This window comes from Sturnira hondurensis, unplaced genomic scaffold (assembly GCF_014824575.4).
Source record: "Sturnira hondurensis isolate 20B ecotype Veracruz unplaced genomic scaffold, ASM1482457v3 Scaffold0002840, whole genome shotgun sequence".
NCBI classification, from domain to species: Eukaryota; Metazoa; Chordata; class Mammalia; order Chiroptera; family Phyllostomidae; genus Sturnira; species Sturnira hondurensis.
The window spans coordinates 27,712,852-27,857,030 of record NW_028075471.1 but is presented as its reverse complement, the minus strand read 5'-3'; the positions used below and the strand labels follow the sequence as shown (position 1 = coordinate 27,857,030).

At 46.0% G+C, this 144,179-nt stretch overlaps 1 protein-coding gene across 2 annotated transcripts; it reads left to right on the top strand.

Annotated features, from left to right (window-relative positions):
* Positions 1–40,718: 40,718 nt before the first annotated feature.
* Positions 40,719–143,932, top strand: NPSR1 (neuropeptide S receptor 1). Of its 2 annotated transcripts, XM_037041158.1 has the most exons (9): positions 40,719–41,012; positions 64,119–64,251; positions 107,719–107,822; positions 116,150–116,243; positions 119,427–119,628; positions 129,827–129,903; positions 137,398–137,484; positions 141,667–141,847; positions 142,645–143,932. In XM_037041158.1, the coding sequence occupies exons 1-9, from the start codon at positions 40,866–40,868 to the stop codon at positions 142,733–142,735; spliced, it is 1,116 nt and encodes a 371-aa protein (XP_036897053.1). In that variant the 5' UTR covers positions 40,719–40,865; the 3' UTR covers positions 142,736–143,932. The 2 variants fall into 2 exon arrangements, with proteins under 2 accessions (XP_036897053.1, XP_036897054.1); XM_037041159.1 differs by lacking the exons at positions 107,719–107,822; positions 116,150–116,243.
* Positions 143,933–144,179: the final 247 nt, after the last annotated feature.

Genomic DNA, 144,179 nt, shown 5'->3' with positions numbered 1-144,179 from the left:
CGAGTTACGCTGCTCCAAGCCGAGGAAGACCTGGAACCACCAGGAGATGGGAGAAGAAAGGGTTCTCCCCTGTGCCTTTCAGAGGGAGTGTGATCCTGCCGACTTGGACTTCTGGCGCCCAAAACTAGGAGAAAGTAGAATTTGTTTTGCGCCACCCAATTTGTAGCGGTTTGTTGTGGCAGGCCTAGGAAACACATCCAGTTGCCAATGTTTCCCTCTCTCCTTTTTTTCTCAGAAGAACGTGGAAGGGGCAGGTGATATGATGGAAAAGGAGGGACAACAGGCTAGAACAAGAGGGTTGGCTTAACCCACCCACCCACCCATCACAGGGCCCTGGCATGGTCCCAAGGGCGCAGCCAGGGCTGCCCAGCCCAGGATTGTAACCCCTGCCCAGGGCAGTATTTCAGAGAGACACAATGGNGACTTGGACTTCTGGCGCCCCAAACTAGGAGAAAGTAGAATTTGTTTTGCGCCACCCAATTTGTAGCGGTTTGTTGTGGCAGGCCTAGGAAACACATCCGGTTGCCAATGTTTCCCTCTCTTCTTTTTTTCTCAGAAGGACATGGAAGGGGCAGGTGATATGATGGAAAAGGAGGGACAACAGGCTAGAACAAGAGGGTTGGCTTAACCCACCCACCCACTCATCACAGGGCCCTGGCATGGTCCCAAGGGCGCAGCCAGGGCTGCCCAGCCCAGGATTGTAACCCCTGCCCAGGGCAGTATTTCAGAGAGACACAATGGTCTCTGGCTCTTGTAGATACTTGGCTCTAGAGAGCTGCTTCAGTTTTAAGGCTCTGATTTTCTGGTTTCCCCCTTTGACCATTATTTAAGCACTCCATACTAAATCCCTCGGGAACTGGGTTTTCCTTTCACATTGCTGTATTTTGTTTTACACATCTGCCCATTCCCTGCAGGAGGCCATCCACCCTTGACTCGGGCGTCTCCAGGCCAGACTCACCAGAAGAAGGCGGCTTTCAGCTGAGGCTCTGAGAGCCAAGTTTTCCACTCCAGTCTTCTGGAGTGGCATCGACCACCCAAAGGGACTGAAATTACCTTTAATGCAGCCACAGACCAGGCCACTTGAAACCTTCTTGTTCTAGCGGGCTGGCCCTGGAGAACCTGTGCCCCCCTGGGAACACACAAGGGAGTGCTTCCTTCTGCAGGCTCCGGAAGGCCCTTGGGCACATCTTCTCAGTGAGACTGGACAGCAAGACCAGTGTACTGGGCCCCCCTTCCATCTCCTCCGTACAAAAACAGGAAACAGGCTTCCACCAGGCCACAGAGACAAAACACAGTTCTGCCCAGCCCCGCTAGACACCCTTACTGAAGAATAACCTATAGCTAATTGTAATACCATTATAATAACATTAGCATTGCAAATAGACCCGTATCCTTAAGGCACCAGTGCCAAGATGTATCTGATTAAGACCAAAGAAGGAAAAAAAGTCCCTCCTCCTTTTGTGAAGGAGGTGCTTCGCCTGCCTGCCCCAACTCCCTCCCAAAATCTGCCCCTTCCTGAGTTCCTCCCTGCTGACTCAAAATATTAAGACTAGCCCCTAAAACTTTGGGGGGCAGCTCACCTCTCAAGCCTGCCCTCACTTCCCTATCTGAGTGTGTACTTTCACCTCAATATATGTCCATGCTTTAAGGAGTCTTTCTGTCTCCCCATGAAATTCTTTCTTGCCCAGTGATGAAAACCCAGACATTGTCATTGGGTTCAGGCCTCTCAGCCTCCCCATGAGCCTCAGGCATTGTCAACACGCCAGGGAGGCTCCTTGTCTCTGGGGGCAGAGCTGTCTTCTGCAGAACACAGCTACGGACCGAGGGTCAGAAGCCCTCGACCCTAGTAGTGGAGGGAGTGGGCTTGGCCTGCCCAGCAGGGCTTGGCCTGTCTGGAAGAAGGGGTCTCTCTCGGAGAATGGGCTGCACACAGAGCCCAGGGTGGAGTGTGGGAATCAGAGCCATAATCAAGGAAAGAAGGGACAGGACATCAGAGGGTGTGGTTGGGCTGGAAAGCAGGACTCCAAGGCAGAGGGAGCAAGAACAAGAGAATGAGGTGCCTATAGGAGAAAGAGCTCCAAGTGCAGAATGGGGAGGAAGCTGCTGTCATAGCTCAGTCCCCAGCGCCTGCACCGTGTCATGGTGGCAGGCCAGCGAGATTCCAGGCACCGGAGCAGAAACCCAGAGAAGCCTGTGGTCTTCACGTCCTTTCCTCCTGAGTTGCTGGCGTGTGTGTCTGATGACAGGGGCTCGCTCACCTGCCTCCTCTGTTCCTTAAACCTTAACCAGGTCGAATGGGAGGCTGACCCAGCCGGGAGTTTGTGTTCAGCGGCAGGGGCTGCTTGTACAAGGCATGTACACACTGTGTATTGTCTTTGACCCCTTCAAGCCTCAGACTTCGCCAGTGCTAAATAACCCTTTCTAACTGTAAAACTGTTCTTTCTTTTGGGGGTGAAGGTACTTGCAGCCCCACCCCCTCACTTGTTATCTGCCCTTTGTCCTGTTCTTTCTCTCCTTCCCCTGCAGTACCCTTAGTCAGAGTCTGTATACATCTCCATGGTTCTCTTCTGTAAATTCAGCTCTACCATGGAAGGGGAGGGGAGGGGAGGGGAGGGGAAGGGAGAGGGAGGGGGAGGGGGAGGGGGAGGGGCAAATGAGGGAGGGACGGATGGAAAGAGAGAGGAAGGAAGGGGAGGAACTCACCTTTTTGGCCATCAGTTCTGGGCTATCACTAGGACCCTCTACACATGCGAAAACCAGGTGAAGTGGCTCATCTAGCGTCACACAAGGATTCGCTTCCCCTGTGTAGGTGCCTGCCAAAACGTGCGCCCCGGGCAGACCGAATTTCAGCGCTCAGCTCCAACTGTGTGGCAAGACGTGGGTCTGTGCTTGCTTGTTCCCAGCACTGACGATGCTGCTATTTCACTGTATGAGAACATAAGATTGCAGGAGAATCATCTTCACGGCCAGCACCCTGTTATACAGACTCCCAAGGAAAAGGCTGAAGGCTGTTCTCTCTTTGGAAGCAATGCTGTGAAGGACCAACAGTCCCCAGAGGGGCCTCGACTCACTCCCTGGTCTGAGAGCGCCTCTCCGGCCAGAGTCCGCCAGACTGAGTTCCAGGAAAACTCGTCAGAGAGCAGAGCACCCAGGCTCCTACGTGTCAACTGATTATGCTTCATGGACTCTTTTAGTGAATGACGTGTAACTCCCCTAAAAAAAAGTGTCATTTCTCCAATTGCCTAACATAAAATGGGCGGGGTGGGGGGGAGGTAGCAGGCTCAGCCAAAAGATTCTATGAGGTCGGATACAGAAGGACAAGACAGGCCAAGTAGGCTCCCTCCTGACAGGATGAAAATGACGAAGAACAAGCTCACACCCCGGCCCCCCATTTCCACAGCATCCTGCCTGCTCCCCCAAACACACGCACACACACCACACCCAAGCACACCCACTCATCTACCTGCCTGACCTACCTTAATAATTCTTTTTAATTTTTTCTGCTTATATCAATACTGGACCCACACTTCCTAACCCATTTCACCCACGTTTGACTGAGTGAATAGTGACCTTGAAGAGAAAGAAAGAGGAAATCGTGTTTCAGTCCCCCACACTCTCTGTACTTCCCTGTCAGCTGAATACATATAATGATGAGGCCAGAAGCTGTCCTTGAATCCCAAACAGGGAACAGTTGCTTGTCTGCAGAAAGACTCCCTTCACAGGCTAATATAAAGAAGAAACATGCTTTTGTATGTACTATCTTTTTGTTAAGGTTACCCAGTCTCCTCAAACTGATAACAACAGAAACATGGGTGAAGGGTGAAATCCGTAATAAACAGGATTCTTTCTCACACCATCAAGGGATCATCTCCATGGAAACCAGTCACACTGCTGGAATTCTAACCCATAACTCTGTAATTCAGCATTTACTGGTTATACGGTGGGGAGTTCTTTGGATCCCACCTAAGTTTGCAATAAGCCATTCAAGCACTTTAGGTGGGGAAGCAACGTGACTGGGGTCGCATTTTGGGGTGACCAAGTTTGTAAGACCAAGCATGGGGAGCCCAGGTGGAAGCCTGCTGCTGGGGTCTCCATTCCCAGCTGTAGGGCAGGTGGGAAAATTACCTGTTGGCAAGATGAGGAACCTCTTTTATTGTAAAATGAAAAGGGAAAAAAGTACAAATGGATTTAATTTACGTTTGGCAAATTAAACACAAACAGATAATGGAAGCAAGGAAATGTACGCTTTCTGCAGAAAAGGAAAGAGAAAACATCTGTTAAGCTTATTAGGGCTTCTATTAGTTGAAAGGAAAGCAAAGTGGCCCTAGATATGGGTGATTCAGAGAAAAAATATCCATAAAAGTAGATAGGCAGTGGTCTAGGCAGATCCAGAGTAAAATTTTAAGAAACTGCAGGATCATATAATCTCGTGGTTAAAAGCGTGAGATTTGAAATCATAAAATCAAGGTTTTGCATTCCAGTTCCATTATTCAATAATTCTAAGAAGCTTCTGCTGTTTGCATGACCTTCCTAAGACTCAAATTCCTAGCCCCTGCCACGGGAGTACCTACACAAAGCAATGACCGTTAGGGACAGCACACCATTGGTAACCAAAATACCTTCAGCATCAGCATTCTCACCTGTCAAAAGCATTTAGGAAACTATGATCTCTGTGAAGCAAGCACGGACACGCACGAATCACGGGTAACGACAGAGAGATAAATGAGATTCCCAAAATATTCAGGAAATACACAGAGACTGCAATAATAAGAAAGTCGATGATGACGGAGGGCGAATGTGAGCAACCGACGTCCTGGAATGAAAGCTCAGACACAAGCAACAGAAGCCCCGCCCACAGACGTGCGTCCACTCGTCCGTCACGTTTATGACCCACAGCACACCCACAGACGGATACGCGTCCCGCTTGTGCTACACAACGCAGGGTTTTTAAAAATGTCTACGATGTTGCATCTGGCTGTAGTCTGCTCAGAGGCACACGACATAAAATTTTGCTCATGTACTTTTCAATTTTAAGGTGAAAACGAGGACACATGGACAAAAACAAGCGGGGGTGGAAACAGTAGGAAGGTGAAGGCAGAAAACTGTACTTGAACAACAAAATAAAAAAAAGAAAAGACATTTCGTCAGGAAAAAAGGTGAAGACAGAGTTGTATCTTTAACGCTATTTTAATTCGTCACAAAATTGTGTCTCAGACACATTTAGCCATCACTTGTGGTTTCCACAAACACACAGAACAAAACACTGGCAAAATGGCAAACACTGACGTCTGACGTTACCACTATTACCAAAACCCCTTTTCCTTCAGGCGTATTTAAGTTAATTGCATAATGATACAGATTATAATCATCTACAGTATGCAATTACCAACACTCATTATCGATATTAAAAGCTTAATGCTTGACTCTTTTTTCCATTAATACGAGCTGAAGCCCCGTAGTTCTCCCATTCATGTTGAGAATGAAATGTACGTTTTGCCCACTAGCTAAAACCTCAGTGCTGGTGACACGTGCATGGCAGGGGTTAATTGTCTCAACAAGCTGAACGACCTGGAGACATCTGCACGGAGCTGAAACAGCCCCCTGCAGTGCAGACATGAGCGATGACAAGGGACACGTGCTAGAACTCAACCTGGCGACTTTTCCAATGACACAGATGAAGGAAAATCCTCCGAGGTGCCAGAGGTTGATGAGAGTGACACTACAGCAAACCTCTCCCGACCCCCACCCCCAGGCTGAGACATCAGAGGAAGTGGGCGGAGTGATGGGAGCTGCCAGAGGCCCAATGAGAACAAAACTGCTGGGGGTGCCCTTCAGTGCTGGCACCCAAGGGGCACCCTGAACCACCTGCTGCCCTTGCTGCCACTCTCCAAACAAACACCAAACTTGCCAACCTGGTCACCCACAGAATGGGACGTCCTTATGGTCCCCCAACATGGGCAGGTGCTTTACACATGGCAGAGGAAGAGAGAGCACGTGAGGTCCAGGTGGCAGAAAGTCACATGCAGGGCACCTCAGTGCTCTTGCACTTGACCTCTCTTTCCAGAAGATGAGATTGAACTTCTTACTTGCAGCTCAGGGCTTCAAGAGGGAGGAAGCAGAAACTGCCCATCCTCCTAAAGTCAACCCCAAACTTGGTTCACCCCCTCTATCAGATTTTGCTGTTCAAAGCATTCAGGCCAGAGTCAAGTGGGTGGGGGATAGGTGCTCCACTCGAGGGAGGACGTGCACACACAGACAGAGCTTGCGGAGAGGTCCTGGCTGTGTCCCGGGGGCCTCTGGGTACCAGCTGCAAGCCCATCCACCAGTCTGCATGTTTCCACTGCACGATGTTGCCCTGGGCCCTGAGCAGGAACTAGGGCCCTGACGTGCACACGTTTTAATAAAACTGTCCCCTGCTGTTGATTCTTCCTGCTCTTCAATTTAGAGACTAGCGGGTGGAGTTTGTTCTGCTCCTCCCCGTCAACGAAAAGTGAGTCTCAGGAGAGGGGAATCAGCACAGCCTGAAGACTTACTTGTATTCTTAATACCTAGGATAACCCCAGGAATGTGAAAAGCTGGAGGGAAACTACCTTAACATGTGTTACAAGTTCCTCATTTGTGCACTTTAAAGGAAGTGTTTTCTCACCCACTTGAAACCCACAATGGTTCTGTAAGACAAAGACACGGGAAGTGTGGGCTCTGGGATGGAAACACAGTCTTCTGCATTTGAAATCCCCTTTGAAATCCCCCGTTTTGTTTGTAAAAATAATACATGTTCTTACAGAAAATCTGGCCACACAAAATGCACGAAGAATAGAAAAAATGGTCCCCCAAAAGCAATCTCAGAGATAAGCACTGTTACTCCTACCTATTTCTCCTTAGATACCAGCAATAAAAAGTGCTTAAAGCCTTCCAAATTGCGTGCTGCTTTTCCGTTGTAATCAGATGATAAAACAACATCTAGGTATAGTGTTATTGTGTTCCCTGTCATCAAACACTCTCCAAAAAAAAAAACCATAAAAGCAATTTGTAAATAACAGGTTTTTACATTTGACTATATAAATTGATACATCACAGAATCAATGAAAGTTACCAAGATGTACTAAAAATTATTTTAAAATTCTCTGCATGATGGCTAACAGTTGCTATAGGTTTGCTGTTTTTCCTTCCAGAAATACAGGGCAAGGCATCAAAAGTGGCACACTCATAGCTATCTATAGCCTGTGTGTGTGTGTGTAAGTGTGTGTGTGTGTGTAAGTGTGTATTCTTTGCCACACTGCTTTGCCATCTTCACTTCTCTCTTCCTGAACAGCACAGCGCATGGGGCACATCGCCATGCTGTGCCTTCCACACCACCATCTCACCCAATGTGTCTTTCTGAAGCACTCCGCATGTTCAGCAGAGCATAAAGATGGTACATGGTGTGTTCAGCATCCCCCACCTCGATGCTATGACCGACGATGCCAGTGCTCATGGCTCTTGGACTCTCCCTGTGCAGCAGGCCTGGTGGGCACAGAGCATGCTCCTGCGGACAGGACAGGCCCCTCAGAAGCACAGGCCTCTCTTTAAGGGACACTGAGGCAGGCAAGGGCCTCTGGGCAGAGCCCTGACAGGGTCGGGGGCAGAAATGGACCATTGGCAGTTCAACTGCCCCCAGCCAACAATCCACTCATCGCGGTTCCTGGAAGCCCTTCTCTGAGGCGTGTGTAGCTCTCTGATGTTCCAGGAAAAGGGCTTTCTGGTTCCAACAGGGGTCAGCCTGAGTCGTCATCCTTTGACCTACCAGCACCCCCTGCACCGCAAGGAAGCTTTCTCTTCTTGAAAATGCTGGGGTGGCCTCTTAGCCTTTGCTCATGTAGTCAGAACCCCCAAACACTTGTTATTTTTCACTAAAAATCAGTACAGACCTTTATACCAAAAAATATACATATCGACCATAAAAAACTCAGTAGTTTGGGGAAAAAACACTGCACTCAAGTTCCATAAGACATGCTGGTGGGTGGTCTGAGGGTTATCTGCAAAGAGACAGGGACAGAGAGCCGAACTGTGTCCCTGCTGATCACCTGTCACCACGTGTAACTAAGGGGCTCACTGGCGCTTGGACAGTGAGATTCCACACACTCACTGGGCAATAACATGACATTAACCCTGACCCCTTCAATCTTAACACCTCTTTCACAAGAGTAGGGTAAAGCAGAGAAGAACTTTGAGCTTCTCCTAAAAAAAGTAATAACTGTGAATATTTAAAAATTACTCTCAACAGTACTGTCCTTGAGATTATGCCTCACGGTGATGAATGGGAAAACACACTCACTCGCTCCCCAAGTTGAAGGTCAGGATTCAGAGGCTCAGGCAGGTATTCAAACCTCAATCTGCTGACACCTAACTGACTGCTCACTCCACCCGCACCTCTGCTCACAAGCAAGGAGAAAACGGGTCGTCACAAAGGGCTAAACGAAATAGCAGACAAAGTGGATTTATTAATAAACCACTCTTGCCCCAGCCACTGTGGCTCAGTTGGTTGGAACATTGTCAGGTGACCAAAGGGTTCTGGGTTCAATCCCTGGTCTGGGTGCATTGGGTAGGCTACCCACCAATGTTTCTCTGTCTCCTTCCTCTCTCTCTAAAATAAGAAAAAAAGCAATGAAAAAATGTCCTCCCATGAGAATTAAAAAAAAAAAAAAAAAGAAACCACTCACTGGACAGCTTTACTCATTCTACAACAGGGTGTCCAGAAAACGTGCACCGCCTCCCAGGAACTTAAGAAGCCCACGCTTCCCCCTTTTCTTTGTATGACTCCCTATAAATGAGAAAGCCATTCCGATGAAATAATTGAAGAGTGCTTACATGAAGGCCCCTTAACTCTCATTCGGCTAAAATGGAATTATGAAGTAACTGCCCATCTGAGAAACCTTAGACCAAGTAGTGAGCCAGGGCCCATTAATCAGCAGGGCATTTGTTTACCTCAGTCTGGTGCTGGTTCTCTGGGGACCACCTGGTCCGCCTTTGGGCCACAGAAGAACCCCAATAATGTACAGTCATAAACATGAAAAATCACTGCACGGGAGTGAAGTAAGTGAGTTCTGTGCAACCAATAAGGAGGGGGTTTTCCCCCTCATATCAACGGAAAGGACGGAATCACGGAATTTCCAAAGAGCTGACTCTGCCACAAATGGCGAGGCTGAGCTCTCGACCTGACTGCAAAAACTCATTTGGCCTGTATCTGCCTTCCAAGGAGTCCCACAAAAATGTTCATCTGGAAGAAGCAGGATGTTACCGTATTTGGCCAGACTTTGAATCGCTTTTAACTGTTAGTGTTTGTATTGTCTCCACAGTGCTGCACCATCTTGTTTTGGATATTAATTGGCTTTGGGAAGATTAAAAGCTCCCAGTTGAGCCTTGGGCACTCAGCACTTATTCCTCCCAAGTGAGTGAAAAAATACAGAGGCAGAGAAAGGAGGAAATTCTCAACTTCTTTCCCCAGATGAAGCAAACAGAGAAACTCAGGTGTCAGCAAGTTTTTTTAAATCCTACCTTAACATACTTAGATCCTACTATTTATTCCCCCTGATCTTAATTAAGAAAGTCCTTGAGACTCTCAGGACTGTCTAATCATCTGAAAATAAAATTCTAGAAGTCTGAGAGTCTCACCCACAGAGAAGTACATGGTAAATCAAGATAAGCAACTGCTGTGATTTCTCTGAGAGACCAAACTCGCTGCTTACATGAGTTCTAGGATTCCAATCCAAATTTCCAGCATCAAGCCCTGTAGCAGCTTGAATGCCTAGCTGGCACAAAAAACGGAGACAAAAATCTAACATTTCAAGTATGTCCTGGGGCAACTGGGCCACCGGGGCACACACGGTCGGTCACACAGCCTTGTGTCCACGCCTGTCATGTGGGCCCGCTGTGCTAACGCACTGTGCTCCATGCACCACGTTTCCCTTTCCAGCTCTCCCTCCCTGACTCCCGCCCCCACTGAGCTTCAATGACAGCTTGGGCTGCGGAGTGCTCTTCAGTGAGTCCCCAGAGCGCCGCACAAAGAGAGCATGGGAGAAAAAGTGTGGAGCACACCTGGTCTAACCCCTTCCTTTCTTAACATCAAGGAACCAAGCCTCAGAAAGCTAAGTGCTTTCCCCAAGGTGTCACTACTTGTTTTGACAGAGCTGTCCTGATTTCGGACTTGACACTGCACACTGTTCACCCACACATCACTGGTTCAAAACATCTGCAGTGACTGGGCTCTTTCCGCAGATGAAATATGATGAGGGAGGCAACATGAAAAGACATATTCACAGCAGAGGTGGGGCCTGGAAACCCTCACCCCTGGCCCTGGGAAACGGCGGTTATGACCTCTGGGGAAGCTGAGAGTACGAATGTTTAACGACCAGCTAAGGCAGAATCACAGAGCAGTCAAAAGCCATCCATCACCACTGGGCAGGACCAATCACCACAGCTGTCCCCAGGGCCACCGGCACCGCATGTGAGCCACCACACTATACCGACCATGTCAGCGGGGATTCGGGCAGAAAAACACGAGCCATCCAGCATTTCACCGTCCAGAGAGTTCTAGAAATTGGAACTCCCAACCTTGCCTGAGAGAGCCCTGGTGTCTAGTCACTGATGAATCAGAGTCAGGTCCTTGGAAAGAAACTACGTGGAGATACAGAGTTAAATTTGCTGCCAATTATTTCAGCTAAGCAGTATAAACTCAATGTGAAGAATAAACACTTTGCCAAAATTCAACAATAAAGTTTGAAATACACGTGTATATGCAGGTGGTTCTGAAGAGTAATATGTAACAAGTAATATTTGTTGTATAAGAGTCACTCCTTAAAAAACAGTTCAACACACACACTAATCCCAAAATACCTCTCCATCCCTGGGCAGAAGGAAAGAGAAGAACCAAAACATTGAAACAATGTTATTCTCACTCACATTAGCACTAGGCTTTCTCTTCGGAAGGGCAAATATAAGAAAGAGGCAGATTCAGAACATCTGAAAAATGACAAGGAAATGGGCTTGAAAACCTGAAGTGTTCACCTGTGCATGTCCGGGTTCCTGTCCTGGGGTGTCCAACCCATCGCCTCTGTACCCCGAAGGCACTGTCATGGGTACGTTGGCCTTTTCCAGCTTCGTTTATGATGCAGAGGACACAGCACTGGGCCACAAGTTAGAAGGTCGGAGATCCAGCCCCGGATGGATCCGACTCCCCTTTTGGCTCTGGGAAAGTAACAATCAACCTTGAGAAGCCTCAGGTTCCCATCCGTCAAATGTCATGGAAGATGTTCATTGGCTTTGCTGCTGAATATAATAGCTGAGGCCTGTAAGTGCACTGCTAGTATGAGTATTTCACTTTTAAATGTATTTGATTTAAAAAACACTTATATAGGCCTTACCATATGTAGGGACTCTTTTGAAGCTCTATAAATATTAACTTATCTAATGCTCAACCCTATGAGGCAAAGTATTCCCTATTTGCAGGTGAGAAAACAGAGACACATAAGGGGTAAGTCATCTTCTCAAGCTCAGACAACCGGTGAGTGACAGGGTTGAAACTCAAACCCAGGTATCTGATGCCAGAGTTTCTGTTCTTACCTACAGAGCACCACAGAAAGTAAATTATTATTTTTAGAAAGTTTCTTGACAGTGTATAAACTGTGTATTAAATCACCACCTTCAAACTATGTACAGGGTGGGGCATGGGTGCGGGGCGGGGGGGGGTGGTAGTGGGGAGCTGAGAGTCAGAAGGCAGAAGGATTTCCTCCGATTCCCGTTGACTGCTGGAAGCGCGAAGCGTCTAATCCTCTTCTTTCTGAGTATTAAGCTTTAGCAAGTGGCTGCCTCCTAAACATTCCGAGGGAGAGAGTAAAGTGGGTGTTACCAGCAAAGCTGGATTTTAATTGCACTCTGTACCTCATCGGAGCAGGAGCGGTGGGGGAGTGAGTTTGGGGCTGCCGAACAGGCCCTTCCAGCAGGCTCCTTCGAAGCTGTTTGGGCAGCCGCACTGGATGCTATCAACAGAAGGCTGCAGCGGCTCTTCGTCAGAGAAAATCTCTTTCACAAGGTCGAGCAGTGGACTTGCTCAGAGGTAATGGCGTCAGAGCGCCGAAGCCTGCAACATCTGCCAGTTTTCTTGGCTGGGGGAACGAGAACTGCCCCTCCCTGCCACGCTTGCCTGAGAACCCAAATCATAAGCATAAGACACAATGAGGCATCAAGGCCATGGCCCAGCATTCACACAGGCCAGGTGAGCAGTCACCTACAACACCCAGGTGCTGGGGTCCGCCCGACCGGAAAAGGGTTCAGAGAGCACGCAGGGTCCCTCGGTACTGGAGATGCCTGCCAGAGGCCGGCCTGGAGGGCAGAGCTTGTCCCTACAACCCAGTGGGCTTCCGAAGAGGGAATTCCCTGGAAACTGGGGGTCTGGAGGGGCAGCCAGTTTTAAAATGGGAAGCGTGGCAGAGAGTCACGGCCTCTCTGCTCACTATAGAAAGGCCATCTCCCGAGAGAGTTCAGAGGGAGGAAGGGATGGAGACTGTGACACAAAGTAAACAAGGACCGGTGGGGTTCTGCTGGATTTACACAGAATAATGAATGGTGACCACACGCGGTTTAGTCCAGAAACGACATGTGAGTTTAACATCTGAAAATCAACATAATTCAACAGCAAAAATGAAGAAAGGCTATCATCATTTCAGGTGGAAACACTGGACGAGAGCAGGGCTCCCGAGCTGCCCGTGGACCCTTGGTCCTGCTAAGGGGTGAGGATGGAAACACTGCCCCCAAGGAATGCGTACCCCAAGAAGGAAGGAGAGGAGGAGCCCGGGCACGTTACCCCTGTAGGGCCCCACAGACCAGGGGAGTCACTCCAGTGGCCAGGAGTATCACGCTGCTGGATGTCCTTCCACATGACGGGACAGAGAGGTACCAGCCTCACGTCCTTCCCTTGCCCGTCTTTGTCTTTGTCCACTGAGCCTAAGCTTGTGATCAGCCAGGGGTGTGGCTGCTCCCTTGGGGCTACAGGGACTCAGCGCCCACCCCCATGAGCCTGGGCCTCAGCACCCACCTCTGCTTCTTGGTGTACCCTCATAAGACTGCTGGTGGGCAATGTTTCATTTGCCTCTACAAGGCTCAGAAATTGGTTAATTCATTAGGACAACCCCAGAGTCAGTCCCTGAGAGTAAAATCCGGTCTCTATTTCGCTTCCCACGACAAACGATGTCCCGTCAGTATACCAAGGTTCCACGGTACAAAGAAATCAGTAAACTGCCGACCAGAGAGACACACCCCGAATCTGATTAGTCCAACATCTTCCTTAATCAATCCACTGCCAGGGAGAAATTAAAATTCTGAGATTATCAACACCCTCACTTGGTAATGGCCAAAGTTTATTCTGATTCCCTATTCTGCTCACCTCAGCTAAAGGAGTTAAGAGCCTTTAACCTCCCCCCACAATGACTTCCTGCAGAACGCCCCAGGACTGCGCAGTGGGGGGAGCCTTCCACAGGGCCCACTCGCCTCCCTCCCAACTCAGCCCCCACGGAGCACTGCGGAGGCCTGGGGTGCATTGGTTCGGATTCCCTCTACGACAGGCCCTTCGGCTTCCTCATTCTCTGTATCTCCCTGCCCCTTCCAGATGTGAGACAAATGTGACACTGTCTCACTTATTACTTCTCCGTCACAGATTTCATTGTATGCTCGCACTTGTTCAGAAAGAACTAGCAAACGACATGCATGATACACAGACTTTTTTCTGTCCCTAAATAAGGGTAACCCCCAAAGGTTTCTCCTTCACTCTCAGAGAAGTGCAAATCTCGACGGTGCACCCCTCCACCTACGTGTACTGATGTCTCCTGGCAAGGGTCTACTCCTCCTGCCTTCTGGGAATTTCTGAGCACTCAGTGTGTTCCACCAAAAACCAGCTCTTTTTGCTCCAGGCTTCGTTACCAGAACGTTGGTAACACGGTCCTCGGGGACCCCGCCGCATAATGAGGCATCTGGGTCTGGAACGCAGCTTCATAAATAGGGAAAGTAGTTTAACTTACCTGAAGCTGTAATACTAGTTCTTCTACTTTTCTAATCATTACAACCAACTTGGATAAAATAGCTTCTGACATTTAAAAGGAAGCTCTCCAATCTCCCTTCTCATTAAAATGAAAAAAAAAAGGAAGTTTTGGAAATAGTCATCCCTTCTGGCCCTATTAGTAGATGGTTCACTTTTTAAATAAATGCTTCCACTATAAAACTAAAGCATGCATATTAAAAAACATTTGGAAAACCCAGAATGCTAGACAAGGAAAAAAGCACACTTGGCCTCGTTACCCCAGAAAAAAAACAGTTAACATTTTAATGCTTGCATTTATGATTTCTTCTTCATTTTTATGCTTATAAAGTATTTCTTTGGATAGAAAATAGGTCAATTACCCTATTAAATTAAGCTATTCATTTAATGTAATTCAAAATTGCTGTTTTTTATTAGAATGCAATTCTAATAAAAATTCCCCTAGGTTTATTTTAGAACTACTTCACGCTAAATTCAACCAAAAATATAAATGGATGGGACTACATAAGAAAAAGTTTTGAAGCAGTCTGGTGATACATATCGAAATTTAAAATGCATATAATCTTTGACCTAAGAAATCGGTGTAAAGAAGCTGTCTCTGCAACAGGGTGTCCCTGGGATGCGAAGCCACATGGGGAAGGGGACTCTGGGGCGGCCGGCTTGCTCTGTTCTGCAACGGCGGGTGCCGAGGGTCAGGTCCATCACTTGTCTCAGTTCGTGGAGCTTCAGCGACGCCATCCACACACAGAAGTGCCGTCTCTTGTCTTTGGTTTGCTTATTAGTTTGCTCCTTTAGGTCTCTAATCCTCTTCCCTTTTTCCTCTTTCCCGAGTGACCATGCCCCACATTGTAACACTTTGTGCTTTTAGGTAGGGCAGTTAAATCGCCTCTAAGACCGCTTTCTCACCAACAATGCACAGTGAACATCCCCATGCTTTTCCTTATAGATCTATGTTGGCATGTATGTGCGTGTATGTGTGTGTGTATATATGTGTGTGTGTGTATATATGTATATATATATATATACATATATATATATACATATAAAGGTGGGGAGTACAGCTAAAGCAAGGGTTAAAGGAAAATTTACACTCAAATATATGTGTGTTTACATGCATATATATGAAGAAGAAAGGCTGAAAAATCAGTCATTAACTTCTAAAGTTCCACCTCAACAAGCTAAAAACAAACGAAACAAAATCAGCAAATTATACCCAATGAATGAGAATAGAAGAAATAATTTAAAAAGCAAAAATCAATGGAACNTGGGGAGTACAGCTAAAGCAAGGGTTAAAGGAAAATTTATACACAAATATATGTGTGTTTACATGCATATATATGAAGAAGAAAGGCTGAAAAATCAGTCATTAACTTCTAAAGTTCCACCTCAACAAGCTAAAAACAAACGAAACAAAATCAGCAAATTATACCCAATGAATGAGAATAGAAGAAATAATTTAAAAAGCAAAAATCAATGGAACACACAAAAAATACAATATAGAAAATCAAGAAAGTCAAAGCTAGTTATTTAAAATGTGTAATAAAAGTGAAGGAGGAGGAGAACATTTTTTTAAAGAGCTCTTTTAGGTTCTCACAGCCAAACTGAGACGAAAGCACACAGGTTTTCCATGCACCCTCCGCCCCCAGTAATGAACAGCCTCCCCTGTAATTGACATCACTCACTGGAGGGTCCATTTGTCACAAGTGATGAGCCCATTCCGACACGTCCTAATCACCCACAGTGATTATGACATCATAATCACCCAGACTTTCTATGGGTTTGCACAAAGATTCATAAAGACACCTGAATCCACCACTCTGACATCATACGGAGTATGTTCACTGCCCTAAAAATCTGTGCCCTGCCTCTGTGTTCCTATAGGTGGCTGTGCTTTCTTTCCATGGTGAATTTTCATCAACCCCTTCTCCCAAGGCTTCTCATGCCCCCTGAGGGACGTCCTGGGAGGAATGGAGGCATCATCAAGGACTGGTGACAGGGCAAAGGGCCAGGAGTCTGTGACCTGCAGAGTTGGGTTCCGAGAGTAACTGGCTTCGACTTCTCTGAAATCACTGCATCAGGAATAAACACTTGGGCAGCCTCTATCCTAGCAGAGTTCTAGGAAAAGGTAAGAGGAGACCTCCAGCATTTCCTGCAGCGGAGGAAGGAGGAGGGAAAGAAGCCCCTTCAGCAGAGAAGTTCTTCTCCGGAAAATAAGCCTTGGGGATAGTCAAGAAGGCCTGGGCGGGACAATGATGATCCGACCCGGAGAACAGAGCAGGGGGCGAGGGCCACCGGCCTGGCAGGCGCTGCCCTGCCCTCTGGTTTCCCCTGCACCTCTCCACTTCCGGTGACAGGTGTGTGATGAGACCCGCACACTTAGGAGAGAGAGACAGGGGGGCTCTTATCCAATGGAACATCATTTCTTACGAAATGGTTCCCCGTTAGGCTCAAGTCTGCGGTCCCTCTGGATTTAAAAATGTGCTTCAGACCACACTGCTTTCTTTCCTTGGGTTACTTGAATCATCTAGGAACTCAGCTCTTTATCTACAGTAGAAAAATAGAGATTTCAGTACCCAAGTTGATGAAAAATTTTAGTTTAGCAAGACAATTCTATTTACGTACCTCCTTTAGAGAGGAAAGAAACACATTTTCAATGAAACACTTTAAAAATTATTCTCTAGTCTCATTAAGAAACAATTGTAAAAATCCATCAAGAACTATGTCCCCTCTTTATATAGAAGGTTACTGTAGAAAATAGTGTAAGAAAGTTGCAAATGAAAGACAGCTGGAGATTACCTTAATAAGTATTCAGCTAGCAGACCACCCCAATGGCCAGATTCCTATCTCCTTTGTTTCCCTGCAATAAAAACCGGACAAGTAACTGCATGTGTGTAGATGAAAATGCATTATGTTGAAAAATTACGAGGACACCATCTATCATAGAGGTCACAAATCACAAAAAGGACATGTTCGAAGTGAGTAGTCTGCTCTCAGCCTGACAATTCCTCTTAAGCCCTTATCTTTGAAAACAGGGTTTTAAAGAAAATGACGCCTTTAATGGTTTGCTCTGTTCTCATGTTTGTTGTGGTCAATACTTCTGTTAGTGACTGAGACGTGGATAGAAAGAATGTGCCCATCTAACAACCCTGACCAGAGATGACAAGACAGGGCTGGGGGGCAGAGCTCAGCAAGGCTGCCCCAGCTCCAGAAGCTGAGGTTGTTACAGTATCAGATAGTGGGTCCGGGGCCCAGGACGGACCCCCATATCAACAGGGAGCCACTGTCTAGCAGCCTGGCAAGTGCTTACTTATCTGGTCACAGGTAGAAAGCAGCGTCCTGTGTGGCTTCCGGTACAGCTGGTATGAGCATGAGGCCTCCACTGATGTGAGTCTGAGCCCAGTGTGGGGTAAGCCTGTCATACACCAGAGCCACGTGACAGGGTTCAGTTCTGGATTCTACTCATCATCAAGAACAGCTTATGGAAACCAACTGCAACCCGTTTGGAGGAGGACAACTGAGAAGGGCAAGGCATCTAAATACCGTCCCATAGGGAGCTGCTGAAGAAACGAAGAGCCCTGGCCAGGGAGCTCAGTTGGTCAGAGTGCCATCCCCTGATATGCCAAGGTTGCGGGTTCCATCCCCGGTCAGGGCACATACAAGAATCAATCAATAAATGCAACAGTAAGCAGAAGAACAAACTGATGTTTCTTTCTCCCTTCCCCTCTCTCTAAAACCAACAAAAACTAAAGAGAGACAAAGAGGAGAGAAGATGCATCTGCCTGCCATTGGCACGGGGGGTGGCTGCACACCAGTGTGAGGCAGAGCCCTGACCAAAGGCGGAGGCCACCTTTGTAGGGTGGGAGTCCCCACCACTGAGGGTCCAAGCAGACGAGCGTTTGCCAGGGAGCTTGGGGGGCATTCTCGGGTTAGAATGGTGGTGGCTGGCGGTGGCCGAGGACTAGAAGACGAGCCCAGGTGGCCTCTGCAGTGACCTCCACACCAAAATGCTCAGCACTCTGGTGGCTGGTCCCTTCCTTTCACCATTGCACAAAGTTCCTCTTCTGTGTGCTGCCTTCTTCAGTGGCTTCAGAGTTTTCCCTCCTGGTCTTAAGGTCCTTAACAGCGCTCCCCGCGTTCTGCCCTGCACTGAGCTGCATTATCAGCATGTCCTTCTTCCCAAGTGACCAACGTGGGAAGAGTTCCAACAAGTCAGGGGTGGCTCTTCCTTCCTGTCAATCACACACCCTTTGCCTTGTCAGGAGTGAATATGTGCATTGTTACTCAAGGAGTAACTTGGAAAATAGGAGAACCTGCATTTAGAAAAAGGATGGGAGACCTCAGGGGTACTGAGAGAACAGGCCACGGCCGAAACACACCATTCTATGACCCAATTGCATCGTGCTAATATAACAAATCATTTCTTCTGAACCGGGAAACACCCTTTACACGTTGCCGGCCATTCGATGGCCGGGGGGGGGGGGGGGGGGGTGGAAAGAACAGGAATCGGGAACCCAGAAACGCAGAGTGGGGCTGGTCAGAGCATCCTCGAAGCCCTGGCGCTCTGATTGTGCCAGCCTGACACACAAGACAGCCAAGCCCGGAGTCGATGGGAAATCCTGTCTGGCCATTTCCTGCACGTGCGGCCACATCTGCTGGCTTGGCTGAGTGGCACCAAAGGCCCACCAGAGTTCACTTGTGAATCTGTGGTTTTCGCCCTGCAGGGAGAAGTTACAAGGCGGCCTTTCAGACTCGTCAGCACAGGGCAAGCTGCCGACTCGCCCCTCGTGACTGCAACGGCTGGGAGCGAAGCCAAAGGGCACGCAAAACGTGGATGTACTATTTGGGGCTGTCAGAAGTCAAGTTATCAGAAAAGCTGCTTGTCAGGGCAAAATTAGGGTGTGCTTTGATAACACTATCTAGAATTAACTTTAATTTTTCCAGAATGTGTGCCAACATTTGTCCATGTATTTACTAGTCTTCGACATCACTTTATGCAGAGGAAGAGTTCAAAAGGCACAATAAGGAGTGTCTGACCTCAGGGAGATGACAGCCCCTTTGGGGTCCAGGGTTTGGCACAGGCTAATGTAAGCAAATAAGGGACAGAGAAGCCCAGAGAAGTGCAATCATGAGCTCTCCCTGTGATGCACCAGGAGGACCAGGAGCTGCAGAGGTAGGCACTGCCAGGGCGCCTGGGCAGACCTGTGCTGTGGGCTTCAGAGCAGAGGTGCCAGACCACAGACCAGGGTGTTGCAGCAAAAGAATCCAGGCTCCCCAGTCCAGCACCATCCAGCACCATCCAGAGCCTTCCAGCGCCATCTAGCATCCTCCAGCGCCATGCATCACCATCCAGAATCATCCAGCCCCATCCAGTGCCACCCACTGCCACCCAGCATGGTTGAGTTGTCCCATGCTTCTGGCTGATCTAACTGTTCATGGCAGGAGTCCAGCTGGGAGCCTGGGGACCCTGGGACAGGACCAGCCCTTTAGATGGAGGCTGCCCAGAGCTGGCCACCATAAGGACAGGAACCAGGGCGGCCGATGGGAGTGCCAGAGCTGTCATTCAGTGGGTTCTTCTAAGGCAGCTGTTCTCAAGGTCCTTTTCCTGGGCCACATGTGTGGGATGATGCTCACTTGCACAACACAAACCCATGGGTATAAGTCAACTTTGACCAGCATTGTCCCCCCCAAAATTACTTGGCATGGCACTTTAAGCATGTTATAATTACAAAATCAATTAATGACATTAGGTACTTACCTCTAAAAAATAGTCATCAACAGTGTGGTGATTGTGAGTGGGAAGGAGGGCATAAAGGGGATGGATTATAATGGAAAACAATATAATAAAAAATGAGAAAAAAAATTGTCATTTGAAAAAATAATTACAATTATAACTAATCTCAGTTTTTAAACTTTCAATTTAAAAAAAGAAATGAGTACCATTAGCTGCCAGTGGGCTTGGCTGACATAAAATAAATGCAAGATTGCACAATTTCAATCAAAATAGCTCAGATGCCTCATTTTTCTTGCAGAGTCCGAGCACTAATGACAGATCTCTCATCCATGTTATTACCTCTAATTGCTGATGAAACAAGAGGATCTGTGCACGTCGGCTCTGAAGCACCAGCAACCCCTACAACTCACCACAGCGGCCCCTGCATCGCCAACGAGAGTGGGTAGCCCAGGGTTCTGGGAGCCGATCGGCTTCTGAAAACCCCCTAGTGGGAGGTTTTCTCTCTGTGGCAACGTCCTCAGGCCTTCTCCTTACTGACAACCCACTGTCCCTAAACATCCAAGGACAAGACAAGACCTTAATCCACGAATGAGCAAGAGGAAGGCAGACAGGGACCCTGTGGGAGAGACACCTTCACAGAGAAGAAAAGCTGAAGAGGTTCTTCTTGCTTATCACTCTGTGACTTCAGAGAGGAGAAGAAGGTCTTCATAACTGCCTCAGATTATGACAAGGGAGTCCAGTTAACAGGTGATAAAAGCATAATCTCATTTTCTCCCCCTCGCCCACTGCCCGTGAACCTTGCTGGAAATAGAAGGACCAGGTGATTTACACATGATGCCTAGCCTGAGACACAACCCAGAAGATGGCGATCTGTACTTCCCTGGTCCCTGGGTTATTTTTCAACAGAGGCAGAACCGTGTAGTAAATATAAAGGCTTCAGCACGAAACTGGTGCGGCCCTCATCACAGCTAAGCCGGTGACCAGCTGCAGACTCATAGGGTTCCTATGAATAAATAGTAAGTGGTGTAACCACAAAATGCTTCCAACACAGACCACACACATCTCAGCTGTCAGAGGTCCTTTCAGTTGGGGGAGCAGCATGTCTACCTCGCTCCCCCAGTCCTACAGCTGGACTGGAAACCAGAGATGGTGGCTTGCTTGGGCTCATTTTGTGTGCCCGCCTGGGCGTCTCATGGGCTCCGCCCACTGCCAATAGCAACTGTACCCTAGGCAGTAGTGAGTGGAATTTTCTCATCACTTCTTTAAAAATGCTGGAGGGTTGTAACCAGTTCACACTTCTGGGACAGCGCCCTCCAGGCTCCTTCGCGGTATGCCTCTCCTGGCCTCTTCTCACCTAGCCAGTGGACACTTCTCAGGGCCAGTCTTCGGATGTGGCTGCCAAGATGACCCCTTCAGGTCAGGGCTAACATTCCCTCCTGGGTGGCACAGCTCTTGTTCATAACTACTGCAGGGTCTACCGTGCGGCATTTCGACTGTCCTCCTTCCAAACCGAATGTACACTTCATTCATTCCTGTTTCCTCAAAGCTTTCCAGTGGCTGGCACAAAGTATGAGCTCAATAATTCTACTCACCTAAAGAAAGTAAATCTGTTCAGCATGTCAGTATATTATATTCTCAGCTTCTTTCAAGCTCATCCCATTAGCCTGAAGTCCTTCAGGGCGAGGGTGGTGTATTCTTCAATTTCCCTAGACCCAGGATGGCCAAATACACAATAGGTGCTTAATAATCAATTAGGCAATAAGTAAAAGTATGAATTTGCAAACTGGTTTCTTTTGAACACGATACTTTATTAACACATAGAGTAAACCAATAATTCTTGGATCAGGTAAATGGCACAATTAAACAAAATTAAAGGAAAATTAAAGATAATATAATTTAACCAAAACTAAGGTAGCATCTTGTAAGTAGAATGTTTAGTTGATCTAATGAATCAGCAGTTGGTTTGAAATATTAATCCTTGATCCTCAGATAAATTATGTTAATTTAACACTCACTGAGTGTTTAAAATTTGCATTCTTAAGTTCCACCCCATTTTTAAAAATTAATCTATATAAAAAAGAGCTCAGATTTATTTTTTTCCTGTTGCTGTTTTCTTTTTCCAACTCTCTCCAAGATCAATGGGAAACCAAGGCTGGGAGCCATCCTCTCACTTCCTGGCCCTGTGACCTTGAGCAAAAAGTCTCTCTGAGCCCCAGTGCCCTCATCTGTAAAACCGTCACGCCTCCCTTCAAAGGCGGGGTGATGGTTCAATGAGATAATCCCATAAAAAGTGCTGAACACAGTACCTAACATGCTGAAAGCATGGAGTAAATATTATTGTTTTATTAGCAGTACCAACTTTTTTTATTGAATTACATAAAAGTATATACTCGTTTTTATACAAGGGAATGGCAATTTCTGATTACACCCAATTTATTTATTTGTATATATTTTTATCATTGTTCAATTATAGTTGTTTCCGTATTTCCCCCATTACTCTCCTCTGCCCTGCCCCCCACCCCGCTCCCACCTTCGATCCTCTCCCTCTATTGTCCATGTCCAAGAGTCCTTTATACACGTTCTTTGACTTGACCCTTCCCCTTCCTTCTCCAATTATCCCCCTGCCCCACCCCCTTGCCACCCGTGAGCCAGCACTGCCACCATCTTGGCCAAATAGCCCAACTGCAGGTTCTTGTCCTTTGTATTTAAGTGACTGAAACTAGACCATCCTGCTGGTCTTAACTCAGCAAGTAAGGGAGATGCTAGCTGAGTGTTCCAACCCCCCTCCCTCTCTCAATCTCTGCTCCCAAGGCCCCAGTTCTCCCCGTTATTTCTAAGAATTAAGTCAGGCAAGTCTCAGGAAGGTCCCTTGCTCCTGGGGAAAGAAGGAAAGGCAACAAAGAAAATACTCTAAGACAAAATTTTCAAAATGTTCGCCACCCCAAAAGAGTGAAAAGATGGCTAGAGAAAACCTGGTCTGTGGGAAATGGCTCTGAAAGATAATTTGAATTTATTCATTAATTTCCTTTCTCTTATCCATCTAACGTCCATTTCCATTTAATTAGTAAGAAGCCAAATGAGTACGTTCTAGGCAAATTGTAGCACACGCAAACTCTTTAAGACAAGCTTCAAAATCAATTTATATATTAGTATTATGAGAACCAAAGTAAATACTTATTTACAGAAAAATAAATGCTTCAGATAGGAAAAAAATTCTTGAAGAAAGTAGCCCATGAATTCCTGTATTCTTCTATGACAGTAGAAGTGGTAGGAAAATAAGAAGTCTTAGAGCGCAGAAAACATCAACAGAACATCTTCAGTTGAGACCACATGGATCCAATGTCTACTGTGTACCTCACCTTCACCTTGATTATCAAAGTAATCTTCCCAGCGGCAATGAAGGGGAAATACTGCTATCCCAGGATTACAGGTGAGGAAGTAGAGGCGTAAAGGTGAGACTTCACAAGTCTGAATGACTCTTCGGGGACAGGATAGAGATTCAGGGCATGGCTGGCTTCATTTCCAGGATGGTCCTCCTTCCATTAATCTATCCTGTGCACGACAGAGAAGTCCATGGCCAACCAAACCCTGCTACCTAGTGCAGAATTAGGTCACTGATGAGCAGGAAAAGCTCCAGAGATGGGCGCAGGGCCCCGAGGGGTGAGTGCACTGAGCAGGAAGCTCCCCTGGCCAGGAGCATGCCTGTCCGATGGTTTTTACACATTTGGGGACACAAACGAAACGGTTTTCACCATGCAGTGGAAAGAAATTGGTCGGGGGTAGAGGACAGCTTTTCTTCTCCCTCAGTTCTTCATGCATTCCTAGGAACAGAATTCTTCAGCCAAAGTCAAAAGGATGTGGCAGAGGTATGTGGGAGAGATGTGACATGTGACAGAGACTTCATATGCCATTAGTGGAGGGGCCACATGGGAGATGTCACAAGGAACTCAGGTAGCCATGAGGAGCAAAGATCCGCCCCAGCTGACAGCCAGTAAGGAGAGAGGGACTGAGTCCCACAACCACAGGAACGCAGCTTCATCCAGGGGCCTGAATGAGCTCACCTGCAGGTCTGTCCCTGAACTTCTGACAGGAGCACAGTTCTCCCCCCACCCCCACCCCCAGACTGCAACCCTGCTGGCCTCGGACCTGGGGGCCCCGCTGAGCCCCTCTGTGAGAGGAGGCAGCCCCGGGGGCAGCATTGGGAAGAAGTCAGATGCACAGGGAAGGGAGGGCCTGAGTACTTCCTCCAGTGAACTCCCAACACCGCTTAGAGCAGGGAGCTCAGCACCAGGCACCTGGGTCTGCACCCACACACAAGCAGGGAGCGGAGCCGGGGCGGGTTCCACAGTCTGCAATGCCTCCCCCTGACACCCCTTCCTGTGCTTCCCCCGGGAAACCCAACCTCTTTCCTCACAGTAAGACAGACACATCCTGAACCCTGCCTTTCCCTCTGTCTGGGGCAGTGTATATAAACAGGCATCTAAACATCTCTCACTGAATCCATCAGAGAAACCAAATGGCTATGGTAGCTCTCCATTAGAATGGGTAAAATAGAGAAAAAGCTGAAAGTCAATGAAAATAGTCAATAGTTCCAGAGAAAGGGAACATTCTGAGAAAACAGAATAAAGGCTCTCCATTAAAGAGAAAGTCAAGGGAAAAAATATATGTTAACAATTTCTGTTTATATTTTCAAAAAGATTCCACAGAAATTTGTATCTCAGAGAAGTTAAAAAGCTAGGATGAGGAACAGTTGTTTTGGGATGATCAACATAATTAAGGTAAAAATATAAGACAGGCTGTGAATGACAAAATGTGTATTTTTAACACAAATCGGTTAATTGTCTGAAAAGCTTCAGAAATTTTCTCAGAATGAGAAAAAAGAATCACAATGAACATGGTGAACATACACAGTCAAAATGACAAGGCAATTTTATTCACTTATAACAGGAATCAGGGAAGGCACATATCAAAGAGATAGAATTAAAAATCATTTTTAAAATAATAAAGTGAAATTCCCTGAGATGTAAGGAAGCTTTCAGCTGCAGATGAAAAAAGCTACTGAGAACCTAGCAACATCAGTATAGAGACCCACAGGCCAAATGTAAGGGAAAGTCTGTTTGCAAGGGAGCTGGGAAATGTGGTTTACAAGGTCACCTTCAGAGTAGGTCAAGGGCAGGGAATGGATTTTAGAGCCAACAGGCAAACTCGCACAATAATCATGTACTATTTATTTCATAAATAATATATAACTCAGTATAAGAAAATCACTTATGGCAATTCATCATATAAATGAATCAAAGCATATAGTAATTAAAAATGAAATGGCACTTGAAAATAGCAATAAAAGGACAAAAAGAATCAGACTTGAGCTGAACACGAAGGCCAGCCCTGCTGAAGTCAAGACTGATCTGACAGTTTGTTGCAGTTATTCAATTATTCAATTATTCAATGTGGTTCTGGATATTTTGGCCCATGCAATAATTTCCTTACTCCCTACTAAAAAGCAAGGAAAAAAAGGAAAGAAAAAAATTGAAAATGATAAGTGTCAGAAAAGAGGGCACAAATTACCATTATTTTTGTATGCAGCCAAATATGGTATGAATAATTTAGCAGAAGCACAACGCTAAAATACTAGACAGGCCTTTCTGAAAAGAGAAAACACAAATATATGGCAGAAACGAGATGTCCTTGCACAGAAAGTTTTCGTGTGTTACAGTCTAAAAGTTTACGCCGCCTCGCTTCAAAAGTCGTATGTTGAATCCCTAACTCCCAGTGTGGCTACATGAGGGTGGGGCCCTGACCCCATAGGATTAGTGGCCTTACAAGGAGAGACGCTAGCTCTTTCCCTCCCTCTCTCTGCCCCCTCTCCTCTGCATTCATGTGCCAATAAAAGACCATGGGAGGACCCTGCAAGGAGGCAGCCATCTGCAAGCCTGGAAGAGCGCCCTCATCAAAACCCAAATTTCTCCACACCTTGACAGTGGATATCCAGTCTCCAGAACTATGAGAAAACAGAGGTGTGTTGTCTCAGCCACCCAGCCCTGTGGTGTTTCGTGACGGCCGCCTACCCTGGTGAACTCACTATGTCGATGTGTTGATGCCCCTCAAGTTTGCCTAGAAATTACAATCATTTCCATCAAAACATCAGTGAATGCTCTTTGAAAACTTAACTTCAATGCCTCTACAAGCTCCTTAAAATTGAATTTGAGAAACGAACTTTTTCTCAAATAAATTTAGAAAAAAAAACTACCACCCTGCACTAGCATGCACTAATACCTATAAGTCATGCAGTGACCTTATGTAAGAAAGGCTGGCATATACTAAGGATTCATAAAACCATTAGTTGTTATGGTCATCATCTCCCTGAGATGAGACCAGCGAGACCAGTTCCTGTCAGAAGTCACACGACGCAGAGGGAGAGGCTGAGAAATACCCTAGACTTTCCTCCCACTGGCGGGTCCACCCAGACGCAGCAGAGAGGCAGGGAGCTTAAGGTCAGGGCAGTGAAAGGTGGGTGTGAACCTGAGAGAAACCAGCAATAAGGCAACAGAACCACTACGCAATACGCATTGAAGAGGAAACATCCAGGATGTATTTCAAGGAAAGAAACAGGTTATGAGCACTTACAGTGTCCAAATAAACCTAGAAATAGGGAGCACACATACATAACCACATAGAAAAATGTCTAGAGAATATACACCAAGAGAGTAATGTTAGCATCCGCCTGCACGATGTTACTTTCAGGTTATTTGTATCATCTAGTTATTCTAAAATATGTAACACTAGTGAGTTTAAATAATAAAAGGATAATTGTGCTTCTGGGTTAATGAAAAGAGCAACTAGACCGCTAGTCCTGTGAATCCCGGACACAAAAATGAGCTATCTCTACCGTGTTTACAGCCTTTATTCCAGAGAAAACAGAACTGAATTTGTCTCCCAATAACAACATGTACGCAGCTACGTCTGCTGATGTTCGCTGTCAGACAAACATTCAACACACGTTTACTGGTTTGCCCTTTTCTACTCACGTATAATTGAAATAATAAGGTATATTACATCTGATTCATTTTTATCTCTTTCCTTAGGACATTGTAAATCATCTCTTTTAAGAATTCCTTTCACATTTGTTTCATTTTTATCATGTTAACCTCTATAATCCAGACAGTTCTATTTTATGGTTTTCACAGTTCAATATCATTTATGTGACAACATGTAATCTGCATCCTTTTGGTTGTAATATTTTCCCCCTCAAAACACTATGCATTACTTGAATAGTATTAGAATACAGATGGGGTCTGGGGGGATAATTCTGATGTTAATGAGAAAGGAGAACTTTTTGCTTTTCCATCAGTGACCTTCTTCCAGGCTTGTCTCCGTGGGTGCTCAGCAAGGGGGCGGTGATCACACCAGTTATTTTTGTAGAAATAATTTAACACAAAATGGCGTTAATTACATACTGGAGAACTGAAAATGAAAACGAGGGACACGGAGGTGGTAACTGCAAGGAGGGGCCACCATCCCGAGGGCTGGGAGGACAAAGGGACTGGGATTATTCGAACGTACACACTCAGAGGAGGGGAGCCCTCCGAGGAGAGGGTGCTGCTGTACCAGTGCAGGGTGACCCCCCCCTCCTGAAATTAATTGGTTAGAGAATTTCTGAGTCTTCTTCACATTCTGAGTCCAACCTTCGCCCTGAATATACCACACACAGAAAACCGTGAGAACATGACGGCTGTCCTCTCGTAACTGTGTCCTCAGTGGACCTTCTGTTCTTCCTCCCCTGAACACACGACATCTCAGACATAACATCTGGCTTCCAGTCATATGAAGGAGATGGCTATTCTGTGCCATGCCTTCTGTCAGGTGGTCAAGCCTGAAAGGACAGAAAGTGATGGGAGCCCAGGCTCAAGGACACGGTGCGGCAGGGTGGGGGTGTGCGAACATCTAAGCATGAGGCTGAAGAAGTGAAAGGGGCAGGGAGCTGGCTCTCTTTAGGAGCGGCCGAGGCTCGCTCAGCTCTCCCAGATAACGAACACGCCCCCGTCCCACCGTGCATTGCCACGTGAGAGACCCCTCAGGCCTGGAGCCAGGGGCTGATGACACTCTCGATAACACACTTCTCGAAGCCGTCATTGCAATCACCATTCTGGAAAAAGTTACGGTTTCTGTGCCCTGACCATCTTCCTGGCCCCAGAGTTCAAGCTTTGATGAGGCATTATTAGCCTTTCAGAAAGTCTTCCGTAGACACAGAAACCACCACTACAACGGTTCCGTCTGTGAAAGGGTAGGAAGGGTTTCCCAGTTGGCACTTTTCTGGCACAAGCTTCTCAGAGGCAAAGTGGATCATCTACCTCCAAAACGTAATACTTACATTCTCCCCCTTTTTTTTTTGTTCGTTCTACACCCGATTAGAGACTCCATCTGCCATCTGGCTCCGTTATGACAATCCCCAAACACTGGAATTACGAATGAGAAAACATATCTTTCTACACGTGCCTTCCATTTCTAGGTTAACCCAGGGAGTGCAGGACCAGGAGTATTTCCGTGTGTGCCAAAGCTCCACACTGCTCCCTCCCACACTTCCCCCTCCCGGGAAGGGTCCTAGAGACCAGACCACACAAACTCAAACTAAAGAGGGCTCTGCGGCCCCATAGGACAGAGAGTGTAAGTTGCCCTGTGAGTTCCTGAAAGTCTTAAAGTAGATGCTAAATATACTCATGTACTATTTGACTTACTCTCTTCCAAGAGATGTTTTCATTGTAATACGTAAGTTGAGGCAATATGGATCTAGAAAATGATTAAACGTGGTTAATAATTCAAGTCCCATTAAAGCAAATAACTGAAAAACAATGAGATTAATGAATTCTCATCCAGACAATGTACCCTTTACTACAACGGATGATCAGACTCTATGTTTGGTGATTTCTAATTTTCTCAAAGTGTTATAAGCAGCTCAAATTTTCAGCATGCGTTACTTCTTACAATGCATTTCATCTTTTGATTCACAAAATAAAATTAATTTTTTTACTTGAAGATTTAACTGATATGGAAAATTAGACAACAACTATTTAGAGACATTAATTTAATCCAATTTATGGGTAAATAATCATTTAAGCCAATTGTGTTTATTGTTTTTGAAAGTCTTGCCTGTCTTACTTTCCATGGAATTCCTTTTAGGTCCTGATCTATATTATACAAAAATTCCTCCGTTTTTTAACTTTCCTAAAGAAAACTATGGAGCCTGCACACAACTCCCATTTTGTTCTGAAATTTTCCAATTTACTCCCTACGTTTATTGACGAGGACAATGACAATGATGAAGATGATGATGACGGCAGTGATGGTGATGATGCTACCTTCTCTGTCCTGCCCTCGGATGTCATTTAATGATCTCACACTAGAACCCTTTACAACACTTTCACATTTACACCCACCCACCCTGAAATGGATAATATCATAGCCACCTTTATGAACGGCACAAGATGGAATAATTTCACAAAATTATAGCGTTATCAAGGACCGGTGCACAGCATAGCACCCACCCCTCCTAATGCCCGGCACACAACGTTTTCTGCCCTGAGCGGAATTACTTTGAGTTTTGATATTGCACAAACCTCAGCTGGCATTTTATCCCTTAATTAGCTAGGTGGACATGATCTTAGGTAAACTTCTTACAACTCTCCTTGAGCTTCAGTTTCCTGATCAGCAAAGATAATAAATAACATACGTAAACCACTTGGCAAAGTCCCCAGAGAATCCCAAGTGTGTAATAAGTAGTTGTAGTGAGGATGCTACTTGGCATGTAACTGACGCTCCATAAATGAGGCTTTCCCCCCTTCCAGCCAGATCCCATCAAGGTTTGTGGTGAGTGAGACTGTCATTAAATGAGCACTGATGGGGTAAAAAATACTCACAAGTTGAACAATTGCTATTAACAGCTACCATGTATCAAGCACCTACTAATGCGCTTTATATGTAAAGACACATCTTATTAGTACCTCCATTTTACGTGTAAAGAAACTGAGTCAAGGAGGTGGAGTAACTTCCCAAGATCACTTAATGAAGAGCGACAGAGCTGGGGTTTGAACCAGTCAATCCAGTGGGAGTCCTCCGAGTGAAAGTCAATTCCAATATCGATACTGCATCCGAATTGTTTCAGGCAAACAATGCAGCCAACCTGCATCAGAGGAAGCCGTGTTTTGTTTCATAATTCTGCAGTTTTCGTCTCTGTAGCCCCCACCATCTAAACTTAATAAACCAACATTATCCATACCTTGCTCCTGAGCAAAGAGTCGCTCCTCAGAACAAGCCAGCCGACACCTATTCTTGACCATCAACTAGCAATTAAAATCCTTAACTAGGAAGAAGGCCCTGCTCAGGCGGACCAGGGCAGTGTCATCCCACTTCCTTGCTTGAAGACTCTGAAGCCTCCCTTTCTCCTAGAGTCAAGTGCACATTCCTCAGCCTGTCCCTCGGAACCTCCAAAACCAGCCAGCAATCTAGTTTTTAAGCCTTATCTTCCCCTACTCGCAACCTAAAATCTCCACTTTCCTCTTAATTTCGCTTTCCCATTCATATCTCTATAGCTTTTCTCTGGTTCTCCCTACGTTGGGAATGCCATCCAGCCATCTCTCCGCTGTCCCAGCCATTCACCAAAGTGCATACGCAACTGGCAGCCCCTTGGGTTACCCCTCACCTCCGCTACCTTCAAGGGGTCCCCTCTTCCCAGCTCTGGTGGTCATCACTCCTCCGTGACTGCATGGCAATCCTCATGGATCCAGAGCCCCTGGTACACTGGTGGTGGGCAAGGAATCCACTTTAAAATCAAATTATTTATAAATCAATCTAGTAAATATTGTATCTGGACAAAATGTGCATGTTAAATTTCTTGAAAGACTATTACCACATTCAACTTGCTGAGAGCATTAAAAATTCCAGTGCCCATCAGCTAAAGTTTTTGTGAAGAAATGGTGAAGCAGAGTAACAAAAAAATGTGTCTGAGCAGCTTTTCCCATTCTTCACAAGGGAACAATGAATAATGTCTCATTTCCAGTGTCAGTAAATTATCAAAATGAGGATTAGTCAATTTCTTTAAAGACACAAAATACATATTAGTAGGACCAAAAAAACCATATAGTTTTCATATGACAGAAGAAAAAAGTTAAAGAAAACCTTTCAAAAGATAATATATAGAAAAATGTAAAGACAACATAAAGACTAAAGAAAATATTTAAAATAATGGTAAAGGACAAAAAACGGGTAAAAATCAGGCAGTTTATAGAAAAAGACCAAACACAAAATGTTAAATAATAAATACATGGTTATATTACTGTCCTGTTAAAAAATGTGTCAGGAACTGGTCAGGGACTGGTCAATGTGTCAGGGACTGGTATCTGCCATCCCCAATATCCAAGCTTAGCTGACTTTATTAAAGAACCCTCATTGTGTGGGGCAGGACAAAATTCCCAGCTCCCCTTGCAAACCAGAGGGGCTGTGTAACCAGTGAACCAGGAGTGGAAGGTACTGGAGGGCGTGTCTAGGAAAGCTCCTTTAAAACAAGCTGAGTCCCCACAGGAAATACCAGGGGAAACTTATGGGGTCTCGCTGCTAATGGGAAATATACGCAAACTTGTCTAAGTCCTTGAAAAAGCATGTGGACAGAAACAGGTAAAGAAATTGAGGTTCTCAAAAATATACTAAAATGAATAAGGCTATCCATTAAACATTGGCATATGAGAGCTTTGTGTATGTGTGATTATGTAACTGTCTTTTTTCCAAATTTTTTTATTTAATTATTTTTCAAGTACAGTTTTCTGTCTATTACTCCCATCCCATCCCACCCCCGTGCTCCCCCCCTTCCTCCCATTTCCAACCTTCTCAGTTGTTGTCCATGTATCCTTTATATAGGTTCCTCTAAATCCCTCCCCTATTTCCCCTGAAATTCCCTCCCATCTCCCCTCTGGTCACTGTCAGCCTGTTCTCTATTTCAGTGTCTTTGGTTATATTTTGCTGGCTTCATTGTTTTGTTGTTTAGCTTCCTGTTAAAGATAAGATCATATGGTATTTGTCCTTCAACACCTGGCTTATTTCACTCAGCATGCTTTCCAGTTCCATCCATGATGTTGCAAAAAGTAGGAGCTCCTTCTTTCTTTCTGCAGCATAAAATTCCATTGTGTATATGTACCACAGTTTTTTTATCCAGTCATTTACTGATGGGCACCTAGGTTGCTTCCAACTCTTGGCTATTGTAAATTGTGCTGCTATGAACATTGGAGTGCATACGTTCTTTGGGATTGGTGTTTGAGGGTTCTTAGGATACAATCTTAGCAGTGGAATTGCTGGGTCAAAAGGCAGGTCCAATTTTAGTTTTCTGAGAAAATTCCATACTGTTTTCCATAATGGTTGTACCAGTCTGCAATCCCACCAACAGTGGACCAGAGTCCCCTTTTCCCCACACCCTCTCCAACATTTGTTGTTTATTGCTTTGTTTATGATAGCCATTCTCACCGGTGTAAAGTGGTATCTCATTGTAGTTTTAATTTGCATCTCTCTGATAGCTAGTGATATTGAGCATCTTTTCATGTGTCTCTGGATCCTCTGTATGTCCTCCTTGCAGAAGTGTCTGTTCAAGTCCTTTCCCCATTTTTTAATTGGGTTAGTTGTCTTCTTAGAGTGAAGTCGTGTGAGTTCTTTGTATATTTTGGAGATTAAACCTTTGTCTGAGGTATCATTGGCAAATATGTTTTCCCATACAGTTGGTTGTCTTTTTATTTTAATGCTGTTTTCTTTAGCTGCGCAGAAGCTTTTTATTTTGATGAGATCCCATTTGTTTATTCTTTCCTTTATAGTCCTTGCTCTAGGGGACATATCAGTAAAAATGTTGCTGCGTGAAATATCTGAGATTTTCCTGCCAATGTTCTCCTCTAGGACTTTAATGGTGTCATGGCTTATATTTAAGTCTTTTATCCACCTTGAATTTATTTTGGTGTATGATGTAAGTTGGTGCTCGAGTTTCATTTTTTTGCATGTAGCTGTCCAGTTCTCCCAACACCATTTGTTGAAGAGGCTATCTTTACCCCATTTTATGATACTGCCCCCTTTGTCGAATATTAATTGACTGTAGAGAGTTGGGTTTATTTCTGGGTTCTCTATTCTGTTCCATTGGTCTATGTGCCTGTTTTTATGCCAGTACCAGGCTGTTTTGATTACAGTGGCCTTGTAATACAGTTTGATATCAGGTATTGTGATCCCTCCTACTTTGTTCTTCTTTCTTAACATTGCAGCTGCTATTCGGGGTCTTTTATGGTTCCATATAAATTTTTGAAGTGTTTGTTCTATGTCTGTGAAATATGCCATTGGTACTTTAATAGGTATTGCATTGAATCTGTAAATTGCTTTGGGTAGTATGGACATTTTGATGATGTTAATTCTTCCAATCCATGAACACGGTATATGTTTCCATTTGTTTGTGTCTTCCTTGATTTCTTTCTTCAGTGTTGTGTAGTTTTCTGCATACAGGTCTTTTACCTCCTTGGTTAGATTTATTCCCAGATATTTTATTTTTGTTTTTGCTATATCGAATGGGATTTTTTTCTTGATTTCTGCTTCTGCTGATTCATTGTTAGTATACAAAAATGTCTTTGATTTCTGGATATTGACTTTATAACCCGCTGTTTTGCCAAATTCATTTATTAGTTTGAGCAGTTTTTTTGGTAGAGTCTATAGGATTTACCATGTACACTATCATGTCATCTGCAAACCGTGACAGTTCCGTTTCCTCCTTTCCAATTTGAATGCCTTTTATTTCCTTTTCTTGCCTAATCACTGAGGCTAAAACTTCCAATACTATATTAAATAGAAGTGGTGAAAGTGGACAACCTTGTCTTGTTCCTGATCTTAGTGGAAAAGCTTTTAGTTTTTGCCCATTGAGTATGATGTTGGCTGTAGGTCTTTCATATATGGCCTTTATTATATTGGGGAATGCTCCCTCTATTCCCACTTTGCTGAGTACCTTTATCATAAATGGGTGTTCGTGCATCCCCTGCCGGGAACCGGGAACTGGCCTGCAACCCAGGCATGTGCCCTGACTGGGAATCGAACCGCGATCGTGTGGTTCGCAGGCCCATGCTCAATCCACTGAGTTACACCAGCCAGGGCTGTAACTGTCTTATAAAGAGAATTCAATGTTGTTTTTTTTTTTCAGAAAGAGATTATATAAAAAATGTAAAATATTTCAAAATACAGGTCTTGCCTGAAGACCATAATTCAAAGAATAAGTGAAAATATGAAATGGCATTGGATTGAACAAAAAATACCAACATTTGGAAACCACTCACAAGTACTTCACTGGTCCGAGAAGAAACCCAAACACACACCACGTATATTGTCAAACACAATGAAAAAAACAGTGATATGGATCAGAATCTAGATGGCATTGCTAAAAGCATAGTGAGAGGAAAATTCATTGCCTTAAATATAAAAGAATGAAAATAAGCATTAAGCATTTAATCCAAGGGTCCTGATAAAAGACAGCAACGTTAAGACAAGAAGAAGGAACAGATGAAGAAGCAGCAGCAGCAACTGTAGCCCCAGAAAATCTTTTGCGGGAATTATTCCACAAGGGCTTCGAAATGAATGTTCAATGTACAGCATTCGAAAAACCAGACGAATGAAATCTCAGTCACATGGGGATGACTGAGTAAATCGTGGCCATATTAGCATGACAGAGAGACACTAGAAATAGCCCTTATCTTTACTGACATAAAAGCCCACAATACATGAACTCGAAAAGGAGACTGTGAATCCGTGTACACAGTCTGATCTCAGGTGGGACTGAAGACGACAATAGCAATTAGTACAACCGTGTCTTTGCATGTTCAGGTACTTACTTAGGGTAGGCAAGTTTCACTGTTAAAATTAGAACAATGCACTTCTAAAAGCATGGACTACCAAAACATATTTCTTCTCATGCCCTCTTTAAAATGGAACATGGTGCTCCATTTCTCTAGGGAATATATCTCATAAATCGCCGTAACTTGTGCAACCCCTTGTACCTATTAGAGCGAGCAATTACCAGATGTAGTACTACACTCATCTTCTCTCCAGGATCCTGAGGATTTCTCCCTGCCTCCAAAGAACGCAGTTTTCTCTCAGAGGCTACTATTATTTCGTACAAATGATTTAGAGCGAGCCCTCCACACCACATCGAAACGTGGGGCAAAAATAAAAGGAAGATGGAAAGGCATCCGGCGTGGAAGTCAGTGACTGCTTCCAATCATGTCTCTACGTGAAAGTTTCCTTTACCAAGCACTCTCTGCACCTTTAAAGTGGGGGATCTCGCACCCACACAAATATTCTGGGAATGAAATGTTGTGACTTCACAGTGCACATCCCAAGGGCACATCACAGCGATTAGAGGGAATCCCCCTGCCTTGTTTCCCTCCCTCATATCCTTTTCCACCTCTGCCTACATCATTAAAACCCCTCTAACCGATCCAATTCTACACCGATTCTAAAAGCGGCACACAGAAATCCAAGTGCAGCAGCTGTGACGGGTCCGACTTAGCTAACACATGAGACAGTAGGACTAGCACAAGCTAGGCTGCCAGCTCATTCCTTGGAGAGATCATTCATGGGGTGGAGGGCCTATTAACACCTGCAAGTTCATCTCTGTAGGCAGCGGCACATCCTGGTATCAAAGGATCGAAATCCCTCAGAGCAACTTAGCTTCTTTCGACCTAAACCCACAGGTACTCACCCTTCTCCACGCAGGTGGAGAAGAAAAGCAGCCTGCTTCTCTCAAAGTAATTAAAAACCCCAACCTTCAAAACCCTGACCTTCTCCCCTGATCTCAGAGCATTCGTTCTCTGGACTGCGCACTTGGAGATTAATCACACTCCGCCCGAATCACCTACGGCTTGTGTGATTCACTGTGGACCGTGCCTGTCTGTTCTCTCCAACCAAACCCTGAACTTCCCCACGGCTCCTGACATCATATATTCCTCACACAGCGACTGCGTTAGTGGATTTTGATGACAGACACCACTGTCCGATTCAGTACCACTCAAATATTTGAACAAGTTGGAGGTGTTGACAAACACCTTGGGACTGCGGTTGGAGGAGACTGCTGGTTTGAAAGGGTTGTTGTGAGCGCAGGAGAGGCACCCCGGCAGCTGGAAGAATGTTCCACCGGGCTCTCTGCAGACCTCTCAAGGGTTAGGCCAAAAGGGGGTCAGGAGGCTGGGCAGAAGCAGTTGCGGAGGGGAGTGTCAGGTACTGCGAGGGGCGGTGGGTGGGGGGATGATTTCTGAGCAGTCAGCCTGTTCCAGTGAAGGGCTGTAAACGGGCTCAGGCCGAGGGGAAAGGCAGAATCTTAACCTAAGTGGGTTTTCCCAGTATTTTGTTCCTATGGGCCAGTGGGGTGTACCGTTTCGCTTAATAATTGTGAGGCAAAGAAAAGGTATTGGAGGGTCTGTGTCTAGCTTGTCACAGGCGTCTGTGACCCACTAGGGGGCACCCGTGAGTCTGATTTGAGTCCTATGGGAAACTAGGACTAATTGCAGTGAGTGGTCCGGGAAGCAAAGACACGGTTAAAGGTCTCCAAGGTCCCGGGGCTGAGGTAACAAGTTCAACATCGTCAGAGGGCAAAAAGAGGAAAGGGGCAGCTCCTGACCTCCAGGAATTTGGAGACAAAATGAAGAGCCCAGACCAATTTACACACGTTCAAAAAATAGCCATCATTATAACAAGAAGGGAAAAGGAAAAGATGGGCATTAGAGAACTAGCAGTCATCATATCACTACATTCCCTGAGATCAGGAAAGCAGAACGCACTTCCTGAACCACGCCCCTTCCCCCAAGAGCCAAGAAAATCTAACCGGTGGAACTGGACTTTTGTAATCCAAGCTCCCTTCCTTACCTGGAAATTCTGCTTCCGGGCTCTGATTGGACAGTTTTTAAGGAACTCCAGCGTCCTGGAAAGGTGATCCAGTTGCACCTCTGCATGTCTGCAAAATGGACGTCAACGATGACTTCCTGTTGCTGAGAGGGAGAAGACAGACTCTGGCCCCAAAATGAAGAAATGAAAAAGTTCCCTCCCAATCCGCGCTGCTTGAGACTACGGGTGCCCGGTGGTTCAAACTGGGCCTTGAGAAGGGAGCGCCCAGGGATGATGTGGGCCTCGCGTGCTGGGTCCCGGGAGTGCCCTGAGCAGCTTGTGGGGCTGGCAAGGCCAGACAAGGAGGACAGGACAGGATGAAGACCGCAGTCCGGCAGCCAGCATCCTAGGCAGGACCTAGGGACCTAGAGAAGGCTGTTCTCCTAGGACAGGGTTTCTCTTCCGTGGATGTGTATTGGAATCACCTGGGGAGCTTCAACAGCCCCAGGCTCCAGGATGCTTCCTGGAATGATCTAATTAGAACGTTGGGTGGTGAGACCCACAGCATCAGTATTCTTTCAAAGCACCCCAGGTTACTCCAGTATGCAGACCAGAGGGCGAACCCCTGCCCTGGGGAGCTGTGAACTTGTCACGTGCAGGACTTCGTGAACCTGCCGCATATAGTTTCATAGGGCATATAGAGACGTAAGACATTGAATTGAACGCACACAGCCAGTGTGAAACAGGAGCAGAAAAGCAAAACCTAAACAAATTACAGTAAAATTGAAGCCCATCACAGTTCTCACTCACCTAAGGGTTTCTTAGCTTTTATTTTACATAAATGAAATAAAATACAACACATTCTTTCATGTCTAAGTCTTCTATGATTCAAAATTTATGCCTGTCAGATTTCTGCATTGTGTTACCTATAGTGGTAGATCGTTCATTCTCATTAGTGTATGTTTGCATCATATGACTATCCCACCATTTCTTTATCCATTTCACTGTTAATGAGCACGTAGGTAGTTTCTAGCAAGGAGCAACCACAAACAGAAGTACTGGATTCACCTTTCCATGTATGCAAATGTTCCGAGGAGTGAAACTGCGGATCACAGAACATGCATATGCTCAGCTTTAGATAATACTGCCAAGAAGTATTCCAAAGATTTATACCAATTAACATCACCGCAGCAGTGGGTGCCTGTCCTTTCTCCTGTGGTCCATCAGTGCCTCTTTCATTTCTGTGGAAACGCTAGGGATGAATTCAGGTAAGGAGTTCGATGCCAGGTGTATCAGTTGGGGTTTGTCAGAGAAACATAATCAGTACGACTGATGGATGGATGGGTGGCTGGGTGGATGGAGGGGTGGGTGGCTAGATAGATATTAGAAATTGGCTCAGGTGATTACAGAGGCTGATAAGACCCAAGACCTGTAGTCAGGAAGCTGGAAAACTGATGTGTACTTGGAGTTCAAAAGCTGTCAGGCTTGAGACACCCAAAAAGAGCTGATGTTTTAGTTCAAGTCCAAAGGCCTGAAGAGATCAAAGCCCCAGCTCCAAGCAGTCATCAGCAGGAAGAGTTCCCTCTTCCTGGTGGGAGGATGAGCCTTTTTCTTCTATTGAAGAAAATAGAAGGGGCTTCAAATGATTGGGCGAGGGTCACCCACAGTAGGCAGGGCAGTCTCCTTTACTCAGTCTATCCATTCAGAAGGTAATCCCATCCAAAAACATCCTCAATCGGGGACTGTTTGAAAGAGCCTAAAAGAATTAGTCAAAGAACTGTGTGGAGGTCCCAGGTGTGTGGACAGTGGTGTGGGGATTAACTAGGGAAATGTGGAGAGGGGGACTACATGAAAGAGGGGTGGAGGGGGAAAAAACTGGGACAACTGTAATAGCTTCAACAACAAAACACACACATCCTCATGGACACACCAAGAATAATGTTTAAGCAAATGTCAGCACACCTTGCTGCCCAGTCAGGTTGACAAATAACCACCACACCATGCTAGTCCGCCATTTCGTCTACAACCCTTCCTTTTCGGTGCTGTATAGTATTCCAATGTGAATATTATTTGCTGCAGGTGACTCCTTCTCACACTATTTCATTGTGTGACCACGTGGAAAAGTATTTATCCAGTCTACTATTGACGGACATGGGGGCCGTTTCCAGTTGGGGGCGTCTTGATGATATTGTCACCATAGATACTTGAGTTGCTTCTGTTTTGTTCCTAAACAACGTTACAAAGGCAACTGTATGCTTGTCTCCTTGTACATATATATACATAAACGTTTCTCGTGGGCAGTCACAGATCAAGAAATGACCACCTGGACCATGAGTGGAGAGAAAACAACACATCCAGAGGTTTCTCTCTCCACCTATTCCCCATCCCAGGCATTACCGTTTTCTCTCTCTCCACCCTCACCACAATGTGCCTTGACCAGCAGCCGCCCTTCCCAGAAGTTACTCACAGATTTTGTCTTACAAATTTGTATTGAAGGAAAATATAACTACAAAAAGTGCTTACATTTTAAGTGTGCAGTGCAATGCATTATCCTAAATTGAACATACATAAGTAACCCAGATAAAGAGAGGGAGAATTACCACCATCAAGAAAAGGAATGGTGCGTTACAGGACAGGTAATTCTATCTTTACCGACCCTTCGAAACTGCTCTGCAAAGTGACCGTGTCGATTAACTCTCACATCGGAAGTGACAAAGTGTACCCATTTCTTGTCACCCCGGTCAACACTTGGGGTGGTCCCACCCTAGTTTTACTACTAACTTCTACTAATAGGTAGAAATTCTGCCCTGTGGTTTTAAGTTGCTTTTCCTTATTTTTTAAAAAATATTATTGAGCATTTTTTCATGTTTGTTGGCCAGTGGGAATATTTTGTGTTCGTTTTGCTGTTGGATGATTCTGCTGTTTTGACCCTTTCTCTAAGAGCCTATATCGCTCACACGGTTTTCTGCTTCCTGCCCCGTCACTGCAGGCTTAATGTCGTCTCATCTCTAGTGCACTGACGCTTCCTAGGCTTCATGGATTATGCTAATGCTTCCCCAGAAACCTGCATGGGGGGCTAGTCTTTTACAATCATCACTACACCTGCTACCTTTTCACCCAGGTGTCATTAACCAGCGGCTGTGCATTTGGCTTCACAGGGCGTTTTCAGGGTCAATGGCCAGTATTACACTTGGTGGCCATACCAGTAGCTGAGTTCCCACTGTCTCACACCTGGCCCGCCATTGAGGTTAACATAGGCATTTGGGATTTGGTGCAGCTCAGTTCGCATCCCAGTAAAAGCACCCCTGTCTAGGAATTTCTGAAGACAGAAGTCATCTCATTTCCTTTGCTGGCTCTGGGATCTTGGACAAGTCACTCCAACCCCAGGAGCCAGCCTACCCTGCTGTCAAATGAGACCATAGAGACGCCCTCCCTGCCTGCCTCCCAGAGTAGTTTTGGATATCAAATGAAGGAGCACTGGGCTGTTCAAAGTATTCCCCGGGGCACCAGCGCCAGTCAGGATGAGGGGTTGTGGCTTACTGACAAGCACGGACCCCAGGCTCAGAGAGCCACCCTGTGCAAACCTGGGGTGGAGTTGTGGATATGACATACCAATGTGCTGTTTCGCCCACGTGTCCTGTAATAACGGGCAGGCCACCTAGTAAATAGCTGGATGAAGATGGTATTGAGTCAGAAGGCACCGTCGGTGGAAACAGACACATAATTATGATTGGATTTCAGATGTTCAAGCATGACCTGAATTAATCAACCTGCTGATTAGCCCAAATTCCTGTATTGTTGAGCCTGTAACACAAAGTGTGGGAGGGGTCCACTGTGGAAGGAAAGCACATCTGGGCAGGGAGGCCTGTGCAGAGCGTTGCATGGGCAGCCGCAGGTGGCTCTGTCCTGCTCCAGGGGTGAGGCCGGGCCCAGGGCAGGACGGTGGGGGTGAGAGGCTGTGCCTGCACTCGGATCAGAGCTGCTGAGGAGCGAGCAGCACGTGGATCCTGCTGCCACCAGGCAGAGCTCTTCAATGAGGGGGGCTCGGGGGGGCTCTGTGTCTGCGTAACTGAGCTCCAGCCAGAAGCCTCGGAAGACAGAGGAGGTGCAGCTGCCTCCTGGCTCTCGGGAGGAGCCGGTCTCTCTCCCTCGGCTGCAGGCTTGGGGACGGCCAGGCTCAACTCCACCGGAGCCATGCCAGCCAACCTCACAGAGGGCAGCCCCAAGGCCAACGGGACCACAGAGACGCTGGATTCTCAGGCAGCCACCTGCTTCCCCACAACTTTCACGGAAGTGGTGGAAGACAAGGAGGAATGGGGCTCCTTCTACTCCTCCTTCAAGGTAAGCATCCTGCCTTCCACTCCGAACACTGATTTTAAAAAGCAGGACAAGTAGACTGGCTCCTTTGTAACACAAATAGCCAGCGTTGTAAATAGGGGCAGTTTGTTTTCTTCACTTAAAAGAATGAATGAAAACCAAACTGATGAGCTACAGCAACAAGTTCTGTACAGCAAGAGAGGACCTACAGGGCAGTTTGTTATGAACACAGATATTCTTCCTGCTGCTGCCAAAATGTGTGAATATGAATGGATGATTTATTTTTAATTTTTCACTCTTTTCCTTAGGTGGGAGTTTGTTAAAACAATCCTATAGTTGTGCTGGAAATGTCTGTCTTGTAGGGGTCACTGCTGTGATTTTTTTGCTGGGAACATCAGAGGGGCGGCAACACCCACCCCCACCCAGGACAGGAAATGCCAGGAGAGACATATTCCCGGGATCACTGATTCTTTGCCTTAAGCATCAGTAAGAACTACATTCTTGGGCAGTAGTGGGTGGTGTGACTGTTTGCAACAAGTGTCCCAGAACAAATAAAGGAACCAGAGTTGGATGAGTTTTCAACTCACGTGTATGCGAGGGCTGCACGGAGGGACGTTTCTCATTAAGCTGACACTGTTATTCTCTTTTCTGAAACGAGATAGTGGTCAGGGCCACAGGAGGCACCCGCTAAACAACAGCTTCCTGCTTCTTGTGTCGGGATGCGTGGGGCATCGGGTTATTTCACACACTGCCCGACGGCTGACTCGGGCATGGCAATAATTCTCAGGTCTCAAGCTGGCCCGTTATACCCTAAATGAAAATACTTCAGGAAAAATTCTAGCAGTTTTTTATTTTTTGCAACCTTCTTGGTGTTCTGGAAATGATTTCATTTTTACCCAAGGCACAATAGAATTACTGTAACATCCACCTCTGTATTATAGCTTTGATTCCGTGAGAACACAGAATAAAACTTTCAGCAGGGGGCTGTCCCCAGAGCCATCCTCAGGTCCCTCAAGGAACAAGACATGCTGTGTAGCAAAGCATGGCCCAGATATGTCACTTAGGCTGGCTGCATAGGGCCCTGCCCCTCAGAACCCCTCCTAAAGCATTCACGGGCACAGCCCCGCTGCCCAGCGCCACAGTAGAAAATGCACACTGAAATTGGAGCTTGCTGTCATTTACCTGTTGGCTGAATAAGCCCCGCTATGAAATCTGCCTGCAGACTCAGAGCTTCTGCCTTGGAGAAGCAGCCTGCGTGCACCAAGAGGCATAGGGCTGCTCTCGGACACGCTGCCTCTGCAGCCTGTGTGATATTCATAGAACATGGCAGCAAACAGGGTGAAGCGAGACTGGTCATTGCAAAAGCGATGACCACCAGCAGTAATGCAGTTGTTCTGAGACTCAGGCAATACTCACTTCCAGCTGAAACCCCATTTGCCACTTTTTAATTTTTACTTATTTATTTTGAGAGAGAGGGGAAGGGAGGACGAAAGAGGGAGAGAAATATCAGTGTGTGGTTGCCTTTCACGTGGCCTTCACTGGGGACCTGGCCTGCATCTCAGCCATGCGCCCTGGCTGGGAATCGAACCAGCAACCCTTTGGTTTGCAGCCCATGCTCAATCCACTGAGCTGTACCAGCCAGGGCAGCCATTTTTTTCAATACAGCTCCTGAAGGGACATTTTGAATACTTCGACAAACAAATCCCTCCCTCACTCTCTACTAGTGTCCGTACTCCATCCTAGCAACAGCATCTCTGAGTGCTAATGGGAACCACCTCGTTCTTATCTCATTTCTATAGGTATGTTAGCCATCAAACAAGTGGGCCACTTGGCTGAGGAGAGAAGCAGAAAGAGAGCAGGCCAAAAGCTGACAATGCTCTTTTTTATTTTTTGGAGACATATAAGCCTTGACTAAAACCAGCAATTTTGAGTTACACAGCAGTCAATGCTGGTGTTTCTGGAAGCCTAGCTTAAATGTCTCAGACTAACTTTTCCCAGGGCTCCCTTGGAGCCTAAGCAGCTCTGATGCACAGTTGAGATGGATACAGTTCTGATAAATAGAAAACGTACCCGTGTTTGCTGCGACACTTTAATTCCACCAGCTTCTCCAGAAGAAAGTCAGAGTCGGGTTTGTTTGCTACCTTCCAAGTGTGTCCTTTTAAACCCCTCTGCCTTTACCAAAATCAGTAAAAATGTCATAAAAATAAAAATGCAAACAGCAGGAAAAGCAGCAGAACTAATAACAACAGCAATCGCCACACGTCTCGCTGCGGGCTGTCTTGGTTACAGGAACCCTTCTAAACGACTTCTGTGAAGGGTCTCACTTAATTCTCACTGTTCATGGAGCACCCTTCCATCTGCAATTGCTTTCCATCTCCATCTGTGTTTATCTAAGTTCTACTCACTCTTTAAGGCTCTTTTTGTGCTGCTTCCTCCATGAAGCCCCCCTGGACTGATTCCTCCTCTGAGTTCCAGTAGCATCATGGAGTGTACCTCTCCCCTTGCCACTTAATCCAACTCTGTCTTCATCTGCTCTTTCTATATGTGTAACAGTCATTAAGCAACTTGAGTAGTAAAAGCAACATGTGATGTTTGTTTCAAATTCTTTCCAGAAAGCAGCACCATCCTGGGCACAGTCAGTAAACATTCACTGCAGAAATGAAGTATGGGGTTCTCTTTCTGTCCATTGCCTGCATGTTGTCGGACCAGGCAACAAGTAGCTTGCTTTCTCCACGACAGTGGCGGGGGTCTTGGTAAACACCACCACCTGGGGCATCCCTGCCCTGCCTGCCCTCTGCCAGCCGCATGTACTGAGGTCCTTCTCTGCAGGCACATTCAGCACATCCTCATCCCAACGTGCCCAGGATAAGTTGCAGATCCTGGTGGGTGGGTTGTGGAATTAGTTGTGGCACCACAGACTGGTACCCCTGTTCCTGGTTAGCCCTGGGGAACATGTACCCACTGCATTGCAGCCCGACCCAGATTCGGCCACCATGCCTTGGTCTCCAGGCCTGGGCTGCTAACTCGGCTCCCTGCCCAGTGCCCCCATTCTTCTCTGAACCCCAAAGCTGTCTAGGCAGAAGGCAAGATATCCCTGCCTAGATCTTCCTAGGCCTTCCCTCATAGGCTTAGATCCTTTTCCTCTTTCTATCAACACCCCTAAATCCTTGCCCTGCTCCCCACTGGTCTAAACTACTCTCCCATCTTTTTAAAAAATATTTTATTTATTTATTTTAGAGAGAGGGGACAGGAAGAAGAGTGGGAGAGAAACATCAATGTGTGGTTGCCTCTCACGTGTCCCCTACTGGGGACCTGGCCTACAGCAGGGGCATGTGCCCTGACTGGGAATCGAACTGGCGACCCTTTGCTTCATAGGCCTGTGCTCAATCCACTGAGCTACACCAGCCAGGACACTACTCTGCCATCTTAAGCATGTCTTTGGATATCAGCAGGGCATCAGCAATAAGTTCACTACCTTCTTCCTCTATAATGAACTTCAAGTGACTGGTACAATGTGGTCCTGGGTTCAAGATCATTCATGCCCTGGTTTCCTTCATGGTTTCCAGTTTCTCATACTTTCAAGGTCCCATCCGCTTCCTTCCTCAAGTCCCAAACCCCAGCATTAAGAAATTATTTACCGGAAGTTTTCAAGGAGGATGGGGCCTGTCTCTTCAGATAGTAAACTGGGGCCCTGAATAGAAAGCTGGGCAAGTTTTGTGGGGTTTTTTGTCTTTAAGAATGTCTTTTACTCACACAAGTCATGCACATAATAATCATATACAACACTTATACAGCATTATATGCCAGACACTATTCTAGACACTTTACATAGACTAGTCATTTAGTTTTTCACAACATTGCTATAAAATAGGTACTAGTTTGAACCCCATTTTCCAGACAACAAAACGGTTAAGTAACTATCCAATATCACAAAACGAAGAAGGGACAGAGGCAGTATTTGAACCCAGATAGTGCGGCTGAAGTCTGCGTGTTATACTTCAGTGCTTATAAAAAATTCTTTCAAAGTTGTGCAAGTGTATTTGGAGGTGAGAGAAATCACAGAGGCCTACCTGGTGGGGCTCGGATCTTGAAAAAAATGAATGTGGAATAAAAATGACTGAAGTTTAGGAAAGACTGGTTTAGACTGTCTCTAACTTTTAATTATAAGGAATGCTCGAATATCTTCTGAGACATACCTGGGAGAATTTCTGTAGAGTAGATACAGGGACGTATGGTGTAAGTTGGTGGTCTAGTTTCATTTTTCCACGTGCGCCTGCCCAGATCTCCCAACACCATTTATTGAAGGGGCCATTTTTACCCCACTTTATGCTCCTGCCCCCTTTGCCAAATATCAATTGATTGTAGGGACATGGACTTATTTTGGGTTCTCTGCTCTGTTCTATCGATCTGTGCATCTGTTCTTATGCCAGTAACAGACCATTTTGTTTACAGTGGCCTTGTAATATAGTTTGACATCAAGTATTGTTATCCCTCCTACTTTGTTCTTTTATCCTTAAGATTTCTGAGGCTATTCAGGGTTGTTTTTGTTCCGTATAAATTTTTGAAATATTTGTTCTTGATCTGTGAAATATGCCATTGGTATTTTAATAGGGATTACATTGAATCTATAGATTGCTTTGGGTAGTGTGGACATTTTAATGATGTTAATTCTCCAATCCATGAACACAGTACATGCTTCCATTTATCTGTGTCTTCCTTAATTTCTTTAGTGTTCTGCAGTTTTCTGAGTACATGTATTTTACCTCCTTGATTAAGTTTATTCCTGGGTACTTTATTTTTCTTGTATATGGGGTTTTTTTCTAGTTTCTGTTTCTGATATTTCATTGTTGGTATACAAGAATGCCTTTGATTTCTGAATACTGACTTTGCATCTTGCTATTTTGCCAAATTCACTTATTAGGTCAAGCAGTTTTTTTGCGAGACTGTAGGGCTTTCTAGGTATGCTATCATGTCATCTGTAAATAATGATGGGTTTACTTCCTCCTATCTAATTGGGATGCCTTTTATTTATTTTTCTTGTTTGATCACTATGGTAGAACTTCCAGTACTATGTTGAGTAAAAGTGGTGAAAGTGGACACCCTTGTCTTGTTTCTGGTCTTAAGGAGAAAGCTTTTAAGTTTCTGCCCATAGAGTATGATATTGGCTGTAAGTTTCTCATATGTGGCCTTTATTATGTTGAGTTGTGCTCCTTCTTTTCCCACTTTGCTGAGTGTTTTTATCATGAATGGGTGCTATATTTTATCAAATGCTTTTCAGCATCTATTGATATGATCATGTGATTTTTACCTTTAATTTTATTTATGTGATGTATTATGTGTATTGATTTGCAAATATTGTACCATCCTTGCATCCCTGGAATAAATCCCACTTGATCATGGTGTGTGATCTTTTTAATGAATTGCTGGATCCAGATTGCCAATATTTTGTTGAGGATTTCAGCATCTATGTTCGTCAAAGATACTGGCCTGTAATTTTCTTTCTTTGTTGTGTCTTTACCTGGTTTTGGAATTAGGATAATACTGGCCTCATAAAAAGAGTTTGGGAGACTTCCCTCTCTTTGAATTTTCTGGAATAGTTTCAGAAGGACAGGAGTTAGTTCTTCTCTAAATGTTTGGTAAAATTTGTCCATGAAGCCATCTGGTCCCGGGCTTTTTTGATTACTACTTCAATTTCACTAGCTGTTATTAATCTCTTCAGGTTTTCTGCGGCTTCCCTATTCCATTTGGGAAGACTGCATGTTTCTAAAAATTTGTCCATTTTGCCCAGAAATTTGTCCATTTTGTCCAATTTCTTGGCATATAGTTGTTTCTAGTAATTTCTTATGATCCTTTGTATTTCGATGGTACCAGCTGTAATCTCTCCTCTTTCATTCCTGATTTTATTTATTTGGGTCTTCAATCTTTTTTTCTTGATGAGTCTGAATAAATGCTTGTCAATTTTGTTTATCTTTCCAAAGAAATAGCCCCTGGATTTATTGATCCTTTGAACTGTTTTTTTTTTTTTTAGCCTCTCTGTCTTTTAATTCTGCTCTGATCTTGATTATTTCCTTCCTTCTACTCACTCTGGGCTTTGTTTTTTGTTGTTCCTCCAGTTCTTACAGACGTAGGGTTAAGCTGTTTGAGAGTTTGAAAGCTGTGCAAATTAAAAATGAAGGTGAAGAAAAAAAAATGAAGGTGAAGTAATAGTCCCTTCATAGTAGCCTCTCACTTTACTGGGAAATTTGCTAGCAATCTTTTCCAAATCTCTGATTCTTAATGATGAGAAAATTAACTCAGAGTTACTGGGAGGGAAACCTGTCTCAGTTAGTAAATTGCCTAAGTTATAAAATAATGCAAATGAATTCAGTTTTATTGCTCTTAGGTGAGGGGAGAAACGTGAACCAAGACTGCTAGGTATTACCTAATGATGATCTTTTATTGAATCTTCTTTAGTGACTAGTTACAAATCGTACATAATTAGTCTGTTGTTTATATGCAAATGGTAGCTTCCCTGTGCTTGAGGGTAACTGGTCACAGTTTGTTCCCCTCCCTTGTGGCTCTTCAGCCTGCTGTCTACTTTTCCTAGCATGTTCCTTTTCCTAACATGCCCTTCCTCCATTAATGTAACAAAAGCAAATTCCAGTTCAGCCCATTTCCATTCTCACACACCAGGCTTTAAGCAAGAGCTTAATTTAAGAAGTTTAAGCCCTGGCTGGTGTAGCTCAGTGGTTTGAGCACGGGCCTGCAAACCACATGATCGTGGTTTGATTCCCAGTCAGGGCACATGCCTGGGTTGCAGGCCAGTTCTTAGCAGGGGACACACCAGAGGCAACCATACATTGATGTTTCTCTCCTTCTCTCCTTCCCTTGCCCTCTGAAGATAAATAAATATAATCTTAAAAAAAAAAGAAGTTTAAGTGAACTGTACTGTGCTTGTTTTTGTCATATTTAGGTTGATAATTTATTTGTAAGAAATCCTCCCTACTGAGTACTGGCATTTTCACCTCCAGTGACTGTCATTTCAGCTCCTCTGGGCCTGCTCGCCTGCTTCCCAGAACCCCCCTCTTAGGCCATCACCCCCCTTCAGGTCTTGCTTGTCCCCCTTCCTACCCTGGACCCCAGGACCACATCAGTGAGGCCCTTCCTGGAACCCAGGACCCCCTGGTCCCCTTGGCTTACAGTGTATCTCCTACAAGTTACAACAAGGGGTCTTGGCATTTGCATTATGCATTTTTTATCCTCTTCTAATTAGTTCTACTCAATATGTTCATTTTCAGTTTCTACCATTGAATCCTGCAGCCTTTCTTATGGAAATTATTACACACTGTGCTCAGTGAGGTAATTATTATAGGTCTCCTATTTACTATTACACTGCCCCGACTCACCTCTTCAAGTCTGCTCCCCTAGGTCAGCTCCACCATGTCCAACTTCCCACCATGTCATTGAGAAAGGCACAGATGTTGCTGACTGGCCCCATAAGGATGCCATACAATTCCCAAGTCACTCTAGTTGTCAGAAAGGGAAACTTCATCAGTTAAACTTCTCCTCGTGTGACTAATGCACATGACAGCAGGACACATGATCTTAGTTCACCAGAGTACACTCAGTCATTACAGAACTTCTCGGCCCGCAAAGGGTCTTCCTGTCGTCTGACTCAGGGGAGCCACGGAAGCTGTAGGGGGGTGTTCTTGCAGTGTGCTCCTGCATGTGGCAGGGATGAGGGCAAGGCCAGCCCAAGGAGGAAGCTGAGCAGGTTGGCATCGGCTGAGATGAGCGTTCTTCTGGCCTTCAGAAATGGTCATCCTGGCCCCGACCCTCACGTGGACTGCCCCCCCTACCCGTCCCAGGTCAAGTGTACACTACCTTCTGTTACAGCGTCCCTTTGTCAGGCCTCCTTCAAAGACACAGGCAGTCACAGCTCTCTCAATCCTGGCTGAGAGAATGTCCATGTCCTTACCGGGAATGAAAAGTTAACTTCTTCACTCCCAAACCTGGGGCATCAGAGAACAAAGTGGGGTTGTCTCTGGTTCTTTCTCTGCTCCCTGGGTAGACACTCAAACATTCACTCCACAACAGCTGTGAAAATCCCTGGGGGTGTCCATTCCTTGGTTTCTGTTCAGCAAGCCCTGCTTCTAACTCTGAGCCTCCAATACTTGGTGGCGCTGTTTCCTCCCCTCCCTTGTGTGCTCACCGGTGGAGGTGGCACTATAATGTCCTCTCATCAGTGTCCTGCTCTCCTGACACCAGGCCCACCGTTGCACCCGCTCACACTCCCATGTCTTTGGCCTCTTGCCGTGTCGTGAGGAATCTGACCACACTGTTCTTCCAAACTTCTAGTCCTAGACTCTCTGCTCCAAGTGCACGAAAGAGGCATCCTCTGTCAAGGGAAAAGGCCATTTCTCTTCACCCTCCAAGAAGCATTTTGAAAGCCCGGCGCTGACTTCTTTCTCTCTGTCTGCGTTGACAGAGTGAAGATTTTCCCCTGAGGCCCAATGGCTGCCTGGCCGGTGGAGGTTTTATCGAGGAAGTAGGATAGAACCCATCCATTAATGCTTCAAATCGTCCCCTAACATCCACGAAATAACTTCCTGTTGATGTACTGGGTGGGAATGTTTCCAGCCATGAACTTAAGGAACTGAATTTGGTGCCTCCCTCAGTCCACCTGGGTGTGGAAAATGTAGCCTAGCCATCCCTCAGTGTAATAAACTCAGGCTCTCAGATCTTCATCATTTTAGTACCGCACAGGCTCTAACACCAGACAGCTGGGGTCAAGTCCATTCTGGCGCTGCCACCATCTGGCTATGTGACCTTGACAGTTGGCTTCTGCCTGTACCCTGGTTTACTCATCCAACAAATGATGCTCTTTAGAGGGTGGCCAGGAAAGGTTAAGTGACTGAATGCTTGTGAGTGCAGACTTGAAGAACAGCGAGTGGCCTGCAGTAAAGAGTTAACAAATGCGAGTCATTATATCCCTGCTACTAGCAGTTTCACACTTTTCTCAAAGCCGTTGACTGAGCGGTGACAAGCTACCTCTTAGTAAGTGACCCTGAGGGAGATCCCCACAGCTTGGGACCCTCCAGGGTGCCTTCAATACGCGTTGGGTCCTTCAACAGCAGTGATGAGTTGAGCTGTTTCTTATCTTTTAATTAGACTGTGGACCACGTAGAATGAGATAATTAGAGAAGATCCCACTTCTGACTTTATTGTCCCCATATAATGTCTGATTTTTATCTAGACGAGCTCAATGGCCGACTTCGTGAACAGCTATTCACAGAACAGGAAATTATGCCCTATCCGGAGAGAGGACAGCTGGGCTTCTGACGTGCCGAAAGGGCTTTGGAGGCCGCAGGAAAGCAAAACCAGCCAAGGTCACCAAGAAGTCATTAAGGAGTAGTCAGGGTTCTTTTCTTTCTCACTCAGGCAATATTGGTGGCTGCCTAAAAATGACGGGTCTCTTGCCTAGTCTGGTCAGCACTGTGCAGTTCACAATGCAATTTCAGGCAATGTCGGCGGAACCTCCTTTCAGCTCTAAGAGGGTTGGAAATAGCATTCTTACTCTCTTTTAACCAGATATGAAACCGAAGTTGAAGAGAAATCAAGGATGTGAACATCTTAAAAAGTAAAACAAAATAGGAAAGAAAGAAGGCAGAAAGGGAGAGAGGGAGGAAGGAAGAGAGGGAAGGGGGAATGGAGGGAAAAAGGAATAATTTCAAAGATTTTTTAAAATTTATTTATCCTTAAAGGGGAAGGGAAGGAGAGAAGGAGAGAAATATCAATGTATGGTTGCCTCTCATGGGTCCCCTGCTGGAAAGTGGACTGCAACCCAGGCATGTGCCCTGACTGGGAATCAAACCATGATCCTTTGGTTTGCAGGCCCGCGCTCAATCCACTGAGCTACACCAGTGAGGGCAGAAGGAATAACTTCAAATATAATCTTCTGCTGATTTTAGTCAGCATAGGTTAGACTCTGCAGCAGTAAAAGGCAACCCCTTAACGTTAAGAAGCATCTGTCTGCACCTTTCAGAGCAGCTGCAACCTCTGCAAGGTTAATGGTCTAACACATAAAAGGTTTTTTTTTTCTCATGTCACAGTTGCAAGCAGGTTACTTGTTCTAGAACAAGCAGTTTCCAAGGGAGATGGCAAATTTACTTGTTTGGTCTGAAATAGCATAGGATTTGGACTTCCATTCCATTGGCAAGAATTAATTAGCCAATGGGCACGGGACACACAGCTTCACTGAGTACCCTGTGTCGGGGGAGCACAGTGCCCTGCTTTAACGTGTGCTTTATCTGCACCTCTGGCAGGTAAAACCCAGACGCTTCTCCTGGCCTGTGGCCTGTCACAGTCCGACCCGCCACCTTCCCTGCTCCGCCCCTCCCTCTGGTACCACACTACCTGGAACCTTGCACCAAATTCCAAGGGGATGAGGCTTCGTTTACCTTTGGCAGAAATGCCTTTCTCACACCTTTTTCTTCTGATATCACATCTAAGCTCAGCATCCTCCTGCTCCGCGAAGGCCTCAGGTTTCTTCAGTAATCCATCCCCGTCACTATTCCAAAGCGCTTCAGACCTCTGTGAGACATGATCTCTACATGCACGTCTGCCTACACGCAGGAACACACACCACATGAGGACATAAACACAGACACACACACACACACACACACACCTTGGATGTCAGTTGGTTACGAGTGGCTCTGAATCCCACTTCCGCCAACAGTGTCTGACGTACAGTGGTTAGACAGCCCATAAGTATTTTGTTGAACCAAAGAGCATATTGGAAAACAATCTACATAACATTTAATTCATCAGGTCTTGATAAATTCGTGGGGAGAGTTTAGAGTGGATGAAGTCTTAACCCTTGTTCTGCAAGTCATTGGGTTTGGATTTTGAAGACACTGCAATTCGACAGACTTGTTGACACCATGGCCACACTGCAGGGGGAGTGTGGGTGGACCGATCTCTGGATCTAAAGCAACCAGCATCTGAGGTCTGTCTCCATTCCCACACTGCCAGTCTGGTTCCACATCTGAGTACCAGAGGCCAGCCACCTCTGAGCCACAAGCCACTGGACAGGTTCTAAGAAGAACATATGTTAATAGTCACATCCCTACTCTCCTTGTGTGTGTGTGTGTGTGTGTGTGTGTGTGTGTTATGCACTTTCAGAGCCACAGCAGAATCCGAGAGTTTAGTGGGGACAAAGCAAAGCATGGTTGTCGCCTTTCATTTCTTTCTCCCCTCCTGTCATCTTCCTTCTAATTTGTTTCCCACTCCAACCCCCAAATGAGACCTTGACAGTGATTTCTGGATTCAGCATGCAAGCTGGGAATTGTCTGTGCCTTCGAATATCCCTTTTTCCAACCTTGTGTCATTTATCTACTATGGTTAGGATGGGCTGAACCACAAAGTAGCTTGGACTTCCCTGCCAAGTGGAGAACAGTAAGAAGGTGGGTTCTACAGGGGCAGGTATCAGACTAGAGGACCAACCTGGCCCAGAGGACCCAGGGGACCACCCCTGCTGGGGTAACCAGGACTCCAGAGCATAGACTCATGGTGGTGTGGCCAACCCCATCCAAATCCAGGAGGGGCAAGTAGGATCGGTGCTTGGAGTCAGGCAATGAGTGGCTGCCTCTGCCAACCTTGGGTAGGTTCCCATGGAGTGACCGATGAGAGGTGGGGTGACTGGTGTCCCATCCTGAGCAGGGGAGTCTTACAAGACTGTAAGACTCACATAGCATGTAGGGGACCTGGAAATGCAGGCAAGGGAATGAGAGGACAAATAGGAACCAAGACAGCTGACCAACTTGGTGAACTGGGTACACACTAACTCATTAGCCTTTTAAACTCTGCTGACCAACCACCCAACTTAGATGCACAGAAAATGAAGCCAATAAGAGCAGCAATATAGGACATGCTGTCTGGAATCCTCGTACTGAGTGTTCCCTGTACCCCCTTCCCCAACCTGCTGTCTGGCAGGATGACCAGCTTCCTGCCCTGGCCTCATTATCTGTTCCTGCTCTTCCATGCGAGAGCTCCCCAGGGTTCCTCTGAATCCTCCTGCTGGACTGGGAATTACAGATTGAAAGCATCAGGCCCTGGCTGGCGTAGCTCTGGATTGAGCGTGGGCCTGCGAATCAAAGGATCGCGGTTCGATTCCCAGTCAGGTCACATGCCTGGGTTGCAGGCCAGTTCCCTACAGGGGACATACTAGAGGCAACCATACATTGATATTTCTCTTCCTCTCTCCTTTCCTTCCCCTCTAAAGATAGATAGATAAGTAAATAAGTAAATAAATAAATAAATAAAAGATTGAAAGCAGCAGGGTCTGAGCTGAGATGAGCCCTCAGTGGTGGGTGGGGGGAATTTTTTTTGGTCACTGTCCTATGTTCATTAGCCAGAAAGAAAAACAAAATCCCACTGGCTTATTTTATAATCACATGGATCAACAGGAGGAATAGTTTCTTGATATTTTTATTACATAATAATTACCTTGTGGAGAATTGAACCTAATTTGAACCAAACGTATGTTAGTTTTCTATAGTTGAAGGGTCTAGAACTCAAATAGCAATTTAAATGTCAACCTCAGTTCTTGGTCCACAGCCGCTGTCCCATTCATTTGTTCAACAATCAGTACCAGGCCCTGGAGCCCTGCAGGCTCTCATGATTTCCTCCCTCTCTGGTCTGGTCTATTATGAGAATTCAGATGGAATCCCAGGATTTAATTTCCTTGAAGCCTCCAATACAACCTGGAGGTGCTCTTGCGATCTAAGAGCAAATCACAAAAAAGGACTCACGTTGAAGCAACCATGGGACACTGGCGTTTCTGTTTCTGGTGAAACCTGAGGATTCACTACCAACCAGAGAACTGAATCAGTAGGGCAAATGGAGTCCCACGCGCCCAACTCTGGTGGAAAGAGAACAACAGTTAGGCAGTGGGAAATGAACTTTGCTAATTGAACATGAACTGTGACCCGTGGCAGTAATGATGAAATACTCCAGACCCTAGACTTCTAATTCTTTCTGGTCAGAGTAGAAAAAGCCAATGTAGTTATTTACTATGTCTTGGAGGCAAAAGTAGGAGATAAATGTTAGACAGTGAATGGCTCCCCCGTTCAGCCCCCAGTTTGAAGGAGGTAAAGGCGTTGTATTATATCACCTGTGAAGATGAGCAAAGAATGCTCCAGCAAAGAAGGCAAGTAGAGAAAATTCCAGATGAGGAAGACTCCTTTCTCTTGGCAGCAAGTTCTTCTAACTCAGAGCAAAAACCCAGGGTGGACATTGCCTCATTTTTGAAATAGTTGGTTCTCAGGACGCTGGTCCAATTTCTGCTTTATTATTTTTTTAAATTATTTTTTATTTATTTTTTATAGAGGGGAAGGGAGGGAGAGGGCGGGGGGAGAAACATCACTGTGTGGTTGTCTCTCGTGTGCCCTCTACTGGGGACCTGGCCTGCAACCCAGGCATGTGCCCTGACTGAGAATTGAACCAGAAACCATTTGGTTTGCAGGCCAGCTCTCAGTCCAGTGACCCACACCAGCCAATTTTTAATTTATATACAAGTCTTTCTCTGCTCTATGACCACACTTAATGTTCAGGGGCAGCCCCATTTGTCCTCTGCCCTCACATGTACATATTTTTGGTTACCTCCCTGGGGTCTCTGAGCCTCTGACTGCAGCTCATCCCCCAAGTCTAATGAAGGAACCCAAAGCTCTGCAGTCTGGCCCTATCTGTCTCGCTTCACATCGTGTGCTCCCTGTGCCACATGGTGATTCCTCCTCGGTGGAGTTAGATGTTTCATATCTTTGTTCTTGACATTTGCAACCCACCCTCGCAAAGTAAGGAGGCTGTGAGACGCCTCAGAGGCTCGGTGCTGAGATGAGAGGGGGCACCCAGGTCACAGCGACAAAATAACACAGCTTCCTTGCCTGCTTGCTGAGGACAGAGGCTGAATTATAACCTTTCAGAGCCTTCATTTCCTCCCTGGGGGAGGAAGATATATTTATTCTTTCCTCTGTTTGAGACATTCATCCTCAACATCACAAGAATAACAATAATCATACATTGAACCACGAAAATGTAAAAGGTGCAGAAAGCTCTGTGATCTGCGGGCCGGATGGTATAGCTACATCTTGCGTGACATTTAGGATGACTGTTGTGTGGAAGCCAGACACGGCTTCAGTGACCAGCCATCAAACACCCATTGACCTTTTGCTCAGCCAGGGAGAAAACCAACCCGGCTTCAGAAACCCAGCTCCAGACAAGTTTCGGGTCAGAGGGAAAATGAAGATCTGATTCCCACTTGCAAATGGGGAACAAATGAGGCAGCTTTGACCCCTCTGGCCCTCACTTGGAACAGGAGCCACTGTAGTGAGCAGAGAGTGGACCTTCCACTCAAGTGAAACCATATTCGCACCTCAGCTACGTCGCTTTTGAACCGGGTACCCCAGGTTACTTCTCTGAGCCCTGTTTCTCCCCTGTGAGACTGAGGACGCGGGCATCTCATCCGTCAGGTGGTGAGGATGAAGTGAGCAGTAAATAAAGCGTTTCAGGCAATGCTCAGCTCACGACAATCAATCAACATCACACATTTATCGATCACCTACTATGCAGTGCAAACTCAGTGCGGATCAATGGAGTCAGTCAAATAGCATTAGTTCCCATTCACCACATGACGAAGATCCTTTAGATATTTTTCTTGCATCTCCCAGGACTCAGCTGGGAAAGAGAATCATCACTTTCCCCCTTGGGTTTAGGGGAATCATGGCTTCTTCTGCAGACCAGTCCGACCCATTCAGTTCTAACCAGAGTCACCCAACTAGATGTCCTGTACTTCCTGGGATGACTCCCAATACAAATAACCTTTTCTAGGATACGTCTAAGTACCCTCGCACTTGTCATCAACCATACAGCCACCCTACAAATATTCATTACGCACCTCCTCTAGGGAAGACAGAATGCCACCCTGACATGGTGGCCCAGACCTAACACCTGCCCTCCTGGGCATCCTTGTGACCCAGAAACATATCCCAGGTATCGGCCCTGTGGCAGCAGCAGCATCCCTTGGAGTCTAAATCCCATGTTGGAATTCTCTGGTCTGAAGAGAGCTGACATTTCTGCACGGCCTCAGTAACTTGAGGGTGAAAACAAATTAACCATGAAACCACAACCATGTAACTGCCATTAGTCATTGAAAATTCCAAATTTCACCTGTTCTGCTCAATATCGAGCATCTGGCTGGATTATTTCCTCATGTGACCACTAGGGAGCATTTGGTCCCCAGTGATATTCTGAACATTTGGGGACACCTGGATAGAGTGCCTCCTGGTAGGCTCAGGCAAAATTCCAATAGAAAAATAAGATGAACATGGTAAATTTGAGTACGGATCTTAAAAGGTTGCAAGCTATTTATAAATCACTCCTCGTGTCTCTCGGCAGTCCGTGACGTGGAGGCAAGGCGGTCAGCCGGTGTCCACTGGGTGTGCGCTATGCTTCCGGTGGTGAGCGAGAAGCCTCCATTGTCATCGTGGCACGTATCCATCACCAGTGTCCCAAGGCGGGTTTGATTTTTACCTTCATTTTGTAAATGAGGAAATAGGCTTGGAGTGCATCTAGCAAGTACCCAGGAGCCTGACCCCAAGTCAGGCTGGTGACAAAGCCTCCCCACTTTTATGCCAAATTGCTCACCTGATTGTGATGTTCAAATATCTCTTATCTTGTTTCTTCGGTCCCCGTAATTTTCCAGATCCTTCAATTCCCCTGGGCTCTGTGTTTGTGTGTGTGTGTGTGTGTGTGTGTGTATGCCCACAAGTAAGAATGCTATGGATAAATGAAAAACACTCACAACTCAGTGTTTTCATGTCATGACCCTACATGATGAAGCAGAGTTTAAGCCTGGCTGAGTATAATTTATATGTGCTCCGTGGTTTCCTCTCCCTTGTGGTGCCAATGTGTTAACACTATAGGCAATTAATTGATGTTCAATGAATTAATAAACACATAAATAAATGTGGCTCTTAAGAAGACTCCAGAGCAAGTGTGGGGGACTTCCTCCACCTGGAAATTTCCTGAAGACTTTGAGGTCAGGTGAGATTGTCTTCCAACAGAAAACTCCAGAATAGATGTCCTATCAAGGTGGTGGCGTAGGCAGATAAGCCTTGCCTCCTCACACAGCCACCTCAAAATTATAGCTAAACTATAGAACAACTATTCTCAGAACTGTCAAAAATCAAGTTGATTGGAAGTCTGACAACTACGAAATTATAGAAGTTAAATCTACCCAGGTCAGTAGGAGGAGCAGAGAGATGCGGAATGGGCTGGTCTCACATCCATGTGTGGCAGATAAAAACTTGGGAGGGATATTTTGAGAGCAAGAAGTCCCAGCCCCACAACCCTCAGCCCAGAGTTCCAGTGCCAGGATGATAAGGTCCCATAATTTCTGGCTGCAAAAACCAGTGGGGATTGAGTCTATGAAAGAAACTTCTGGAGTCCCTAGCAATTCCTCTTAAAGAACCCATACATGGACTTACTCAGACTCACTTCCTCTGAGCTCCAGCACCAGGGTAGCAGCTAAAAAGTCACCAGTGGCACACAGGGAGAAAAGTGTCTGGTACCACAGAGGCAATAGGTGGGGGCCATATTTGAAACTCCATCAATGTGGCTAACACATTGATGAGACTCCATCCCACTCAACTTCCATCCCACCCAAGCTGTTAACAGTGACTTTTCCATATGAATGGCTAGCCTTGACTCATGCTTCAGAACTTCCTAAATCCTCTTGCATAAGCAAATAGCTAGTCTCAGAAAGGCCCCAGCCACTGTACCTCTTGCTAAGTGGTCCCCTGTCTGGCATCAACAGCAGCCAGCCTAGATTCACAGCTTGGCTCTGCCTGGGAATCTCCAAGCCCAACACAAGTAGCAGCTACCTCAGATGGCTTTATAGCTCATGCAGGGTAGCTCCAGAGAGAACATAGGTGGAGGCTGACCTGGACCTGCATCAACTGGAAAACCCCAGGACCTGCACAACCAATGGACAGCTACAAACTACATTGGAGCACAGCCACCCTACCCCTGTACTATTGATTCTTCACCAAGGGTGGAGGTTGGTGGTCAGTTGTCACAGCCAGTCCTTGCAACTGACTGGCCTAGGTAAGTACCTCCCACTGGCCTGCCAACAGCAACTATAGGAAGAGAGGGTACTCATCCTATATGATGGGCATACCTCATGCATGCTGCTTGGGTGATAGGGGAGGCTGGACCACTAAGCCCTATAGGACACCTACTATATTAGCCTACGCTACCAAGACATGGAGTCATAGCAGCTCTGCCTGATATAGAAACAAACACAGGGAGGCTGCCAACATGAGGAAACAAAGAATCATGGCCCAAATGAAGGAACAGATCAAAATTCCAGAAAAAGAGCTAAAAGGAATAAAGATAAGCAAATTTCAATACACTGATTATAAGAATGCTTAAGGAACTTAGTGAGGACTTCAACAGCACAAAAAAAGATCCAGTCAGAAGTGAAGGATACACTTAGTGAAATAAAGAACAATTTACAGGGAAATAGCAATAGAGTAGATGAAGCCAAGAATCAAATCTATGATTTAGAACATAAGGAAGCTCAAACAACTAATCAGAACAAGAAGAAAAAAGAATTCAAAAAAATGAGGACAGTATAAGCAGCCTCTGGGACAACTTCNGAACAGATAAAAATTCCAGAAAAAGAGCTAAAAGGAATAAAGATAAGCAAATTTCAAAACACTGATTATAAGAATGCTTAAGGAACTTAGTGAGGACTTCAACAGCACAAAAAAGATCCAGTCAGAAGTGAAGGATACACTTAGTGAAATAAAGAACAATTTACAGGGAAATAGCAATAGAGTAGATGAAGCCAAGAATCAAATCTATGATTTAGAACATAAGGAAGCTCAAACAACTAATCAGAACAAGAAGAAAAAAGAATTCAAAAAAATGAAGACAGTATAAGCAGCCTCTGGGACAACTTCAAACACTGCAACATTGGCATCATAGTGGTGCCAGAAGGACGAGAGAAAGAGCAAGAAATTGAAAATGTTTTTGAAAAAATAATGAAAGTAAACTGCCCTAATTTGGTGAAGGAAATAGACATGCAAGCCGAGAAAGCACAGGAAGTCCCAAACAAGATGGATGCAAAGAGGTCCACTCCAAGACACATCATAATTAAAATGCTAAAGGTTAAAGGTAAAGAGAGACTCTTAAAAGCAGCAAGAGAAGAGAAGTTAGTTAAACTCCCTACAGGGGAGTTTCCATAAGACTGTCAGCTGATTTCTCAAAAGAAACTTTGCAGACTAAAATGGATTGGCAAGAAATATTCAAAGTCATGAAAAGCAGGAACCTATAGCCAAGATAATTCTACCCAGCAAAGCAACCATTTAAATCAAAGGGCAGATAAAGAGCCTCCCAGATAAGAAAAGACTAAAGGAGTTCATCATCACCACTAAACCCTTATTGTTTGAAATGTTAAAAGGGCTTATTTAAGAAAAAGGTCAAAACTATGAACAATAAAATGACAATAAATACATATCTGTCAGCAAATGAATCTAAAAAATTAAGGGAACAAGAGCAGATACAGAGAACATTTGATGGATGCCAGATGGGAGGTATAGGGCAATGGGTAAAGAGGTGAGGGGATTAAGAAGTACAAATAGGTAGTTACAGAATAGCCATGGGGATGTAAAGTACAGTATGGGAAAGGGAGTAGCCAAAGAACTTACACACATGAGCCACAGACGTGAACAATGGTGTGGGGATTGCCCAAGGGAGTGGGAGTGCTGGGTAGAGGCAGGCAAAGGGAGAAAATTGGGACAACTGTAATAACATTATCAATAAAATAAAATTTAAAAAGGAAAACTCCAAAGTGGGAGGAAGGGACAATTTCCCAAGACTTGCTCAGCCTGTCCCGTAGGCATTGTTCAATTTACAGAGCCACCGGAGTGCGTCATTCCTCCTGAGGCCTGCCTTCCAACTCACTGATACGTCCTCCTGGGTAATTTGATTTGCAGTCCAAATGTTGCTGTGCGCTCCTGGCAGAGCAGGCCTGAGCCCCAGGGATCCTTTGAAGAGATGAGAGGCCTGGGTGGAGATTGCTCAGGACAAAAATATGTAGAAAGCAGTCATTCCACACCCACTGGGGGCCATGGGGCTCTTTCATTAGAGAGAATCCTGTTTTCTGGAAATCTGTACTTGGGTGCTGGTGGCATCATCACCAACTCACCGTGCAAAAAACAAACTGCTCACCTCCTATAGTGTTGTTTTTCTGGAAACGGGGCCTAAAACCACACCACAGACAGTGAAAGGAGAGCATGAAGAGCGAATAATCTGGAAAAAAACGTGACTTCTAGTTCAAAAGCACCTGAGTTTATTCGATCCAGTCTCCTCCTCTTTGCAGTTCTTATCCAAAAGACCTTCAGAGTCATTTTAGTTGAGAGCAATTTTGTGTGAGAAATAGAGAATAGCTAAGGTTGACACCCACCTGCCCATCCCCCCTGGCCCCCCACTGCTGGAAAACTGGAGGAACCTCTAGAAGGTACAGCAGGTGCGCTGAGGTCTGGGCAAACAGATCCGCTTACTCAGCCAGCACTGCAGACCTCCCAGCAGAGAGTAGCAAACAGCTGCTCTCTCCCAGCCGGAGGGGTGTGAGCAGCTGGGCAGGGCCACGGATGGTGCTGAGGAGGCAGAGGCCAGGAAGGCAGACCTCCAACACCCACTTCCTTCCCGACACCCTGTCCTCTTTCGAAGACTAGCCCACCTCCTTCCTGGTCCTCTCCCAGATGCCGCTCCCTCCCCATCCTCCACTGAGGTCTGGGTTTCTGATCTGGAAAAGGGGCATCTTCAGTGTCCTGACCCTTCCTTCTGTTCCTTCTTCCTCGAAGGCCGAAGGACTTCTGCAGAGGTTGACTTAGTCCTGGTCAAGTACTAGAATCCACAACTCCCCCAGCAGTACCCAGGCCGAGAAAATCTGGGGATGTGATACTGTGGTCTATAATTTGAAAAAAATAATAATTTAAAGCATTGAAATCCTTCTTCCCATGAAATAGGTTCGCTGAAAGAAACAGGTGAGATTCTTGGGAAATCTCTCATTTGCATTGTCAGCTGGATTTTGCATGCCCAAACCTGCCACGCTACCAGCCCCTTCATCTCATCCTGAACCACAGACACCCTGGGACACCATCTGCCACCGGACAGCAAACTGTTAGGATAATAGTGGAGACAGAGAACCTGCCTTCCACCCTGACCCTTAAATGTGTCCTCTGTCAGCACCATAGTGGCAGTGAGACCTCTGTGATGCAGACTTCCACGCTACTTAGTTTCATACTTTGGCCCCCAAGTTGCTCATCAGCTTCAAAAGGTAGATCCTCCAAGTTCAAACCACTCATTTATTCATATCCCACCACCTCCCCACCAGCTACGGAGTGGGCACCCTCCGTCTAGCACATCAGACATCACCCCCGCTGCACCTGCTGCTGGCTGCACCGCAGTCCCTCGCTCTGTCTCAGAGGAGAGAGTTCTCTCACCAAACTCTGCCCCTCACTCCACTCAGAACAGCCCTTTCCCTCCCCGACTTAGCTCCTGCTCCTGATGCTTTCTCAGCACCACCCAGATCCAGACCGCTAGAGAAATCAACCAGCCACAGAATGTCACCCCTCTGGTCAGAAAAGGGCCCGAGACAAAGTGTGTGGCCCAGCCCAGAGCACAAGAACTGCCCTCCCAGTGGGAGATGACGCATCCAGGCTGGGCGTCAGGAACCTGCCACCTGTGCCCTTCAGAGCAGTAAAGGTCGTCACCTGTGGTGCTCCCAGTCCAGGTGTGCACCACCCCCTGCCCCCAGCACTCCCACAATGCCATCCCCCCTGATTGCAGCCCCCAGGCCCTGGCTGCACCCAGGACCTCAGGAGCTCATCTGTAAATCTCAGCTGGAGAACCAGCTGCTAGCTCCAGCCTGAACTCCTGGAAAGCGGAGGGCTGGAGAAGCAATTTCGAGAGCCTGTCCCCAGCCCTGGAAGGTGGCAGAACAGGCTGGGGGTTCCACCTGGCCATGTGTGCCCCCACACTCACGTCCCCCTGGGGAGAATTGGAAATGGGCTCTCCAGAGGGAGAGAGAGGCTTGTTTTATGGAACTTGCTCAAGTACAATATTGTACTTGAACAATAATTTAAATTAAAAATAACATTTTAAAAAACATTTTAAAAAAAGAATTGGGGGCTGGGGAACCAGAGCTGGCTCAGCACGATTACGCTTATGGGCTCCCAGCTCCTGTGCCCCGACCCAGCCCATCTGCTTCCCTACATCTTCAACACAGTATTTTGTTTCAGTAAATTTAATCCATTTCTTTTAATTGAAATATTTTACTTCCTTGTGTGAAAGTATCACCCTTCATTTAGCCATCCTTCCACCTGACTGAAAAAAAGCAAGTCACACAATTTGTAGAGTAAATACTGAACTGATACCCACACAGAGAGAAATACATGTGCACGCGTGCGTGCTTACAAAGTGGTTTTCAAAGGACTGGGGGAAAACACGGTCGGATCAAAACTTTTCCCTTCTGGGAGAGGGGAGTGGCCCGGATGGAGACTTGGTGGCCAAGGGGGATCTGAGCTTTTTCTGAATCACCATAGTTTTTAAGGAAAAATGTATGCAGCTGCTATTGCTTAAGTTAAAATTAATTCAGTGTAAGGAAAAATGCTGCCGCGATGGCTCACTCACCCCGGGAGTGTATCATCAGGGCTCTCCAGAGGGAGAGAGAGGCTTGTTTTATGGAACTTGCTCACAGGAACCGTGGGGCCAGCAAGGCTGAAATCCATAAAAGCAGCAGCAGGCTGGAATCCCAGGCATGATTTCTGCATTTCTCAAGGAATTCCTGAAGAAAAAATTGCTTCTTGTCTGGGATACCTCAGCTACTGCTCTTAAGATTTTCAACCCTTGGGATGAAGCCAATCGCTACAATGGAAGGCGATCGGCTTTATTCAAAGGCAGGGGATGGTGGATGGTCATCAGGGCCCAGCACCTTCTTCCACTGGTGTTTGACTGAACAGCTGGGCGCCACAGCCTGGCCCGGCTGACACCCCGCCTTTTACCTGAGGAGGCGCTCCCTCGAGCTCCCTTCTTACCTCTGCAAGAGATTAGCACTCAGACTGGTCTTACACCCATGCGCTCTTCCCAGGACTCTGCCCATACATGTTGGGCTACTGTCTCTTGGCTTTTGATTCTGGACTTGCCCCTGCATCCCCTCATCCCCAGCCCAGCCCTGAGTCCAGCCCATCCCAGCGCCCGGAGCCTCTGCTGGTGCTGGGCTGTGGGCTTTGAACAGGTGAAAAGCTCCATTTGAAAGAATCATGGAAAACTCTTCATGAAGGACTTGGCATTTTAAATGAGCAGGATAGGATTCTTGCTTTTCTCCACCCCCCCCAGAATTATACATTATTCAGTAGAACTTTTTAATATTACTATATTATAAAATTCTGTCAAAAGAAAAAGAGTAAGATAAGCCATAATTATACTGCCCTAAAATAACCATGGCTAGCATCCTAACACTCTTCCACCTTTCTCCTACATGTACAATTTTGCAGTTGTAACCATACCCAATATATAATTTTATCATGTTTTTCCACTTATCGTGATGAGCATTTTTAATGTTGCTACATAAGCTTCATGGCCGCCACAGTCAATAGCTACATAACTGTTCACTGAATTGAAGTACTTGGTTTACTTAACTATCTGGTTATCTTTAAACAGTTTCCAATTCTTCTAACAATAAATGTGCACATCTTTGCAATTGTAGCGTTCTTTGTCATACCTTGAATTCTTTCACATAGACTTAAATTTGCTTGGCCAGAGAATATATACTTTTTTGGTCTCCTGACATATATTTCCAAATAGACTTTTGTTAAAGATTGCATCAACTTCTACAGTTATCAGTGTAAATAAGGATCATGAGTATTTGGTCTCTTGAGAGGAGAGCTTTGACGGGGCGGGATGTGGGGACAGGTTCCTGAGACAAGAAGAGAGACACTCCAGCTCCAAAGCCTGAGCCCTGCATTCTGCTAAGTGCCCTGGTCCTCACGGGGTGCTGGTTCGTGTGCTTGTTTTTCACAGACTGAGCAGTTGGTAACTCTGTGGGTCCTCTTCGTGTTCACCATTGTGGGAAACTCCCTTGTGCTGCTCTCCACGTGCAGGAGGAAGAGGAAGTCGAGAATGACCTTCTTTGTGACTCAGCTGGCCATCACAGGTAGGCAACTGTGCGAGTGGGAGAGGAGTGAATGGGGTGCATCGTTCCTAAGGCTTCTCACTTTCAAATATTTTACCAGTAGAGATGCTAAGACCGTCCACCTGAAAGGCATCAGTAAATTTGGGAGTAATTTCTAAGGGATATAAAACCCATATTTGAATGTTTCTTCCAGCACATTTAACATATTACAAAATTATAAAAATAACTCACTATACAGCAGAGCTGAAAATACCATTATTAGTACTACCAAAGGGTTCTAGAAGGTTCCGCTCTCCCTGGACACAGCAGCCTCCATCGTTCGCTAAAGTGATATTACCATATCACACCATACTGTAAACCTAAGGAAGAGGTCCTAGAAAAGAGGCCCGAATTATCTCTAATCGATAACAAATGTGCAGTCTCCGGCACTTTGCAGATTTGCGTCTGTGGGCATTGCTTTTGGAAATGTAAGAGGCATGCAGTGCCACAGCTGGGCATGGTCTGTGGACATAATTCCAGGATCAGACACTAACATGTGGGTTTGGGGAATGGCCAATAGAGTTGAGTGTGAATGCATCACACCCAGAGGGGCAATAGCATAACGTTCTCAAATTTAAAAAAATGACCTATGAAGAAAAGACACTCTCAGAGATGGATCAAGTTCAAAAGGGTAGGAAAGTGGAACCAAGGAGAGAGTCTGATTCCATAGGCCAGAGAAGGGAATGGGCAGGTGGGATCCCAGAGGGTCCGGGACAAGATGGGCCTGTATCCTGACTTCTACAAACAAGATGGCTGTCATATGAGTTTAATTTGAATCAGACTGAAGGCAAATGCAAATAATAATAATAATAATAATACATAAGTATTAAGTGCTAACAAGAAGCAATGATAAATGGCGGTCAGAAAGAGCTGTTCAGTGCATTTCAAACTTACCAGTTGGGCTGCGTGGCAGTAACGGCAGTGGAGACTTTGGGGGATCTCAGTCTTGAGCCACATTATATGGAAAACACACCACTGTCATGAGAGAGCCATCGCCACACATCATCGATAACCCCAAATGCCCTCTCTCTAACAGAGAGCAGCAACCCACCTACTGGTGCTGGGCTGCCGTGACCAGCGTGGAAAGTAGGGGCACTCTTTACAGGTATGACGATGAGGAGCCCAAGCCACACAGGTGGGACTCGTGATGGGAGAAAACTCCTTCAACCTTTCCTTCAAACAGGAGCCCCTTTTCATCCCTAGGGTTTTAAGAGTAAAGGGCAATGCCCTGACCAGTGTGGCTCAGTTGGTTGGGCATCGTCCCACAAAGCAAAGGGTCATGGGTTTGATTCCTGGTCAGGGTACATGCCTGGGTTGTAGACTTGGTCCCCAGCTGGGGCATATACGAGCGGCCACTAATCAATGCTTCTCTCCCACATCGACGTTTCTCTCCCTCTCTTTCCCCTCCTTTTCTCTCTCTCTCCTTCTCTCTCTCTCTCTCTACAACAATGAATAAATAAAATCTTTTTAAAAAGAGAGAGAGAGACTGTGTAAATAGTAACTAGAAATGCCCAGCCCTGGCTGGTGTAGCTCAGTGGATTGAGCACAGGCCTGCAAATCAAAGGATCGCTAGTTTGATTCCCAGTCAGGGCACACACGTGGGTTGCGGTCAGGTCAGGTCCCTGGTGGAGGGTACGTAAGAGGCTACCACACAGTGATGTTTCTCTCCATCTCTTTCTCCCCGCCTTCCCTTAGTCTAAAAATAAATAAATAAAATCTTTAAAAAGAGAGAGAGAGACGTCCAGCAAATACTGAGTGAGATGCAACACCCCTGCATGAGGATCAAGTAACTTACTTTCATGATATTTTTTCAATTACCATGTTGCAACCAGCTTTCTTCAAGCCACGTGTTATCTCAAAGGGTAACAACATACAGGTGGCAAAGAGAGCAGCTCAGAATCTAAAGTACTGTCAAAATGAATAAATGAATCATTGAAATTTTATCACCTATTGTCAAAGAGAAAAGTTGTGTGTGCTATTCAAATCCACTGTCTGCAGTATGAACCGTGACTTACTGTCCCATGAATGTTCTAAAGAGTCGGGCATTTATAAATTTATTCATTCCTTCTTGGAAAAACTCAAGGGGTCAGATCAGGAGTATTTCAAGGGAAGAGTTCTTGCAGCTTTGGGATGGGTCTAAGATTGAACTAAATTCTTGTTTAAGATTGCAACATTTCCTCCAACACAGTTCCCCATGATCTCAGATCTTTTAGTAAGAGAATAGAGAATAATATCTGAGTCTTAAGGAAGCCTGTAAAGGTTACTCAGGTATCACGGAAGGATACCGTTCTTTGAGGTTTATATACATTTGATCCGAGTTCCCCATCCCAGGTCAATGCTTTCCCCAAGACTCTCGCAGTTTTCTGGGCAAATAGTCTTGCTCATCATTCCTGGTTCTCGCTTCCTCTCTCCCCTGAATTCTTGCTTTCTCTTGTGGGAATCTTGCCTTCTCTAGTTAGTTCAGCTCTTGGTTTTTGTTTTATTCTATGAGGCACTCAGCTCCCTTTTCTTTGAAATCATCCACAGACACACGACTTTCTATGTTTAGAAGACCTTACCAAGTGTTTCAAGCAACCAAAGGGGATTGCACCACAGGAAAGCAAATATCTTAAAATTAAAAATTGTATGTTTACCAAACATTCAGCAACCACCAGAAACGTCTCAATTTGCCTTGCTCCTGCCTTGTGTCCCATCTTCCCGCTGCTGCTCCTGCAGGTGTCTCTTCATCTAAAGACAAGTTTTGTCTCAGCATTTGCTTTGGGGGAGCACAGTTGCAGACAGGAGGACCTCAGAATGTCCTTGACTGCAGCTTCATGGATGTGTCTGTTCCCTTGGTGCTAAATCACCAAATCATGGACTTACAATTTGTGGCCTTTGTCCAGTTTGTTTCAGTAAAAGTCAGTTCACAAAATGTATCGCCTCCCTATAGAGAAAAGATTACAGTCTCAAATGCCTCCTCCTTTATCTTCGCTTTTTGACATTTTCTTGGTGTGTTGTTTGTGGCCTTTTTCCAACTCTGCTGCAGGGCCTGCACACTCCCTCTGTTGTTTGTGCATCTTGTGCTTTTGCTTCTTGCTGTCCTGACTTCCTGCCCAGCTGGCACTGCTGCCGTGGTTGCAGAAGCAGCGACTGGGCCTCTAACTGGGAGGCCGTGACCTCAGCTCAGACCAGCACGAGGCCGCCTTCACTCTGGGTTTGCTCAGCCTTCTGGGCAGACTGCTGCTGTGCCCAGTCTCTTTTGTTTGTCTATCCCTTTATTGTTCAGCTCTTTGCATGTTTTTCTGAATTTCCCCTCCTTTTACAGATATGTTACTTACACTGTCACTTTCATTCAAATCTGGTTTGAAAGCAGCTTCATCAGTTTCTCTAGTTAAGTGGGAGGAGAGTTGAGAGGAGTCGCTTCCTCAGGGTTAGGCGGGAGAGCCTAACCCTAACTGTAGCCCCTAACCCTCACCGCAACCCTTGTCCCGTTATTAAATTCCAGCCTGCTCTCACAGTCTGAATCCCACCTTCCGTAGGTGGATGGAGCATCAAGCTTTGGGGGGAGGGAGGTGAAGAACTCAGCCCTGACACCCGTTTAGACAGATCACTTGTTTGACAGTTTCAAAATTCATTCTCTTTTTAAAAAATTGCTGTTAGGACTTTCTTCACCAGTTTCTTTTATTATGAGTTTTTAAACCCTGAACCAATAGATGCCTCAGGAATAGTAACAGTGAAAATAAAAGCATAAAGGAAGTTTTGTCTAATGCCATGAAGTCCAGCCCAGGCAGCTGAAGTCTTCACGATCTGCAGACAATCACCTAGACGAAGAAGAAAGTGAAATCGGTTCATACTCGTACCTGCTCATCACTGAAATTCTCCCATCAGAAGGGCACGGACCAGGCTTCTCCACATGAGGCATAAAACATTGACAAGACCCAGGCACTGTGAGGGCAACATTAGAACAGAGGCTGCCGGCTTACACTCAGCGTGACCGCATCTCACAGAAAGATGCGGTGTGTCCCTGCCAAAGTTCTCATCCTCAAGGTCAGCTCATCTTGGTTTGGGAGGCTGCTAGAACTCCTGCCATCACGCTCAAGTTCTAGTTGACAGGAAGGAAGAGAGGAGGAAGGACAAGAAGGGGGCCTTGCCAGCTAGCTGTCCTCTTCCCTGGCATTCCTACAACTCCAACCCATTCATTTTTGCTTGCATTTCATGTGCTGTTTCTAACTGAAGGAACAAGCTGTTTATTGGCTTGTTTGGGGTGTGTGTGTGTGTGTGTGTGTGTGTGTGTTTGTTGTTCACCTGGGTCCTTTGACCACAATAAAATCCGGATTCTTTTCCTGGGGCGGAATGAGAGAATAGAGGGAAGTAGCAGTCCCTGGCACACTGTGTCTTTCATACGTCCACTGAGAAAGAAGTTGAGACAGAGGAGTTTAACCACCCTGTCCCCACCCCTGGGAATGTTCCTCCAGGGAGCCACACTCTCTTCTCCTGGCCTCTTATCTCGCATACCCTGGGGGAGCCCACCAGATGGTCACCCCATTACGTAAGAAAACTCTTGGTGGCTGTTTATATTTTTCCAAAAGTATTTTGGCTATTCTAAACAAATCCACAATGACTAGTCTCACAATCAAATCTTGTGAGCATTATTTATTGTTTAGGAAATTTTATAGAAGTGGGCTTACTGCCTCAAAGAAAGACAGTTTTGTGGCCTTTGAATTGGCCAATGTCCCTTTGGGTCACCCTGGACTAAAAGATGATGGAAAATGTCATAAGACAAAAAAGCTGCAGAAGCCACCCACAGAGAGAGCCACACTGAGAATTGTGTTTGAAAACCTCCTGGAAACAACAACAACAACAAAAAACCTGTTGGCTTAAAATAGTTGTAGAAGTAGTTTCTTGAGGCAGTTCTTTCTGCTTACCATTAATGATACACACATCCTCAAGTACAATTTGCTTATTTTGAAAGGAGCATTTTCTTCCATGGAAGCCAGCATATCAGAGAAGCATCCAAACCTAATTTGTCTCTTTTTGTCTCCAAGTGATTATAGCGGTGCTCATGTATTTGAGAAAACAAAGAACACCCCACTTACCAGGATGTTTGAACGGAGGAAGCACTGCAGCTTTGCACCTGTTTCAACTCACTTTCCTCTTCTCCACATTTCTGACCCATTCAAAACGAGACATCTTAACCAGTTCTTTTCTTTACCCACTAGGGATCCTCGCTGCAGGATTACTCTTGAGAATAGAGGGAAACCAGAAGATCTTGAACTTGTTATTTCTGCACATCCTGCAATTTTAGCACTTTCGATTCTAAACATTTTCTCCATGAATTTAATGATTGTTTATATTTTTATGAGCTGAAGTGCCAATTAAATTTATTAGTCACTTATCATCTTTGAAACGGACTTGTCTGCTTTACTCAAATGCAGTAAAGAAGGGGAGTTAATGAGAGTAACTCCCACTGAACATTTGACAAAAGAAGAACAGAAAACATATTTTTGGCGCACAGCCAAATAACATCCTTTTTTCTGAAAGGGCCCCATCTTCTATTAGTAAAAGAAATTAGCTTTGCCTTGAAGCATTTTCTGGAGAGCCATTTACTAATGAGCTAAGGAATGCTTCACCCGCAAACCCTCCTGTTAACCATCTGAAAACAGAAAACTGAGAGGTGCCGCACGGAGCTGAGGCCAGGAGCACCGAGGTGTTTCAGACCACACATGGAGTTCAAGGCTGTGGGCTGACTTCAGTCCCCTTCCCCCCTGTGGGCTTGAACTGCACACTTAATTCTTCTATTTATTTTAATTCTGCTCTTTTGTTTTCTAATTTTTGTATTTTGCACCTTTATTGAGATAAAATTGACATAGAACGTGTGTAAGCTTAAGGTGTCCAGAGCAAGATGTATATATTGAAAAAAGGGTTACCGTAATAATCTTAGTACCCATCCCCTCACGTAGTGTCCGTTTATGTGTGTGGGTTAAGAACTTTTCAAAACTTCTCTCTGCACGACTTTCAAGTACACAACACAGGACTGTTCACCATCATCACTGGGCTGAACTTGGGAGCCTCTGAACTTACCCATCTTACAACCAGAAGTTTGTGCCTTTTGACCAGCCTTATGCATGTTCCCCTAACCCCGCCTGTGGCAACCACCAATGTGTTCTCTGTTTGCATGGGTTTGGAGTGTTTTTAATACATTCCACACACCAGTGAAATCACACCGTGTTTGTCTTCCTCTGATTGCTTCACTTGGTGTACTGCACCCCAGAATTCTCTGTGCTGTCAGAGGGGAGAAGCTCCCTTTTTCATGACTGAACAATATTCCACTGTGTCTATGTACTCGATATTCTTAATCCACTCACCCATTGGTGGACACTCGGGTTGCTTTTATATGTCGGCTACTGTATACAATGCTGCCATTACCGGGGGGGGGGGGGAGAGCAGGGAGCAGGTGTCTCCTGAGATGATGACTTCATTGTCTTCAGATACCTACCAAACTGTGAAAATCCGGATCATACGGTAGTTCCATTTTTAGTCTTTTGAGGACCTTCCACACTGTGTATCCATCGTTACTACACCAGTTTACACCACCGCCAACATGTGTGAGGCTTCCCTCTTCTCCGCATCCTGACTACCACCTGCTAACAAGACAAACACTTGTCTCTTTGTAGCACATGTGAGGGGAGACCTCGGGGTGGTTTGGATGTCCATTTCCTGGCGTGGGTGGTGTCCAGCACCTTTTCATTCTCCGGTTGGCCATTTGAACCCCTTCTTTGGAAAAATGTCTCTTCAGGTCCTATGACAGTTTAAATGGATTACTTCCTTTTTTGGCTATTGAGTTGTATGCATTTTTCCTGTATTTTGGATATCCATCCCTTATCACAGAGATGGTTTATAGATACTTTCTTCAGTTTCCTAGTTTGCCTTTTCATTTTGTCAATCATTTCTTTGACGCCAGAGAAATGTTTAGTTTCATTCATTCCCACTCGTTTTTTGTTTTTGTTATTTGTGCTCCAAGTGTCATAGCCACAAAATCACTGCCAAGACCAATGGCAAGGAGACCTTCCACTCTGCATCCTTCTAGGGGTTTGATGCTTTCAGGCCTTATGTTTGTCTTTACTATATTTCAAGTTAGTGTTTGGGAGCAGTGTAAGGTAGGTGCTGTATTCTTTTGCAGCACTGTTTATTGAAGATACTGCTTTTCTCCACCCAAGATTCTTGGACCTCTTGTCAAATATGAGTTGGTGGTACATGCACAGGTGCACTGAACTCACGACTCAAACCTCCGTAGGTGTTGCTGCCGAGACTCCCCGCATTTCACACTACAAGGGAGAAGTCTAAAGTCAGCCTGGGATTTCTTTCCTTATACGTTATCAAATTTTGTCTTTTGTTTCTAGATGTTTTTTCTTTGAAGATTTATACTTTTATGTTGTTGTATCTCTTTACTGACCTGTTCAATCAGTTCTGCTGTTTCATCTGCAGATTAAAGTGATGTCTCAGCTCTTTCCATTTATGTCTGAATGTTTATTTTCTTCCATTTGTCCCGACCTTGTGTTTGGGAACACTTCATATGTCAGTGACTATGGTGTTTCTCTGTCATTTAAATTTTTTGGTTCTATTGCTTTATGTTTGGAAGAATTATTTAAGCTTTTCCTAGTCATTTATTTGTTTCTGATTCCACTATTATTAGCAGTATTAATCCTACTTTCATCCATTCTAAAATATCTTAAAAGTTGCTTTTCCTGTGACCATTTCAAAACATTCATTCTGTCTGTCATCTAATACCTTTTCCATTCTATCAGCTTCTCAGTGTTTTCCTTTTGACAGCTACCTAATGTCTTATTCTTATCTTCCACCCTTTTCCCATAAACTGTAAAAAAGAACACAAACCACACTGCTTAACCTTTAAGCATATTTCCTGAGCTAGCGAAGAGTTTTAGAGTGTACTTATTTTTCCTGATATTTGTGTGTTCTCTTCTACTTACTCAAAATGCTACAAAATCTGTCTCACATGACTCATTTGTCCCACCGAACACTGTTTAGCTCCCCAGTCAATGCCCACGCCTTCCACGTAGACGGGTCCTGCAGTGGCTGTACAACGCACCCTCGTTGTGCCCGACTCCGAGGAGAGACGGTGTGTGTTCACAGAGGAAACCCATGGTTCTCAAGCAGGAAAGGGAGGTGTGATCCTATCACTGTGGGAATAATGTAATGGAAAGGAATGAACTCTTCTCCCAAGAAAGCTTTTTCTTTTTCAGAGAAATCAGGTTTCCTGCTCTTCCCTGCCTTCCCTCCATCATTAGCAGCCATGTGCCCTGGACAAGGCACTGAGCTTCACTAAGCTTTGGTTTTCTCATCTCTAAAATGAGGTGTCCGAGGTACCTGGATGGTCTTAAGAGGCCAGAAGGGATCTGGTTCTAATAACCCCGTGTCTCTAATTAGAAATTTCCAGTTGTAAACATTGAGGGGACATTTTACATCTTCAGATATCGACTAATTAAAAAACTGTTGCTCCGATGGATGCCTGTCACCTCTGGGAATCAGGTGTGTCCTAAAGCAATGGTGGTGTCTGGCTTCTGGCCCACACAGAAGGAGTGTGGCCAACAATGTGGTGAGAAGGTGGACTCACTCCCCTGGGGCCTGCTGCCTTGCCAGGCTCCCCAGGCCAACACACTGTAACTCCATGCATGGCTATTCATTTGTTCGTTCATTCCTTTAGCCATTCAATAAACACTGCTGAGCACTTACTGTGATGAGGCATGGGTCCAGGTGTTGTACTGAGGGCACAGCGGGGCATTTGGCTATAAGTTACAGTTCAAACAATAACGCAGTAAGGGGACAGTTTTGCTTTTGTCACACAGAGATCAGTGGCAAGATAAGTCTTGGCTTGATTTGCTTTAGCCATTCCAAACTGCCGCCAAGGACCCTGTGTCTGACATGGCAGAAGGCACCCCCTAACCTTGTTCCACATCCTGGGTGTATGATGCTGGATTAGTCTGCTGGGGCTGCGTGACCAACACCACAGACTGGGTGGCTTAAGGAGCAGGCCAAGTGTTGTCCACTTTGGCTTCTTCTGAGGCTCCTTTCCTGATAGACGGCAGTCATCTCGCTTCGTCCTCGCGTGGTCTTCCCTCTCTGATCTGAAGTTCTGTGTCCTAATCTCCTCCACTTACAAGGACACTAGCCATTTGGATTAGGTCCCACCCATTGGACCCCATTTTACCTTTACCGTTTTTTAAAGGCCGTATCCCCAGATGCTGTCACATTCGGAGGTACTGGGAGTTAGAGTTTCAACAAACAAACTGGGGGGAGGTCACAACTGAACCTATAAAACAGATGCCTACTAATGACTCCTGAAACTCTCTTGCCCGCATGCATGGAGAAAGACAATGGGTTTTAGAGGCTTTCTTGGAGGTGCAGGAAGGCGGGCTTCCCAGCAGGGCTTGGCAACCTCTACCTGCCCCTCACCGACCTGCCTTGACCTACATGCTCAAGTGTGAACTCATTGGTGTGAACAAGATACACAGGTACACTGATGGGCGTAGCCTGAAGTCAAGTGCCCCACTCCCTGAGATTCTGCTTATTCCACAAGACAGGCATTGAGCTGGTGTAATAAATACTTAAGTTAAAAGCCAGGGGACCTAACAAAAGGTGCTGAGGCCACTCACAGTAGCTTTCTAGCCATTCAGATGCTTTTTGATTTGGTGAATTCAAGCCAAAGCTTCCCTGAGCTGCCCGAAGTCTCCAGTTCCCTGTAGCCCAACCCCTTGCTGTTTGGAGTACCTAGAAAGGCTGCTTTCGGATCCAGCCTGACAAGCTTAGTAGGTGAGCACAGGAAGGACTGTTCCTAGTTCTTTGGGCCCTCTCCACCAGATACTCAGACTAACTACACAATGGCCCCCTTCAGGGAGAGGAGGGAAAGCAGAGGGCATGGAGGGGGCGAAACCCACCATCTGTGAGTGACCTTTTCTAAAGTCCCCCGTTTGTGAGTCCACGGCCCTTTGCACTTCCTACACTGATGTCTCAAAGGCCACGAACAATCAGAGCCTCTAGTTGGTAAGACAAAGACCTTTCTATTTGGCCTAATATTGGGCAACTGAGAACACCTCCTTGGTCTGTGAACAGATTCAGATTCATGTGGGGTCCACTGCTAGGTCCTACAGGAAAGAGTGGCATTGGTAGTGAACAGTCTGTCACATGGGGACTTCCCTACACAAGGGAGAAATTAAAATTGTCTGTTGAACTGACACAAGCCAGAGGAAGACGGCATGAGAAAAAAAAATCCAGAAAGGCGAAAGCTTAAGAGGGTTTCAAATTCAGTGAAATTATACTCTCACGAAGAGATCAGAAAGGCCGTTCTGGAAGAGACGGAAGTAGCTTCCCAGACAGATAGACAGGGAGCTGTCCTGGCCTAGAGAACAGTGTGCCGAGGGGGGTGTATGCAGTTAAGGGAATACGAATTTAACTAACTGTCTGAGACCACAGGTGCCCGTCTGAAAGTCCCCAGTTTCTCCAGTCTACTCGCTCCCCTACATTCCTTGCCATGTCTTCCTTTGTCGTTGCTTTGTTTCCACCTCCTTTCTTTACACTGTAGACAAAGGGGTCTTTGCAGGACTCAAATCCATTGTTCAAGCTGGGTGGTGGGTATATTAGTGTATATAGAGGTAAGTAACATGCAGGTTAATGACAACCTTGTATCTCTTTTTGTGTAAGTGAGAGGGCATCACATACACAAAATATAAATTTATAGTTATAAAGATCTCAGTAATTCAGAAGTGCACCCAAGCTTCAGAAGCACTGCTCTGGGGGTGGGGTGAGGCCAGACTATGGACACTTTCAGGACCAGGAGTCAGATGTGATAGATTAGGGCCCTGGGTCAGCACTGAAGTCTTCAAGCAGAGGCGCAGTTTAAACAGATGTGTTCAAGTGTCCAAGCCAAACTGTAGCTTGCGGATATAAGGAAGAGACTTAATTACTTACGAGAGAGTGTGTGTTCATGTCTCAGAGGACTCGCATCATCATCTTAGTTGTTTCCAGTTTCCTTCCTTCCATAATTATTTTTTTCCATTCACTTGCCCTGAGAGCCTTATGCTTATTTCAGTATCTGTCAAAGGGTCACATTTTAGTATGTTAGTTATCTTGCTGAATGTTACAGCTTGAATTCCCATTCACCAGTTTTATCAAAATCTAAGAGGGAAAAAAAGCCCCTCGGCACTACCCGGGAGACCCACATGGGGGGTCTGGCCCCTGTGAGCTGTTGTCTGCCGTGGAGACGGGTCATGGGTGGGTCTGAGCCTAGAGACACAGTGCTCCAGAGGTGGTTAGAGAGAAGCAGAGGGGGTGGGGGCCTCCCTGACCAGTAGCTACCATTGCTGGTCCCCACAGCAACAGAATTCCAAGGGTCTGATCCACTTTGGTGGAACAATAGGACCCAACTGTGAATTTAATCATCTACAACATGATTTCACTTCTCTGAGGGACCTCGCATCTTTGCAAGGAGTAAGCAAGTCCATGGCTTTGCCAGAACAGTGTTGTGATGTAGGGGGACAAATGCCCCAAAATATTCTAGAGAGAAAGTAGGGACTTCAAGTTAAAAAGTCAGATGGAGCAGCCTCTGGAACTTCCCCTTTGCACGCCACCCTCCCCTCCCCTGTGAATTAGAACTTCTAGAAGAAAAAAACATATATGTAAGACAATAATGATTAATAGTCAAGCTCAAAGGCAGAAAGTGGAACCTCCAGCTGCCAGGAATGAAGAGCAAACACTCGGGTGGGAAGGCACTGGGAGCGAGCTCTGCAGAACGGAGTAGGGATTAAATGCCCCACTTATGGGCTGGGTTTCCACATCTCTTCGGGGAGTTCCCAGTGTCAGAACACAGGACTGGACTCCCAGAACCAAGCTAGAACTGGGGAGGCTGCAGATGCGCCTGGGAAACAGAAAGTTTCCCCACTGGCTGGGAAGCCAACCATCTGTCCTAGGCCTCCTCCCAAGTCCCTCCACCTATAGGAACCTCAAGAAATAGCTTTGCAAATTCACTGCACACACGTGCCAGGCCCCACGTCCGTGGACACCTCTAGAGAACAGTAGCCACATAAACAAGTGTCCCTCTTCTGGTCATTGATGGCTGTGTGACTTAAAACATCAGTGGATCTCCCTCATGTTTCTGAGGATCAGGGAAGCAAATGGGACACAGTGAGGCAGCCCTTCTGTGACATCTGGGGCGCACTGGCCTGGCTGGTGTGTTGACGCCAGCTGACCACCAGGGTCTTAGCCAGGACTGAGGGCTCTCGGTTCCTCTTCACATGGTCCCCTCAGAGCTTCCTTGAAGGGTGGCAGCTGGGTTTCCAGAGCACAGGGTGGAAGCTTCCAGGGGTCTAGGGCCCAGGTTTAGAAGTTACGAAGTATCACTTCTGCCACTTTCCACTGGTCAAGTGAGAGTTAGAGCCCAGCCAGGACTCTAGAGGAGGTGACCACACAAGGATATGAATAACATGAAACATGGCGGTAGGCGCTGGAGCATCTTTGGGGACTAGTGGCCCCACTGCTAGAATGAGACCATGTGCCAGTACCTGGCTATGGTTGTGGAAACCCCAGTATGAATAGAAACACAGGTTTGGAACATGAGAAGCTGATGGTTCTCCTTCCCCATAAAGCTGCCCTCTAGAGGGACCTCCATGCGTGAGAGCACCCGCAGGACTCTCCCCGAGTTCCTGGTGATGGCAGGCCTCCAGAGAACATATTCAGACAGAAGGCAGACCCACACTTAGAAGACCTGGGATAGGAGCTCCAGGTCTATCCTGGCTGACCACGTCGGGGTCCACGGGGTTCCCCCTCCAAGACCCAGTCGTGAAGCAGAGCTGGGTCAGGGCTGGATGGGTTGGCAGGGTGCGGGTGGCTATCCAGTGACTTCAGCTACGCATCAAGGCATGCCATGGAGACCAAGAGCAAGTGTATGATTCTGTGCTCTTATTTTGAAGGACATAAGAGCACACACATGCCCATTAGAAGCTGCACTCAGGTCACAAACCTCCCATCTCAGGAATCTCTGAAAAGGAGCCCTAGGCTGCACAATCCACAGCAGAGACGTGTGCTCTGAGGAGCACAGATGACAGGTCCCACTGTGTGCCCGTGTCTGGAGGAAGATAATTAAGGACACCTGGTGAAAGAAAGCAAGGGAGAGGAGCCGGGATGTCAGCACAGACAGTCTGCTTTGTGGCTGGCTTCCCTCTGCTGATAGACGCCTCAGAACAGAGCAGAGACACAACTGTCTCAGACTCCGGGCTGCTTGGAAGGCAGTGAGGAAAGAATGTCTGGTTCGGTACAACCGAGGAGCTCAAGCATGTAAAGACCATGTTGTCCAGACCAGCACTGTTCTTGGGAGAAGCAAATGGGACTGTGACTCCACAAAGACCTCCTCCCAAAGAAATCCTCTTTTTAACAGCCAGTCGGCCCAAGGGGGTTGTGAAGGAGCCCCCTCGAGCAAGCATTTAAGAGTCAAACCCTCCTGTCTTTGCAGCCTGTACCAAGGAACTGTCAGTCAGCCTTCCAGAACACTCTGTGTGCTCTTACAATGGACTTGTGGCAGAAGTAATGCCACAAGTTCGCTATATTGCACTTCCTAGTCTTCCTTTCTGAATGGGGTCAAGCTGATGCAATGTGAGTGGGTGGGATCGCATCACTTCCCCCGGAACCATGTAGGGGGTAAATTTGGGGCAGAGCTTCCTCCTACCCCTGCTCGGAATCAGCCAGGCCCCGAGACAAGACGGAACCCAAAGGCTCAGCGGGGCAATCAGGTCCTGGGAGTCAGAGTACATCCTGGCCATTCATCAGAGCCCAGGAGGTCACCGGTGAGCGCCTCCCGCAGGTGTGGGCTCTGGGACTGAAGGCATTTCCCTCAGGAGATGCCCCGCACGGGATATGTGGAGTGCCACCAGACACATCACTGCCTGCCCTCTCATTCCCTGAAAGGATTTGGGACCCTCTCGCCCAAGAAGAGTGCCACTGTGGCGTCTGGGGAGGGTAAGCCCAGGAATAAACACAAGAGATGAGTCCGCTGCCTCATCAACCCACCAGTAGACACAAAGTTGAACCCAAGTTTGCTTCCCTCAACACCCATGCGTTTCCCAGACTCAGTGAGAAGGCGTCCAGAACAGCAGGGATCAGAGAGAGGCCAAGGATGGAGTTCGTTCTGGAAGTTTCTCCAGAGCCCGAGGCCTGCGGTAACTACGGCAGAGTGTGTGAGCCTCAGTGCCAAATCACTGCGTTGCACCTGGAGGTCTATGCAGTGAGCAGCTGCTTAGCAGAGCGGCAGCGTGGGCGTGAAAGCTCTCAGAGCGCACGCAGCTGCCCCACCCTGCCTCTCTCCCTCGCCCTCCACTTTAACTGCAGATGCCTGGCCTAACTCGCTGCAAAGCGGCTTCTCTCTCAGGACGTAGTAGGAGAATGGAATCAGATGACTGCCTGTTACATTGCTCAGAGCTGTTGAAGCAGCAGGTGACCCAGAAAAGATCTGCCCCAAGAAAAAAGAGATAGCGCGCTGTCCCCCGATGATGGTGACTTCCGGTCTTTATGCGCTGTGGAATAATGATACTCAGAAATGGTAGATATGGGAACAAGAAAGGCATTTTCCCCACAGCTGGCACTTTACCTGACAGACGCTCTCTCATACCTGATGGTCTCACGAGGAGTCAGAATGTGTTCTCAGGCTGCGCCGCTGAAGGCTCCTCAATCACACACAGATTGTTTTCATTCTCTTAGGTAAAAAATCGAAATGGACTTCCAGTTCAAGGCTGTGCCTGGCTCACAGCCCTCCGTGGAACTTGTCCCATTTTCTCCCTTTAAACATATGCGGACATAAATACAAACTCTTGTTACTACTGAAAACTGCCATGGACAGACTATTGTCGGAATCAGTGAGGAATTAACACCACTTCTAAGGAGATGTGGTTACACTGAGAAACAACAAGCCAAGGAGCCCTGTGCGCCACACCTGGATTAGTTCGAGGAATCAGACAGCCTGCAAATGTGAGATAGCAGCGCCCTTGAGACCTGATCTGACCCACCGAGCAAGGAGGGGCTTGGGTTAAGAGGTCACCAGGCTGCAACGCAAGCCTGGATGGGCTCTGTACTACATTCACCACCCCCTCGGAGAGGAATCCAAGTCCCGGGGAAATGGACAGGGTGTAAGGGATGTGCGGCTCCCCAAGTAAAGAGCTGGCTGTGTGGAGTGAAAGTGGTTCTCTGGTAACATGCTTTGTTGGGAGTTGTATGTTGTTTGTGTGGGGGGGTGTAGTGTGCGTGTGGTATGTGTGGCGTGATACATGTGGTATATGTGTGTGACATGTGGTGTATGTGTGCATATGTGAGTGTGGTACATGTGTGTATATGTAGTATGTGTGGTTGTAGGCATGCACAGGTATGTATATGGTACATGGAGGGGCAGAATTGTGTGTGTGTGTGTACTTAACTATAATAGCTGAGTCCTAAAGAATCAGGCAGTGAAAGGCGATGAAGACCCGTCAGCGACTTGGAAGTGGCCTGCAGCGGCTGGCGCACACTGGTCTGACCTCCCAAGGCGATCTTCATCACTGGTCTCCCTCTGCTGAACGGACAACAGGAGTAGAGTACTTCACTGGCCATATCTGCTCCCAATCATCAGATCTGGAAAGAAATCTAGTCATTTTTTAAACAGAAATAAGGTAGCCATCAAGTAATTTGGAACTACAGAAGCATACTTTATATATGCCCCCCAAAAACCAATATATGGAAGGCTCTGAAGAAAAGGATAGCTCTGAAAAAATACATACTCAGTGGCCAGAAAAAGACATTTTAAGTAAAGGTTTTTGTGTCATTCAAAGGTGTCAAAAGACACAACTAGGAACTGCCATCAGGTCCTGCCTAGTGTGGCTCAGTGGATTGAGCACTGGCCTGCAAACCAAAGGGTTGCTGGTTTGATTCCCAGTCAGGGCAATGCCTGGGTTGTGGGCCAGGTCCCCAGGGGGGGGGGTGTGAGAAGCAAAAATACACTCCTGTTTCTCTCCTTTTCCTTCTCCCTCTCTTCCCTTTTCTAAAAATAAAATAAAATCTTTTTTTAAAAAAGGAAGTGTCATCAGCAAAAGGTGAGTAAAGGGACAGGATGATATAAAAAAGTGATAAGCTATGATAAGTTATTGTGCAAAAAAAAGCAAGTTAAAACCCAATATTTACAATATAATTCTACTTTGGGGAAAATATATATGAATGTAAATAGGAAATAAAGTCTGGCAAAGTCTACAGTTAAATGTTAATAGTTCTTTGACTAGATGCCGAGTGTGTGGAACGCTTGTTATTTTCTGTTTTGCACGCTGGTTTGTTTCTGGCTTACCTGGACTTTCTCAGTTTCCTGCACACTACAAGGAAGGGATATAAACAAAGCTGTGTGAAACTGAGGGGGACTTCCGCCAAGATGGAGGCATAGGTGTAAACACTGTGCCTTCTCCCACAACCAAGTTTGAATATAACAAAGGTTTGGAGAAACAAAGACACAACCAAAGGACAGAAAATTGAATTATACGGAAGTCCGACTACATCTAACCATTCAACGGGGATGGTAAGAGGGGCGGAGCCAGCAGCGAGCAGGGTCGGGCAGGACAGGGCCCCGACCCAGGCACGCAGGCAGCCCGGAACCAGTTGGGGTGCGGGGCAGACTGACCGCAGACGCACATTCACGCACAGTGAGACAGACCACGCAGGCCCCAGGGGGGGAGGGCTGATGGCGGTGGCACACTCACGTGCAGTGGGACGAAACGCGTGGGCCCGGTGACGGCAGCAACTGCAGCACCGGTGAGGGCCGCCGCCGCCGCAGGCGGCAGACAGGACGCCATAGTCCCTCTTTGACCCCACCCCCACATACAGCATCACAACCCAGCGACTTAGTTGCCCTGTTCTAGTGAACACTTTAGGGCTCTGATCCTGCTATGAAACAGGCACAAACAGCCCAAAAGATGGTGCAAGAAGAACTCAAAGTCCCAGAGCCAATAACTCTAAGTGACCGAGAAATTGCCAGCCTCTTAGAAGCACAATTCAGGACACTATTTATCAGGATGCTCAATGAACTGGTAAATTATAGTCACAAATTAGAGGAACATATGAAGGCTAAACTAATTGAAATGAAGGGAGATGCACAGGAAACCAATAGTGATGGAAAGGAAACTGGGACTCAAATCAATGGAATGGACCAGAAGGAAGAACAAAACATCCCACCAGAAAGGAATGAAGAAATGAGAATTCAAAAAAATGAGGAGAGGCTTAGGAACCTCCAAGACATCTTTAAACGTTCCAACATCCGAATTATAGGGGTACCAGAAGGGGGAAAGAAACAGCCACGAGTGGAAAACGTATTTGAACAAATAATAAAGGAGAACTTCCCCAGTCTGGCAAAGGAAATAGACTTCCAGGAAATCCAGGAAGCTCAGAGAGTGCCAAAGAAGTTGGACCCAAGAAGGAACACACCAAGGCACATCATAATTACATTAGCCAAGACCAAAATGAAGGAGAGAATCCTAGAAGCAGCAAGGGATAAGGGGACAGTCACCTACAAAGGAGTACCCATCAGACTGTCAGCGGATTTCTCAAAAGAGACCTTACAGGCAAGAAGGGGCTGGAAAGAAGTATTCCACATCATGAAATCCAAAGACCTACAGCCAAGATTGCTTTATCCAGCAAAACTTTCATTTAGAATGGAAGGACAGATAAAGTGCTTCTCAGATAAGGTCAAGTTCAAGGAGTTCATCTTCACCAAGCCCTTATTATATGAAATGCTAAAGGGACTTATATAAGAAAAAGAAGATGAAAAATATTAACAGTGAAAGTACAGCAAACACACAGTTATTAACAACCACACCTAAAACAAAAGCAAACCAAGAGGACAGCTAGATCAGTAGTGGAACCATAGAAATGAAGAACACATGGAGGGTTAGAAACAGGGGGGTGGGAGGGGGAGAAGGGGGGAGAAGGCACAGAAAATAGCATAGATGGTAGGTAGAAAATAGATAGGGGGGAGGGCGAGAATAGTGGGGGAAATATAGAATCCAAAGAACTTGAGACACGTGGTTATAAACTAAGGGGGGGAGAATGGTGGGGGAGGGAGGGTGCGGGTGGAGGGGAATGAAGGGGGGAATAGAACAACTGTAATGGTATAATCAATAAAATATATTAAAATAAAATAACATAAAATAAAAAATAAACAAAGCTGTGACACAGTTAGACTTTCAAGGGTAGAGACAGGACTGCTGGGTCAGCATGAGGGACAGGACAGTTGAAGCTAATCTGGTGACGGGTGGTGGCAGCTTCCAACCAACAGTGGCAGACGTGAGTGAGCCTAAAGACAGCAATTGATGAGGCAGGAGACTGGTCAGACCTGGGAGCGAACCACAGATAATCACTGAATTTTAAACTACAGCGGAGAGCCAGCCAGATGGAGAGGAGGGGAAGCCATTGCAACCAGAAGTGTGTCCTGGTGTTGGACCTCTCACAGTGGCCTTTCCCAACCACACTGCAAACACACAGGGATTTAAACCATCCTTTTCAAAGGGAGAGGAAAGCACCATCCCTTGGGAAGCTCTAAGCCTGTTAAGTCAGAGGGACTTCACCAGTCCTGGCCCAGGCAGTTGGTCCCCAGGCATTGCAGCCCAAGGCAGCTGTGCAGTAAGAGGTATTCTCTGCTCTGTGCCTCATTTACTCCTGAATGGGGAACTCCTGAGAGTTCTGGATCAGCCAAGTGTGGTGCCGTTACCTTTCTAGGAAATTCTCATTTGACCCCAGTGACTTAGGATAGCCAAACAACATTCCATTGCCCTGCAATAATTGCTGTGACCTTCACTGGGAACGCAGTGTCCTTTCCCCGGAGACCAGCTCCCAAACGCAATGTAGCAGATGAGCCCCTGGCAGACAATGGAGATTCATCACACTGACAGGTTCTCCCCAAGGACTCCACGTCCTTGAGAATTTGACGAAAGCGTCCTTTTATGTGAAGGATGAAGGGGCGCCCATTCCTCACTGGCACAAAGCAAGGCAGCTGTAATCACCTGCTTTTTGCAGACGTTTGAAGTCAGAAGAGTCATTGGGATTTCCACGGCGGACTCCATTGAAGTTCTTTGTCAGAAGACTTCTTGCTCACTTGATCTAGTCAATATTTCTTACCAGTTGTAGCTCATAGCAATAACAGTGATCACGACGATAAAACACTCTGAACATTTGTTAGTTTGCCAGACCCTGTTGTGTACCTATCTCATTTTATCTTAATGTCACACAAAGAAGGTCACCCAGTTCCTCCAGAGGTCAGAGAGAAAACTTACCTATTTGGTTGAACCCAAACCCATCTATTCCCCACACTGAGAAGTCAGGGTTTTGTTTTAAGGAATATGCTGCTTTCCAGAAAGAACCATTAAACTTCCACTTTGACCTTGGTCCTCAAAGTCATGCAAATCTGAATTACTAGCTGGTTTCTCCGAAAGTGTAATTAATGACAACTGCCTTTTCATCGCCTCCTATATGTAGATCTGGAAAAATGGTATAGCCAGCACGAAGTAAAACCTCCAACCAAGTACAGCCATATTGCCACAGAAACAGACTCCAAAAAATACACCAAGGAACTCCAGAAAAAGAGAGGGCATTATATAAGCATCCCCTACACTACGGCAGCCTCTGTCCACCATTGGCTATCCCCTCAATCAGCTCTACCAGTGAGCCCACAGCGCTTTACTTCCAGGCATCTGTTTTCTCCTTCCAGGATCTGAAAGATTTCTTTTTCTGATGGAGTGTGAAAGGTCTGTGGGGATAATATGTGTTCAGGAAGAGAGAGGAAGCATGCAGCTTTCTCTCAGTTGTTTTTACAACAATGGTTTAGAGCCAGGGCTGTCCCGCTTGTGACCAGCGGGCCCCATGCAGCCCAGGATGGCTGTGAATGCAGCCTAATACAAAATTTTACATTTACTTAACACATTATGAGATTCTTTCCTGTCACAATGCATTTAATATGTGGCCCAAGACAACTCTTCTTCTTCCAGCATGGCCCAGAGACACCGAAAGGTTGGACGCCCCTGGGACTCTGGGGGGGAGGGTTCGGTGGTAGTGTGCACATGGCGGCTGTGGAAATAGAGAAATAGCGTCTGGGGTCAGATCCTAGCAGGACGTCTCACCAGCTGGGTGAGCAGGACAAGTCGTTTAGCTCGGTCTCAGTTTCCTTGTTCCTTTTTTTGTTGGCATAATTCGTAATTTTAATCATTTTCTGTCAGTTAATTTTTGTTCTCTTTTTTCTTTTTTATTTAATTATTGTTCAAGTACAGTTTTCTGTCTTTTACTCCCATCCCAGCCCACCCCCCCCCCCCCGCCCATCCTTGTTTCTTCAGTGGGGATAATATATAAAAAATTACTGAGATCATGTATATAGGCAAAGTGCTCACTTAGCACAGTGTCTGGATTGCAGCAGATAATCAACAAATGAAAGTAATTATCATTAATATTATATTATAGTAAAGTACAAAATCAGACAATCCTCTATACAGTATGTGGCAAACCCCTCCATTTTATTGGGCAGAGGTCATTAAATACAAACCCCCACATGTCTGCTGTCCGTGGGGTCAGATGGGACAAACACCTAACGGTGACGACCACATGCATTACCAAACTACCCCATGGACGAGCTATCTACATTCCACTTCATAAAGGAACAAAAAATGGAAGGAACTTCCAAAAACAAAAACAAAACCACGGCTTTCTTCCCAGACTCAGAGCTGGTTAAGACAGAAAGCCAGCCCGTGGGAAGAGAAGCAAGAACCTGTCTCTACTTTTGTTCTCAGTCCCAGAAGTCAGCAAACCAGGAGCCACAAATAGGAGCTATTCTGAGTTTCAGCTCTAGGAGAAGTGCACCAGACTGTGTTTCAGGGACCATAGGGTCTGCGCTGGGTTGAAGGAGGCAGGCTGGAGGCAGGCTGGGCTGGGCAGGTGATGGGGTGTGGAAGTGGGGTGTGTACCTGTAGAGCCTCTTCTTACCTGGGGTGGGGAAGCCAGGTAAAGGGAAGCAGACCCTGAAAAGGCACCAATGCTCTAGGTGGAGTTGGTGCTCTTGTTTTAGTTATTAAAGACAACTGGACTTTGATCTGATCAACTGGACGGGCTGAAAAAATTCCCACCCCCTATTGTCTGCTCACCTAAGGGTTTTCAGAAATTACGGAAGTATTAGAACAAGAGTGACAATCATCTCTGAAAGAAATCATCCAGCTCCTAGTCTGGTGTTATGACAGACCCCCAGGGACATCCCTTTGTAGAGCACGAAACCCCTGAACACCACACACAGGGTTTCTTCTCCCAGCCCCGAAGACTGGGGCGATTCCCAGATAGGCTGCAGGTAGGACCAAGGGAGAACATGACATGTCCTTACATTCCTCAGTACAGCCTCTCCTTGTTGAGGAAGCATTTTTGCTTGTTATTTCTATTTTTACAAAAGAGAAGAGAAGAACTTGTTCCTCTACCTCGCAAGAGGAAACGAAAAATTGGATTCGATTTCATAGTGTTCCCACAGTTTCTGACCCAAGGAAATAGGTTAGAATGCCCAAGCTCCTGCCACCTACCCTGTGCAAGAACCAACCCCCATGTCCTCTCTCAGCTCTGAGTAAAACCATCCGGAGCCCATCCTCCTTTCTCAGGGATCCCGCCAGCTGCAGGGCCCAGGGTCTGCATGTATTGCCACTGCCTGAAGGCTGGGCAGGGCCTTGACCCCTGGAGACAGCTTAACCTGACACTGGAGAAGCAAAGAAAGAACAACCCCCTGACTGCTCCCTCTCAGCCTCTTTGTGTCCTGGAACATCTATCTCCTTGTGAATAAAAGAATCAAAGTGTATTCCATCCTACAGAAGGGTTGTCTTTCTGCATTTTGTAACATTAAAGCATTTTGAAAGAAAAAAAAAGCCAACCTCTTAGAGAAGAATCCACAAGCACATACAAAGATTCTGTAGTTCAAAAGGAAACTCTCTAAGGAATGTGAGTGTGATCCAGTAAGAAAACAGCAGAATGAACAGTGTCAGTGGAAAGAATGAGTGAAATTATCAGTTTGCAAATAATGTGAAAAGAAAACCCAAGATTATTTCATTAGAATAGCTCATTATAAAACCAACAAACATAAAAAGCAATTAGCTTTTTAATATACTAGCAATAACCTGTTACAAATATAATAAAAGCTAAAGATGGAATTTTCATTAGCAGCAAAAACACCAAATGCATATGAATACAGTTTGAAATAAATGTAGTGACTTATTAAAAAAATGATAGAAGTTAACTGAATGACAGAAAAATTAGCAATTGAAAATCCATCCAATGTTTCTGGTGAGATGGGACATTTGCAATTTTTTGCCATATTACCTATCACCATATTACAATTGTGGTCAATTGTAATCTTCACTATATTGTAAAGAGTTCAATTATCTCCAAACCAGAATTTAGTTTCATGCAATTCAGCTGAATGAAGGCTCCTGCTGAATTGTTCATTTTAAAACTAGCAGATTTTCTAAAGCACGTCTGGAAACATATTCATGATAATTTTTAAGAAACTTGCAAAAAGAAAAACAGTGAGTAAAACTAATACAAAATAGTAGTGGGAGGAAACTGTAATTGAATTTTTTTTAGTTTTTAAACCTTAAAATAATAAATAATAAAAAGAAGTGTATATAAATCTACCCATCAAAAAAGAAACAGTGAGTGAAATATACAGCTGCTCCCCTTAAAACAAAGCTGCATCGGGTTATCACCTGAAAGGGAAGGAACAGGATGAAAGGCCAGAAACACATCAAATGCAGGTTAGACTTTAGGAGACACAAATGTGTTTTTGAAATGAATGTGTGGGGAAAAATAAGAGGTGGAATAGAGCGAAAGCCCAAGGGCTCCCTCAGCCTGAGCCTCCTGCTAGCCTGCCCATACCTGCCTCTGTGCTGCCCACAGCCCCCTGTACTTGGCCATCCCTTTGACTTTGGGGGAACAGCCTTCCCTCAAAGGCTGGTCTCCCCTCCTTGTCCCCTCCTCGGTGAGTCTTCCTGGGCCTTCCTAACTGAATTAGCACCCTGCAGAGGGTTGGAGGGATTTCAGGGCTGATCAATTGAGCAAGATGCAAAAAGAAAATGCAATTCACCAGGAAACCTATTTCCTTGATATTTCATGTCACCACAAACAAAATACATGCAAACAAAAATAACAACGCACCACCATGTCGGCCTATTAAGACAGTAGGTTTCAAGAAATTGGTCGTGTGTCACGCTGTTTTTATTCAATAAAATCTGAAATAGTTTCAACAAAACACTACAAAGTATGTCTGGGTCATAGGTATCCTACTACTTTGTGCTTTCTAATTGTTCACCCATGAATATTACTTATGTAAAAAAAGGAATTATACATAAAAAATAAAGGATGGTGCCAACTCTCTGGCTTCCAGTGCAGAGGGTCATGGTCACAGTACTGAGAACTGCAGGAGATGGAGGCGGGCCGGGGCGATGCTGCCCCTCTCAGCAGCTCAGGAAGGAGCTGGTCCTTCCATGCTGTGGGGAAGGGCCAGGGGACAAGAGCTGACACTGCCCAGGTGGATCTCCAAGTCCCAGTGGAGGTTTTCCACGTAGCCAGAGGAGGAAGTTCACGCAAGTGGAAGAATATAAGGTGCACAGAGAGAGGATGGTGTGGGGCTCGGTCGTGTCATACTAAACAAAAGTGGTGCCTTGAATTCTCACTTTCCAAAACACACAACAGACACTAAAAGTTTGCCATGTCACAGGGCTCACGGTGAAGTTCACCTCACTGGTTAGGGGTAAACAGCTTTTGATGAAATTTGCAAAGCAAGAGTCAGTAAAAAGAACGCATTTCTCTAATGGGTCTCCGTGGTAGGGGGTTCTGGAACAGGTCATGAATGTACCTTCCAGGGAAGGGACCCAGCTTCCCCTTGCTCCCCTTTCTTAGTCATTAAGGAATAGGGCAAACTTATCGGTGGCAGGGAAGGAAGGAAGTGATGGTGACGAGAGGAGGACTGCTTGGGGCACCAGGCAGTGCGACTCAGGTGCCAGTTGCTCACAGCCGTTGTTCAGGAAAGCCAGCTGCCCGCTTGAGACCCAGGGGAGCTGAGTTCAAGTTGGACCCCATCTCCCAACATGGGAAAAATCCGCCATCCCCACCAGCTCATTATCCGGATAACTAGGTGAGCATTCCTAGGGTAGCTTTTGGACCATTGTGTTCATCCATAGCAGAACCCCTGGGGTCACTTTCAGGCCCTCTGGTATCCACCTTAGAGGCCCATGACATTTTATTCATTTTAATTTTACTGAGGCTGTCTCTGACACCTCCATGCTTTTCTGAGTGGTGTGCAGGGTACATCAACCAGCGAGTGAGCCAGGTGGGCCGCCCAGCAGGCACATCTCTGCTGAACGTGTCTGTGTGCATTTATCAGCACGCATGCACACGCACCCTTACATTGAGGCTGTGATTTGCGGAAAGTAGGCACAAAAAAGGTGCAGATTGCCAAAGCCAGAGACTGATAGCTTTGGGGCAGAAAAGAGATGTTTCAGATAAATGACAAAGAAGAATATTTACTCATCTCTTTGTTAGAGTCTGAGCAATAGGTCTAGCATTTAGAGAGAAGCAAAGGGACTCCTGCGTCTGTTTTCATGATCACCTGAACCAATTCAAAAACCATTCATCCAGGCAGAGGTAAAATAAATGAACGATGAAGTGGCGGCTGACTCACAGTGTTGGCAGGTGTCTGACTTGCAGGTGTGTCCAACGTTCTGGCGTCTCTGGGCCACACTGGAAGAAGGAGAGTTATCTTGGGCCACACATTAAAAAATACATGTGGTGACATGGAATCACACACACACAAAAAATCTCACAATGTCTTCAGTAAATTTATGATTTCGTGTTGGGCTGCATTCACAGCCACCCTGGGCTACATGTGGCCCGCGGGCCGCAGGAGGGACATGCCTGCAGGAACCCGTGCACCACAAAAGCACCATTAAGGCTTTGACAGCACAGACTGAAAAATAGAAGTTGGCTGGACATTTTGGGAAATACGGTTTTCTTTGCAGAATTTAGATAACAGGCCTTTGTGAGGAGAGGGCTTCTTAACCACACCTCTGTACCAACGCGGACTTGGTAGGGATAGCGAATCCCATTCAATGATCGTAGTTAGTCCTACTGCAGGGCTACAATGCGGTGTTGCATGGGGGTTATTGTCATGACAGAACGCACTCCAAGTGTTATTTAAATTACTTCAATTCTGCATTTATAAAGTCACAGAAGTCACAGATTTTTCAGCTGCTGTATGCTGCACTGTATGAAAAGAAACTATATGACATTCAAGAAAATAGCTTCCCAACTGTGGAGAGGTATTTCTCTTATGAATAACACAGAGACTTGGGTGCTGCTAGAGCAGGGGTCCCCAGCCTCAGGGGCTGTTGAGAACCAGGCCACACAGCAGGAGGTGAGCTTAGATATAAGGCGCTTGAATCACCCCCAAACAGTCCCCCCACTGCCACCAGCCCACACAAAAGCAGTCTTCCTTCCACGAAACTGGTCACTGGTGCTAAAAAGGTTGGGGACCGCTGTTAGAATTAGTGGGGAGAAGGGCACAGGAGTTGCTATTGAGGAGTTGGGAGGACAGAAGCCCACGGGGAGGCTGCGCTTTAAGCCATGCCTGCATGTTAGGGGCATGGAAAAGTCCCCATCTTTGAGAGAGACAGGATCAGACAGGCTCCCCCAGAAGCTGATCCCCTTGAAAGAGCCCCCTGGAAATGGTGGGGGAGGACAGACTGGTGAAGAAACCTGACTGGAGGAGTCACGGTGACCGCATAGGAGGCCACGTTAATAGCCCCCAAAAGATGATAAGGATCGCAGTCAGCCTCCAATCCAGTGGTCCTCAACCCTGAATTTTAGAGTCAGCTGGGGAGCTTTTGAAACCACAGGTTCCTGAGAACCACCCCAGATCGAATGTATCGGGATCTTTGACGGTGGCAGCTGGACATCAACATTTGTAAAAGTTCCCCAGATGATTTTGACGCAAGAGGAGAGCGGAGACAGATGGCTGCTCTAAACCAGGCATTGGCAATGGATGTGAGTATGTTCAAAACACACTCAGGAGGAGACTTCACGGGGACTAACAGGAATGGAGGAACAGAAGCATCCAATTTCAAGGTGCGAAATGTCAGCCTCACAGCTGAGGGGGGAAGGCGGCACTTAGTGAGATGGAAAATATGGAGCACCTTCTCAAAGCTGAGCACACTTCAAACTTTGAATATGCTGTACCATGGAGTCTCTTCAAAACCGTACCTGCCCTGCAAGCCTATAAATTTGGAGTGGCCATTAGCAATGGAGGCCTCTATTTTTTTTTGAAAAACATTTGTTTCTGCCATAGGAAAAATGATATCTGCTCAAAAGTCGTACAAGAAAAAAATGGTTTGACTATAGATGTCTGTTCTGAAGGGAGATCTGGGCGTTGAAAGAGCAACACTGCATTCTGAGGATTTTGCTCCCACCTGAGATTAGTTTTGCCATTTCTTTTCTTCAAAACGGAACTGGAGCATCTCCTCAGAGGATTGTGTTTCTCAGCATCTTGGTCTAAATAAAGTTTCATGGCCATCTTGACATTTCAGTTTCTTGAAAACCCACGTGCACCTGCAAGTGTGTTCTCTGTCATCTCCTGCTGGCCTTATCTGCTCTTCCTTGCTGCTCTCTCCACATTCGATGGTTGTATTTTTCTCTGAGGTGGTGCTTCTCCCAGGCACAATCTCTCCACAAGGGACCCATCAGCACTAGGTCTCCATTATCCTTAGAGCCGGTACCCCATCCAGATGGCTGTGGGATGGACCACTCTGACTGGCTGGGCCTGAGTCCTGAGATCACCCTAGGTGGGGGGAATTGGGTCAACACCACCCAAGTCATGTAGATTAAGGCCTGGCTGGGGGAGGACAATCAAGATACTGTCACCCAGAGGAGACGTCTATGTAGGGTAAGCAGAAACAACGGGTGATCGGAGAAACTTCAGTGGGTCTGCAGTTGTCCATTCCACCGAGCCTCACCATGCTCAGGTGAACCCAAGCAGTGACCCATGGGTCTCTGTGCTCCCCACCGCTGCCCCAGACCCCACGCATAGCCACATGTAGAGACACAGATGGCCATGCTAATGGGGAGGCTCAGGAAGTTTCAGAGAAAAGACCACCTGGAGGTAAAAGCTAAAAAGAATCACCAATGTGGGGTCATTTCTCCTGTCTCTAATCCCAGAGCCCCATTCCTCACCTCTGTTTTGCTGACTTTGATGAATGAATGAATGAATATCTGGATCCTACATATATGTGCCCCACAAACCCCACATGAGACTTCCTTCTTTTCTCTAAAATATATATTGAGTGTTTATAGGAATACAAGGGCTGAAAAAGCGACAGCTGTCATGAGTTGTCATGGGTCTAGAGAAAACAAAACAAGCCTATGAAAAATAATGCTTAATGAGCTGATTTCCAAAAGCACAAGACAGCTTTAAAAAATGTTCATTTCTTGAAATAGTAGTTAAGGTTTTGATAATCTACCCTGAGGAAAACATCTAAAACTGCTGATGAGGCTTTCTTGCAAAGATTTTCATCACAGGGCTATTTCTAAGAGCAAAAAACTAGAAACAACTTCATTGGCAAACATTGAATGAACAATTAAACAACATGTGCCCCATCCCCTCAAAGCATGTAATGTTCCATTAAAATGTTAATAACAAATTTGTGACAATATAGAAAAATTTCATAGTGACTGATAAACCAGACAGAAAATGATACAGACACGATGAACTCCAGTTCTATAAAAAAGTAAATGCCATAGGCATTTTTAACTAATCTTTCTTACATCCTCGATTTCCTCTACCCTGCCTCTTTTTATCATATTGCACGGCAAAACCACAACCTTGGTACAATCTCATTTTCTTGAGAGCTTGTTTGGAGTTTCTAGCAGGGGAGCGCAGCTACTCATATACCCTTGACTGAAGACCGGTCCTCTCCTCTAGTTGGGAAGGTCGTCCTCTTCGACCAAGCACACAGCTTCGGGAGGGATGCACATGGGTCGGTGAGGGAGGAAGGGGACACCCGCCTAGCCAGCCAGATCAGCCGAATCAACCCTGGCGATCAATGGGGTGACAGATGTCGCAGCCAGATCGCCCTCACATCCACAATCTCATTTTCTATTGCTCTGCCATCTGTAGGTGAAGCAGCCTGGAAAAACCAAACCAAACCACACAGTACTGCTGATTCTCCCTGGTTTCATAACTCGGAACTCAAACAGGCCATGAATTCTGCATGGCAACCATATGCCCATTTCCCTACGGTCCATTGAATTATGCATAAAAATGTCATAAGTCTACCAAAGATCATAATGAGATTATTAAAAGTATTTGCAATTTTTCATATGACCTTGTGATAAGAAAGCTGTTATCTCATACCGCATCCCTCACTGTCCCAAACTCTCTCTTACCTTCTCTCCCCTCCAACTTCCAATGCCGTCTGTCTCATCCTTTCTCCAACCAAATGACTTTGTGGTCCTGTTCCTCTCAGAAAATGGAAGCAGCAGGAGGAACCTTCCCCCTTGTTCCCTGCAGGCCTGTACCCTCCTGCCAACATCAGCCTCCAAATCTGCTGTCTTCCCACCGGGGGATGTGGCTGAGTTCCCCATGCTCCCAAGGCTAACCCAGCCCCTCATGCAGTAGACATCATGTAACTACTCTCATTCATTACTCCAGAAAACTTCTTCCACCCTGACAGTTCTCCCCTTTCTGCTAGATATTAGCCATCAACATTCACAATGCCACTGTTTCTCAAACAACAAACACAAGCAGACAATAACGTTGATTCTTCTCACTCATTCCTGCAGCTACCATTCTATCTCTGTACCGCCCTTGAGAAGACTATTTCTATATTCATGGTGACCGATTCCTCTCCTCCCATCCCCACTCAAATCCATGCCAGGCAGGCTTCTGCCTCTATAATAAAATGGCTTGGACTAAGTGTCCTCAACAAGCTTTGTATCCTAAACCCAGGGGCCAATCACCAAGCTTCCACTTACTGAATTTACAGTGGTGCTTCACACAACGAATCACTCCCACTGCCTGAAAATACTTCTTTCCTTGGCTTCTGCCCACAAAAATCTCCTGGTTCTGCATCTCTCCCAAAGGCTGCTCTTTCTCAGGCTCTTTTTTTTTTGGCTCCTTCCCTTATTTCAGGCGTCATGTCAATAGAATGTCTTCGGCTCTAAGATCAATGATTTGATCTGCATTGGGTGGCATCATCCTGCCCCATGGCTTTTAAAATATCTTTGCGCTGATGATGCCCCCAGTGTTACCTCCGCCCAGGAGTTCTCTCTTGAGCTCGAGTTTCCTAAGTCCAACACACGCTGTGTTTATCGTCTGTACCTCACCACTGGAGTATCAACTTCATCAGAAGAAGACTTCTATTTTATTCACTATGCCCAAAAGAACACCTGGCACACAGTGGGCCTTTAATAAATACTTGGTGAGTGAATGAATTCATAATGCCACATCAACTCTCTTTTGGTTGCTCTTTGCAAGGAATATATTTTTTAAGATTTTATTTATTTATTTTAGGGAGAAACAGGAGGAAGAAACAAAGGGAGAGAAAGATCAGTGTGTGGTTTCCTCTTGCGTGCCCACTACCAGGGACCTGGCCTGCAACACAGGCATGTGCCCTGACAGGGAACCAAACCTGTGGCCCTGTGATTCTCAGGCCAGCACTCAATTCACTGAGCCACACCAGCCTGGGCACAAGGAATACTTTTTACAGCCTTTCACTTTTGTCCTATTTGTGTCTTTGAACCTAAAATGAGGCTCTTTTAAACAGGATATAGTTGACTTTTGATAATGACTTTTATCAATTCTTTGCCTTTTCATTGGCGAGTTTAATCCACTTATATTTAAAGTAAATTACCAACAAAAAAAAAGATTTACATCTGCCATTTGCTGTTGGTTTTCTGTTTATAGCTTTTTTTGTCTGCACTTAAGTATTTGACATCCAGCAGAGTAGGAGTTTATACTCGCAATTGATTTCAGTTTTTGAAGACGAACATTATTTTTCTCCTACAGCTTCAAACAAAAGCATAATGCATGCTTAGATTCCAGGATCCCTGAGCCGGTGTGACCAGTGGGAGAGGTGAACAGGGATGGAAGAGAGCGCTCTGGGTACCACTGCCTGGCTGCTTTCTCCCTATGGGGACCACATCTCCAGTGAAGTTCATTGTGGCTGTAGGCATGTTTCCTGCCTAGCTCTTCTCAGCAAGGCTCTCAGCCAGAGAGCATAATTGATGTGCACAAAGCCGGGGCTCTTGCCAGCTCATGGAGCCAGGGCCTCTAATTCAGAGAGAAAGGAATTGGGCCTCGGCTAGTCATGTACCTTTTATGCTTTCATATGGGCATCAGTCAGACATTGATTTTGGTTTGACAAACCAGGAAAAATAAAACTGTCAGCATCCAGGCATGTTCTTTACTGGGACTGTTAGCTTCGTAATGGAAGGGAATGTTATTGCTGCAGGCATGTGCATAATATCTATCGATCAAGCTTCCTCCTATTTTTCCTGCGTGGTTCTGGCAGTGAGGGAGGACGGTGTGAGTCTCACATCACAGCCTCTTCACAGTCAAGCTGGAACACAGTCACTGACACAGCTCGCCAAAGTCTCCGGTGGGACCCATCAAGCAGCAGCCTCAGACAGGGGCAACAGCGTGAGGCTGGGAGTTGGGGAAGCTGGGTTCTAGTCACAGCTCTGCCACCACCTTGCTGTGTGACCTTGGGCCAGCTGCCAGCCCATTCTGTTCCTCTCTTTGTTCCACACTTCCTGGAATCCCTCCATTAGACAGTCTCTCCAGGGCCAAGGTTTGGTGCCCTCATTAAAATCAAAATGCTGTTGAGAGAATAAGTGACTTTAGCCATTAGCCCTGGAGAATTCGGAGTGATTTTCAGTGTGTTGAATTTGTTTACAACCAAGAGCTCTTTCGTTTGGGAGGGCTGACATGGAGGGTGGCAGCAGGTGGGAGAAGGACAACTGGAGTGTTGGGAATCTTCTTACTGGTGGGGGTGAGGTGGGGGACACAGGAAATGAACCTAGTGGGTCGCTGTCCAATCACAGACAAAGATCTGCAAGACTCAGCTTGGGTCACTGCATCCATCTCCCCTCAGTGCCTGCATCCCTAACAAATGGACTGAGGAGCTTCACATAACCCCTTCTAGTAATGGGAATAATCACCTCCCCCCAAAAGTAAGCCACTCAGAAGCACCAAAGAATCACTGAGAAAAGACCCTGAGCCCAGCTCCATATTAGTCAGAAGTCTATTGTTTCTCCCAAGTGACAGCTCTAAAGGGAACATACACTAAGGTCAAGAGTGTGACCTTGAATTTTCTTCCAGATCAATGTGTCCTATCTTTTCTCTGCCACATGGGCAACCCCAACAAAGTTGAGCCCCCTATGGCCAGTCTCAGCCTGATGTGCCCTGAACAATCAATCACCCAACGTCAGTCTTCACAGAACCCCTGAGAGGCTCTGCCGTTTATCAGTGGTGACAAACTGCACGAAACACAGAAAAATGTCTTAAAATTCCTCTTTGTGTGTCCATTTACCCCTCCCCAAATCTCCAACCGATGCTCACAATCTCCCCATTCCCTGTTTCATAGGCTCTCTTTCCAGCAATCTCTTCTTAAAACTTCCAAGGAAAGAGGGAAGGGGTAGAAAGAGAAGTGAGGAGAAGGGAGGAAGGAAAGCTTACATTACTGAGAGCTGCTCTGTTCCAAGAACTTCAATGACATGTAACCTTGACTCGGGGTGTACACTTATCTCAGGCTGATAAGGTAGCCGCTAAGGCTCAGGATGCCTTTTCTGTGTTCTGTTCACTCAGGGTTTGGCTTGGTTCTAGTCCCTTGACAGCCCATCGGTTAATCTAACCACCACTGTTAAATTAACTAACCTGCACCCTAGGAAGCAAAGGAGCCAGTCGTTATCAAAGATCTAGTTTAAACAGAGACGTCACTTCTTACTTATAATTTTTTATTTCAGAAAACTCTTCCAGCACATTAGCTAGGAGCTCGGGGCTGACGGGGAAACTTGCCCTCTCGTTCCAGTCTGTGCAGCTCTGTCTAGTCACTCAGCTCTATTTACTACCCCAGCATCAAGAACATATACCAAGGTTTTATGTTCCAAGCATCTTACTAAGAATTTCACATGCATTAGCTCATTTCACCTGCGCCATAGCCCTGAGAAGCAGGCACTCTTACTCTCAAACGTTCATGAAGAGGCTGGTTCAGGGTGGCCAGGGACACGCCCAACACGGCGTAGCGATTGTGTGCTGGAGCCTGCATTTGAAACCCTCCACTCAGGCTTCAGGACCCACGCTGCACACACAGCCTGGACCTATAAGATCACACCCAACAAAATGAAAAATGCAAGATAAGAGGGTCATAGAAAATATTCAACTCTACTACAGAGACAGAGAGTTGGGCGTTGAGGCACTGCTGAGTTACTGCAGCTGAGCGCGTTTCATTCTGTGCTTTCTAGTGACTGAAAGTAAGGGCACAGCTCAGTAGGTTCTGCCCTGGCCAGCATGGCTCAGACGCTGGGAGCATTGTCCCATAAACCAGAGTTGTGGGTTCGATTCTGGTCAGGACATATGCAAAAGGCAGCCGATTAATGTTTCTCTCTTGCATCAATGTTTCTCTCCCTCTCATTCTCCTTCCCTTCCCCTTTCTCTAAAATCAAAAAGCTTGTCTTTGGGTGAAGATAAAATATTTTTAAAAATACCTGAATTATTTTTAAAAACTCATCAGATATAATTCATTCTAATCTCAAGGAAAAACGCCCAGACAGATGTTTCCTGATCACAAACACTGATCTGTGGAGCTTTTATACATAGGACAACACGTCAATAAACTATCCTCACCAACATCCCTACAATGGGTGAGTCACAGATCCTCACAGAGCTACAATAGGGGCCAATATCACAGTCCCTAAGCACAGGCAGAGCTTGTGAGCATAGAAGTCATCATCCATAGTAGTTCCCAGATCCTGGTAGATTTTGTGGTGGCTTCATTTTTGACCAAATAAGATTTGTGCTCAGATCTTAGATCAGGCAGAGGCTGCCTTTAAGACCATCCTAGACAGTGAAGGATCCGTGTCCCTTGCTGCCTTACCTCCTATCACACGTTGGATTTTTTGGGAAACAGACACTGAAACAGAATTAGCCACATAACAGGTTTGGGGAAAGTAGCACTTATGAAAAGAATAGGGGAGATGCAGGGGAAAAAGACCCATCAAGGTGCAACAGCAAGCTATCCAGCTCTGAGAGCTCATTAAAGGATTCCCACATTGGACGGAAATGACTAGACCCTTCTCCCTGCTCCATCGTTGTCTGAGTCTGCACTGATATGAGCATGATCTCAACTAGAGAGCTGAGGCTAACCTTGAGGAACCTAACAGCTAGAAGATGCCCGAGAACCACACTCGCAGCTGGACAGCAAGGTTTTCTCACCGACGGGTGTCTGAGCAGTGTCTCTCCGCCTCTGTCTCATCTCCCTGTGTACAAGCTTCTTCCTTGCTGCAGCAACAGGAGATGTGAATCAAAGGTTTCTTGTCATAGTCTATGACTTCCACCTCTGCCTGCTACAACTCAGGTGCCCATGCACAAAAACCGCAAAAGAAAAAGGGCATTCAAAGAATGCACCCCTTGCATAATTACCGAGGGAACACTCCTCTCCTCCACTCGGATTTCTAAACATCCCAGACCACTGACTTCAATTCTTCTTACTAGGAAACCCCAAATCTCATTAAAGGAGAAACTAAGTTGTCTGTTTCTTCTACTGATGCTCAGAGCCCACTGGGAGCTGCATGTTGTACCGTGTTGACTGTGCACCCATGCTTCGGAAAAGTTCACCTTAAAATGAAGTGAGCAGGAGAAATGGTAGTGACTCAGCGCCTGGCTTTCACTCGTGCTGAGCCCAAGTTTGCACATCGGTGGAAGAGTTTTTTGCCATCTCAGCCATAACCAGCATCCCAGGTGGGCCAGTTGGCCTCATTCAGGGAGATTCTTAGCTTTTGCACACAACAGAAGCAAAGAGAATAGGTTTCGGGAGGACTCATGATTTTTATTTTTGGTGGACCAATGGAGAGACACTAATGACTTTAATGACTTGCTAAGACTAATTTAAAATCGCAGGAACCAAGCTTTCTGCGAAGAGAGTTCTCTAATGACAACGAATGTGGTTATTATTTACCTAACTGAGCAGTGATGACTGAGGTACAAGCCACTCTCTGGGGATTAATGAAGAGTTGGGGAGTTGACAGTTCAAGCCATTGGCTCAGGTAGCACTTAATGTTGGTGAAGGGCACGGTGCCAGGGACATACTGCTATTGTAAAATGAACCCCAAAGTTAGAGACACAACAACTTAATGTTTTTGAGAAATAATTTTAATTGGCAGTTGAGTACCTGACATCAGATTGGGCGATGCAAGTTCCGTCATTAAAACAAACGTTCACATAAAGTCTTCAAATCTTGTTCCATTTAAAGTGTCCTGAAGTATACAGTTGTTTGAAAAGTGGGAGAGGAGAGGACCCTTAGCAACATCAAAAATAGTTTCTTGTGCAACTGTGAGAGTACAGGCTATTATCCCCTTCCTTGCTTTAAAAACAGAACCAGCGCTGGAGACATTGAGTTGAGCTGGGAGCATTGTGCAGCCTGGAGGTTCACTGTTGACATTGTTGCCCACAATGTCCTTCCAGGAAAACCAGAGGCCCTCTGAAGTCAGAGCTAAAATGATCTTGTGTTATTAGAAACACCAATGCCGCCATAAAAATTGTGTTCCCATTCAATAGCCTCCTATCTAGTACAATAAATGTTCGTGTGCTACTCGCTTGCCAAGAAAAAGAGTTACTCAGCTTGCGAGCTGTTCATTATTCCTGCAGTTCTGCTCTGTGTGGAAAAGTTCAAACATCAACTGAGAGCAAGTAGGAATCTAAGAAATGGTCCTCAACTTCCTCTCTATGCAGGGTGAGTTCTGACCCAGCAGCCTTGCATTTTTAAGTTTGTCAGTGTTGAGTAGGCCAACATTTCCTATTTCAGCAAGCAATGAGCATCTCACAAGACCCTGTGAAACTACAAACTACAAATGTGAAACTACAAACCTGAGTGAGAACAGCACTTTTCCCTGCCAATTAGGAGCTTAGAATCTAGCTGAGACCTCAGAATCCAGAATGCGCTTCTGGAAATCTGCTAGGGGATCGAAGTTTCCAATCATGTTCCTCTTTCAGCACCTGACTCTGTAATCATTATCTCAATCCACTTTAGAAGATGGTCATATGGCTCATCCTACTCTGTGAAACTGGCTCTGCAACATCCTGCCGACCCAGCAGCAGTGGGAATAGCATGGTCCCTCCTTAACAGGCAGTTTCCAAGCTCTTACTACATCACAAGACAATGTTAGGATCCAGGGACAAGGGGCGAATATAAAATCATCCCTATCCTTCCATGGTATAGTGGAATTAGAGAGGAACACACAAGGTATTAGCGTGTTATAGGTACTTTGATAGTGTGATAGGGAGAGACCCAGAGGCGGGAATCAGCCAAACTCCATAGTCAAAAAAGCCTTCATAAAGGATGTAACCTTGAACTCTACCAAGAGGAGTTAGGAAGTGTCTCTGGCAGAGGTGTGTAAAGAACCTCCTAGTCAAGGCAGTGACTCAAACAAAGAGGCCAGCAGAGTGAGCAGCTGGCGGTGGTCACAGGCTGGAATGGTTCCAGCAGAAGGTCTTCCAGCCGTTCTTCTTACGTGCCTCCTTGGATTAACCAATACCGCCCACTCTTTCTGCAAAACACCCAGACTGCTGAGCCCCCGGGGTTAGCAGGATGGTCCTTAGTGAGCCTGCCCATTTCTGCCCCTACCTCCTGGGTTCTGTGAGTCAGAGGTGCTTGTTCCCAAACCAGTCTATGTCTGTCGTACTCAGTATTGAAATTGTATAACTAACATAAACAACACTGAAGAGTGGCTGTGTCTGTGCCAATTAATATGCATAATTTGGGGAGACTTGAGTTTGTCTGTTTTTACTATCATTTAAAGAAGTATCTGTGGAATAAAGCTCAGCAAGTACAACTAGGAAACAATGAAGGACAATGACAAAAATCCCTACAATGAGATTCCACCTCAGATTACATTGCTGTTATCTCAACCTCCACTCCAGTTTAGGGAAACCGAAGCCAGAAACTATGGGGTCCTTTCATGTACAAAAAAGACAATGCATCCAATCAAAGCCTTGGCCCTGCTTTCCATAAAGGACAAATAAATGCAGGTTAATGTTTTATATTCAAATGTTTGAATAGGAGCGTGTGTGCTCATTCCTTTAATCAATGTCTTCATCAGCTAACAAGCTACCAGTAGAGATATGCTAGTTGAAAGGGTTTCTCCTACAGTGTGAATGTAGGGGAGAGTGAGAAAAAATCATACTGAGGAGGACTCCAAAAGTCATTTGTTCCCAAGCCACTTTGGAGTTCATCTGCAGAACAGGGGTTGGCAAACCGCACCCTACAGGCCTAATCCAGCCTGAAGTCTATTCTTACAAATAAAGTTTTATTGGGACACAGTTATGCCCATTCAGTCCAAGGATCGCCTGTGGCTGCTTCTGTGCTCCAACAGCAGAGTCGGGAGTTGCTGCAGAGCCAGTGTGGAGGAATAAGTACAGGAAGGTGCAGGCCATGCCTACTACAGGAAGCCATGAAACCCTGCCCTCTGCCCCACCCCTTCTCTCAACAAAGCCTGACACCACTGAGGGACAGGGTACTGTGGCCCGGAAGCAGAGGGAAAGGCATGGAAATAAACAGCAGAAACCCCTCAACCCTTGGAGATGGAGGCATAAAATGCTGGCCCAGGATGCTACAAAGATTCCATTAAAAATCTCCCAGCCCTAGGAGGAAGGCATGAAACTCTCCCACCAAGGCCCAGCACAGATGCAAGGCAGGCGTTTGATTGCCATAGAGGGGAGAATTGGAACATTGAGGATGCCCCTCCCCTAAGGCCCAGGCACACAGGTCTGCGCCAGGCTGAGGCTGAGCTAGGGCAAGGCAGAGCTCTACACCCACCAGCCCAGAAGCTTTGAGCGGCCACAACAGCAGTGACCAGAAACAAGAACACAACTGAAAGTGGAAAGCCTTAAAACCCTCCGGCAGCCCGGCCCCCACCCAACAGAGCGTCCAAACAGAAACCTGAAGCCTGTAGGGGCTGACAACGACCACAGCACCAACAAAACCCAGGCCCAGTTGGCTCCCGAGCACATTGATTCGACACCCCACTGCAGCAGCCTCAGAGATGTGAGCCTGTGTCCAGATGTAACTGCTATTTATCTCAGTCGCTCATGATCTTCTACACACAATATCCACCGTTCAGTCAACATGTGTGCGACACGACAGAGAATGCCCCCTGCTGTCAGGAGCCGAAGCAATAAGGAGAACCAGACGGCCAGCTCAGACGTCTGAGCTTTGAGACAGAAACTCTAAAATAACGATGGAATGTTCATATCAGCTTTATTTGGAATCACCAGAGACTTATTTAGGGTAATGGGCAAAGACTTGAAGAGAACACTTCATGAAAGAGGAATAGGGAAGGCAAATAGGCACATGAACAGCTGTTCACCATCACTGACCAGCAGGGAAATGCAAATGGAAGCCACAAGGTGAGACAGGAGACGCCTGGGAGAGTGACTAAAGGAAACAGACCGACCCTCCAGGGGTCCCCCTTAGCCACAGTGTCACCTTCTGCAGGTTCAGTCACCCACAGTCAACTGCCATCTAAAAGTATGAAACAGCAAATTCCAGGAGTAAACCATTCACAAATTGTAAATTGCACACTATTCTTCGTAGCTCGACAAAATCTTGAGCCAAGCTCCTGCCCTCTCTTTAGCCACTTCTGAGCTGTCTCAGTTCTCAGACTGGCCGTGGCAGCACCGCAGTGCTCTCGCTCCAGATACCATTATTTTACTTGGTAATGGCCCCAAAGCCATTCACATTACTTTGATTACAGTATATTGTTATAATTGTTCTATCTTATTATGAGTCATCATTGTTAATCTCTTACTGTGCCTGACTTATAAATTAAACTGTATCATACATATCTATGTATTGAAAAACATAGTATTTGGTTGGCCAAAAATTATTACGTTTTTTTCCATAAAGTAAAAGACACTTTTTTCATGTTCATCAATAACTTTATTGATTTGGATATTTCGAGTATGTTGGCTCTCTCCCACTATTGGCTTCTAGTGGGTAGAGGCCAGGGGTGCTGCTAAACATCTTCCAATACATTCAACAGCCCCACAGCAAAGAATTATTTGGCCAAAATGTCAATATGACCAAGAAACTTCACAAACCATTTTTGACACATTCAATCAGTCACAGCACCTTCTCCACACCCACACAATGCACAAATCTTTTTTTGTGTTTCAGTTGTGTTTTTACCTTTCTTGAAGTAAAACATAATAAAGCATAATACACCAAAAATGTCGCATGTTTTTTCATCTTCAGTATTAAAATGGCTGCACAAAAATTCACAAATTTTGATTTTTTTTAATATACGCTGATATGACAGCTGTCACAATAGAATCTAATGAAGTTGTTTGTAATGAAGCTAAAGACAAGTAAGTGCTACTAGAGCCATCAAAGGGAACAAATGTGACTTTCTGGCCACCCCAATGTATAGGACGTTCAGTACTATCTGTGGTTTTAGTCATCCACTGGGGGTCTCCAAACGTGCCCCGTAGATGGGGGGACAACTGTCTCGAGTGCTGGCAAGGATGCAGAACCACTCTGTCCCTCATACTTCTTTTTTATTTTTTGTGGGAACGCAGTGGTGCAGCAGCTCTGAAAAGCTGCTGGGCAGTTTCCTACGATGTTGAACACACACCAACCCCGCATCCCAGCACTCTTGCTGCGGGGGATTTATCCTTTGGGAGTAAAACTTAGTTCACACAAAATCCAACACATGCATGTTCCTATTGGCTTCATTCGAAACAGCCAAAACCTGGAAATAGCCCAAATATTGCACAATGAGCTTCTCTAGTGTGTTCTCAGGAGGTACAAGTCCGCATCAGGGACACTGCAGCCCATAGCACGTTGTAGACGCCTCTTCTGCCTCACGTTGCAAATACCTGACTCTCAGTCCCTGACACCTCCTCATTTTACCTGATAAAGTATATCTCAAACCTGCGTCCTTCTAAATACCTCATTTTCCTGAAAGTCTGCTCAGTTCCCTAACAGGTATCCTGGTAATTGCAGTATTGAATCTACCAAAATGACCTGCCCCCACTAGCAGCTAAAGAAATCTATTCGAAACGAAACACGTGTCTGACTACGTCAACATTCCATAGACCCCACAGCACACAGGAGAAATGCGAGCTCATTTCATTGGCACGTGAGACCCGGAAAGGCCTGGGTTCCTCTCTCTCCAGCCCCATTTCTCACCGCTGCCAAACCCCTGTGTGAGGTGTCAGTAGCAGCAAACAAAGGTTGTCTCACGTCGAGTTTCTCCTCTCACTTTCTCTCACCCCCTGAGCTCTGTTCCTGCTGTCACACGTGCCTACAATCACTGTCCTTCGCTCCCTTTCCCCCTGGCCTGCCCTTCCTGGCCCTTCAGGGCTCAGCTCAGGGCAAACTCATACTGCCCTTCCCCACACTCCACCCATATTCTTGCCCAACTGGGAACCCCATGCATGTTTGCAAAAAATTGAATCAAAGGAACCATAAAGCCTGATGGGAGCCTATTTTGGCTTCTCTGAGTATTAGAATTTCCTAGGAACTTTGGCTGAATAAATTTTTAAAAGCAGGAATAATAACATAGAAGTGATTAAGCCTTTAAAGTGTAACTTTTGTTCCCCAGGCCCTGTTAATTACCATTTAGGAAAGGTTTATTTGCCATGTACTCAATTAGTTAGGTGACTAAATAGCTTTCTACTGATCAGGTAGAGCAGCATTTGCTTAATAGCAAATAATAAATGCTTATTTCCACTTAGAATCTTCTCCCAGGTGTGGGTTTATTTAAGGCTAAGCTCCAGGGGGGGGAAAAGAAATTGCACCACAGTGCATTGTAATTGTTCACATAGCCACTTCGGTCTAGAGAAACATGAGTTTAGGGGGTTTTTCCCCCATTAAGTTAAGGAATAAGTAAACCCAAAGAGAATATCCAAGTTACTCCAGTATTCATTCATCCAGTCCATTCCTGCCAGGAAAAGTGACGTGAAATTCCTGTGTGATGGGCCACAACCCAGAACTCGAAGACTCTGCTCAAGTCTTCTGACACCTTTGTTGCGGTCCCCAGGGGCTTGCCAGTGCTTCTACTTGTTGCCACCTACATAGAAACGAAGAGGAAGGGACAGACAAGCACAAGGCTGGGACAAGACAAGCACAAGGCCACACGCCCTCTCGGCATAGACTCTGTCATGTGAATGGTCACGAGAAGGGCCTGGGAAGAGAACGTGACAGACAGACAGTGAAAGTTAGATAAGAATTCAATCAACTGGTAAGTGGAGGAAGGCCATCCCGGCAGAGGGGACTCATATCTGAAAAGATCACAAATATGTGATCCATGTGCTGTCCAATCCAACAGTGCCAGGTGGGGAACATGGCAAGGCCAGATGTTAGAGAAGGCTTTTATACTAACCAGCTGGGGGTGGGGGGTGGGTAGGCTCAGGTTATCCTGTCCACGGTGAAGGTTGGGAAGCAGAAGATTGTACCTCCCCATTTCTCTATAGGAATAAAAGCAACATTTGTGGGTAGAGGAGACCTAGAAATAGAAGGGACTGAAAGAGAAATCAGGGCAGCTGGTGCAGAAATAGGGGATGGAAGGAAGACTTATGCCTGCACTTAGTTTAGGGAATGAAAGAGAACAGATACAATGAGAAATACAAATGGAGGGAGGGAGGAGAAAGGAGAAGAAGGAGGGAGGAAGGGAGGAAAGAGAGAGGAGAGAGGGAGGGTTGGGGAGAGGGAAATAAAAGAAGAGAAAAAAGAGAAAGGGAAAGAAACCACGGGTGTATGGTGTAGACCATGGACTCTGATACCCAAAAGTCTGGGTTACAAGCCTGACTTGCCTCTGACTTGCTATTAAATCTCAAGAAAATGTTCTAGCCTCACTTAGTTTACTCATTCACAAAATGGGGGCTTGTTTTGTAGTTTTTTTATTAGATTAGATAATCTTGAATACTTCAAATACTTAGGATCTATCCTGGATTGAGTAACTGCTTAATAACATACCTTAAAAGCTTAATAGCTTGCTCATTGCAGACTGAAAGTGACAATTCTCCTTTAAACCATGGGGAGAACTCTAGTTATGTAAGTAAGATGTCACCATTGGGCTAACTTGGGTGACAGGTACATGAAATCTCTTGGTAATGATTTTGCAATTTCTTGTGAGTCTATTTCAAAATAAAAGGCTTAATCAAAAGAAAATGCCCTGGGGCCTTTGCCAAACTACTGGGACAATGCATTCCACAGGTATGTTTGAGCACCAAGGGTATGCCACACGCTGCTTGAGATGCCAGCCACCCTTCTAACATTAACAAATTTTACAGTGTTCACTGAAGTAATTAAATGTGATTTTCCAGATGTTGCTATTCCTTTTTAGCAGAGGCACAGAAATAAACATAAACCATTAGAAATGAAAGTGTGAGTGTCCTGGCTTCGTCCCCAAAGTGGGAGTTTCCTTGTCCAGCTGTTCCACGTTGTGAGGGCCTGGATCCAGCCGAGTGCATCCTCTTTACTTCAGAGTGAGCGGCTGAGCTGGTGAGGCCGCAGTCAGTCTCCAGGACCCCTCCCATCTCTGCAGGCACCAAACATAAACTGAAGAACTTGAATGAACTGCGGACTTCCACTTGGCCTTCTGCACTATCATGCGGAAACCAACATGGAGTTGTTCCAACTGTCAAATGTATCCATTCTGATTAAATGCTTGGAGGGTGGGGAAATGGTTGATGACAGGTCTTCAGATATGGCGGAGCATCCCACTGTGACCAGGAGTCTAGTCATCACCTGGCCCCAGGAGACTCTCCTCTTTAGTCGGATCATGACGACACTCCAGGCCTCTAGGTATCATGTCAACATAGACCCTTTGCTTGGCACTCCTCAAAATATCTAAACATCCCTCTTTCCTCAAGGTGAAGTCACTCAGAGAAGTGGCAATAGGTGCCTTTGGGGAAGGACTAGGGAATCAGCACAGTGTGTAGACCTGACCCTATAGCCTCGTCTCCCACCATCTGCTCTGGCCTCTGGGTGGGAGCCACCACTGAGCTGTCTCATGATGCTGGTACCCTCTCCATAGCACTTTCCCCATGAACTTGGGGAAGGATGTGTCTTCTGAGACTTTCCAGGGAAGGTAATTCTCTGGTGGGTCTTCCAGCTTCACGGGGTTTTTTAATCACACCACACCCACTTCCCTTGGGCTATTTATTCATCATTTCTCTACTGTCTACCAGGCCAACGCAGGCATTTCCATTGTGTCTAGGAAATACCACTGATCTTTCCAAGCTTCCAAGATCTTCCCTAGCAATGAGTTTGCCCTGGTTCTTGGGTCCTTGACAGTATTATATCCCATGTCCCAAGAAAGTGACCCCCATGTCAATGAATTCTTGCTTATCCAGTTTGAAGTTCTAGTCCTCTCCATCAATCAGCAGAGGATCCCTTCGGCACTGTCTTGAGGAAGATGCTGGATCACATGATCAATAGTGGTATCTGTCATCAGGGGGTGAGAGAGAGCTTCCACACACCCGTATCTTACTATTGCTGCTGTAGACATCTGTGCGTCTTACACAGTCTGCAAATAGAGGGTTGAGTAAGATGATTACAGAGCACAGAGGCTCCAACCTTGGCCTTGGTTCTTCTCTAGTTTGATAAAGTGAATTAAACTAACAGATCATGTGCTCCACTTTTTCCTAGGACAGATATCTAAAAAGGAAAGCAAGAAGAGGAACCGAGGAAGAGAGGGGCTGTAATGGGTGATAGGGAGGTAACACGAGGTCCAAGCTCTAAAATAGTGGGTGCAAAAAAGAGAATTTTGAGGGATTTTTTGAAGACAAATATTCTCCTTTGCTTGATTTTGCCTTTTATTGATCCACACAGGTCTGACACCACTCCCCCCCCCCTTAAATCTTCTCTTCTGTGTCATAAAATGTCAACTCTACAGTTAGTATGATTCCTCTTCAGGCACTGCCTACATCCTTCCTAGATGGCTCCGTGTGAGCGGTAACAAGCTCCAATAACAAAAGCCAAGGAAGGGACTCTGCCTCGCCTTACTTTTCCCGAAATAGCCTCCTGATAAATCAGGGGGTAAACTCCCTGGAATTCCTCTCTACTGTGGCATGGCTGCAAATCTGAAACAGACTAAAATTAATCCTCTGTGTGCTTTTTTCAGACACTTTCACAGGACTGGTTAACATCTTGACGGATATTATTTGGCGATTCACTGGAGACTTCACGGCACCTGATCTAGTTTGCCGAGTGGTCCGCTATTTGCAGGTACATAGCACCTTCCAAACGTGATGAGACACACTGAAGGCACAATCAGCTCTGGGATTTGCCATGGGAAAATAACATAAAACCTCACACTCCTACGCACAAACTGCTTACTTCCTTCTAGTTGAAAGGACAAGCAACATTTGTAAGATTTTTTTAAATGTTTTTCCTTGGCTAAAAATAAGACACATAAAGAAAATGCAAACAAGCAATAATAAGAATATCAACATTCATATTGCAAGCATTAAATAAAATTTCCATGTTAATGGAATGTTAATGCTAATGTTAAGGCTTCTGACATAGTCTGGCTGTCTCAGTATATTCAGGATGTTACAACAAAAATACTACAGAGTAGATTGCTTTATAAATAACATTTATTTCTCAGGGTTCTGGAGGCTGGAAGTCTGAGACCGGTGTGCCAATGTGGTCCATTCAGGGGCCTTTTTCAGAATGCTGGCTTCCCATTATATCCACACGTGGCAGAAGGGGTAGGGGAGCTCTGGGCTGTCTTTGATAAGAGCACTAATCCCATTCATAAGGGCTCCACCCTCCTGACCTAATCACTTCTCAAAGCCCCACCTCCTAATGCCACCACTTTGGGCTCTAGGACTCCAACAGTGAACGTGGGGAAGACAGAAACATTCAGACACAAACATTCAGACCATACATAGCACTAAGTAATCTCCAGAAAAAATTTTAATGTCTTTTTGCATTTTCCCCCTCCAGACTCACCCAATACTGGCTACTGTTCATTTTGAAAAAAACGTTAGCGGTTTATTAAAATATAGGTATTAACTCTAGTAGTTTTAACTTATATTTCTTGTATTACCATCTAAATTGGACCTTTTCAAGTATCTATTGAATATTGGATTTCTTGTTCTCTAAGTTGCTTATTGTCCTTTTTCAATTCTTTAGTAACTGGCATACTTATTTTCTCTATTACTGCTGATATCTATTTTTAGATTAAAGGCATTTACACTTTGCCTATTGAACAAGCTCCAATGTAAAAATATTATTGTAAAATATATATATTTGGTGTGAAATATTACCTACATACCATATACATACATTTCATTATTAATACACCATGCATGTATAAAATAGATCAAGACACTTTGACTTAGGAGGGAAAGAATGAATATTTTATAACTGGTGTTAGGATTGATATGTTCTGTTCCTCAGTTCTTAAAGTGATTTCCCATTAATACATTTTATTACCGATGCCAGTACTTCAGGTCTAAATTACTGAAGCTTTATAGGGTATAATACATTTCTGGAAAACCTTATGCTGTTAAATTCCAATTATTGCTACGACTTTTTAAAGAATCTTTGCATCACATTTATAAGTGAGATTATGATTTTCACTTGTTCTATCATTTTCAGATCTCAATAATGGAGTTATTCCACCTTCCGAAAATAGAAAATAGTTACAATTAAAAATCTTCTTTTGTGCTCTGCGCCTATCTTTAAAAGTTTAATAGACACAAAAGAGCCCTTATTACTTTCTGGGGCTGGTGTTTTCTCAGCAGTAATGTTTTAAAACATATTTCTTCTTGGGGATCTTTACTTCCTTGTAGATAAATGTTTTCAACCGCTTGTTCTATCAATTGATGAGAAACAAATTACACCAATACTTAGTGGCTTAAAACAAGTAACATTTATTATGTCCCAGTGACTGTTAGTCAAGAGTTCAGGAACAGCCTCACCTGGCAGGTCTATCTAAAGGCTCATCACAAAGTCCATCAGGTGCCTGCCCAGGACTGCAGTCATTGGAAGGTTTGACTTGGACTCTGCACAATTCAGGTTTGAGGTGGCCACTCACAGAGAAGACAAGTTAGTGTAGCTTTTGATGGAACATTCCATTCTTCTGCCCCTGGGCCTCTCCACAAATACTCCTGTGTCCTCACAACAGTGCAGTCAGCTTTCCCGGGGAATCAGCAACCCAAGGAACATCGTAGCAGAGGCATATGAGCCCACCCCACAAGTTATACACTCACCTCCACAACATTCTGTTGAGAGCAGGAAGGAGTCAGGCCGGATTCCGAATAGGGGTGAGGGAACCGCAAAGGGAGTGAAGCCAGGAGGCAAGCGTCCCTGGGGACATCTTGGAGGAGGGCTGCCTCGCTTAACTTCACATTTTTCAAAAACACATGATAACCTGTGTTTTTTCCCAGTAGCTAACTTAAATAATGTCTCTTTTGATCCAGAGTTATTCATGTCAGTAGTATTCCTTCTCATAATTTGTATAATGACTATCAAAACAACACTCTATATAAAATATATTCTAGTTAACAAAGGAAACTGACAATTCTCGACTCCGTAAAGGCAAAGGAAACTTAAAAAAAAACCATCAGAGTCAAAATTTTAAGCATTCTAGAAATTAAACAAAAGTTTGCAATAATCCAGGGAGCATGTATTCAATAAAATGTCTGAATCTCAGTAAGAAAAATGGTATTTGTGGTGTTTTAGTTTGCCCTAGTCTCATCCTCTGGTCTTCAGCTTTGCGGCAGCCTTGAGAATTAACAGCTTGCCCTTACAGTGAAAAGAAGTAGCCCGGCAGCCATTAGAGAGCAGAAGAGGACCAGGGCTCTTTAAATGCCTCATTCCTCCCTGGCTGGTGTGGCTCAGTGGATTGAGCACTGGCCTGGGAACCAGAAGGTTGCTGGTTGGATTCCCAGTCAGGGCACATGCCTGGGTTGCAGCCCAGGTCCCCACTAGGGGGCACATGAAAGGCAACCACACATGGATGTTTCTCTCCCTCTCCTTCTCTCTCTGGTTTCCTGTCTCTAAAAATAAAGAAGTAAAATCTTTAAAAAATAAAATAATAAACACCTCATTCCTGAGAAATCATCATTATGTAATTGTCTGGCGGTGCTCTGTAAGACCCTACTTGCCCAGCTGCCTGTATTTTACTTGATTCAAAACTCACCCACTGTGAAAAGCCTTCCCGCTGGAGGCACTTGTCAAAAACAATTACAGGCAATGAATTAACTTTGTGAGTGCCTGAGGTGTTGGATAGGAGTTGGTGGAAACATTAGACTGGCCCAAAGCTTAAAAACAGAAGCTGACTTGACTTTGGGTGGTGAACACACACTGCAATATACAGATGATGTATTATAGAAGTGTACCTGTGAAACTTATATAATGTTATTATCCAACATCATCCCAATACGTTTAATAAAATTTAAAAAAGAAACATAAACCATCTGTGAAAAAGTAAGCAGAGTAGTGAGATATTCAGAGGAGCTCTGGAAACCCCTGACAGAGTCCTAAGGACCTAGAGGCCAAGGGCAGGCTCCAGACTAGGCCGGGAAGAAGCACAGGAGGACAAAGCTCTCACCTTTGGCTGATCTAGAAGCTTCAGGCAAGCAGGAAGTGAAGGCAAAGGCACAGCCATTGGCTGTCTGGCTGAGTGTCAAAATTATGACCCAACATTCACGCAGTAACTGGAAGGCATATTGGTCTCAGGCACCTGTTCGTTGATTCGAACACTCCCGTGCCAGATTTTGATAATGAGGGAGGCTGGGCTATGTGAGGGCTGAGAGCTCATGGGAGGTCTCTGTACCTTCCACTCCATTTGGTTGTGAACTTAGAGCGCCAGGCTAGGAAAGTGTATTTTTAAAAATGGGATAAAAGAGCCACGAATTGTGGGACAATTACAAAACATGTAAAAAATTAATTGATATAGTCTATTACATCAAAAAGGTGAAGAAAACTTATACGATCAAATCCATAGACACAGAGCAGCATTTGCCAAAATTCAATACCCTCTCAGAAATCTGTGCAGAGTGGGAAACTTCCCTAACTTGATAAAGACTATGCACAGAAAACCTACAGAGAACCTCATACTTAATGGTGAGAAACCCGAAACTTACCACCTGAGACTGAGAACAGCAAGGCAAGAGTGTTTTCTCTCACTGTTCCTATTCAGGCTGCACGGAGATGGCCAACAGGACGCAAGAAAGGAAATTACAGGTTTGCAGGTGGAAGAAACAAAATAAAAATAACTTTACTTACAGATGACAAGATTGCCTATAAAAAATCCAAAATAATAGAAAAACCTGAAGGACTATTAAGTGAAAATAGCAAGGTTCAGGGTACAAAGTTAGTATATAAAAGTTCATTGTTTTTTCATATATCAGCAATAAAAATTTGAATTTAAAATTAAAACACAATAGCTTTTATGTTAGCACCAAAATATGAAATACTGAGATATAAATTTAACAAAATATGTGCAAGATAAATATCAAAAACCTACAAAACTCTGATGAGAGAAATCAAACCCCTAAATAAATGGGCAGATACCTCATGTTCATAGAGAGAAAGAGTCACTATTGTTAAGATGTCAATTTTTCCCAACGTAATTTATAAATTTGATGCAATCCCAATCAAAATACCACCAAGTTATCTTATAGATACAGACAAAGTAAAGTTTACACGGATAGGCCGGACATAGGAAAACCAAGACAATACTGAAGAACAAGCTCGGAAGACTGGCGCTACCTGATTTCAAGACCAACTATAAAGCTACGGTAATCCAGGCAGGCTGGAATTGGTGAAAGGATCAACAAGCAGATCAATGGAACAGAATAGCCCCCAGAAACAGATGCACGCAAATACAGCAAAGGAACAAAATCAATTCAATGGAGAAAGGATAGGACCTGCTCAAGAAATGGTGCCGGAGTCCATGGACATCTCCATGAGGAAGAAAGAAGAGGAGGAGAGAGAGGACGAGAACCTAACCTTATACCTTTCCCAGAAATCAACTCAATACGGATCATAGAACTGAGTGAGCACTGACTCAATGTGGATCATAGACCCGAACAAAACATGTGTTGCTGTAAAACGACCAGAAGACAACTTAGGGGACTTCAGGTGTCTCAACGACTTTGAAGATACAACCCCTGAAAGCAAAAATTAAAAAGTTGGATTTCATGAAAATTTTCCACTTCTCTGTGAAGGACACTGTTAAGAGACCAAGAAGACAAGCCACAGAATAAGAAAAATATCTGCAAAACACGTACTTGAAGAAGGTTTTACACGCAGAATAAACAAGGAACTCTTAAGACTCAACACCAAGAAAATGAACAACCCACTGAAAAACGAGCAAAAGATCTGAACAGACATTTCACTAAAGAAGATATATAGGTAACGAACAAGCATATGGAAAGAAGTTCAATACTATATGGCATTAGAGAATTGCAAATTGGAACGACAATGAGATACCACTACATACCTATTAGAGTGGCCAAAATCCAAAAAACTGATCTCATGAAATGCTAGAGAGACTGTGTAGCTACAGAAACACTCTCATTCCTTGTGGGAATGCCAATGGTACCGCCACTTTAGAAGACAGTTTGCCATTTTTTTACGAAATTGAACATGCCCTTACCATGTGATCTAGCAATTGTGTTCCCAGTATTCACCTGATTGAGCTGACGACTTATGTCTGCACAGAAACCTGCACAAGAATCCTTTTCCTGTTTTACTCATAATTGTCAAAAACTGGAAGCAAAATGTTTCTCAAAAGCTGAATAGATAAACTTTGGTTCATCCATGCAATAAAATATTATTCAGCAATAAAACAAAATAAGCTATCAAGTCACAGAAAAAATTGAGGTTAAGTAAATTATGACATGTCCATGCAATGAAATATTTTGCAGTGAAAAAATGAGCTATCGAGATGTGACAAGTCACGGAGAAATCTTTATGTTTATTGCTAAGGGGAAGAAGCCAATCTGCAAAGGCTACTGTACTGTGTGGTTACAACTAGTCAACATTCTGGAAAAGGTGAAACTATGGTGATAGTGAAGAAGATCAGTGGTTGTCGGGGACTTAGGGGGATGGAATAAAGTACAAAGCGTGGAGGACTTTTAGGCCAGTGGGAGTTTCCCGTATGACGCTGTGATGGTGGGTACCTGACATTATGCGTTTGTCAAACCCTGTACGATGTATGACACCGAGGGTGAACCTCCATGTAAACCATGGACTTCAGTTAATAACAATGTGTCAGTATTGGTGCATCGCCTGTAAAATTGAGCCTCACTAATGTAAGATGTTCATAAATAAGGGAAAGTGTATGGGGCGGGGGTGAGGGGTAATGTGGGAACTTTCTGTATACTAACTGCTCATTTTTTTTCTGTAAATCTAAAATTGTTCTAAAAACATAATGTACATTACATTTTTTTTTAAGTTAGTCCAGGAATCCTCCTTTAAAGGAATCCAGTCTGGCATTTTAAAAAATAAAATTTCTCTAAGTTTCTTTTATTTAAGTCTCACGTCTCTAAGATTTTATTTGGCTTTACATTTCCCAGGTCATTTTTGTCAGAGATGAGGGGTGGGGTAGTGAAAATTCAAACATATGTCCTCACGCTGCCGCCTGTTCTCCAAATGGTGCCCCATATGCTGTTGATGTGTAGAATTTTCATTGTTGACATTTATGAATTGACTATAATTGTACTTTGATTTCCTCCTTGACTCAAGTTTAATTATAAGGGCGTTTAAATTTTCAAGTGGGATTCAAAAACATAATACTAACTTCAGCTTCTACTGCTTGTTTTAAATATGTAAATTGTGTAAGTTCCACTTTTTGGAAACAAGTGAGGGTTTTTTCTTCCCAGCTTAGTTTATGACCAATTTTTGAAATGTTACCTAAATATTTTGCAATAATGTGCATTCTTTTTAAAGTTTAATTCTTTTACTATTGTTTTTGCTCTGTCAAGCTATGAACATTTTAGTAAATAGCTTATATTTAATGTTATGTGTTTTGCATAAGTTTCTTTACATTTTCTTGCTAAAATATATCTTTATTAATATAAATAATTCCTTTATCCCATGCAGTGCTCTTCGCCTCGAATTTCATTTGTCTATGAGAATTATTGTAACGAATGCCTCCTTCCAGTTTCTAGTTGCTGGATACACCTTTGGCCATCATTCTATGTGTGACCTTAATGATCATCTGGTTTTAGAGGTTTTTTCCTCTAAACAGCATGTGGTTGAGGAGGTGACATCAGAGAGGGGGGCGGGGAAGAGAGCTCCCGAGGGCAAAACCCTCTCTGCTGTCCCCCCCACCATCAGCTGCAAGTGGCCCACCATGACAACTGTGAACTCGTGGGTCACACACAGAAATCCCAACTTTCTCTAGAGAGACAGATGTGGGGGAGTTAAACTTGGCCATCGTTTTTCGTTCTGTCCCTAGGGCACTGTTTTAGCAAGGGGAGAATTTCTCCTTATACTCCTCAAGGAGGCTTCGATCTCCAGTCTGTCCTCAGAACCCCTGCCCTATGACACATCTGCAGAAATAAAAAGGAGAAAGGACAACAGTACAGTTGCTTGGTATTTGTCCGAGCTGGGGGAAAAAACACACAAAAAAGCACAAATTCAGACAAAGGTTATTGCCAGAGTCACATTCATTCTATTTTAGAAAAAAATTCAGGCACTCACCCTCCGACGTCAATCTTCGTGTTTCTCTTCAACATGCTTTGGACTTGACCCAGAGGTTACAAAGCAGAGATGTGGCTGGACTCCTAGTAAGAAACAGAGGCCCAGAGTTAGCTGACAATTCTTCACCTTGACCGTCCTTTCAGAGCTTTTTCATTTAATTACATTTTGAGTGCGCTCTTCACATAAGAGATATTAAGGTCTTATATCCTAATTTCCTTCTCTGTAAAGTATGCAAATAACACTGCACACAGGATAATTAAAGGGCATGGGTGAGGTTAATAAAAGAGAGGGTGGGGAGGAGGGAGAGGAGACCCAAGGACCTATCGTGGGAGACGACTCTGCTAGAGAAGTAGACGGGGCAGGGGCGCTGTCAGTCAGCCTAAACGGTGAGAAGTGGTTTAAACCAGCTCCATCAAACCCAAACCCAAACCCAAACCCAAACCCTCTGTCATCCTCTCTCAACAGCTCACGCTGATCAAAGGCAAACAAACTTCTGTTTCTAATTATTCTGGAGTGTCCATTGTGCCAGAGAAAACTCGTTTAGCTTTCAAAGCCAGTCACCAACAAATGTGCCACGTGAATGTCCAAAGAGGGGCTGGTCCCGAAATGCGGAGCCTCCAAGAAGCTGAGGGAGTGAGGGAGCAGGGAGGGAGCTGGGAGCATGCGCAGTGGAACCCAGGAACAACACAAATGCAGCAGTAAGAGCAGCCATCTGCGTCGTGGGGCTGGAGTCAGTCTTCCTCTCCCTAACCCCTATACGATGTACGTTCCCATCCCTCCATGGGTTCAGGGCCCAGGTTCCTCCACCGCACAAAACACCCACCTTTCCACCGCGTGCCTTCCCTCACTCTGTGAGGTCACACAGCTCCTCTTGTTTCTGTCCCTAGGTTGTGCTGCTCTACGCCTCCACCTATGTCCTGGTGTCGCTCAGCATAGACAGGTACCACGCCATCGTCTACCCCATGAAGTTCCTGCAAGGAGGTGAGCGGTCTCAGCCAACTGCCGTTTCCCAGGGGATCACCCTCTGGGGAGGGGAGCTGTTTTCATGGCTATGCTCTTACTAATGGTTCTTTTCCTTCCCCTTTCTTCTCCTCCTTCCATTCTGAGTCTGACTGTCCAAAAAAAGAAAGAAAGGAAGGTTGGTGCCTGGAAAGATGCTGGTGGTTCCCATGGATGGCCAAGAGTCACTAGGGCAGGGGATTTGCTGCCCATTCGCCTTCTGCTAATGGCTCCAGATTTTCCCTCAGAGCCATGCTGATGCACACCCCTGTCCAAAGAAGGGAACACTCCCACTTCAACTTGTTCATGTTCCAGAAACAAGCACCTTGCCCTCTTTACCCCAAACCGTAGAAATAATTGGAAAGATGTTCTTAACTGATAATCATCCTGGAAAGAAGGAGCGTCCTCCTTGGTCCAGGGACAGCCAGAACGAAGCAGAGGGGAGGGAGGGAAGGCCCAAACCACGTACAGCCCATAATACCTGCAGCTGATGCTGCAGCAACGTGGGCGTGTGCTCAGAGTGCTTCCTCAATAGATCGTGCAGGATGGGCTCCAGGAAACCGGCAGGGCAGGTCCTGGGCACGGTGAGGAGGGTTCATCCTTGCTTCCAATGGGGATGCTGGATCGGAAGAGGCAGACGGGCACTCCTGGGAGCAGAGGTGCCCTGGAGAGACAGTGGGCACCCAGTCACAGGACTGCTCTTCATTACTCTGCCCACAGGTAGGGCCCTCTCTGCTCCATGACCCCTGAAAGCAAGTAAGAACTCACCATTCAGAAACCCGTACTACACACTCCAAGCAGGCTGTGAACACTGATAAATACCCTAACATAAAATCTTGACTACAGGTGTAATCAAATATCATTTTTAAAAATGTGACAAAAGCCAAACTGTGGAAAATAGACAATATATTTAGAACGTCATTCTGCAGAATTTATACCTAAGCAAACGAAGTTAATAGAGCAAGCAGAACTTCAGAATAAGTAGAATTAATGCCATCCGAGACCACTGAATACATCAGCCAGCGTCAGCACACATGCTTTGAATGGCAACTTAACAAGATCTAATTAAATATAAAATGTGCAGCCCTTTGAAACAGAAATTCCACTTCCTGGTACCCTCTCCAGAGAAGCACCCCACGTGTGTGTGCAGACATGAGTTGTGTCTTGCCGCGCTGCTTAGCGTTGCAGGGAATTCAATGCTAACCTTGGAGGAATGCCTAGCTATGCTTGGGTGTATCGATTGCACGCTAGGTGCCTTTCGTGACTGGGAGTTCTTTACGTACAACAGGCACTTAAATCCTCATAACAGCTCTGTGGGGTGGGTTCCATTATTATCTGCATCTTCTAGTCTGGGCAGTTACAATTCAGAAAGCAAAAGTAACTCGCCCGAAGTTATGCAACTAGTAGGAGCAGGGGCAGGATTTGAACTCAGACAGTGTGGGTCTAGCTCAGTAGCCCTTGACTAGTACATACCCTATCTCTCTTAATGAGGATGTGGTAGACCCATGGGCAGTAATGTGCATTGACAAAAAAAAAAACCCTACATCTCGTTTCCTGTCATAAAACAACATGCATTATAATCCATGCAGTATGATAAAACTAACAGAAAGAACAACTCAAAGCAATGCTAGATATCGTGAGAGAAGGACAGAGAAGAGTGTGCAAAAAAGGAGAGAGCCCAGAATAGCATAGACTTGTCTGCAAGGACTTCTGGGGTGGGGGCTGAACCAGCCACAGTGACCAGAGGGACTTACATGCAACAAGGCAATCTTTAAACTGAAATGTATCAATATATTGTGTGCAATTAAATGTTATTTAAAAATAGAATTTACACCTGCTCCTTAGGCTCTTTCTAGGTTATTCGTGTGTGCGTGCCTGTGTCTGCGAACAGCACCGAGCTTGCTGGGCACTGCGCTGCCCTGGTGATTATGCTAGAGGAGGAAGCAGGGAATGGGATGAGGGGAAATGGAGGAGACACCCTGTGACATGTGTGGACAGGGGTGCGGTACACGTACTCATCCATCCGTTTATTCATGCCCAGCGGGCTGACGGGAGTAATGAGCGTAGTGTACAAAAAGACTCCTCCACCAGAGTATTTTAAGGGTGAAGAAATAGGAGACAAAGAAAAGTAAGTATCAGAAAACACACGAGGGGTGTTTTCAGCATCTGTGCTGGAGGTGGAGGGCCTGCGACCCATAGTCAAGGGGGAAACACGGCCAGTTACACATCTCCCCATATTCACTGGGTAAAAAAAAAAAAATCCACTGCTTAGCTCAGGGCAAATGTGATGAGTTCTGGGAGACACTGTGCAATATTCTGAACAGTGTCCTAAATTACAGGGAAGTCAGTGATGAATATTATTAGAGTGTTCATTTAAATATGTAAAGCCATTTATTTCCTCACTACAAAATTAACAGAGGCTCCGCATAGGCACTTGGAAAACTGTCATTTCCAATAGCATCAGGAAAGATGCAAGCATAGAAACAGACCTTAGCCATTTTCCCTTCCTCTGCCCAACTCCACAAAAATCCTGGAGGAAACACAAATAACTGGAGAGACCTGCAGCTGGGGCGGGAGCCAAGGAGAGAAGCCATCCCAATACTGCAAACTTCAAGGCATCTGAGCACACAGGGGCCGATTTAACAAGGATGCCACCCCCCTAGGAAAGCTAGGTGGCCTTGTAGGATGTGGCAAAGGTCCTCATTGTTACAGGGTGAGGTGGTAGGTAAGACCGAGGCATGAGAGGGACTGTACGCTAGAGCCATCCTGGTACAGCAGCCCACGGGGACGTGGGGGCAGCTGTGAGGGGCAGTCAGGCGTGTATGCGACGGAGTGAAGGGGTGAGGGGCAGGAGAACAGATGCCCCAGTGAGCACATCACTGTTTCAAGCCAGGTGGGTAAATCCAGGAAGGGGGAGGGAAGTAGAAATTGGGGAGCGCAGACCTATGCCAGGCAGTGTGCTGGCTTTCGTGCAAACCCTCTCTCTTTAATCCTTGCATCAGCCCTAGACACAGGGCCTCGGACCCACGTTTCACAGATGGGGAAACAGAGGCTCTGAGGGGCCCCGAGCTCCTCTTGTATGGTGATCCTCTTCTACACAAGACTCCAAGGGGCTCCCCAGCAATGTTCCCAGATGTCCCACTTCCCTCTCTTTCCTTTGAGCAGAAAAGCAAGCCAAGGTGCTCGTAGTGACAGCCTGGATCCTCTCGTTCCTGTTCTCCATCCCCACCCTGATCATATTTGGGAAAAGGAAACTCTCCAACGGCGAAGTGCAGTGCTGGGCCCTGTGGCCTGATGACTCCTACTGGACCCCGTACATGACCGTCGTGGCCTGCCTGGTGTACTTCATCCCTCTGGCCATCATCAGGTGAGAAGCCCCGGCCCGACTCCCGCGAGAGCGCTCCTGTTTGCCCACTGCCTCTCCCCTCCCCTGCGGGCCTCTCCCTGCTCCTGGCATTCTTGGGGGCACTGACCAGGCCACGTGCTCTTATCTAGAGGTTGTGCTGAGCCCAACTGCTCTGAAGTCGAGGAAGGGGCAGGAACTAGCATTTTTGGAGTGTGTACTATGGGACAGGTGCTGTGTGAAGTGGCCAACAGCTACCCCATTAACCATGCTACAGCGCTCTGAAATAACTACTGCTGTGCTTATCCAATAAATGATAAAACTTGAGCTCAGAGACGTCAAGTAACTTACTCAACATCACACAGGATTTGACCCCAGGTGTGTCTGATTTCATACCCTGTCCTTCCTCCAGCCTTTCAAATATAAGACATTGTACCAGTGTCAGAGATCTTCTCATTGAAAAGAAAGATATGCTTGAAACAAAACTGAACAGGTAACACCACAGAGACGCTGGAGCGTGTGTGCAGTGAGGTCAGGTAATGGCAGCGAACCTTTCTTGGAAGCCGCCATTGAAGGATGGATGGATTCGGGTAGGAAAAGGGGAAAGTTGGAGAGACAGCTGGCTCCTAGTGACCAGAGGCCAGAGGCAGTGTGGTGACAGGGAAGGACAGGTAGGCAGAGCCAGAGATAGAGGAGGTAACAAAAAGATCTTTCTGGATGGGGTGAGGCTTGGTTATGAAGGGCAGCCAAGCCACAGAATGTTCCCTTTTCCTGTGGCCAGTGGTGGGCCAGAGCTGGTCTTTCAGCGCAGAAGGCCACAGCCACCAGGACAAGGCAGGGTCACCTCCATGCAGGGTGGCTCTGCATGGGTGGGGCATCGCCGGCAGATATCTGGGTGTTCGTATGCATGCAAGGCCTGCTGATCCTGCAGTCTCGCATCCTCTGAGTGTCCCCACGCCTGCCACGATGTGTCACACAATTTGTGACAAAGAAGGTCAGCCTTTGGGCTTTGGTGGTATAAATAATGCCATGATAAAAAAAAATCCTTGCACTTAAAGTTACTCGAGTCTCTGATTATCACTCAGGACTCATTCCAGTGGAACTGCTAGAGCAAACGTGAAGTCCATTCTGAGACGGACGCACGTTCATAAACTGTCCTCCGGGAGGTGCATCCCCGCCAGCAGCAAAAAAGAACTCCGCTGGTCTTCCTGACCCAACGGAAGGTGGTACCCTATCTTCATCAGATTGTTGCCAATCGTAGAATTTAAAGAAAAACTATCTCCTTGTTTCAATGTGCACTTGTTTGATCATTAAGTAGTTAGGCATTTTTCAAGGGCTGCCTGATATTAGAGAAATCTCTCGCTCTTGCTTGTTGCTCACCTGGAGACTCAGAAAACACTAAAGCTGGAGAAGTGTTCTCCATCTCGTACATAGTTCAGCCCCTGAAGTTTTCACAAGAATAGACTCAGGGCTGAGAGAAGAGAAGTGACTTACCTTCCGTCGGAGCTCAAACTGGGTGGAGTGATCCGCCTGAGCAGCCCCGAAGTCTTGTTGAGACTGGTAGCTGGCCAGTCATCTCCTCTCAGTTGGCAAATTAACATCTGCAGTTCCTCTCAACATCCTGTGCTCCTTCCTCTTCACCACGTTGAATTTGGAAGGAATCTTGAAAGAGAGATGAAGCTTGTATAGACAACCCGTTAAAGGTAAGTTAAAGCAACGTCAGGAGGGCCACAAGAGTGAGGAGAGATGCTTGTCCCCCCCCAGGCAGCTCAGGCTGTTGCAGGCAGCTGACTGATCGATTTTGGTGGCAGGGCAGGTCCCTGCCTCTCTCCTGGTCGATTTCCTATCAGCTCCTGAAATCAATCAAAAAACCCTTGCTCAGCAGGGTGGATACGTGCAGGAACCACGTGGCTCCCAGCTGCTGTCCAGCCAGATGTGGCCTGTGGGTCTCTCACTCTCTGAAGTGTCCCCATTAATCTGAGCTACTTCTTCCCCCCAGGCCGGCTCCTCAGACTTGCCAACAGCCCCACTTGCGTAGTTTGTCTGTCCTTGGGCAGAGTAAAGCGGAACTTGGTGATGAAAGGGGTGATTTCCAAAGTGGGCTCCACTCAGCCCTCACCAAGCAACGCCTCTTCTTAAATCCTGATCCTTGCTTCCAGCCCAGGCTAGACCACAAACACTCTGAGTGGCCTCCCTCTGCCCTTGAGCTTCTCAGAAGCACTTCCTGTCTGCTCAGCCATGACCTTCACTCTTGTGTGGTCAGGCTCCTTGGGTGGGGCGGGAGGATGGGGGTGCCGTCCAGCCCCCTCCTCGGCCCTTCTTGAAACAAGACCAGGCTCAGAGTGAATTTTCCAACTGATCCCTGGGAGAAGTCGCTACAATTTTATCTCTCTCCAAACTAAAGTTCAACTCTTTTTTTCCCCAACCACACTTTGGCTCCCTGAGCTTGATTCTGTTGTTTGCGGTCCTTTTAGATAAGGTTAAACTCTCAGTCCCAAGCTTAAGTAGGCAGAACTCAGACAAGGGGACAACATGCTTTATCAACCATGTCTCATGCTTCACTATCCCTCATGCATTATATGTGTGGTGTGTGTACACACATATCCTGACTGAATTCATAGGCAAGCATATAGTTGTTTTAATTCGCTATTGTCATTGAAACCGAACACATTTTATACATTTACCATTTTTGTTTTTTTAAATAAATTACCGGTTGATATTCTTTCACCCATTATTTCTCTATTTTATTTTATTTCCTTTATACTAAAGATATTCCATACATAATATACTCTTTCTGTTTTTGTGTGTTGAGAATATTTCCCTAATTTGTCTTTTGCCTTTTTGTGTTGAAGATGGTTTTATTTTGCTTTCAGTTCATAAGACTGACATAATTAAGAAAAGCAGAGGAAGTATGAATAACCAAAATTAAAAAATGAGAAATTCAAATAAAATGTCAAAGGAGTCAGAGAAGAGCACTTTGCAAAACTTTGTCTAAAAACATGTGAACATATGAATGAAATGAATATGGGTTTTGTGTAGGATGTAGACATTTTAAATTTTAGTGAAGCAATTTTCAACAGGTGTGCTGCAAGAATTTTCCAAACCTGCAACACCTGACTGTTTAGTCAGGGGCACTGACCTCTTTTCCCTTAGATTGTCAAAGAAAAAAATGACAACAGCCAGCACGACAATAGTTGGTTGGTGCGAATGAATCAAAATCATACCTATTTTTTATGGTCAGCTCAGCAAAAAGTGAAATATGTTTTTTGGCATACCACAGAATTTTAGTAATTAGTTTATGTGGGCCACGAGATGAAAAAGTTGAAAATTGCTTAGTGTATTCACAGCTCGTGCGTCTGTTTCTATTTTATCATTTTATTAGGAAATTGCCCCCTCTACATACTTATCTATGCTTTGATTTAACCTTTTATCATTTATGATATGAATTATTTGAAAATTATTTTAGTGTTGGGAGCACATTAAAAATGTCACTTTAGGGAGTACGTTTGACTCGATTTGCCGGTTATCCCCATGTCAATTACCTCTGATGTTAGAGATGGATTAGAGACCTGTTAACTTGGTTTCATAATGCAGGCCATGCGCTACCATGCCACCTACGCAATAGTCTATCTTTGCAGTGTGAAGTGGAGATTCTATCATATGCATATTTATATTATTTGTTCCAACACCACTTACAAAATAATCTCTTTCTTCTCTATGGTATGAAGTGGCGATTCTGTCATACATATTTATATTATAAATACTTTGTTTCTGAACTTCTATTCTCTTTACTTTGTCTCTATGTTATGCAAGCTCCACATGCAGAAAATAAAATAGCTTTAGAGCTATTTATTATGCCATAACCTTTTTCTGTGTTGTAAATATTTCCCTAGTTTTCCATTCTCTTCCTGATTTTGCACATGCATCTTTGGAATCTCCAGTGCATGGCGGTTGGCCCAGTGAGGGAGAGAACGCACAGACAGCCACGGCAGCGGTTTTCCTGCCCCCAGTGCTGCGTTGTTTTCATCACCGTAGCTCTGCACACATCGGTGTCTGCTAGGACGAGATGCTGCCTCTCGCACGGGTTCCTGGCTGCTCCAGGGGGTGCTGGGGACACACTCCCCTCGCTCCCAGTTCTCTGGCCGCTACAGACCATCTGTTGTTCCCAGACACCCCCCCAACTCCTGTCACCCCAAGCCTCTGTGCTCATTTCCCCTCTACCCGAACCTCCTCCAAACTCACTGTCCTTGCTTCCAACAAGCTAGTCCCCCTTCTTCGGCTCTCACTTCAAACACCACCTCGGTGTGGACTCTCCCTGCCAACCAGGCCACGTCATGCCTCGGGGGTTCACCTGCTCACCTCCACCCTCAGCTTGTCACATCACCATGAAGGCATTGAGGTAGTGTCCTCACTGCCTGCTGTGTGGCCATAGCTCCTGAGTACAGGAGGAACTGGTGGCTCTTAATTTCTGGGTTCCAAATCCATCACATAGTGGACACTTAGTTAATGTCGGGTTGAATATACAATGCAGGCCCGACTGACATGCTGCAGCTGTCGCAGGACCCAGGCGTCACACCACTGTTACACACACACACCCCTGACAGGGACATGGCAGGTCATTTAGGGCCCTGACCCACTTCTGGCCTGTGGCGGATCCTCTGCACACGTATGTGAAGGGAAGAAGGAAGGGAGAAAGAAAGGCCGGAGAGAGGAGGGAGGGCGTCGCGTGGTTGTCGGCAAACGCATGAGAGACGAAGGTGAAGGGACAAAGACTGAGCTGTTCTTTCATCAGTTCAATCCGCTCCCGGGATTTGGAGTCAGAGTGACCGACAACAAAGGCAGTGCGACGTTTTTCTGGGTCAACACAGCTTCTGCTGTTTCGAAAGTCACTTGTCATAACTCTCCAGCCGTCTCAGGGGAGGTTATTAGCCCTGATGTGACTGCTTGGCTTTAGCTGTGGTTATTTTCTTGATACCTAACTGATTTCTCACTCTCCTATCATTTTTATCTCTGTGAGATCAAGGGAGAGGCAGAAAAGATCCATGGCTGACAACGGGAAGGAGTAAGTGGAAAAAGACCTGTTTGTCACAGAGCACTGATTGGTGTTATATGAAACAAATCCATTTATTTTGCGCAGGGAATGGGGCTCAGACTGGGAAAGCCCCATGCTGAGGTGCTTACAGCCCAGTGGCATCCAAGGCCATTGGTGGAAAAAGCAGGGCCAGGGGTCTGGCCAGCACAGCCATGGGCACTGAGTCTGAGACCGAGGAGGATGACAACCCACCACATTGGGAAAGGCAGTGACTTACTTCTTTTATGCTGTTACTTTTATGCCTATTCCCATTCATTCGCTATGTCTAGAAATATCTGCAGGGCACCCACCTTCTGCCAGACACGGGGCACGGCAAGGGGGCAAAAGAAGTGGCCAGACGTACATGGTGTCTGAGTCCAGGAAACTTCTTGTATAACACAGGGAGCTGCCAACTAAGAGAGAAGTTACAACCTAGGGTGATGAGCATTAGGGCAGCATACAGAGAGAGTCCCATGGGACCCAAGTAGGGGCCCCTAATCTGATCTTGAGATCAAAGAAAGCATTCAGAGAGTAACTAGAACCATTATATAATAGCATGCGACGCCCAAGTACAGCCCACAAAGGGGCCTACACACCTTCCCTGCTGAGAGTCAGCATCCCCTGCTGGTGAACAAGACTTTGCTGCAAGGGGCCCCAGACTGTGGCCCAGCTCTGCCGTCTGTCTACCAGCTGTGTGAGCTCAGACCAGTCATGGAAGCTCTCAAAACCAAAGCCTTCCCACTAGAAAATGGGAATAATGCTAGCAGCAACCATATAAAGTATCTGAAGAGATTAAAGAAAGAGAGTTTCCATAAAGGGCTTGGTGTGATTGCTGGTTGACTGTGTGGTAAGCGAATCCCAGCTGTTGCCTCTGTAACGTCAGGCAAGAGCTTTGGTGGCCAGCAGACCTGGACTGGACACTGATCTCTGACACTTCCTAGTCATGGGAATTCAGCCTCGTCATCCATACAATGGGGACAATAAACTGTTCTTCCCCTTGATCACATATAAAATCATAAAAGAAGAACTTGCAGGGAACAAAAACCATAATCAACACGGAGGAAGCAGTGACCATCTGGTGCCCTGCACCGTGTTAACCAGCAGAGTTAATGAGGCAAAGTGTCAGACACTTTATACAGGGGGCGAGCACAGAGCAGGGGTCCACACTGGCTGCCGCCCCAGTCACTGCCCCCTCCGTGGGCGCCGGAGCAAGAGGCGAGGCACAGGACTCTGTTCCCAGCTGAGGATGCCTGCACCACGTGGCTTCAGCTTCTTTGGGAGCATATTCTGTCCTCTCTATCATTAGGCCACACCACAGTAGTCATTTCACTAAGAGACGGAATAAAATTCAAGGACGATTGAGTCGGTTTATACTCCCAGGGTTATTACCATCTTTCATTCTGTCTAGTGCAATAGCCTCCTATGTACTCTTACCCCTTTAAGTTTCTATTCCACCCGACAGCCAGAGCCATCATTTTGTTTGGAAAATTGCTAAGCATACAAAGGAGTATGAAATGAAAAATAAAAATATTCCTCCTACTCCACCCTGCCTTGTCCTGTTCCTCAGAGGTAGTGCCGTTAAGAATTTTTTTGTGTATCTTCCCAGAACTATTCAGTTCAGATACCGGCATCTACATATGTATAGAAACAATGTAGCCACATCTGACCTTCGAAAGTCATGTTAATCGATCATTTCACCTTCCTAATTAACTAATTTCCTATCATGAAATTTCCATTGTTTCAGAATAAAGTTCAAAGCCTCAAACCCCGTGCATGAGGCCACCCTCATCTAGGGTCACACAAACTGCCTGCGCACAGGCTTCGCCCACACTGGCTTTCTCTAACTTCTTCCCATGGACCGCACTCCCTCCTGCTTCTGAGCCTTTGCACATACTGTTCCCTCTGCAGGGATGATCACCCGCCCCCCTCCCCATCTGAAACACCAGTTTACCTGTCAGATCTTAGCTGAGAGTTTCCCTGCTCTGGGAAGGTGTCCCTGACCCCCCAGAACAAGTCAGGGCCCCTATCATATACTCACATATCACCCTCCATTTTATCTCCATAGCATCGGCCCCTTTGTAATCACATACAGTATGTCATACAGGCAGGATGCTAATTATCAAGGGGAGGAAGGCTGAGGGAGACTAGAGGAGGCTTTGGGTGCCCTGCAGAAGAGACTGGGTATCATTCCCTTGTAGAGGGAGTGGCAGGGAGGGAGTGGCAGGCTCTGAAGCCAGGGCATGGCTCTGCGCCCCACACATCAGCTCTGAGGTCAGCATGAGCGTTCCAGATGGCAGCAGAACGGGGGCCTCAGGAGATAATAGCGATAATCAGGCAAGAGGTCATAAGGGGTGCTCACTTCGGCAGCAAGAGTACCAACGTTGGGGCGACGCCGGGATTAGTATGGCCTCTGGGTGAGAATGACACCTACATTCATGAAGCTTTCCCTGCTTTTGTGTTTAATGGATACAGCGTTCCCATCCAGAATGACGAGAACGTTCTGGAAGTGCCCGGTGGTGACAGCAGTGAGAATGCACTCGGTGCCCCTGGACTGTACACATCACAATGGCTAAAGTGATCAATTTCATGTTATGTTTCTTTTATCACAACAAAAGCTCATCAGTATACATAAAAAGAGATTGTAAGGGTCCCGAAGAACAGGAATGGAGAGGAAGGGATAGATAGTAGAGACATTTTGAAGGAGCAATGCACAGGACCTGCTAATTAATTAAAAGAAATGAGGAAGAGAGACAGACATAATTCACAGGTTTTTGACACATGACTGTTACACTCTGAGACGTGGCCTGATTCAGGCAATAAATTAAAGGGGTGCCCTACTTATTAGGCATTTTCTGGGCTATTAATAAAGCTGGCACTGGCTTTCTATTTGCTTAGTCCTTTAAAGATGTGGTGGGGGTGACTTAGGCCCAAAGCCCTAACATATAAAGACTGTTCTGAATTTCACTCATGTATGTGGTCGACAGTCAATAAATACTTGAATTATTGATCAGTTAAGTACTGGGCATGCAGTTATAACGCACCGCACTTTAAGGCACTTGAAACACAAGTGCTTTTTAAGTCATTTACCTGGGGACAAGTTTCCCTGCTCTATCAAATACTCAAAGTAAATAGTAGACTCACTCGTAATTTTTTTCTTTAATGTAGACATACTGATTCCAGAAAAGTCCCTGCGCAGGTGTATGAAAAGAAAGGGGGATTTCCCACAAGGCCCCGAGCTTCCTTGGAGCGCTCAGAGGAGTTAGCCGAAGGAGACAGGAAAAGCGTTAAGAAGCAGGGCATTTTAACACAGTCAATAATTAAGTTATATCCTAAACGTCATTAAAAACAATTAGTGCTTTGTCAGCTGCTGCAAACTGGAGCTCAGATTTTTTTTTTAAACCAGTGATTCTGAAGAAGGAAGTTGGTGTGGTTTTAAAATAAAGCAGTGCTGCCCCGGACTGGCGTGACTTGGCTGGGCATCATCCCCACAGAGCAAAATGTCGCTGGTTTGCTTGCTTCCAGGTGAGGGCACATGTCTGGGATGCAGCTTTGGTCCCCGGTCAGGGAGAGTACGAGAACAACCAGTCGATATTTCTCTCCCACACTGATGTTTCTCTCCCTTTCTAGCCCTTCCCCTTTCTCTAAAAAATAATTAAATAAAATCTTTTTAAAAATAAATTGAACAAAGTAGTGATTTCTCACCAAGTTTTTAGTCAAGATACTTAATGTATTTGAAATGTCAAATAACATGAAAGAAGGGTTTTAGTTTTCATATTTATCAAAGGGAACACAGGGTACAAAATTTGCTGATGCTTTTGAGTCATTAACACATTGATTTCCTGTTAGGCAGATTATATCTCACAAGAGCAGATATGAAATTATGTGAAAAATGAGGAAGAAAGAGGGAGAGAAACTGACATTTACTGGGTCTCTGCTAATTTTTAAGCACTGTGCTTGGCATTTTAAATGTCACAGTTGACCTCTAGAAACTCTTAAGAGGTTTGTATTTTTAATCCACTTTACAGTTTCAGCTGGGTGGGGCCCTTTGTCTTTGTTCATTTGGGTGGCTACAACAAGACAAACAGACTATGCACAACAGATGAGTGCTTCCAACAGGTCTGGAGGCTGGAAGCCTGTGACTAGGATGCCAGCAGATTCGGTGAGGGCCCTCCACCATGTCCTCTCCGGGGTGAGAATGTTCCCCAGCGTCCCTTTCTCAAGGGCACTAATCCCAGTTTTGAGGGCCTCACCCTGATGACTTAAGCCCCTCACAAACACCCTGCCCCCAAACACCATCACCCTGGGCATTAGGATTTCAACACGAGGTTTAGAGGGACACTTGAATTCAGCCTATATTACTCAGTGTATTTGTTATCTCTTGCTTGATAGCAAATGATCATGAACCTGGTGACTGAGAACAACATACTTTATTATCTCACAGTACTTGTGCATCAGGAGTCTGTACTTGGCTTCTCTGGGTCATCTGCTGAGGCAAGGTGACAGTTAAGGTGTCAGCCAGGCCTGGGGTGCCCATCAGAGGCTCAACTGGAGGAGGGTCTTTTTCTCATCCCTCATGGGTTCTTGGCAGAATTAATTTCCTGGGGCTGTAGAACTTTTGATCCTGCAGCCCCAGGAAATTAATTGATCCTTCAAAACCAGTGATGGAGAGAGAAACTAGCAAGGCAGATGCTACACTCTAAAGTAATCATGGGCAGCTGATCACCTTCATCCTAATGCATGGATTAGAAGCAAGTCATGGGCCCCATCACACTCAACGGGGAGGACCACACAAATGCCTGCACCGCACAGGCAAAAATTATGGGGCCACAGTAAGGACTGTAAATTCAAGGTCACACAACCAGCAAGTAGTAGAGCCGGTTACAAATCTAAAACTTTCTGACCCTAAACTCTGTGTCTGGGTTCTAATCTCAGCTACACCTCTAACCACGGGGATGATCTTAGAGAAATTTAACTCCACCAGTCTTAGCCTCCTGACTTAAAAAAGAAGGAGCCGCCACCAACTGACCTTTCGGTTTCCACCGGCTGTGATTCTACAGTCCGCAAATACAGAGTGGGAGCGGTCCTCTCTCTGTGTCTTCCCGATGGGGACCCAACCAGCCACTTTCACATTACCTCTGCTCCTTTCCACAGCGTCATCTATGCCATCGTGATCCGAACCATTTGGACTAAAAGCAAGGCCCACGAGACGGTGATTTCCGACTGCTCGGGTAAGTCTGTCATCAGAATCACCCAGCTCTCGGCTCATTTTACTTCTGCAGAGGTTTTTCCCAGCAAACGAGAGCTTGGGCTCTGGGTATACCCCATTATATCAGGGCCCACAGGGCAGATGGGACCCCCCGAGGGCTGCCCCAGGCAGCCCTGCCTTCTCACCTGGCCTCCCTGGAAGCTGGGAGAAGGATGGGGGACTTCGAGCCTGGCCACGCTGTGGCAGCACAGGGCTGCTGGGAAATGGCCCGGCTGTGAAGAACCCCTGCTGGTCTGGTCTCTGTACCCCAGGTTTTCTCAAACAGCAAGAGCAGTCAGAGAGGATAAACACAAGTCTGTTTGTTTTATTCATTGTGAGTGGCTCTGGCCAAGAGTAAGAATAGTTGTCTAAAAAAATAAGGATGGATGAGCATGTCTGTCCTCTCTCCAATGTCAGATAAAGACAGGTGCAAGGCCTGCTGTTTGTAGGTGGGCTAAGGTCTTCCTGTGCTTTCAGACCCGGATCAGGTTGGCTTAAATTCCTGTCCTGTGCCAGTTCCTGGGGGGCAGTGTGTCTCTCCCTGCCTGTCGCTCTGCCCTCACTGTCTCACCTACAGCTCTCTGATCCCCCAGCTCCCGGTCCAAAGGGCCAGGGTGGAACCCACCTCATTTTCCCTAAGCCCGTCACCCACAAGAGTGAAGAGAGCAAATGCTGCTGGAGGGGTGAGGTACCACAACGTTGCCACGCTCTATGCGCTACCCCACCACCCAGGGTGTCTCCCACCACCCGCATCCTGTCCTCAGCAGACCTGTTGTCAGTGTGGCAGGGTCCCGGTTGCTCTCTAGTGTCCCTCTGGTCAAGCCACTAGATTTTCCAGCCCCCGTGCTGTTAGGTCCTCTATACTCCTCGGTCTGAAGTAGTGCAAAGCCACACGGAGGCCAGTTTCCCACTGGCACACAGCACGCCATCCCCTCTTCCCAAAGGTGGAAGGGGGGACTGTCCATTCTCTTTCTTTAACACAAATTTGTGTCTCATTCTACCTCTTTTTCTGTTGTCTATATCTTTCTGTCACCAGTGACCCCCCTGCCGGAGTGCAGAGCAGATGGTAGTCTGAGAAGCCCGTATACTCTCTGTATCTTGCTTGTAAATGGAACTCACTTCATTTCCTATTTGGCATCACAGCCAAGCAGCTCTGGAGTTGGCTGGGAGATGGGCTCCCCAGCGGCGTGAGCACGCCAGGAGGACGGGTTGGCGACAGGGACGTCAGCCATAATTAGTATGAACAGAAGCTCACTTTGTAAACACGGGCTGCAAAATTCAAGGCATCATTAGTTTGACACCCACTCTTCTCACTGGCAAACATGTCTAGCTTCTCCCTTTGAAAGTCTGGTAGAAAGAAAAAAATAACGAATAAATGATCAGAAGACTTTCCCACAAATAAGTGTGGAGGACAAGAGGTAGGGAAGAGGAGGCTTTTAAACTTGTGTGTTGCTATCTCTCACGAGCCGGCATGCTCTGGATGCCCAGAGTATCTATCTACTCCTGTGAAATAGTAGATTTAGTGTGTGGGGGCAGGGGGTTGGGGAGCCACACCCACGGAAGGGGCAAAGCGTAGCATCTGGATATAACTGTGTCTGGCCGTCATGACTTGGAAGACACGATGTGATGCTTGCTGCACCCAGTTGCATGTTAAATGAAATAGCACGAGTTGGAAAAAAGAAGCGCTTTGGATTAGGAACTGGGTTTGGGTCCTATTGACTTCTAGCTGAATGAGTTTAAGATATGCCCATTGCCCCGGCCGGAGTGGCTCGGTGGGGTGGGCGTTGTCACACAAAGTGAACAGTCACAGGATTGATTCCTAGTGAGGGCCCATGCCTGGGTGGCCGGTTCGGTCCCCAGTCGGGGCACGTATGGAGAGCAGCCAGTCGATGTTTTTTTCTCACATCCATGTTTTTCTCCCTCTCGTCCTCTCTTAAATAAATAAATCCAAAATAAAGAAAAAGGAAGCCCCAATGAACTGCGCCCAGCACCTTTCCCACCAACGCATGTGGGTGAAATGGCTTCTCTGCAGACAACCACATTTAGCAAAAGACATGAAAAACTTCAGGGAAAAGATATAAAGACATAAATATATGACTCTTATGACATGTTCATGAATAGTAAGACTCAACAGCATAAACATGTCAGTTCCCCACCTAATCTACAGTTCCAATCAAAATTGAAATGGGACATTTTAGTGAGCTTGACAAACCAATTTTGAAAGATACATGACAATTTCAGGAGCCAAGAATAGCTAGGGCACTCCTGGTGAAGTAGAACTGGATAGAGGTTTACTGTACTGAATAGTAAGATTTATCATAAAGTCAGAGCCATGTGGTATTGCCACAATACAGGATGTGGTATTGACACAATACAGGATGTGGTATTGACACAATACAATAGACAACTAGAAACTAAAACAGCCCCAGAGCAGACCTACACAGATATGAGAACTTGGTAGATGTCAGAAAATCGTAGGGAACAAAATGAAATCAGATTTTCACTTCAATTCATAGGTGAAACAAATTCCAGGTAATTTTGAGACTTAAATACAAAATATGTGACTCATAAAACTTGTGTAAAAAAAAAAAGGTGATACCTTTATGTTATTGAAGTAAGGAAGAGTTTCTTTTCTTTTTTAATTTTTTTAACATCAGTGTGTGGTTGCCTCTCACACACCCCTCACTGGGACCTGGCCCACAACCCAGGCATGTGCCCTGACTGGGAATTGAACTGGTGACCCTTTGGTTCACAGGCCAGCACTCAATCCACTGAGCCACACCAGCCAGAGCTGGATTAAGGAAGAGTTTTTGAAACAAGGTGCAAGATACATGAAGCCACAAAAGACATTAAGCCACAAAGGTAATGATGGATAAATCTGACTCTGTTAATATTTAAAAAGTCAATTTGTGTAACATATTAACTGTGAAATTTGTGTAACATATTATCTGCAAAAGCATTGTTATTCAGAATTTTTTAGAATACCTAAAATCAATAAAGAAAAAATTTAAAGCTAAATAGAAAAAAAAAAAATGAGCCAGACACAGTCATCTTACAGAAGGGAAAAGAACAGTGGCCAAAAATAAGATTCTCAACCTCACTGATAATCAGAACTCATTTAAATCTCAGTTAGATACAATTTTCTACCCACAGGATTAATAACAGTTTTAAAGTCAGATATTTCTATGTTGACAAAGTTATAAAGCTGATGGTTTGTTTGGCAATATTTCTCAAAAGCTTAGTAGGCTTCTGATCCACTTGCTTCCAGTCAGTTTCCTGTGGGAGGGTCCATATTCAGAAAGTCTTTAGTAACACAGCCCTCAGGTCTGACTGTCCTGGGCTCCCCCACCCTGTCCCTTTCTGCGTGCTTGAGGCCATCACAAGCGGGCTAGAGGATATGTCCCCAGGCTGCTCTTTGTCTCAGGAATGACTCAGATGGGTCTTTGCTGGTCACAACCTCACAATGTTAAGTCTTCACTTGTGGACCGGGACCAGCTTCGTTGTCATTATATATACAGGGCCCGGCACAAATAATACGCCTTTTTATTACAAAATCATAAGCATGGAATTCTGTAACATAACAATATCACACTCAAGCACACCGTGTGACATTTTAGGTGAAATGTTCCAACTGCTATCCATCTTGTGTGAGACCCTGAGGTAGTCTCCCAACCACGCCCGAGCAGGCCTCGCTTCTGCGCACCTCTCCACGTGTATTTCCTATGGGTGTCGTTTCTCTGGAGAGCACGGACTACTACACCAACCTTGTCCTTGGGGTTTGGGGCTCAGGAGACACACAATCTGCCTTCCCGGGCATCACGTGCGACATTCCTGCCAAAGGGATCCCTGGTGTGCCAGCTTCCAAAGTCAGGTTTCTGGCCACCTGCGGCTGGCCCACTAGACCACTGCCACACGTATTAGGTGTTTATGGTGACAGCACTCCCACGAGGAACCAGTTTCTGCTTTCGTCAAGGAAATACCAGCAGCTACAACAGAGACACCCCCAAATACAGTAGCCTTCACAGAAGTTTGTTTTTTACTTAGTTGATGCACCATTGCACAAAGTTTTTCAGAGGCTCAAGCTGATAAAGATTCTACCACCCAGAACAGAGGGCCACTAAGGTGTCCCTCAGTGTCAACATCAAGCTGATGGACTGGGGAGAAGAGAAAATGGAGGATTGCCCAGGTGGTTTGTTCAAGCTAAGCCTGTGTCTGGTGTCTGAGGGTTCTTTCCGTGTTACCGTTAGCAGATCGTAGTCATGTGACTATACACCCTGCTGAAAGGGAGGCTGGGAAATGTAGTCTATCTGTGTGCCCAAGGGAAAAGGAAAGGATTCAATGAAAGCTAACCTGTTTCTGCCATGATGGTTTCCGGGCCCATCAGGGGTCTCGGTTCTGCCAGAGCTGAGGAGCAGAAAATGTGAGTGAAGTGAGGGAGGTGAGCAAGGTCATAGCTTCTCATTAGCTAGCTGTGACCCCTGGTTTGCCAGAGGTTAAAAAAAACATCCAAGGGAAGGAAATGGTCAAAATTCTAGTTAAGCCGATGAGATATAATGTGCTAAAAATACATAACATGCAGGTTTTAATTGTAGATAAAGAGGCCATCAATGATCAGAAGTCAAAAATCAAGTTTTAAAAGTTTTAGAAATCAGATGTACCTTCTAAAAATGTTTAATTTTTAAAATTGCTGAAGTATGGAAAGTTTCTAATATATGAAAAATGTCTATTCTAAAATATCACTAGGGAGTCTTCCCTGTTAACAAATAAGTCACCTGCACTCAATTATAGTTCACAGATGGTTCAAATCCCTCGTTTTAAAATCCCAGGATAACAGCTGTTCCCCCCACCCCCAGCCTTCACTTCCGCTATTCAGCCCAGAGAAATGGATTCCCGGTGTCTGCATAAAGGTAGGGAAGGTGAGGAGCAAGCACTGGCCACTCGGAGACTAATTTCGAGCCTGGGCCCCCTCGGGACTCATACTTGGACTAAAACAGCCTAAGGCGGTTTGCTGAATCTAATGGACCTGCTGCCTCTAGGCTCCCCCAGCTATTAATGCACAATGACAGCTGAATTTAACTGCTCTTCACTCTAGCTCAGCGCCAGGGCCTGGGTGGAATTAATCCTTTTATCTCCCAATAAAGGAGAATTACTGGCATTTTGTAGCCCAGCTGTCTTTGAAGAAACGTCTTTGGGAGCCGGAGGCTTTGCATTTTCTAGAGTGGTCAGATTAAAGATGCTCCTTGCCCATCTCATTGAGAGGTGGGAGGGCAAGGAATTGATTTCACTGTCACCCAGTTGCCCTGTGAGAAGGACTGAAAGTTTCCATTTTAAGCAGATTTCAGAGCACAAATGTCATTCTGGAGAACTTTTCTGAAAAACCATGTCTTCAGAGCCATTCAGTTCAGGAGTCAGCCTATACTCCAGCAAATGAGGATCCTTTCAAAGGATACAGTTTGGTCTGCCACCTTTTTTACTTGCCTCCTGTGGGTCTAATACCCCTGATAATTTTGGGACGTAATATACTTCCTATACACAGATAACAACAGTGTATAATAACCTGTCTAAATGTCGTAATACCTTCTGTTCACTTCCATAAAAGCAGCTCAAATTCCTGAAATAGCGCTGAAACCTCATTCATCCCACCTAACGAGGGAAATGACATGCTCAGCATGGGGCTTGACATCTTGAGGACATTATTTTATTTTAATCCTCAAAATAACTGTGAAGTTGGTGTTTCCCATCTCATTTTTAAAATTGGGAGACTGAGGCTGGGAACAGTAGGCAGTTTGCATATCGTTATACAGTCTGTAACTAGTGTAGCTGGGAGTGTATTCAGGTCGCACTCGGAAGCCTGTATCTTTCCCAAGACACCACCTTAGCAACCAGGGTTTTTCAACCTTGTCACTAGCAAGGGTTTCGACCGGATAATTCCCTGTGTGAGCATGCTGGAGGGAGAGCTGTTCTGTGCACTGGAGAATGTTTAGCAGCATTCTTGGCTTCTACCTACTGCCAGCAGTAACCTCCCACCCATGCGACAAATGAAAATGTGTCCAGACATTGTCAAAATAACATCCAGGGGCAATGTTGCCCCCAGTCAAGAACCACTGCCGTAAATGCTTCTGCAGTTTCTACCAGGGAAGTTCCACAGCTCTGAGAAACACAGAATAATTTGAAGGTCCAAGAGTGGTCTTACAGGGTACGCATTAAGAAATAAAACATGAATTATAATTAGTATTTCAGCTTACGGCACATACAAAAGCCCCGTGTCCCTGTTATCTGAGATAGCAATGAGGAGATGACTCTTCTCTGTCCACACTTGGCTTTCGTCTCTCTGCTGTCCACAGCTTTGCAGGGCATGTGCAATCTTTCATGCTGGATTGAAAGTTCCTGGAGAACAGGAACTCTGTCTTTTAGCCTATTTTGTTCAGTTTTTATCTCTTAGCAGATGTGCTGGGCTTGTTGGATTAGTCTGGATTGAACTGGAGAGGGGAAAGAATGACCAGTTCCCAAGGGGATTGGTATACACTTTAACTGTGAGATCTGAACAGGCAGTGGGAACCTCTAAGCACAGTTGTTGGCCTGGGCCACAACGGAGCTTGTGCTTGCTGAGCCCTGATCGGTGGCAACCTGCTGGAGGTGCGCGGGCTGGCACCCTCTCTGTGCTGCCTCACTGGGAGGTGCTCAGGGCAGGGCCGTGTGCATGCTGAGAGAGGCCCCCTTCCCCAGTTTTCCCAGCAGCGCCCGTGGGCTGACAGGCAGAGGCCCCAACAGTGAAAGCTCCTCCACAACACCAGGGGCCCTTGCACCCAACATCTCCACCCCACACGGGCCAGCTCTCCGCTCCCAAGCAGTACTGCACCAAGGTTGGCCCGTCCTCATCACCCTTTCCTTTGCCGCTTCTCAACTAGAGAGATTTGTATGGACTCATCCAACAAATATTAATCACACATGGAGTTCAGAAGCCACAGGAGTGAAAAAAAAAAAAAACACCAAAGTTTCTATCTCCATCAAGCTGATATTCCTCGTGGATTCTTATATTTATGCTCTGGGATGTTTCTGTTTTTATTTTTTAACCCCCCTGGTTTGAGCTTTTGCCAAGAGCAGCATTTCTGAGTTAGACAAATGAGTTAGTCTCGGGTAACCGTTCTAAAAAAATTGCTTTGCCCTAGGTTGCTGGGGCAACCAGACAGGTGGTCACATGGCTAATCTCAGCCTCAGTTGACTCAGGGCATCCAGCCAAGCCTCTTGAGAGAGTCTGGATGGCCCAATACATTTGCCTTCTCTATTAAGCCATACACTGAGCAGTTTCCAACATCTATCCCAGAGCCATCGTTACTATGAAAATGTCCAAGGAGGTCCTCCTGGGGACAGGCGAGCAGGATCTGAGTGGCCCCGTGACGGCTGTGGGACTAACTTGCAATGTTTGCATCAGCAGAAACAGCTCTACACTCTGCTGTCCCCCTTTCTGTATCTACAGATGGGAAGCTGTGCACCAGTTACAACCGCAGGCTCATCTCAAAGGCAAAAGTCAAGGCCATCAAGTACAGCATGGTCGTCGTTCTCGGTGAGCAGCATCCCTCCTTGTGTGGCAGTACTGGGTGGGCATTCAGAAAGCAAACTAGTACCTGGGGCTAGTGGTGGAGAGCCCACGGGAGAAAGGAACTTGTCTGATTGGAGAGGGATGTGTGGGACTTACGAGTCTCTCTGTGAGTGGCTCCTTTGAAGGATGGCATTTGCTTCCTAACCTCTCTCTTCATTAGTGTAGCTGTCCACCAAGGCCCTGGGGTGCAGAATTTGGAGAAAATCTGATCACTTGCTGAATCAGATGCTCATCGTCACCCAGCTGGCCCAGTTGCTTTCTTTAATACATACTCTCCCCCAGAGCTAAAGTTGATGAGCAAAAGGAAGACCGGAGGGACATTTCATTTCTTCTGGATACTTCCTTTCAAGGTCACTATAAATTCCTGCTGAATCTTCTCTTTCCCTCCCATTTCCTTCCTCTCTGTTGTTACGACCTGTAAAGTTACCTTATCTCAGGACAAAGAAAAGGGTATTTCTGGAGCACCTAATCTGTGTCAGATTGGTGTGTGTTCTTTGGTACCCTCAAACCTTCAAAACTTCCTCTTCCTGAGGCCCTCTCAGCTAATGACCTCGATTCCTATCTCACCAAGAAAATTCAACTAAGCAGAATAGAATGTCCTCATTATTCTCTTCCTCATACGTGCACCAATGGGACGCGTCTCTACCACAGGCTCTGTACTTTCTCCTTGGATGGGGACACACTGGCACTGCTTTTCTCTACGCCCAAGATGTTCTCCTGAGCCCAAATCCCATCCCTTCCTGCCGATTCGAGAATTTTGTTCCTCCAAGGACCTCCCCTGCCCCACAGCTTTCCCTTGACTGGGTCACATGCACGTGAACCAAGTGTAATAGCCCCCTCAAGGACCTACTTTGCAGCAGGCCCATCTCCCCACACTCTTTCCTATCACTAGTTCTCCACTTCTCACCTCTCGTCCCCTGGAGCCCGTTTCTGCTGGCTTTCTGTCCTATCACCCCAATAAAACCATCCTCATTGACGTCACCACAGCCTCCAAAATGTCAAATGCCAATCATCCATCTGCATCTCATTTGACTTCTAAGCAACATTCGATCGGCTCCTCCTTCACTTCCTGTGCTTAGAAATTGTATCTATCATTTCTACTTCAGAGCTCTACTTGTATTTCCAATGAGCTTCCCATACTCAGCATGGCAAGCCAGAAGTCTTGGCAGGTTCTGTCCCCTGCAAAAGGACTCTTCCCCGTGTTGTCCCTGCCGGGGATGAACCAACTTTCCTCTACCTTCAAGGTTCTCCTGGCTGGTGTAATAATCAAACAGACATGAGCAGACTGCAAGACAAAAACAACCAAGTGTAATACATACATATGTAAGGGAACCCCTTTGATAAGTGTTTATGGGCAATGCCTCTAATTCAAATTCTCCCAGGTAGTTGCGGAGCAGGGAAGAAGTTTCTTTTGAGCCTGTGGCTAAAGTTGCCTTTAGGCCAAAACAATCTGCTACCACAGGGGCACATCTTGGCTTGTTCTGGACTCTCGTAGCTCCAACTCAATAAATGGCACTGTCTTTTACCCACACTGAAAATCTAAGTGTTATCCATCTGTCATTATCGTATTCCTTTCATACCCCACATAGCCATTCTGTGCACAAGGGCTGGAGGTTCTCCCTACAAGACAGACCTCGAGTCCAACCCTCCTCACCATCGCTACTCCCATGTCCCTGACCACAGCGTCCACCAGCTTCCGCCACAGGTCTCCTCGAATTTCTTCTCTGCCAAACAGCCAATGTGATTGTTCAGAATGTAAACCAGATGCTGCCACTGTCTTGCAGATCCACCTGTGGCTTCCCATGGTGCTGGGCTAAAGCACAGCCTTTATTCCATGTCCTAGATGGCCGGGGTGATCAGTGCCCCCACCCAGTCTCCGGCCTCATCCTCACCATACTCTTCCTTGCTCACTCTATTCTGAAACTGGAAAAGCTGGCATTTGTCTTGCCTGTCACCTACCGGACCCAACAGGCAGAGACAGGGAGAGAATCTTTATGGGCACTTTACTCAGATGGCCAGTGACCCAAGAAGATGGTGGGTTTGTACCCTAACAGACCATCTTACATTCCATTTCAAACTGCCCCTTTTCATAAGGACAAGAAAAGTGTAGGTAAGAGGTTTGGAATTCAGGGGAAATGTTAATCAGATAAAAGCTACAGCATTCTTTCACCTGTGTCCCAGGCAGTAGGCGTCTTCCCCTGGAGCACAGTGGCTCTGATACCATCTGGACAGCTCCCAGCCCTCCCAGGGCACAGAGGTGGGACTGCTTAGAGTCCCCTGGAGTCAGGGTGGGTCATCCCTTCAGTTCCTGAAACAATAGCTTTTTACATGCATTGATTACTAAGAGTATTAGCTACGACCTGAAACTAAAATGTTTCCAACATTTGAGTCCCCCCCATCAAGAGCAGTCACTATGGTCTTCTTGCTATTCCTTCAGAATGTCACCTTGTTCTCACCTGGAGCGCCTTGCCCCGTTTCCCGCCTGCAACGCTCTGCCTCAGAGGGTGGCACAGCTCGGTCCCCTCCGTCCCTTCCCCAACAAAGCCACCTCCTGAGAAGGGCCTTCTTGACGTGTCCTGATGCACCCTCCCTCAGCCTTCACCCCGCCTCATTTCCCTCAGGTTGCTCCTTCCACCTGACATTATATACACTGATCTTCGGGAGTAATGATCCCATGATGATCGTTGCCCTCGTGTTCCCTCAACACCATCGCCAAGGCCTTAAACAGGGACCCCCGCCCCCGACACGAGGTGCCTGGTTAATCTATGTTGAATGAACAAATAAATGAGGCTACAGGAGAAGGAAGGGGATTTGTGCCCTTTCCTGCTTTTGTTACTCAGATACTGCCCCTCCCAACAACCCTGTGCAGCCCTTCAGAGCTCTGAGAGAGCACAGCCCTCCTGTGAGCTGAATGTCAAATCACCAGAACAGTCGATCGAACCTTCTCAAACACCACAGCAAAATGCCAAACAGACCACACGCAGTGTGGCTGCACCAGCAGAATCCAGACGCAGAACCGCCGTGTAGCAGAGCCGGGATGAAGCACGTGCTGCCTACCAGGGCTCAGAATCCCGTCCCAGAGGCCTCTGCAGCACCTAGGTCTCCCTCACCTTCCCAGACGATGAAACGCACTAACACGCGCTCGCCAGGTGGGGTGTCAGGAAGCATATCTCACACATACGCACAGTCCAGCATCCACACAGCCCTGTGTGACCGGGGGCCACCTGCCCAGGCCTGGGACGCCTTTTAGTCTGACTGAGAGCAGGGATGCCCATAAAGGGCCAGCCAGTGTCAACGACCCAATCCGACCAAAACAGCCCTCTTCTCGAACAAACATTTCACAGTGCCCCTTTCTATCCTGAAACCAAATGTGTACATAATACTGTGGACCTCACACAATTCTTAAACAGTCAACACAGGATCATATAAAAAAGGAATAGAAAGAAAGTAATTTGTAATAAACCAATACAGATGTCACTGTTTAAAGACTCGGGCACAGCCACACTGGAGGGGCAAATGGAGCAGCTTGCCAGACGTAGTACCAGCCACAGAAACCAAGCAATGCAGGTGTGCTTTCCTGAAGACAGAGAAAGCCGGGACTCGGCCTTCCAAGCAGGTGAACGAACCCCACTACGGTTCCAAGTGAAACAGGTGATCTTTCCTCATTTGCAAGGGATTGCATTTGTGGAAAATTCACATTTGTTAAAAATACTTGTGTTTCTACATAACGTACAGGTAGGTTAGAGCCTGGGGTCCTTCTAAACAGGGTTCTGGGCCATGTGAACAGGAGGGACTGCCCGGCTCCAGGCAGGAGGGCTGGCGTGCCTGGGGAAACCAGAACCGCACCCCCAGCACACGCACCTTGTCAAAGTGCTCTGCAAGGGTGAGGTCACCTGGCTGAGAAGTTCCCAAGCTTTCATAAAGGACCTCAGCAGCGGTCACATTGGACCCTCACGGTGCTGATAGAGAAGCTCGGGGAATGTCTCTGCGGGGTGTGTGCGTGAGCCTCCATGTACATTTGAGTCAATATGGCACGAAGGCTCTGCCACACTACTGTTTTAAATGTTTCTGAGGGATCCCGGGTGCTGAGGGGTGTCCCTGGGGTGTGGCCTCTTGGGGTGATAATGGCTGTCTCCCCCCACCCAGCCTTCATCTGCTGTTGGAGTCCCTACTTCCTCTTCGACATGCTGGACAATTTTGGCCTCCTTCCGGACACCGGGGAGCGGGTCCACGCCTCTGTGATCATTCAGAACCTGCCTGCCCTGAATAGCGCCATCAACCCTCTCATCTACTTCCTGTTCAGCAGCAATGTGGGCTTCCCCTGCCGGTGAGGGGCGCGCCGGCTACGCCCATGGGTGTCTTCCTCCTCCCAGCGCTCCAGGCAGGCAGCTGACACAGGGCCAGAAAGGTCCCCCTAGTGTGACAGCCCAGGCCCAGGCTCTTTGTCCTGGAGCATGCCACCTTCCGTAGCGATTGTCTTCACTAGGTCTCCTGGAGAAGACCTCCCTTGGGTTCACAGCATCTCCAGGTGAGGCACCTCCACACACAGCAGGACACCAAGGATGACCACCACCCCGCAGAAAACACATGAAGGCTTGCCCGGTGAAGTGACATTCCTGAGGTTACGGGAATAATGAGCAGCAGAACTGACAGTAGCCCCTCCCACAACTCTTTGGTCCTTTTCGCCAGTTTTCAGCTCTCTGTCTGCACAAGCTACAGGGAGGAGACTACGGGGAAGCTCAGAGGAAACAGAACAATAGAATGGCTTAAGGCTAGGTTTGATCCCAGGGGCTGAGTTTCCAATACTGCCATTGTGGATCCATAGTTACCTGTGACCTTGGACAGGTTATTGAACTGCCACAAACCTCAGTTTACTCACCTGTAAAATAAGGCTAACAGCAGTTCCTACCTCCAGGCCAGTGATGTCTGTTCACTGGGCTCTGGTTTGACCAGAGGGAAGGAGGAATGTAATCGCTGGGGAAGAAAGGTCAATGGCACTACGCAGGAAGTACTTAGCAGTGTCTGATCCTTAACACGTTCTTCACAACTGGTCTCTCTTAACATCCCTGCTTCCCTTTTCATTATGTCTGATTATTTGCCCTGTCTGCTTTACTCTTTCTCTAGGAAGCAAAGATCTCAGGAGTCCAGAATGACATGGCGGGAGAGAGTCAGCAGGCATGAAATGCAGGTCCTGTCCAAGCCAGAATTCACCTAGACCCTGGGGAAGTTGTAGTGCCAGGCTGAGCCCCATCAGCTCTCCTGGGTCCCCGTCACCATCTTGGGTATACACATAGAGCCTGAGCCAACATCTTTACCCTCTTCCCTCCGTCACCTGTGCGATTCTCAAGCAAACATCCTAACGAGTGTGTCACCTGCATCAGCGAGTATTGGCCAAGACGAACTAGAGTCACCATCTACTCACACCAGCCAGAAAAGACACCCCCTCACTCCTCAGCTCACAGCCCCCCCTTCCCACTGGTCGCCAGGAGAGCCCTATGGGCAGAGACATCATCGGCCCATGGCCCAGGCTGGGGCAAGCCCAGAAGCATGGCTGTACATGAGTCTTCTAATTCCAGTTTAACGAGTTAATAAAAGACTTACCAAGGCCTAGATTCCCCCACCCCAGTTTTGGGTGGGAGGTTCAGTAGTTATAGGCAAGAAGATGTTTGCCCTGAAATACCAACAAGTTCACTTCCAGGTATCGGCCGTTCGTGCCTGCTCTGCAGACAGCCTTGGTTCGCTGGTGGGGGCACTGGCAGCAGCCAACTGCAAGTCCCCACGCACCAACAAACAACCTGTAGAGAGCCCACACCCACTGGCCCTTCGGAGCCAGGTCCAAATCAAGGGGTTCCTTCTCTGACAGGAGAAGAATTAGTGCTAAACGGTTATGGACCACAGACCTGAATCTCTGAGAGTCCGGACTGGGTCTCACATGTCTCTGAGGCTGTGTGAAGGCTCCTCTCTTCGCATTCATCATTTGGGCCGCTCTGGGCTCATCCCTCGTGCGCCTGGACCACTCTCCCCTTTGACCTCCCTGAACCCTCACTCTGCTGGGGATCCTATTTCCTGTGGCATTTTCAGGCATGATGTTTCTATAAGCTCTTTTGTTGGTTTTTTGAATATTGCTGGCTGCTATTGTCTACCTAACACCTCAGCCAGGAAGCGCTGATGGCTTTGTTTTGACAAGTCTTGAGTTTGGTATTTATATGAACCATCCAAGTGAAATATGACTAAATGTTTGCTAGTCAATTTTTACCACCGGATTTTTCCATAAGTGGAAATGGAAGAATTTAATTTGAATATATATACATCCCCAGTCACAGCTCTGGGATGTGCATGAGCTTCTTATTTTTAGCCTCCCATACATTCCTGACATTAAAATCTCCTTGGCAAAATCCTCCTTCCCAGAATTATTCTGAGCTTATTTTTTTTTGGCCCACTGCCAGTGGAGTCATTAAAATGTGTGGTATATTTTAATAGCGCTCCATTCCTCATTATGTGCCAACCCAGAGCTGCATGTTTAAGGTCACGGTGGCATTTTTTCCATAAATTTCTCTTTTCAATTCCATGAGGCCTCAGGGAAAGTATCTCTTTAGGCAGAAATCAGGTTCCTCTGGCATTATCTTTCTTAAACTTATTTTCTGAATCTGAGAGCCTGA

Coding starts and splice junctions, on each gene's coding strand:
- NPSR1 (XM_037041158.1), top strand. CDS start 40,866: ATGCCAGCCAACCTCACAGAGGGCAGCCCCAAGGCCAACGGGACCACA. Junction 116,244..119,426: donor CATGAAGTTCCTGCAAGGAG/GTGAGCGGTCTC, acceptor TCCTTTGAGCAG/AAAAGCAAGCCAAGGTGCTC. Junction 137,485..141,666: donor CAGCATGGTCGTCGTTCTCG/GTGAGCAGCATC, acceptor CCCCCCACCCAG/CCTTCATCTGCTGTTGGAGT.